The sequence below is a fragment of the Seriola aureovittata genome, chromosome 17 (genome assembly GCF_021018895.1).
Source record: "Seriola aureovittata isolate HTS-2021-v1 ecotype China chromosome 17, ASM2101889v1, whole genome shotgun sequence".
In the NCBI taxonomy this organism is placed as follows: Eukaryota; Metazoa; Chordata; class Actinopteri; order Carangiformes; family Carangidae; genus Seriola; species Seriola aureovittata.
This window is the reverse complement of record NC_079380.1, coordinates 16,541,392-16,685,570: the sequence shown is the minus strand read 5'-3', so window position 1 is coordinate 16,685,570 and position 144,179 is coordinate 16,541,392. Positions and strand designations below refer to the sequence as shown.

Here is a 144,179-nt window from a genome sequence, read left to right as displayed (position 1 = left end):
CAGAGCTTCCAGCAGATTTTGGCTTTCTGCTACACAGGCCGCCTCAGCATGACGGTGGGGGACCAGTTTCTCCTAATGTATACTGCCGGCTTCCTACAGATCCAACAGATCATGGAAAAGGGCACAGAATTCTTCCTCAAGGTAAAGCTGCTGGTTTTCAGTAGAAAATTGTCAAAGCAAGTAACTGAGACAGGCTTTTAAGTTTTCCACATTTAAGTTTTCAGTGCTTTGAGTGCAATAAATACACCTAAACAAACCAAATGCAGATGCCAATGTATAGAGGTGATGGCAAACCAGGTCAAACCAAAGTGAAACTGTTTTACAACAATTGCTGCTGGGGTTAATTGGAATTTGTTTGGGATTGGGAGTTGAGAACATATCTACTGGTTCATCAATGTGGTCATGAACGCTGACATACATGTATGCTGTCATTGCTAGGTCTCCTCCCCCAGCTGTGACTCCCAGGGCCTTCATGCAGAGGAGGCCCCACCTTCTGAGCCCCAGAGCCCTGTAACACAGACCAATAACGGTGCAGCCCGACCTGCCTCCTGCCTGACGCCGCTCCCTCTGGTATCGCGAGTAAAGACAGAGCAGCCAGCTAGCCAACCAGAAGCAGCCGCTCCTTATTCAGTGGTCTGCACTCCTGTAGCCAAACGGCTGTGGGAGGGAGGCAGCACCCGAGATGGAGGTGGAGTAGGCTCAGGGGGAGGGGGTGGGGCCAGGAAGGCAGCCCGTTATTCCCAGGAGGCTGTGCGGGGCAGTGCCATCCAGAGCCCCGGAGCCCTTGGACTGGCCATGGGTATGGGTGCCACCACAACCAGCCTGGCAGGCATGGTGGCCAGTGGCAGTGCCAGCACCAACGGGAGCTCTGCAGCAGGACTCGGCATGTCAGAGGGCGCAAGCCCAGGCACTCTGAGTACCTACGCTAGTGACTCGCCCATCAGCTACCATGATGATGAAGAAGAGGAAGAGGGGACAGATGAATGTGCTGAAGAACAGTACAGACAAATCTGCAACATGTATACCATGTACAGCATGCTCAACATGGGAGCTGCAGGTAATGGACAGCAGATAATAATACATGTAAATTTTATTATGTGTACACTCAACCTTACTCACCTGAATGTGAAAGATATTTTGCATCTTCTCTGTTGATATTTTTTATTGACTTAATACCCTGACACATTTTTGGTTTGACCAGCTATTGCACTGTGGGCTCATAAGCACAAAGTATTTTCTCTGTGTCTAAATATGATGTGGTTTTATTCTAATTTTGCAGTATTGTGTCTCTCCAGCTGCTGGCGAGCGTGTTGAGGCTTTACCAGACCACACAGAGACACGGGGTCGGATGCGAGGCAGAGATCTTACGTGTCTCCCTGCAGAACTCATCGCTCAGATAGGCAACCGCTGTCATCCCAAACTGTACGAGGAAGGAGACCCTGCTGAGAAACTAGAGTTAGTCTCAGGTATGTGTGTGTGTATGTGTGTGTGTGTGTGTGTGTGTGTGTGTGCTCAAAGAGTGAGTTGAGTTTTAGGTGGGGTGGTTAAATGCACAGAATTGTTTTTCAGTGTTTATCCAGTGTTTTTTCCAAGATATGCTCCAGAAGTCTGAGGCCACTTGGACCCCACTGTATGGATGATTTATATTATGGAACGGTACAGCTGAACATACAGCAATATACCAATGTTACTTGATTCAAGGAATCTAAAAGGGACAAGGCAAATGGCAATGATATGTATACAGATATCTAGAGGAAGCTGTCCTCAAATGACTGGGCTTGGCATTGGCATGCAGCTTACGCAGCTGTATTGCACATGTGACTCTGTGTTTATGTAAAGGACATCCTGTGACAATGTCTGTGTTACCTTACTGGCTGGATTATGTACCTTTCAATAAACTGTATGCATGTGACAGAGAGAGGTAGTCATAAAAAAGGCAGAAATGCAGAAAAGGAAAGACAATTTTTTCTTACCTGTGACATAGATGCAAATTCAAGATTGAACAATAAAAAACATTAAATAAAAAAAACAAAAATAAAAAAAAAACAAAAACAAACTCAAAACTCTGTCTATGTGTAACTTAAGCACAATCTTTGATATGAATCAGAGTTGTCCCTAGATAAACAAATGCCCCATTCCAGTAAATTAAAGTGAAGTGAAGATCCTGACTTTTTCATTACCGTACATTAGGGGTGGGCGATATGACGATATTAGATCGTGAAGGATTACAACGTGAAGACGATCTTTCAAACTGCAGAGATCGTGGGATCGTCTAGGGCACATTCTATAAATTGCAGTTCTATGCTGATGCACCGACGCACCAGACGTATTGACGTCGTCAACCTGACCGACCAATCATAGCGAATTACGGGCAGTGACGCGCTTTCCTACCCGCCTCCTTGTTTGTGTGTGTGTAGCGGTAGCTCATGGAGAGTGATGGCTGAAAGCCAAACGGAGTTGGTTGCTAAAAGAAATTCCACCTCCATTATATGGAATTGGTTTGGATTTTCCGCAACTGATCAAGCGCAAGCAAATGTAATTTGCAAAGTTTGCACAGAAACCGTTCGCACGTCCGGTTGTAACACGACTTTACTTTCTGTTACTACTTTTGCAAGAGTGCACTTTATTAGAATGTTGTTGTTGTTTACCTTAAACTTTACGTTGTTTGCACATGGAGGGCAAAACTGCGACTATTTGAATTAAAATCTGTTAAGAAAGGTTCTTTGGTCTAAATTGTATGTTTTTCTTTTTCCAATTTAAGATCGTGATAAAATCGAAATCATGATTTTATTTTTTAAAAATCGTGATATGATATTTTTGCCATTTCGCCCAACCCTACCGTACATAACCCACAAAACCTGACAGGTTAAAAATGTCATAGGACAATAAATGAGTCGCGAGTTGTGATAAGTTTTGATTATGTTTGGTGGTTCATTTGCTTGTTAATATTGTTTGCAGGTACTTCTGTGTATATATCGCGAGCCCAGCTAATGAACTGTCATGTGAGCGCAGGGACCAGACACAAAGTGCTGCTGAGGAGGCTGCTGGCCGCCTTCTTTGACAGGTTTGTTTCGTCTTCCTGACTGTGTGACTGGGTCTATTTCTGCGAGCGTTTCATGTGAAGTTAAGAAAAGCTTAGTTTTAATATAGAAATTAAAGTTGTTGTTTTTTTATATCTGCAGGCATGGGAGGGATAAAACAACTATTCTTGTTTTCCTCTGTTCTGTGTTGTATGCTATTCATTCTTATTTTGATGTATCAGGAATACTCTGGCCAACAGCTGTGGAACAGGCATTCGCTCGTCCACCAATGACCCGAGCCGCAAGCCCCTGGACAACAGAGTGCTGCATGCGGTCAAATGTGAGCGTACATGTTTTTTTTTTTGTCTGTGGGTGTTTGTCCACAAGCATGCAAAAAATTCTAACATTTGCCTGTGATGTTGGGTACAGTTAGAGGGGAATGTACTGCATGTGTGTCCATGTTGTACATAAATACATTGTGCATATTGTAAAGCACATTGATGCTGATTTTAATGATTGGCTCCTAACTGTCAACCATGTAACAGTCAAATGTGCCAGTTTTTTTTGGGTAGTTTTGGATCAAGATGCAAATGGCAGATTATCCAGTGCCTACTACACCTTTATCTTTAGGATTAGGTGTTGTTCTAAATGTAATAACTCCCAGTGACCACAAGAGAGCAACATTCACCAGGAGACAGACTCTAAAGAAACTACTGTGTTATTTGCTGTATATATAACTGGGTGAATGTGTATTCAGATGTGTACAAAAAAGAGAAAGCTCATAAATGAAATAATTCAAGCAGATGGAGATCCGTCTCTGAGCTGCTTCATTTACAATTACAACTACATTTCAGTAGGAGGGTCTGTAGGATCTACAGGAGTCCTGCAACCACTGCATATTCTTTTAAATTTGTCTTCTTAAACCTACCTCAGGGAGTGTGTTGCATTTGCTTATATTAAAGCAAAAGTTTGACATTTTGGGAAATATACTTGCTGAATTTCTGGCAGATTAGTTGTTTCCTCCCTCTGGGTAAACTCTTGCAGTATCAGTACTGCAAGCAAGCTCACAACATAAGGTGTCACAGTGTGAAGAAGAGGAGCTTTGATACTTAAGACTGCTTTAGTTCTCCACGCACCTTACAAGCAGGTGAAGCTGCACCCCAGTGGAAAAAATAACATTTAAAAAAGCACAGAATGAGAAAGTGACGTGCCTCACATTACTTATGAAGTAATGCATGTTTCAGTGGTGAACATTAAAAGCGTAACATTTCCCTCGAGAAGACTTTCATTAGAAAACAATCAACACAACAGTCAGTGCTTTGTTGGGGTCACACCACCTAGGCTGAGGTTGTAAAACCCACCTCATATAGTTGAGTTGCATCATTGCTGATAAGCATCAAAAACTGACATATGAGATGCAGCTTGATAATTAATTTTGCATGTGTTTATCAAAGATCATGAGCCAGTTTCCAGCGAGTCATTACAGCAGACAATTAATATGAAATGAGATTCAACTGGAGTGATTTAACTTATAGACATGAGGACATCAAGTAGTGATTCACACATTAAACATACAGAATCACATATAGACACAAAACACTTCTCTTTATTCACATGTACGCAAAGTCACAGCCGTAGTCATTCCCTACATACAGAATATAAATCCATATTTTGTAAAGCATCTACTACATGTGATGGTTGAGACTCTGAGAATTAGAAAGGCCGAGGAGTAGTAGGTGGTAAGAAAATTGTATGGCACACATACAGCTTCTCATGATTTTTGGTACCTCTGAACCCCCGTTGTTGTTGTTTAGGATCCTGTCTGCTCTATGATGGTAGTTTTTGTAGCTCACAACATAAGGTACAATCAGACTAACCTGTGTGTGTTGTCTTTCTTCCCCACGTCAGTTTATTGCCAGAACTTTGCCACCAGCTTCAAAGAGAGCGAGATGAATGCCATCGCAGCCGACATGTGCACCAACGCCCGGCGTGTAGTCCGTAAGAGCTGGATCCCCAAGCTGAAGCTACTGATGGCTGAGAGCGATGCTTACTCCGCTTTCCTTCCTGACGGTGTCAAGACGGAGGACGACACCCTCGGAGCGGATCAAGCATTCGACCCTGCCTCTCTGGAGGCCACCGGCGGTGCTGGCATGGAGTCAGGTGGCTCTTCAGGTGAATCACTACCAGGTGTGGGCGGGGACGGAGGCCCGTTATTTTGAACACTGTGCCTGGGGAAGGTTGAAATTTGGTGACACACATGCCAGTATTCCCCAGTTCTGCTTGCCTCCTCACTCTTTGGCCCACGCTGATCTCTCACATTTGACTGTCTATACTACACTGCTGGGGTCAACGGTTGTTGTTGCCCTGATGTAACCCGGACGTGAAAACTTAAATTTTTGCTTTATGACTGTACAATGGAGTTAGTCGAGGAAAGGGAGAGTTAGTTATATCCTAACTGCCCTCTGCCTCCCCTTGTCTTTTTAAGGTGTGTAAGCTCATCCACTTTTGCATATTAAATACATTCCCTGACATGCGGGTGGTGGGAGGAGTTACTGGTGCAGCCTTTAGGAGGCGGAGGAGGAGGAAGAGGATGGCTGATGGACAGGCTAGGAGTAGAGGTGGCGAGTATATTGAATGTAAATGTCGGTGGCATTTTTCTCTATGCAAGCCTGACACCTTGTATTCCAGCCTCAGGAAAGGAACTAAATTTAAAATAGAAACATTATTAAATTAATTAACACTACGTGTTCTTCCTCCCCTTGCATCTTCCACTCATCACCCTGCAAGTATTCTTCACCCCACCTCACCTTTCTTGAGACCAGAGAATCTCACCAGTGTTTCACTGTACGGTGTCTTATAGAAATATATCTCATCTTTCTGTTTTCTAAATTTTTAGCATGTTTGTCTATAAACTGAATAGTGATCCAGAGAGAAGGGGAAAAGCTTTTTACTATGATGATTGTAAAGAAAATTGAAGGGCAACAGGTAATCAAAGATGGTCATATTTTTAGAAGACAAACTATATTTATACAAGTGCCCATGCCTAGAATGGCGTGAGCAAAGCAAGTGAGAGGGATTGTTTTAAAATCTCGATCTTCATGTTTTATTGAAAGAGGTCTTGTCAAACAAGGAGAAGTGCTATTTTTGCAGAAAAAGGAGTATCAAGCAGTCTTATCATAGGACCCATAGTCGTTTATTTTTGTCTTTATTTTACAGTGCAGAGTGATGGAATGAGCAGTTGAACTGCTAAATTTGAAGCATTTCATCTTCTGTTCACTAGCTTAAAAGGAATAATAAGACTGATTCAGCTGGCTTGACTGTTGTCTATGATAACCATTTCTTGTTAGGTTATGAAACTGCAACATTTGCCTCCTTCGATAAAACATTGGCCCACAGTTTTGATGATTACTTATAGAAAGCCAGTAAGTGTATTGTAGAAATATAAAGGTTATATTGATCTGACAACTCAGTCTCTTCTTTGTACTAAAAATATTGAAAAGAAAAAAAAACTGCTGACATTTTGTGAAAATGCAAATGTCAGTGGAAATAATTATGAAATATTGGAATGTGCCTTTCAATTGAAATCACTACGCAGAAGGCTGGTGGGTGCAGTGATGGCAAGGAGGAGGCAATATTGCTTGAAGAAAAAAGTTGATATGGTACTATCCATGTGTGTGTGAGACATAGTTATTTGGTAAAGGAGAGTCTGTATTGCGTGACCTCTGGTATGTAGTTTATTCACGTATCTAATGCACCACCTCTTTAATATGGAAATTCAAAATGGCTGAAAGTTTTATTTTGGAGTTTGAAATGATTTTGCACCTTCCATGATAGGTAGAGTGGAGGTTTCTGCACCTTAATGAGAAGAACCAGTGGTTCATGCACCTTTTGAGAAATGTTGTGTAGCAATCGAACCCCTTTAGGTGGAATTTGTCATTTTTTTCCATGTCTGCCCGTGTTTTTTTGTTTCTAAAGTGGCACAAACTCCTACTGTAAATAATCAAGAAGACTGTTAAGTTAAATCCCAAGTGTTCCTCTTTTCTGTTGCTTGATGTGTCTGATTATGACATGTCAAAAACTTTTTTATGTGAAAGTTAGTGTCTGCTAGAAACTTTTTGAATGCATGTTGATTTGTAGAACGGAGGTCAGAGCAGGGGATTCATAATTCCTGTTGCAGGTGGATATATACGTTAAAGTGGTCAGGGTCTGACTTAGGAATGTGTTCTCAACCTGAAATGCTCTCACAGACGACTGATTACTTTTTCCTTCTAGAAAGGCATTTCTAAAAAGGCTCTATTTTTCTGAAGACCGGTACAGTGTAAAAACCGGGAAGGAATATATGCTTCTTATTCAAGGCAGTTGAGTCAATCTTATTGAAAGGTTAACTATAACAATGGTAGATATAACTCAACCTATTTTCATTATCATTTGAAATGATAAAACTGAGTTTACTTAGGTGCTTTGACTAGGAGATGTATGGAAAGAACAACAATGCAGTACCTTGTAAGTATTCAGTAAGGGTAATAACAACAAAACCTCAATTTTGCATTTGACTGTAGATGCCACATGAGCACCCCTCCCCCACTTACCTCCTCAGTATCTGAAGACTGTTGTGCTTCCTGTCCTTCATGCAGCTGGTGTCATGTTTCACTTCCACAAGTTTATTCATGCGTTTCAAAGAGAGGCAAAGCAGTGGTTTTTGGTAGTTAAATCTGAATTATAATTTGTATGTTTAGTTTGCTTAGGTGGCTTTCAAGTGGTTTTTATATCAGGGCCCAAAAGTTTAACTCATATTTTGATTATGACAGTATTTAAGTTAGTCTTTGCCAGTTGTGTTAAAGTTACCATCAACCATTTGCTGGGATATCAAATGATGCTATACTGAAAACCTGTCATTTAAAGATGAATATTTTCATAAAACTGAAAACACTTTGCTTTAGTTTTTCATAGTAAATCCACTATAATAGCAGATTCTTAGGTAATTGCTTTGAATACGGAGTTAAAGGACCAAGAGACGTGTGTTCAAGTTCAATCAGAACTATGTAGGGAGTTTTGAGACATCCGCTCTATCAATGAATTAGAAATCTGTGAGAAATATAACTTCTTAATATCTCATTTACTATAATGTCTATGAAATCTGTCAATGTTCCTGCTTAAAGAAATAAGATCAGTTATGAAAATAGCCAAATTATTGTTCAAATGTCTTTTCCATAATTACAGGATTTTTATTATGGGTCCCTCAGAAGGGTGTCGGTGAAACCAGAATATAATTACCATTGACACCCTTAGAAAAGACAGTGAGTCTCCAATTGGAAAAAAAATTAAGATGAAAATAAGATGAAAAACATAAAGAGGCTTTTAAAGGGATGTAGAACAAAAAGTAACAAGGGCTAAATTAGCTTCTAACCATAACCATGTTGCACAGTTATCTACTGAATCATTTGTGCTCCGTTCTGAGCCGCTGACTAGGGCTGAAATATAACCAGTGAACCAGCACTAATTATGAGGAAGCCATATTAGTCTGCTCTCACCAAACAGCAGCCAAAACAACAACCAAACACAGAAATATTCACACTGTACCACTGACAAAGTCAGAATATCCTGCTGTTGCACCTCATGAGCATAGCTTCACAACACTGGTTTAAGGCCTATCAGTTTAATCAGCGAATTAGAAATAACATTGGTTATGGTACGTGTCAGGGGTTTTACTTTTACTCAGCTTTCAGGGCCAGCTCTACTTATTATGACTCAATACAAGTCCCTCACTCACAACCTACTTGCACAATGCTTCATCTGCAATGGGTCTGCAAGTGTGGTTGTGTTTTACTTTTGATTGCATTTGAAAACAGATTTTTTTTCTGTACTTTCTAAGCAAAATGTAATTTCTGTACCTTTCAGCATATATGTTTACACTTCACAAAACATGTAGACCTACACACTTGAATGGATAAGGTGTGGCACGGCATGGGGAACCTTTTGTGACTAAACAGTACATATATAAATATGATTATATACATGTATAGATAAATACTGTATATTATATATAGATGCACACATAGAGGTCAGATTGTTTATTGTGCACTCGCAGCATGAGGTATATATTTACCTACAAACAGCGCTTCTTCACAAACTCTGCAGTAATTGGTCTGCCCATGTCTTTGCCCCTGCGCCTTGCCCTCTGTAACCCTGTAGCTCCAGTTGACCTCCTGTACTGCTCATCCTATTCTTTCTGTGTTCCAAGTGCCAATAACTTTGTGAAAGCCCTGTAACTGTGACCCAACATTATCAAAGGTAATTGCACATTAACAACTGTAAAATAAATAAATACAAATCATAGAGAAAATGTCAAAATGGATTAAATAATGAATATCTTAATAAAAGATTTGTAACAATTTCTCTCAGACTCCTTTTTTTACCTGAATGTTACTGCTACAGCTGTGTGTTGGGTGTCTGTTTTTTTTTAAAATCAAAAACTCAGTCATGCCAACTTCTAAAACTGCACCTTTCTGGCTTATGTTCATTGAGGTACTTTTCATAATATCAACTTTAATTTAGATTTATTCACATACTCAAATATATATATATATATATATATATATATATATATATATACCTTGTGAAATATAAAATGATTTGATATAGTTTACGGTAAGTAAGTCATTTTTATAAACCCACTGATAAAAAGTTTAACGATACATGCTCATTGTTGAATGTTCCTCTTCATGCACACTTCAGTACTCACACCTGGAGGTTGCCACGTATGACCGGTTATCTTCATGCTTTATGAATATATCATCCCACACAGTTGTTTTGGCCTTCATTTGGCTACAGTTTTGCTTTCATACTGACAGACTGTACACTACATTCTTGAAAGAAGAGCTGCCTGATGAGGCCAGCTTCAATGCCATGTTTCTTATTCTACTCTTGAGTTAGAAAGATCAACTCAATATTTTAAAAAGATATATTAAAGTGTGATTTTACTTTTCCTCAAAGTGAAGACCTGTTATAAAATGATTAAGTATTAAAGCAATAATTTTCATCAGTAACTTTGCCGCCACTTTAAGAAATTTAAGAACAGCCTTGGTGAATTTTATTCATGGTGGTTACTGGCGGTTCTAGTTTGTATGGTGCCCTGGGCAAATACCCCTTTCAGCCCTAATTCACATTGCATTTTATACGAAAAGGTGGGATGGTCTTCCATAAGACTTAGAAGGGAGCAGCATTACATGTTGTTCATTTATGAGGCTCTGCTACAAAAACCGCCAAGATACATCTGCTCTGGTAACATTTAAACACAGCACTTACAATGTTAGTTCAAAGGACATTTTAACTTAGCTGCATCCCTTGTTCACACTGAAGTTAAATTCTCTTACCTAACTAGAACATTTTAAAAGGTTGTACACATATAATTACAATAACACTTTCTTTAAAGAAAAACTGTATATGTACAGAATATGTATATGTATGTGTATAATGTGTGTTGATGACTTATTTGTGTGTGGCCATTGGAAGCCCCATGAATTTATGTGTCTGTCTGTGTATAAACTGTACAAGTTTACTTTGTTTGTACACACGTCTCGCTTGAAAAAGAGACTTCGATCTCAATGACACTACCTGTATTAATGAAGGATTTTAAAAAGAAAAGAAAAAAAAGTCATAGGTATAGTGAGTCATAAAAATGTCATAGTATAGTAAGGCATGAACTCCACACATAAAGGCCCCAGGCCCCAGACCCCAGGCCCGGGAAGTCATAATATAGTAAGGCATAAAAAGGTCGTAGTATAGGAAGGCATAGAAAAGTCATAGTATAGTAAGTCATTGTCACATAAACTGTAATTCAACTCTCTCAGAAAAATAACAAGATGGCTAGAGTCACGAAAGTAGAGTGCTGTGCTTTTATTTACAAAAATAGTGAGGAAAAAAAGAACTTGGACATCCACAGCATAAAAAACAAGCAAGATTATCTACAACTTTCAAAGTCACCTGTCATTCACAGCCACCCTCAGAGTCTTGGACTACTACTCGAGAGCATTGTTGGCCAGAGGCTTATAACTAATAAGCCCCGCCCCCTGGACCAACCAAAATCTAATTACATCAGTTATCATCCATTTCTCACAATATGCATCTCCAGTGACAATTTTCATGTAAGAACCATATAACTTATTAAGATAAAAACAATTTTCTGGGTCAATAGCTCAAATAGGTCCCAAAACCTTACCACAGTTTCATTAATTCTGTAACATAACCCGTAACCCAGTAATAAATGGTTTCATCTGCCATCAGAACACCCGTGCAGGTAGCTTCTGCTTCTATCTAAGGCAGCATTTTGCAGCTGCTCTGTTTAAGATGCAGGAACTGTGGAGGAGAAGAACATTGGATTATGGTGACACTGGTTGAATGAAATGAGTATGATTAAAGTGACCTGAAGTGACTAACCTGTTGTGTGGTGTGCTTCTTTGGTCGTATATTTTACTGCAGGTGATTTGTCTAAGGTTTTGATTGTGGTTTCAATGTGGTGTATGCACTCACTCGATTACAGAGGGGAATTACAGTATGTGTCTGAATGACCATTTGAGTGTGTGTTACTGAGAGTCCTCCTTGCCATGTGCCATACATAATCAGTGACGAGGTCTTCATCATAGGTATAAAACATCATAGTATATAAGGTCATAAATAAAACGCCAAGCTACAGAAAGGCATAAAAACATCATAGTACAGTAATGAATGAAGAAAGTCATAGTATAGTAAGTCATAAACTCCACACAGAAAGACCCCAGGCCCTGGAAGTCATAGTATAGTGAGGCATAAAAAGTCAGGGTAAAGTAAAGCATAAGAAAAGTAATTGTATAATGACATTTTTATGTCATAAAAACGTCTACTAAGGCAAAAAAAAGTAATATAAAAAGTAGTAAAAATGTCAAAGTATATTAATCCATAAGAACATGATAGTATTGTGAGGCTTAAAAAAAATCAAACAATGTCATGCTATTGTGAGGCCTAAAAAATTTCATAGTATATTAAGGCAGAAAATGCAAAAAAAACATAAAAAAACATTGTATTAATGCATAAAAATGTCATAGTAAATTGAGCCAGAAAATGTCTAAAACACATCATAGTATAGTAAGCCATTAAATGTAATACAAATATAGTATCTTAAGGCATAAAAACAACATATTATACTAAGGCATGAAATGTACTAAAAACGTCATAGTATAGTAAGACATAAAAATTACATAGTATTATAAGGTTTAAAAACATTGAAAACTGTAATGCTATAATAAGGTATAAAAATTTTAAAGTATGCTGAGGCTGAAAAAGTCATAAAATGTCATAGTATAGTGAAGCAAAAAAACATCATAGTATAATAAGGCATGAAAAACTCATAGTATAGAAAGGCATAAAAACTTAATGGTATAGTAGTAGTAGAATATCATAGTATAGTTAGGAATAGAAATGTCAAAAATCATCATAATAAACTAAGGCTTGAGAAGATCATAGTATAATATGGTAAGGCATAAAATGTAATAAAAATGTGATAGCATATTAAGGCATAATATCATCAAAAAATGTGATAGTATATTAAGGCATGAAACATCAGTGTCATCGTACAGTAAGGCATAAAAATGTCAAATAACATCATATTATAGGATGTAATAAAAATGCCAAAAAACATGTAAGTATAGTATGTCAGAAAAATGCCAAAAAACGTCATTGTATAGTATGGCATAAAAGGTAAAAAAAACATCATAGTATATTAAGGCATAAAAGGTCATATAAACGTCATAGTATGGTCAAGCATCAAACAAGAGAGTATAGTAAGGAATAAAAATGCCAAAAAAACATCTAAGTATAGTATGGCAGAGAAATGCCAAAAACGTCATAGTATAGTATGGCATAAAACGTCCAAAAAACATCTAAGTATATTAAGGCATAAAACTTCATATAAACGTCATAACATGGCAAGGCATCAGACGAAATAATGAAATTAGGCATAAAATTGGCAAAAAACGTCAAAGTATAGTATGGCAGAAAAATGCCAAAAAAAAATCTAAGTATAGTATGGCTAAAAAATGGCAAAAAACGTCATAGTATAGTATGTCATAAAACTTCAAAAAAACATCATAGTATATTAAGGCATAAAAGGTCATATAAACGTCATAGCATGGCAAGGCATCAGACGAAATAATATAATTAGGCATAAAAATGCCAAAAAAATATCATATTATATTAAGGCATAAAAGGTTATAAAAACGTCATAGTATAGTATAGCATAAAACGTCCAAAAAACATCTAAGTATATTAAGGCATAAAACTTCATACAAACGTCATAACATGGCAAGGCATCAGACGAAATAATGAAATTAGGCATAAAATTGGCAAAAAACGTCAAAGTATAGTATGGCAGAAAAATGCCAAAAAAAAATCTAAGTATAGTATGGCTAAAAAATGGCAAAAAACGTCATAGTATAGTATGTCATAAAATTTCAAAAAAACATCATAGTATATTAAGGCATAAAAGGTCATATAAACGTCATAGTATGGTCAAGCATCAAACAAGAGAGTATAGTAAGGAATAAAAATGCCAAAAAACATCTAAGTATAGTATGGCAGAGAAATGCCAAAAATGTCATAGTATAGTATGGCATAAGACGTCAAAAAAACATCTAAGTATATTAAGGCATAAAAGGTCATATAAACGTCATAACATGGCAAGGCATCAGACGAAATAATGAAATTAGGCATAAAATTGGCAAAAAACGTCAAAGTATAGTATGGCAGAAAAATGGCAAAAAACATCTAAGTATAGTATGGCTAAAAAATGGCAAAAAACATCATAGTATAGTTGTCATGTTTTGCCATGGCAGACACTTTTTGTTAGTTTTATTTTGGACTTTTTTTCGCACTTCCTGTTTTAATTTGTAATTTGGTTCCTTGTGTCTCAGTGTTTTTGCTTCTTGTCGTGGTCTTGTTTCTGTATAGTGATTGTCTGCCCCGCCCTGATGTGTTTCACCTGTGTGCAATCACCTTGCCTCCTGTGTTTATATAGTCTTTGTGCTCCCCTTTGTCTGTGTCGGTTCGTCTGTTTAGTTCAGGGTTTGTTCATGTCTGTTCATGTCACGTTCACGTTTTGTTAAATAAACCTGCCTGCACCGTCTCCCATGTGTTTGCTGCATTTGGGTCCAACTTACCCCTCAAACCTTGACAGAACGAACCGACCAGAAATGGACCCAGCGGTCTACACCAGCCTCATGGCCTTTTTGAGGGTGCATCCATCCTGTCAGCAAGCGCCCTCGTCGGTCATCAGATCTCTGTTCACGCTGGCTGACCTCTTCTCAGACTCTGACCTGGACGACTCTGACGACCCTGACAAGTCCCCTTTCCTGGGAACTCGTCTGGCTATCTTCAGGGGATATCATGGAGGCCACGGAAAGCGAGGTAATCATGGCTCCCGTCGCCATGGGGAGGCTCGGCCTCGGCCCCAGCCTCAGGTTCCTCGCTTCCAGCCCAAGCCAAAGTCCAAGGTCCCCCGCTTCCAGCCTAAGCCCTAGCTACCGCGGTGTCCAGAACCTCTACTCCCCTGTGGGAAGGAGCCCTCGCCAACTACCTTGGCTGACGCATCAGCTGTTCCAGCGTCGGGGGTTCCAGTTGACGTTTCGTCGGCTCATGCCTCACTTCCTGGATCGATCATCCCGGCTGGCGCATCAGCTGTCTCAGCGTCGGGGGTCCCGGTCAATTCCTCCCTGGCTCCTGAATTGGGTGGGCTGGACAAAGTCTCCCCTGCTCCTCGTGTCCTGTCGGCGGCCCAGCTGACTCCTGACGCTGGTTCCCGGTCAGTGGTCCGGCCGACTCCTGCTCCTCGTTCCCTATCGGCGGTCCGGCCAAATCCTGTCCTGTCGGCAGTCCAGCTGGCTCCAGACTCTGGTTCCAAGTCAGTGGTCCGGCCGATCCTTGCTCCTCGTTTCCTGTCAGCAGTCCAGCCGATTCCTGTCCCTCCTGTGGTGTCTGCCGGCCGCTGCTCCGTGTTCCCCGGCAGCGTTGATGACTGTTCCCGTCCTTCCTGTGGTGTCTACGGCCACTACTCCGTGTTCTCCAGCGGCGTTGACAACTGTTCCTGTCCTTCCTGTGGTGTCGGTGGCCGCTGCTCCGTGTTCTCCAGCGGCGTCGATGACTGTTCCTGTCCTTCCTGTGGTGTCGGCAGCCGCTGCTCCGTGTTCCCCGGCGGCGTTGATGACTGTTCCCGTCTTTCCTGTGGTGTCTACGGCCTCTGCTTCGTGTTCTCCAGCGGTGTCGGCGACGGCTACTGGTGTGACGTCACCACCTCTCCTGGTTCCTGATGTGACGTCACCGCTTCTCCTGGTTCCTGATGTGACGTCACCGCTTCTCCTGGTTCCTGATGTGACGTCACCGCTTCTCCTGGTTCCTGATGTGACGTCACCACCTCTCCTGGCTCCAGCCATGATGTCACCCCCACTCGTGGTTCCTGCCAGGGCGCCATCCCCATTGATTCTTGCCCTGACTCAGCCCACGTGGTACTTGGTGTCATTGACTCCTGCCGGGGCGCCGCCTCCGGTGGTCTCTGCCTCCGTGCCGTCTCCGGTGGTCCCCGACTCTGTGCCGCCTCCGGTGGTCCCTGACTCTGTGCCGCCTCCTGTGGTCCGGCCGATCTCTGTTCCTCGTGTCCTGACGGTGGTCCAGCTGACTACCGGCTCGACCTCCGGAGAGACCACGTCTTCGTCGCCGTCCTCCTGTTCGCCCTCCAGAGGGGCGACGCCATCCCCGGCTCGACCTCCGGAGAGACCCCGACTTTGCTGTCGTCCTCCTGCTCGCCCTCCAGAGGGGCGACGCCATCCTCCGACTCAACCTCCGGAGAAACCCCATCTTCGCCGCCGGCTTCCAGAACGGCTCCGTCCGTTTGCCCGACCTCCGGGTCGCCCCACGGAACTGCCCAGCCTGTCCATGAGGCCTCCGCTTCGACCCCCTGAGTTGCCCTGTTTTGCCACTGAGCATCAGATGATGCTGTCCACTGGCCCTTGGATCCCTCCTCCCGCCCGAGTTTGTGTTTTGGTTGAGGGTCGTCTGGGATTCGACCCTTAAGGGGGGGTTTCTGTCATGTTTTGCCATGGCAGACACTTTTTGTTAGTTTTATTTTGGACTTTTTTCGCACTTCCTGTTTTATTTTGTAATTTGGTTCCTTGTGTCTCAGTGTTTTTGCTTCTTGTCGTGGTCTTGTTTCTGTATAGTGATTGTCTGCCCCGCCCTGATGTGTTTCACCTGTGTGCAATCACCTTGCCTCCTGTGTCTATATAGTCTTTGTGCTCCCCTTTGTCTGTCGGTTCGTCTGTTTAGTTCAGGGTTTGTTCATGTCTGTTCATGTCACGTTCACGTTTTGTTAAATAAACCTGCCTGCACCATCTCCCATGTGTTTGCTGCATTTGGGTCCAACTTACTTACTTATATATTAAGGCATAAAAGGTCATATAAACGTCATAGCATGGCAAGGCATCAGACGAAATAATAAAATTAAGCTTAAAAATGCCAAAAAACGTCAAAGTGTAGTAAGGGATAAAAATGCCAAAAAAACATAGTATAGTATGGCAGAGAAATACCAAAAACGTCATAGTATAGTATGGCATAAAACGTCAAAAAAACATCATAGTATATTAAGGCATAAAAGGTCATATAAACGTCATAGCATGGCAAGGCATCAGACGAAATAATAAAATTACGCATAAAATTGCCAAAAAACGTCAAAGTGTAGTAAGGGATAAAAATGCCAAAAAAACATCATAGTATAGTATGGCAGAGAAATGCCAAAAACGTCATAGTATAGTATGGCATAAAACGTCAAAAAAACATCATAGTATATCAAGGCATAAAAGGTCATATAAACGTCATAGCATGGCAAAGCATCAGACAAAATAATATAATTAAGCTTAAAAATGCCAAAAAACGTCAAAGTATAGTATGGCATAAAATGCCAAAAAAAAAATCATATTATATTAAGGCATAAAAGGTCATAAAAACGTCATAGTATGGTCAAGCATCAAACAAGAGAGTATAGTAAGGAATAAAAATGCCAAAAAACATCTAAGTATAGTATGGCAGAAAAATGCCAAAAACGTTATAGTATAGTATGGCATAAAACGTCAAAAAAACATCTAAGTATATTAAGGCATAAAAGGTCATATAAACGTCATAGCATGGCAAAGCATCAGACGAAATAATATAATTAAGCTTAAAAATGCCAAAAAACGTCAAAGTATAGTATGGCATAAAATGCCAAAAAAAACATCATATTATATTAAGGCATAAAAGGTCGTAAAAACGTCATAGTATGGTCAAGCATCAAACAAGAGAGTATAGTAAGGAATAAAAATGCCAAAAAACATCTAAGTATAGTATGGCAGAAAAATGCCAAAAACGTCATAGTATAGTATGGCATAAAACGTCAAAAAAACATCTAAGTATATTAAGGCATAAAAGGTCATATAAAAGTCATAACATGGCAAGGCATCAGACGAAATAATGAAATTAGGCATAAAAATAACAAAAAACGTCATAGTATAGTATGGCATAAAACGTCAAAAAACATCATAGTATATTAAGGCATAAAAGGTCATATAAACGTCATAGCATGGCAAGGCATCAGATTAAATAATATGATTAGGCATAAAAATGCCAAAAAACATCAAAATATACCATGGTAGAAAAATGCCAAAAAACGTCATAGTATAGTGTGGCATAAAACGTCAAAAAAACATCATAGTATATTAAGGCATAAAAGGTCATATAAACGTCATAGCATGGCAAAGCATCAGACGAAATAATAAAATTACGCATAAAATTGCCAAAAAACGTCAAAGTGTAGTAAGGGATAAAAATGCCAAAAAAACATCATAGTATAGTATGGCAGAGAAATGCCAAAAACGTCATAGTATAGTATGGCATAAAACGTCAAAAAAACATCATAGTATATTAAGGCATAAAAGGTCATATAAACGTCATAGCATGGCAAAGCATCAGACAAAATAATATAATTAAGCTTAAAAATGCCAAAAAACGTCAAAGTATAGTATGGCATAAAATGCCAAAAAAAAATCATATTATATTAAGGCATAAAAGGTCATAAAAACGTCATAGTATGGTCAAGCATCAAACAAGAGAGTATAGTAAGGAATAAAAATGCCAAAAAACACCTAAGTATAGTATGGCAGAAAAATGCCAAAAACGTCATAGTATAGTATGGCATAAAACGTCAAAAAAACATCTAAGTATATTAAGGCATAAAAGGTCATATAAACTTCATAGCATGGCAAAGCATCAGACGAAATAATATAATTAAGCTTAAAAATGCCAAAAAACGTCAAAGTATAGTATGGCATAAAATGCCAAAAAAAACATCATATTATATTAAGGCATAAAAGGTCGTAAAAACGTCATAGTATGGTCAAGCATCAAACAAGAGAGTATAGTAAGGAATAAAAATGCCAAAAAACATCTAAGTATATTAAGGCATAAAAGGTCATATAAACGTCATAGCATGGCAAGGCATCAGATTAAATAATATAATTAGGCATAAAAATGCCAAAAAACGTCAAAATATACTATGGTAGGAAAATGCCAAAAAACGTCATAGTATAGTCTGGCATAAAAATGCCAAAAAAACATCTAATTATATTAAGGCATAAAAGGTCGTAAAAACGTCATAGCATTGCAAGGCATCAGACGAAATAATAAAATTACGCTTAAAAATGCCAAAAACCGTCGGAGTATAGTATGGCATAAAAGGTCAAAAAAACATCATATTATATTAAGGCATAAAAGGTCGTAAAAACGTCACAGCATTGCAAGGCATCAGACGAAATAATAAAATTAGGCATAAAAATGCCAAAAAAACATCATATTATATTAAGGCATAAAAGGTTATAAAAACATCATAGTATGGTCAAACATAAAACAAGATAGTATAGTAAGAAATAAAAATGCCAAAAAACATCTAAGTATAGTATGGCATAAAAATACCAAAAAATGTCATCGTATAGTTTGGCATAAAACGTCAAAAAAACATCATAGTATATTAAGCCATAAAAGATCACATTGTTTATTGTTTATTGATTTTATTATTTCACGTTGTTAACATCAACCTGCCAAGGGGACTGCAGATGGAAATTAGCCGCTTGGCTATAATCTGGCATATCTACATGTATATGTTCAATAATATGTACAGTCCCTTGTTTTTAAATAAATAAACTCCTAAACTCCTAAATGTCATAGCATGTCAAGGCATTAGACGAAATAATAAAATTAGGCTTAAAAATGCCAAAAAACGTCAAAATATACTATGGTAGAAAAATGCCAAAAAACGTCATAGTATAGTGTGGCATAAAACGTCAAAAAAACATCATAGTATATTAAGGCATAAAAGGTCATATAAAAGTCATAGCATGGCAAAGCATCAGACAAAATAATATAATTAAGCTTAGAAATGCCAAAAAACGTCAAAGTATAGTATGGCATAAAAGGTCAAAAAAACATCATATTATATTAAGGCATAAAAGGTCGTAAAAACGTCATAGTATGGTCAAGCATCAAACAAGAGAGTATAGTAAGGAATAAAAATGCCAAAAAACATCTAAGTATAGTATGGCAGAGAAATGCCAAAAACGTCATAGTATAGTATGGCATAAAACGTCAAAAAAACATCATAGTATATTAAGGCATAAAAGGTCATATAAACGTCATAGCATGGGAAAGCATCAGACGAAATAATAAAATTAAGCTTAAAAATGCCAAAAAACGTCAAAATATACTATGGCTAAAAAATGGCAAAAAACGTCATAGTATAGTATGGCATAAAACGTCAAAAAAACATCATAGTATATTAAGGCATAAAAGGTCATATAAAAGTCATAGCATGGCAAAGCATCAGACAAAATAATATAATTAAGCTTAAAAATGCCAAAAAACGTTTAAAGTATAGTATGGCATAAAAGGTCAAAAAAACATTCTATTATATTAAGGCATAAAAGGTCGTAAAAACGTCATAGTATGGTCAAGCATCAAACAAGAGAGTATAGTAAGGAATAAAAATGCCAAAAAACATCTAAGTATAGTATGGCAGAGAAATGCCAAAAACGTCATAGTATAGTATGGCATAAAACGTCAAAAAAACATCATAGTATATTAAGGCATAAAAGGTCATATAAACGTCATAGCATGGGAAAGCATCAGACGAAATAATAAAATTAAGCTTAAAAATGCCAAAAAACGTCAAAATATACTATGGCTAAAAAATGGCAAAAAACGTCATAGTATAGTATGGCATAAAACGTCAAAAAAACATCATAGTATATTAAGGCATAAAAGGTCATATAAAAGTCATAGCATGGCAAAGCATCAGACAAAATAATATAATTAAGCTTAAAAATGCCATAAAAACGTCAAAGTATAGTATGGCATAAAAGGTCAAAAAAACATCATATTATATTAAGGCATAAAAGGTCGTAAAAACGTCATAGTATGGTCAAGCATCAAACAAGAGAGTATAGTAAGGAATAAAAATGCCAAAAAACATCTAAGTATAGTATGGCAGAGAAATGCCAAAAACGTCATAGTATAGTATGGCATAAAACGTCAAAAAAACATCATAGTATATTAAGGCATAAAAGGTCATATAAACGTCATAGCATGGGAAAGCATCAGACGAAATAATAAAATTAAGCTTAAAAATGCCAAAAACGTCAAAATATACTATGGCTAAAAAATGGCAAAAAACGTCATAGTATAGTATGGCATAAAACGTCAAAAAAACATCATAGTATATTAAGGCATAAAAGGTCATATAAAAGTCATAGCATGGCAAAGCATCAGACAAAATAATATAATTAAGCTTAAAAATGCCATAAAAACGTCAAAGTATAGTATGGCATAAAAGGTCAAAAAAACATCATATTATATTAAGGCATAAAAGGTCATAAAAACGTCATAGTATGGTCAAGCATCAAACAAGAGAGTATAGTAAGGAATAAAAATGCCAAAAAACATCTAAGTATAGTATGGCAGAGAAATGCCAAAAACGTCATAGTATAGTATGGCATAAAACGTCAAAAAAACATCATAGTATATTAAGGCATAAAAGGTCATATAAACGTCATAGCATGGGAAAGCATCAGACGAAATAATAAAATTAAGCTTAAAAATGCCAAAAAACGTCAAAGTATAGTATGGCAGAAAAATGCCAAAAAACATCACAGTATATTAAGGCATAAAAGGTCATATAAAAGTCATAGCATGGCAAAGCATCAGACAAAATAATATAATTAAGCTTAAAATGCCAAAAAACGTCAAAGTATAGCATGGCAGAAAAATGGCAAAAAAACATCTAAGTATAGTATGGCTAAAAAATGGCCAAAAACGTCATATTATATTAAGGCATAAAAGGTCATAAAAACGTCATAGTATGGTCAAGCATCAAACAAGAGAGTATAGTATGGCATAAAACGTCAAAAAAACATCTAAGTATATTAAGGCATAAAAGGTCATATAAACGTCATAACATGGCAAGGCATCAGACGAAATAATGAAATTAGGCATAAAAATGGCAAAAAACGTCAAAGTATAGCATGGCAGAAAAATGGCAAAAAAACATCTAAGTATAGTATGGCTAAAAAATAGCAAAAAACCTCATAGTATAGTATGGCATAAAACGTCAAAAAAACATCATAGTATATTAAGGCATAAAAGGTCATATAAACGTCATAGCATGACAAGGCATCAGACGAATTAATAAAATTAGGCTTAAAAATGCCAAAAACGTCAAAATATACTATGGTAGAAAAATGCCCAAAAAACATCATAGTATATTAAGGCATAAAAGGTCATAAAAACGTCATAGTGTAGTAAGGCTCAAAATGTAATAAAAATATCATAAAATATTAAGACCTAAAAATGTCAAAAAAAAGTCATAATATATTCAGGCATAAAACGTCAAAAATTGTCTGTTATAGTAAGGCACAAAATGTCATATATATTTCATGGTATAGCAAGGCATAAAAATATCATTCTATAGTAAAGGATAAAATTTTCATGGTATACTGAGCCAGAAAATTTCCTAAAATGTCATAGTATTGTAAGGCATAAAACCTCAAAAAACGTCATAGTATAATAAGGCATAAAATGTCATAATAACATCACAACATGATGAGACATAAAAATGTCAAAAAATGTTGTAGTATAGTAAGTCATAAAAACATCAAAAAACATCATAAAGTCATCAACGAGCATCATGCTATAGTAAGGAATAAATATTTCATAGTATACTGAGGCATAAAAAAAGTCATAGTATTGTAAGGCATGAAAACATCAAAGTACAGTAGGTCATAGAATGTCATGGTATAGTAAGGTTTAAAATGTCATGGTATAGTAAGGCAAAAAAGGTTATATTACAGTAAGTCATTAAACGTCACAGTATAGTAATATATGAAAAATGTCACAGTATTGTTATGGCCCAGCTCTGAGAACATAGCAAATAAGGGAAGGCACGCATTGATGTGAATAAAACAATGTAAGTTTATTTGACAGAAATATGTTGTTTTGACAAAGATAGCAAAAATAGAAAATTCAACAACTGAAGCTGGCAGATGGACCTAACGCCAGACTAACAGAAGAAACAGAAAATCAAAACTCCAACAGAAGATGATGTGGTGCAAAGAGGGAGCATCTTTAGTGCCAGGATGAGGAAGTATTATATAATCTAGGTGGAGCATAGTGGACAGCTGCCTCCACTTCCCTGAAGGCTTCCAGCTCCACTCAACCAGTAACCTGTATTACACAGAATACAACTCAGCAGCAACACAACAAATACACACAAGCCCTGGTTGATGTATGAAAACATGAATCTATAGTAAGGCATACAACGTCATAGTATCGTAAGGCGTGAAACATCATAGTATAGTAAGGTATAAAAAAAGTCATATTATCGTAAGGCTTAAAAACTTAAAAAAACTTCATAGTATAATAATGCATAAAATGTCATCAAAATGTCATGATATAGTAAGGCATAAAAAAATCGTTGTCTAGTAAGGCATAAAAACAACATAGTATAGTGAGGCATAAAATGTCAAAAAAATGTTATTGTATAGTAAGGCAAAACAACGTCATAGAATAGTAAAGCATGAGAACATCATAGTATTGTGGGGCTTAAAAAACATTAAAACAGGTCATACTATAGTAAGGCATAAAAATTTCATAGTATACTGAGGCAGAAAATGTCATAAAACATCATAAGAAATAAAGATGCAAAAAAAACATCATAGTATAGTAAGGCATAAAAACATCATAGTACAGTATGGTATGAAATGTCATATTATAGTAACGTAAATAATTTCATCGTATCATAAGGCATAAAACTTCAAAAAACGTTACAATATAGTAAAGCATAAAAAGTCATAGTAGAGTATGGTATAAAAGTAAGGCATAAAATGTTATAAAAAGGTCATGGTATAGTAAGGCATAAAAATGTAAAAAAACGTCATATTATAGTGAGGCACAAATCATCATAAAAACATCATAGATAGTAAGGTCTAAAAACATCAAAAAATTTCATAGTATAGTTAAGTATGAAATGCTATAAAAACATCATAGTATAATAAGGCATAAAAACATCAAAAATGTCATGTTAAAGTAAGGCATAAAGATTTAGTGGTATACTGAGGCAAATAATGTCATAGTATATTAAGGCATAAAATGCCAAAAAACATCATAATGTAATAAGGTATAAAAATGTAATAGTATAGTAAGCCATAAAATGTCATAAAAATGTCATAGTATAGCAAGGCATAAAAGCATCCAAAAACTTTATTGTATAGTAAGGCATAACACGTCAAAAAACATCATAGTATAGTAAGGCATAAAATGTCATAGTATAGTGAGGCATAAAAAACATCATAGCATAGTAGAGTATAAAATGCAATAGTAGGCTATAGTACGGTATAAATAGTCATAGCTATACTATGAAGGCAAAAAACATCACAGTATGATAAGGTAGAAAAGGTCATAATATAGTAAGGCAAAAAATGTCATAGTATAGCAAGGTAAAAAAAAGTCATAGTATAGTAAGGCTTAAAAACGCCAAAAAATGTAAGTATAGTAGGGCATGAAATGTCATTAAAAAGTCAGTATAATATTGCATAAAAACCTCGTTGTATAGTTGGCAAAAAAAACATTATTTTTATGTTAACCTTTTCATGGTATTTTTCGACAAATATTCAACTCATACTTTGATATATACACAATATTATGTTTACTCCTGCTAGAAACCTGACTGCTCGCCTACAAAACACAAAAGCCGAGGATAGCTTGCTTGTAAACGCTAGCTAACATGGTTAAATAACCAATTTTTTTTTTGCTAGCACCCTGTCGCCACCCGATAAGATGCCCATGTCACCCATATCTAAATCCCACATTGATGGTGGGTCAGCTGAAAAAAATCATCAAGCTGTCTTTATATAAGATTACAAATGATCATATTATTTCTATTGTAAATGCATGACTAAGTCAATAAATTCAGAATGATGCACTGTAATCTCTTGAATATGGACCATGTATGAAATAAACCACTGGCACTCTCCTCCAAATTTACCTCCAAATGACAAAAAATGCACGTTTAAGAGCAGAATAATGTTTTTAATTTCCCTGGTTATTGCACCACCCAGTGTTGAAAAGCTGTCAAGACAACTGACTGCAGGAAATCAAGTGGATGAGACAATCAACTTTAGATTTTCCATTTTGACAGTTCAATCTTAAACCTGTTGGTGATGCTTAATTGTATTGATGGGGAAGCACTAAAATGGACAATGCATCCATTCATTGTGGTCAAGGCAACACATTTTCAATACACTAATCACTGACACATGCAGATTATACTCTATACAACACCGTAAAATAGCCATTGTTTTTCATCCTCCATTTTGAAACACCCTTTGACTTTGTGCTTCAATCAGTTGCCTCTATGTAATGTGAAAATGCTTGGTATAGTTCCATAATTACCATTGTTAACATAATTATCCCATAATTTTGCCCTATGGAGCTTTTTAGCCTCTTTTAGTTTGTGGTTTTGTTTTTACTGTTTGCACATTTGATATAATGATTGAGTCTGAAATGCTCTTACAAACCAAGCAGCATCAGACAGCATTTCATAAACCAAATGTAGGGTACAGTATATTTAGTACCAAACAGAGACAAACAAATTAACAAATATCTGGCAATGGAAATCAAACATCTAATCAGTTAAAGAGTGACATCTTTGGAGACTAAAACACAACTAAAATCATTCATATTGTTATATTATTATCATATTATCAATTTGTCAATGACTTAAAATATGACTCCAATGAGAAGTGGTGGTTGTGTCCTTGAATGCTTGTTGTGATGTTATACTGCTCCCTAGTGGAAGAACATTGATTAACACATGTTTTAGACATACATAATATCTTGGAGAGGAATGCACTACAGTCCAGTGTGGTGGTTATACTGTAATTCTCCAAATGTGGAGCACAAGCATCTCAAAAAAAAGTTGATGACATTTCAATATAAGATTTTGAAAGGGAATGGGAAAGCACAAATTACTGTTGATGCCATCTATAAAATTTTCACATTGGGCCCCACTGACAGAGGGGCAATGGATTGCCTGGCATATGTAAAATGTAGGACAGACACCAGATACTGGACACAGACTGAATTAATAAAATTATAATTATTCCCCACAATTTTGCTTCAATTCCACAATATGATCACAGGGGGGCACTATTTTACAGCGATGTACTGAGATTTTATTATACCCCTAAGAAGTGAACCCAAAACAAGATTCTCTCTGCCCCAGCTGATGATTTGAACCGTAACCATGAACTGTGAAACCATGAGTTTCAAAACATCACAGGGAGGTCAGCATGAAATGGTGGCCTTTTGAGGTGATCAGAGAGTGTGTCTGTAAGAGCAGTAATCAATCAGAAATACGGGAATGATTGATTAGGAATTACTGTCAGGGCCAACAGAGGAATTTGGCATTGTTTTTTTTTTTCCTTTCACTTGCCTCATGAGAGGAAGGTCACTTAACTATGATTTTGATGCATTCCTAGTACAAACACGAGTATATTTTTCCAGTTGCATCATATTTAAAAAATGCAAACATCAGCCTGTTATCTTCTGCAGCTGGTGTTTTTGTTGAACTACAGCCACACCAGAAACAATAATCTGCATACCACAAATTCCTCTGGAAGAAAGGTGCAACTTGGAAACAAAGTGTCTCTCTTTTTGTCTCTATCTCTTCCTAAAATCTGCAGCAACAACATACCTTCAAACTGATGAGAGATAGACAGTAGATATATCCAATATCCAATTCTAGTTGCTAATAAAGTATAGAATTACTGTGCAGTTTCTAATCACAACTCAACCTGAAGGAATAGATTCCATTGCCCAAATATGGGCTCAGGGAAGTGGTAACCCTGACGCAATCCTCACCACTGTTACTTTAAATGGTTTCAGGAAATGAGGGCTCCCACTCACGTCATGGGTTTTCCTCTGCATGTACCACAGGAGCAGGATGTGCTTAATATGGGCATCTGTCTGTTAACCTCCACCCCCATTTTCTTTTTTTCCTGCAAAAGGAAGCAACACACTGGGGGATGGGTGAGCCTGAAGGAGAGCTCAGAGAGGCAACCTTCAATGACTGCTCCAGATAGCAAGGGCAGTAGAATGGTATTCATTCCTAGTGTGAGAAAGACTAAAAATGGACAGAAGTATCTTTCACAGATTACATTTTTCCTGCTTCAAGTGCATTCATACAAGTGCATTGCAGTCAATTTGTGATTTGTACATTTGCAAATAAATTTGAAACAAATCCTTCAACTTTTCAACTTGTCTGACATGTATTTCTACCACTTGGATTAATTGAAAGTCACTTACCTCATAAACATTACCTTCCCATCCAAGGCTCTTTAAATGAAGTTTGCTGTTGGATGTCATCTTAACCACACAAGTTTCCTTTTCAAATTAGCAAAGAAATTTGATTTAACTTGATTCTTTAAAGGTGCATGGAGAGTTTTATGGTTAAAAGTGTACACAGTGGTCTGAACCCAGTTAAGTTTTGTATCTTTGGCTGATCAGTAATGACACACCAGTTTTGTCAGCTAGATGTAATGCAAAAAATTTAAGGGTAAAATGCAAAATCTCTCCTTAACAGCTGTGAATAGATTCTCCACTGTAAGGTCACATTTATTAATGCTTTTACCTGCTGCAAAGGCATTACATATTCAATTTCATCAGGCTACTGCATATGTTAAACCAAGAACACCAAAAAGTTATTTCACAGTGCTGCAAACATGCACTTACGATGCTAAAATTGAGCTTTGGCTGTAAAGCAACATCCAAAGATGTTTGTCATCACAACCAGACTGAGGATCAACTCGATCTGTGGCATATATCCAGTGCAAAGACAGGTGCGCTTTTGATCTAGCTTTGGAAAACTACTGTAAGGTGGGGGGACTGCCAGTCCAAGTCCAAAGTCCAAAGCTGTCTGCATGCCGTAACCTGTTTATGTAACTTGCGCAATAAAATATCTAAAAAAAAACATGGAGAGTACTTTTACAGGCAGGTTGAAGTGCTTCTATCAAAGAAATAAGCCACTGAAACATAACAAAAGTGTCTATTTAGATAAATCATACATTGCCATCATGATTGGCTGTAAGGTATGCTAATAAATTGTGCTTTAGAGTGTGTATGTAGCATGGCAAGTTTCCATCCAACAATCCAGCACAGCACCCAGAAGTTGTCATCAAGAAACCACCACAATTGATTTTTATTGCTCTATACATACACGGTTGTATGAATATGACAGCTTTGAAGCTTTATATTCTTAATATTTCTTCCTGTTTCCAGTCTTTAAAGTAGGATTTGATGGCAAACAAACCAATCTGCCTAAATCTCAATGAGCTTGTTTTTGTTTTTATATACCTGTGGTTATATTACTAGTAGGTGCATGTGGGTTCTATCAGTTGATTGTTCGTCACAGTTATAATCTTCCTTGTGATTTTAGCTTGTATGTGGACACTTATGTGGTCATATCTTGATAGAGGACACCAGTAGATTAAAACAACCGCAGCTGCCTAAGCAGTTGCCGGTGGGCGGGGCTCTGTTGTATGACGCTAGGTGAGCGACGTCAGCGAGGTGATAAGTACTAGTCTTGCAGTCGGCCTGTATTGTGTCTGCCTGTGGACTCAGCGGGGAGAGAGTCAATTCACAAACCAACCCTGATTGTTTGTGCTGGACTAGTTTCAAAACAAGCTGTGACATGGAGGTCAGCGCCGAGGCCAAGAGGATCATGGTGGTGGCTTTGGGGAAACTGTACAGCTCCCGCAGCCAGCGAGGGGGTCTGCGTCTCCACCGGAGTCTCCTGCTGACTCTGGTGATGAAATCCGCCCGGGACATCTACCATGCGGCCCAGCCGACGCCAGAGGCATCAGGATATGAACACCCGGCGGTTCAGGTGACCACGGTGCCCGCTGGCGCTCATGTGGAACTCCAGGGTCCCGCTCTGCTTGCTACCGTACAGCCTCGGACTGTACCCGGAGAGGAGGTCGCAGTCTCCCCCACGGAGGGAACCGGCACAGAAAACAAGGAGAACCAGTGCCCGACTGGCCCGGCACAGCATTCGAGGAAAAGAAGGGGCAAAGCGGCCGCTGAGCCGGACTTCCTGCCTTGCAAGAAAGCAAAACTTGAGCAGGGAAACTGCCCTCAACAGCTTATTGTAAATTCCGTTTTGATGGACTATGTGAACTGCAGCAGTGAACTGGGAGCACCACCATCCCCCATGCCTCTACAGAGAGCCATTGCAGCGTGTTGAAACCCTGAGCAGCCTCAAATTAAAGTGCAAGAAACTTCGACACAGCCTTTAAGAGCATGAACGCTCCTACAGTGCACCTGTCATAGGGTCACTTGGATGAACACCCGGGATAGTATTTCCTGAAAGAGCCAGACATGACTCTGAACAAGCCGGGGCATGTCACAGGAATCACGGAAGCAGACCAGTTGGTGTGAAGTCGTCCCAGTGACTTTTGGCCTAAATATGTGGCACAGCTGACTACAGGGACTGACTTCAGCTGTTCAAGGCAGACCTACAGGAAGTGGTTCATCTGGACCGGCCCTTGGACTGCCTTTATGAACATTTAGCAGATGTATCGTTTTGAGTGTGTTGAGGCCTACATGTTGACTGAACATGGGGGGTGTGCTGATGAATTCAAGTGTAAAACATTCAATGACAACAACTACCTCAGTATTTATTAAACATTTTGTACAAAAAGTGGATCCGGAGTAATGCGTTGTTTATGAGGGCTGGATGTGTACTGATACTATAAAAACGGCCGTTAGTGCGGAATTTTGCTGGTGGAGTGAGAAAATCGGTGTGAAAGTGGTATGTGGGTGTGTGTGAGTGAGTGTGACAGGAAACTGGTTTGGGTGTGAAGAAGTTTGCTTCCTTCCCCCACAGCTTCACATCCCCCACACTAATTTGCAGAACAAAAGCAGGAACAATTCAGGAGATTGCGGTCCAAAGGATGAGGGGGAGGCCATAAAAGCCACTGGCTGGCCAAACACTGAACAATCAGGGTCCCCTGGAACTGTGGTGGCAACAGTGATTGATTCAGATCCAGCAGTCATGGTGCAGAAGTTTATGTAAAGAAAGGAGTATTAAGGGTACAGCTAATTTAACTGTCCAGAAGATAATTAAATGAAAGGGTACACAGAGAAATGCATTTCTCCTTTTACTTTGAGTCAAGTTGAATTTTGAACAGCAGTAGTGTAATTTACTGTGACAGTCATTCTGCACTGCACCACAAGGTGCTGTAGAGGGTTTTAACAAAACTCATTCCATTTAAAATCAATTATTCGTAATTAAAATGTAAATGATAAAACTAACCAATATTTAGAGATATGTGCATTTAAAAGTTTTTTTTTTTTAATGTAGCTTCTGTGTATTTTTATAGCAAAGTAGGCTGTAAGTTTTGGAATGCAATGCCCTCACCCACCCTCTCAGCCAGAGACAACTTATATGGTGGGGGGTGCAACAGGGATTCACCAGTAGCTGTGTGTTTGTGTTGGGGGAAGGGGATTAACCCAGGAAAACAGAGGAAGGAATGTGGGGGGAAGTGCCCATGTGATCCCACCCTCCTACCCCTGTGTGAGGCCCCAACTGTGCTGCTCATTCTTCCGGCTGAAACCAGAGCTCCCTGTCTGCGAAACACAAGGCTGGGAGGAGTGGCCGGAACCGTCTGGGCATGCCTGTGAAAATACACACGTACACACACTCGTTCGTCTTCTCATAGAAGCCAATGTGTCTGGCTATTCCAATTGCATGAACCCTTCCTTTACCCCCCCCCCCCCCACACTATCTCTCTCTCACACACAAGCTAATGAATATGCTGACACATTGATGCCTGTTAGGTGTGTGAACTTAAAGCTGCAAAAATAAATGTATTTGCAATAACAAATATATAAAATGACTGTACTGTGAAAGATGATCTACGAGCGTTTTAGTGTCTTATGCTTTACCCTCTTGGTTTTGCAGCTGTTAAAATTTTTGTTTAGTTCAGTCTCAACACTCGTCAACACAGCATGTACAGCAGCTGCTTTCATGGACTAAACTGATTAACCCATACTATGTGTTTGGGTGAGTAACAAAGTAATGAGTAGCTCCTTTGAGCCAAACTCTTGAGCCATACACACCCACAACACACATCCTCACAATTAAAAAGACCAGAGCAATAATGTGGACAAGAACTGAGGCAAAGCGGTGTGTGCATTCTCTCTGGATTTTATTCTTTAGGAAGAGTTCTGTTTGGAATTACAAAATGCACTGGTAGAAATAGCGGTGAGACAGGTTGAGAGTGCGACAGATAAGAGTGTGAGAGAGACAGAGATAGAGAGAGAGAAAATAGAGGGAGTGAGTGAGAGATCAAAGGTTCCACAGCCAGTTTTAATGAGTACATCATCAGATTTGGCTTGCTCCTGCACCCCCTGACCCCCACAAAAAGTAGAAGGGAGAATACACCATCTTCTGAACTGCACTTTCTTTTCTTTATCTATATTTTTTTTTCATTAAAAACAGTTCTTTTTTTGTGGTGTCCTGAACATGGTTGTGTTGTGCCTCAAACCCATGTAACAGAAGAAAACAAACGAGACTCTGACTCTCACCAAAGTCTCTTTTGTGTTTTTATTCTTTAGACTTTTTTTTTTTGTAATTTTTTAACCTTTTTTGTTCTCAAAAATAGAAGGAAAAAAGGAAACATTGCTTTTTAAAAACATCTATCTATTTATATATCTTTTTTTTATTCCTCTGAATTCATTATCTGCTTTTTCTTTTATGTCCTGAAGATGACTGTTAACCCACGGTGTGGCATGCACATAGCACATGCATTTCTGGAACTAGATATTTTTTCCTTTTTTTAATCTTTTGTACTTAAAAATGTTTTTTTTTTTTTCTTCTCAGTAGCGGCTTTACATTGCTTTTTGAAGACTTTGTGTGGTTAATCAGCGTGTTAGTGGATTTCACTGCAGCATAGACACAAAGATGGATGGTGAATGTTCCGGGTTTTACATGTTTCATTCAGGGGTTACTGACGTTACACACACGCAAGCACACGCACACATGCGCGCGCGCACACACACACTCACACACACTCACATACATATATGCACACACAAACACACAGAATCGGGGATCGTTACAATGATTTGAATGAAACATCTTAAGATTTCAAAAGGATTTCTGGGGATGAGGAACAGAAGGCAAAGCAAGCACAAAACCAAAACACCAGAACTTATCAGAAACACACTCTCCCATGTACAAACACACAAACACCACAACCAGGAGCTACATACCTAGTGTGCTTTCTGATTTTAAGTGTAGTGATGTGAAAAAATACTTGTCTGTGACATTCCACTAAGGTTGGAAAGACACTAATAGGCAGTTTTTTTTTCTTTTCTATTTTTTCGGTGCATTCTCTGGTCAACATGTGATAGGCCTCCAGGTAAAACATTGGTCAAATAAATAAATAAAATAATGATAATAATAATAATAATGATGTTGGGGCTGACAGTGGCACGCGTTAGTGACAAGTGTTAGTTTGGGGCACACAGAGGAACACGCAGATCGAAATAAAGACCTATAGGAGTGATACACACATAACACTTTTTCCAGGAACATGACAAAGCCCAGACATCGTTTTTCCAACCCATCTGAACTATGCTACTGTGCAATTCAGTCACCTGTGTTTACGTATGGTGAACACAGATGAGGTGGACAACTTGTGAGAGAATGAGCTAAACTGTGTGTACTTGGTGCAATGATCCTGCGTAACAGCTCTGAATCAGAGGTGAAGTAAAAGGGAGAGGTACAAAAACCAGACACTGTTTGTCCTACAGCGCCACCTGAAGGTCACAAGTGGTGGTGGGACTCTTGTTTCAGCATCTGCAGGAGAAATGCAGAAACATGTAGGGACCTGCTGTGTTTGACAGAATTTCAAAAAAATTAAAAAAAAAAGGGGGGGGGGGGCTCAAAATCAAGTTCATCCACTGTCTGAATGCTCTGCATTATTTAGCCTATTGACTGACTTATGTTTGCCCTCCTGCAAACTAATGCTCCCACAATGCAAGTGTGGGGTGGAGCTCCACCTCAGGGTTGGAAAAATGATTAGCTGAGCTCGAAATTAAATATACATAGAGAAAAGAATACAAGACCAAATATGGAGAATCTGCCTCATTATCACGATCATCATGATCATTATAAGTTATTATATTATCTGTTCATCCATTATTACGGCCGGTAACAAAGAAAACAAAGATGAAGAGTTTCTCTCCTTTCTCTGCCTTTCTATTGGTCTCTTTCTCTCTGATGACTCTATTTTAACCCAAAACCCTGGAAGACTTTGAGATGTTACTAATTTGTCAAACTTGTTCACCAATATGGACACCACTTTTTTTCCCCCCACTTTACCCTGCTTCCCAGTATATCATTTTTAGGATTTATCACCTTAGTTACAAAAAGTTACTTCCACAAAATATGTGCAATTCCAGCTGTATCAGTGGCAAGCATTTGGCACAGAACATACAGACAAGCAAGCAAAAAGTAATCATTTTGTTCCGTCTAGATATACATACAGTAACTATCCAATCTCCCTCTGTCGTTTGATTCTAGTGTACATGAAGGTACAGAGAGAGCATTGTCATACAGAGGAGAGAGAGAGAGAGAGAGAGAGAGAGAGAGAGAGAGAGAGAGAGAGAGAGAGAGAGAGAGAGAGAGAAACAGAAAGGCATTTTACTCAACAAAAAAAAGAGAGAAACCCTACAGACCACAACAGAAAGGACTGAGGAAAATTTCCCCCCACATACAGTAGGTTCTCATTGTTGCTATTATTAATATTTTTTTGTATCATTCATGCAGGATTCCACAGGATGTACAACTCCGCAAGTCTAAAAAACGAAGCTGTGTGGGGTGCAACAGAAGATTCAAGCTTCAATGTTTTGAAGAAGTAGAAGAGAAGGAGGAAGAAGAAGCAGCTGCAGGAATAGAAGAAATACTGCAGAAAACAGTTATTGGTTTGTTTTTCGTTTCTGAAACCCATCTCCACATTTTTGTTTTTCTTCTCTCATTAGGTCATAGGTTGAGGTTGGTTTAACTGTTTCTGGGAGGAGGTTGTTCTCCAGGGATGGGGGTAAACATCCCCAAAACACCCCATCCTGTCCTCTAGATTTTGACTGAGGGACTTGTCAACCCCGTGCAACACTCCCCAACTCTCCCATCCACTTAGCCTTCTCACCTCACACAGGTGGAGGGCTCATTGTCAGTTTTGTTCTTATTTAAAAACACAGATGATAAAACTCATCAATATTCAACTGGTGGCTGGGAGGGTTGGATTTGATTCTTTCTGCAGCTAACTGAACTTAAGTTAGCTTTGAGAAGCAAAAAAAAAATTGGTCGTTCTTTTGTCTCTGACTGTAAAGTGTCTTTTGTCGAGTCGCAACTCTTGACATCTTGTAAGTGGCTGTAGCTCGTTGCCAGAGGCATAATTTAAGACACACAAAGATTAGTGTCCATCACCCCTCCTGCTTGCATCCTTAAAAACTTCAGTTTGAGGTTGGTCTCATTTGGCATCAAGAGATGAATGCAACAACAACGCAAGCAGAACATGGAGGTGGATTGTGACCTCCTCTTACACAACTTGTTTCTCCAGATCCTGCCTCAGCATTCTTGTTCCATCCCTTCATCCTGACACCTATCCCCTCATCCAGCCCACCATCCCTGGGACATGCCAAGCAGTGGAGGAGAGGTAAAATTGAACAGACAAGAAAGAAAAGGTTGTGGTTTCCCTTGGCAGTCAGTGCTCAGGCTGAGAGCTTCCAATCTTCATCTTTCGGTCCATCTATCAGCTCTCTTTCCTCCGTCAACCCCCTCCCCCATCCCCAGAGGCTAGCACCAGTCGTCGTCCTCTGTCTCGCTGTAGGGTTCATGCAGGCCCTTGCGGGGCCCTCTGGGATGCCCAGCTGGAGGGGGGACCTTGTGAGGCCCAGTATGTGGGGGTCCGTGGAGATGTGTGGAAGGTGATGAGGAACGGTAGCCATTGGGAAGGCGACGCTGGGCAGCAGGCTGCACCTGTCCCTGCACAGGCCCAGTCAGGGCAGTAGTGGGAGGAGGCGCATGGTGGGCAGTCCTAGGTGAAGTGCGACTGGGCTGAGAGTGGGGCGGGGGATGAGGGTGGGGGTTGTTTACAGGGTGTGGCTGGGGCTGAGGGTGGGGATGGGGGTTATGTGGCTGTGGTTGTGGTGGAGGCGGCAGTGGGTGGTTGGTCAGGGCATGTGGGTGGGGGTTGCCACCCTGTATGGGGCTCTGCTCATAGGCAGGTGGTTCATGATGGGGCTCATAGTCCTGGTAGTCCTGGTTGTAGAAGCAGCCATCCCCTTCCATGGAGCCGCCTCCTCCACCTGTGTCTCCCCAACGAGGCGGGGGATGATGGCCCTGGCGGGCAGTGCTATGGTGGGCCAGTGGGAGGCCAGCGGGGGGAGGGCCCTGACCTTGGGGAGGCTCAGGAGAAAAGCGGCGAGGGGCTGGGGCTGGGGGTCTGCCCTGTGGCCCCCCAGGCGGAGTGGGCATGGCCTTACGGACCACAGGGGAGTAGGTAACATGAGGCCGGGGTGTTGCGGGGGTCTGAGGCAACTGTCGACGGCCTCGACGTGGCGTACTGGTCCCCGAAGTTGAGGGGACAGGACTTCCGCTGACCGAACTACTGCCCTACACAAAAAGTGAAATAAAGCAAATAAAAGGAACGAACCACGAATTCAACGACAGAACATGTAGAATAAAGTAGAGGATGGGAAAGATAGAGTATGAAACAAATAGAGAGGGAAAGAAAGAATGCAAGAAGGCAGAGATAAAGCAGAGTCCACATAGAAAAGCAAGAAAAGACAACAAGAACCACAGCAATGATAAGAATAAAAGCACGAGTCATAATGTAAGCGGAGGAGAGGAAGGTAGAAATGAAAGGCATCAAAAAGTAACAGAGCAGATGTGGATAAAAAAGATGAGTTTCCAAACAGCACCATACATAGAGAAGCAACATGTCACGCAGAGGAAAGAAAACAAAAGACGACAGGAGAAAAGAAGGGTAAAGGGTTGATTTCTGGAGCAACAAATGTGGCACAGGATAAATATGGTGACTAAGCATACATAAAATGTATTTGGTTTTAAATTGTGAGTGGCCTGTGTGATATGTATGCAACATGCAGAGTTCTAAAAAGTTTTTTTTCCCAAATGGGAGAAACCAATTCTTCCCGTTTGAAGAGAATTAGTCCTCCTTTGCAATAATTTTCAAGTTATAACATAAAAATTCAATACACACGGCTGAATGTTGTGCATCACAAAAGCAGATGTAGATTGTACCTTATTGTTTCACATTGTGACAAATATTCTAAAATGTTGTCAGTAATGTGCTCGGAAGACTATGTTTTAAAAGGAAAAATAGCGTAGGGGGTGGGGGTGTTGGGTGGGGGCGGGCGGGGAGGGTTGTGGGGGGTGTGGGGTAAGGGACATGAGAGAACATTAGCAGTCCAAAAACATTGAGGCAGGGTAGATAGGGACAGCAGTCAGGTACTCAAATATACATATTTATGCATATTTGTTCGGTTGTTGGAACAATGACTTAATTTAAGAAACATTTACTTGTACTCACATGATTATACCCACACTAATGCATATGTTTGTGTGCATGTAGTCAAGAGTCAAAGTCAAGAGTATATGTACATACAAATGAACTTATAGGGTACATACTATCATTGTCATTTTGAACACAACTCTCTGTTGTTGAGGAACACAACATGTCTTGGCCTCTAATTTGAGGGGAGAGTAGTCTAGTGTACTACAATAACTCTTTGCCACTCGATTATGTCATCATATCAAACATCTTTATGGTACCTTCAGTGTCCTTTCCAGAGGTTTTACAAATAACTCAGAGATCTGTTTGCCAGTTGGCTATCACAGGCAGCAATGTGCTCAAAGTTGAACACTATGAGGGGAATTGTCATAACAAAAACCAGAAACAGTGCAGTCAACCCAGCTCTGACGCATGGTCTTTCATCCCCGCCAGAGCATTATAATTTCAGATTGCACCAATTAACCACCATCAAACTAGAGGCCCATGTGTGACAATGTATTCCACCACTGCATTTTGTATTAGTAAGCAATACAAGCAATTAAACACTACATGCACACAAGTACCCAGAAGCCCACCTGTCTGTGTGTCATGCACTCGCGACCCTCGCTGGGCGATCGTGACCAGCGCCGGTCCCTTTCTCTCTCCCTCTCCCGGTCGTGCTCTCTGTCACGGGAGTGCCTGTGTCCGTACTCGCCCCCTCGCTCTGCTACGTAGCGCTCTTTGTCCACAGAGCCATGGTGGTGGTGGTGATGGTGGTGGTGTTTACGGTCTTTGGACCGGCCACGATCTCTGTCACGATCCTTGTCTTTGGATGTGAGGTCGCCTGACTGGGTGGTTGTGCTCAGGTCTGTGCCCAGGCCTGATGGTGGAGTTTATCACAGTTATCATTGGGGCTATGTGTGGTGGAAACACTAAAGATTGCAATGATATTACATAACATTATGACAACATTTAAAAGTAATGGGTACACAAAACTAAAAACTAAAAAGACATTTTTCAGTCATTCATATGTACTTAACTTCCCGCAGAGAATACATTTGAATTTTAAAGGTGAGATTGTGTTCCTGTTTTGTCATAATATTGCTTCCACACTGTGTAACTGTGTTAATGTGGCATATGTCAAACCATAACATTATTGCTTTCTATATCTATGGTTGATGTGTGTATGTAGTCTTTCCTACCTGTATCAGCCTCCGTGTAACGACAGAGGGACCTTTCAGACGCCCGGTGACTCCGGTCTTTTCGTCGGTGTCCGTGTCTGGAAGTTCTCCCCTCCTCAGGTATAACACGCTCCATGTTGTAGTCGTCTGCCGCTCCTTTGTCTCTGTGGCCACGCCCGGACCTGCTGTGGCCCAGCGACGAGGCCGAGCGTTTCATGGGACTGCTGTCATTGATGGTCTAAGAGAGAAAGAGAGAGACCGCCGAAAGAGGGAAGGAGAGAAAGGAAGAAAGGCAAGGAGAGGCGTTTCCTTTGATTGTCAGGTTGGTGTTTTCTGTGAGCTATGGGGTAAGAGACACTATGTATATGTGTCTATGTGTGCATGTGTGTGAATGGGGTCTGTTTATTGAACTGTATGCAAACCCCCCCACCCTCCTTCCTCCCATATCCCATCCCATATCATAAACTCCCACATTAGTAATAATGTTCCAATCATGCTATTTCAAAAATATAGACATTGTATACAATTTATAGGGCAGGGGTCGGCAAAAAGCAGCCAATGGGCCAAATTTGGCCCTTCATCACAATTATTTAGCTCCTACAAGAAAAAATGTTTTTCAGCATTTTTCATTAATCCACTGTAGAAAGATGGAAAGACATGTCATATCCGTAGTCTTAATGACCCATTTAATATTGAAAGTCGTTATTATTATTAATATTATTATATATTATTATTATTATCACCAATAAACCCTTATTCTGCACCAGGTTTTAATGTGAACAGCTCCTGGTGCTGAAATAAAGTCTATTTAAGTTACCAGATAAATAACAGATGCCTAATAAAAATTCTTTGAGATATTCCTTTATTTATTTAATTCTTTATTTCAAACACATTTAACTCTATAACATTATTTAGTAAGAAAAATCTACTATACATGATTATCCATCTTAGAGAGTGACATATGTTTCTTATTTTTAGTTACATAAATACTTATGTGAGCTTTCACTCTGCTAGGTTCATGGGAGACCTAATGAATCGGTCAGATAGATAATATCTGATCCTTCAATGTTCATCAGAAGTTTAAGTCCATGTATTTAAGGGGCTTTAAGTTTGACCTTGACTGCTGCTTGCCCAGGACTGGACTGATACACCTAACAAACAGTATTATTACTCTTTTTCCAGATGAAAAAAAAATTCACACCATAGGCATGTGTGAGTGCACCTGTAAAACTGTGCTACTCCCCAAATGAACAGAGTTAAGAAACCTGGGTCAGGGCTCAAGCTACAGCAATTGCCGACCCCTGATGCAGAGGAATAAAAAAGTATACAAGAAAAACAAAAAGAATAAAAAGAATTAAAATAAAGAGATGATGGCAAACGGCCATGCCTTCCATGCTTCTGTAACTTGCTTTATAAAAGAAAAAAAGGGTCAGAAGGGTCAGTACGACTTGCAACACTCCTCCATCCTAACCATCCGTTAAACCCCGTGAACATGGCACATTCCAGGCTGCACTATTTCTACTCTGTCTCAGCGTGCTTTCCTCCAGCCATGCAGGTACATAGGGGTTGTCCTGAGTCCTAAACCCACATGAGAACTTCCTCCTGCAGTGCTGAGGCCTCATGCTCTGAGATCGGACAGCAGGACAGAGCCTATGGTGCCACAAGTAGCTGACCTGGGCATGTAAACCATATCAGGCTACTTCAGTGCTAGATCCTTTTGGCAGCTGACCTCTCCAAGTTTTCCAGTTATAGTGTATGAGACAAATTCACTGGCAGATGACAGGTCAGCAGACGTGTATAAAACACCAGATTATCTGGCCTTATAGGAGTAGCACTGAGAATCCCAACAACATATCCATTTATACACACACATACGCAAATCATTCCTCTGTATTCATTACTCACTCACTCACTCACTCACTCACTCACTCACTCACTCACTCACTCACTCACTCACTCACACACACACACACACACACACACACACACACATTTCAACAAATTCCGTGCATGCAGGTGGGCAGGTGTAAATGGACACTTGGACACAGACGGGGAAACATTGACAACATCATTATAGACGAGCACAAAAGCATGAAGACATAAAGCAACAAAGCACTAGCAGCAGCAACAGCAGCTGAAAGAGAGAGAGAGAGAGAGAGAGAGAGAGAGCGAGAGCGAGAGAGAGACAGAGGCCACAAGACAGTGGCAGTGACTGTTGATGATAAGAGGGGACGTGCACAGTTCAGCCCAGTTCCAAACTGGGCTAAGGATTCTGGGATCAGTTTGGAAGCTGGGCTGGCATCAGGGTTGGTCATGCTATAAAAGGTTATCCTTATAAATTCTACAGAACCCCCTGCCCTAGAAATGATAAAGACACAACATGAAGACATGACTAATGAGGAAAACAAGACGTTTCAGGAGTGTGTGAGAGTGAAAGGGAGAGAAAAAAAGAGAGAGTGAGACGAGACAGGAAGGACAGGGTACATACACTGAGGTTACTGCCACGTTGTTTTCCTCTCCTCCGCTGCTATATGAGCACAGATAAGACACACACACGCACACACACACACAGAGCCACAAATATACCAAAGGTGTGGTCACACATGGAGCATCCATATAGAACCAGGAAGGGAGGAAAAGGAGAGGGAGAAGGATAAAAGTAAGGGAGACAGGGATGGATTGATACAGAATGAAAAAGAAAGGGGAAACAGAGGAGTACAAGTAAGAACCAAAGAGTGTTAGTTGGAGGTTTAACCCAAAAAGAGATGGGGGTGCAACAGTGAAGAGAGGAAAGAAAGAGACAGAAAGAGAAAGAGGGACAGAGAAAGAGAGTCTGATTAGACACTGAAGCAGCAGTGAAGGTGGAAGAGAAAGACTTACCACAGACACTGGTGGTTGGCGCCAAAACAGTGTTATATAGACAAGGTCACAATGAAAATGCTTGATCAACGGCACCACGGTCACAACAGCAATGAGGACAATCAGCAAAATACACGCACAAATGGATATGCATATTCAAAAACAGACACACACACAATTACAATCAACTCAAACGGTAAACGACAATGTGACAGGAACAGTGTGAGATTCAGGGCACAGAGACCAGTGAGAGCACAGAAAAACTGCAGCACCTGCAGCAACATGTACTGTACACAGCACACACACGCACACACGCACGCACACATACATACATGCGCGCACACACACACACACAACACACACACACACACACACACACACACACACACACACACACACACACACACACACACACAAACATTTGTAACACACAATGTCATGCTGGTTCCAGTCCTGGTTGGGAAAAAAAACAAGCTCCCAAAAGTCAAAAAGAGTTCAGCACCTTTGATAGGAAGGAAGAGACAGTTTAGTATAAAAACAACAACAAAAGATAAAGAAATCAGGGTTTTGATTAAAAAAAAAAAAAAAAAAAAAAGAGGAATTAATGGGGGGAAGAGAAGTGCATCTGCATCTATGTGATGTGTGTGTGTGTGTATGTGTATATGTGTGTGTGCATGCGCTCACGTGTATATGTAAATCTGTTGTGTGCATATGACAACCAGAGCACTCACCGGAATATGAAACAATATAAAATGGATGAGTGTGTTACATGGAAAACGGGACGACCACAGTTAAAACTCTTCATGCAGGTGGGAGGATGAGAGGAAGAGAAAGAGAGAACAGGAGAAGAAGAAAATAATAAAGGAACACAAGGTCTGACTTTGCCTCGCTGTGTTCCTTCTGAATTCAAGTTTGGAGTTCAGCATTTCAGCAAAACATTTCCATGTTTTAGCCAGAAATACTGTCATGACAGGACAGCCCATATGATGGTAGTCACATTACTGGTTGCTCTTTAGCTAAAACGTAACCATGTGACCCAGTGTAGACTGTAACCCAGTACCAAACCAGTCATAGTAGGCATTTGTCAATTGTGGTTTTAATTTTCCAGAAATCCCTTGAACCCTGCTAAACTTACTCCAACATGGATTCAAGTAACCACAGCAACAAGTCTTTAAGCAACGAGTCAGACCTTTTTGAATTTGATCTTTTCAAACAAAAGGAGATGAGGAACATATACGATGGGAAAAATAGAGGGAGAGTGGAAAAGTGAGAATGCTGCTCACTTGGTTGTCGCCTGGGAGGCGGGGCATGGAAGCGGCCCTGCCATGGCCTTCCATTGGTGGAAAGTGCTCAGTATCCGAGTAACCATCCTGCCCCATCTCTCTCATCTCTACCGTCTGCAAACAGAGCAGGAGAGCAGGAGATGGTGTGACTGGCTGCCATGAAAACTGACAGGGAGTAAGGGAGTTGGGGGGGGTAGGTGGGAAAGTTTGTTATCCAAAGAAAGCAGAGAACTGAGGGTCTCAGAGAGGTAAAAGTAGTCAGTGGGAGAATTTGGTGAGTGAGGTTTGTGTATGGTGAGTGTCTTTGCCTTTTTTTTCTTTATTTGCTGTTTTAGTTTTAAATTGTGAGATGAATGGGAAAAAGGATATCCAGTCTTATGTGGATAAGACTATGAGTATATTCCAAATAAAATTTAATTTGGTATTTGCAGAGGCTGCTGTCAAAAATTGAGCTGCAAGCAAATGCTGGCATACTCACTGGAAGGTGAAGATTCTCTGTCTAATGGCATGTATGCCAGATGGAGGAGCCTGTGAGTCACAGCAGGAATGGATTTGAGAGGAAAATCATATGCAGCCCAAAGGATATATGAAAAACACAACTGATCAGATGACAATGTTGACCAGGTGAAGGCACTGATACATCGTAGGGATTAAATAAGGTTGTGTAAAAATGAGAACAACCTTGAATGTTTTGGTCACAAACCATGCAAATCTTCCCGTGCAAATATGTCACATTCGATTTTGTTTGGAGTTCACCTTGAGAAGTGGAGCTGAATCTGGCAGCTGGGGCTGTTGGCTTGGCCTTTTCTTGCTTAGCTGCAGGTGTGTGAACCTTTTTTCTTTTTTTTTTTTTACTGTTGTTTGAGTGCCAGCTATTTCATCAGGTCAATTTAAACTAATTGTTACAAATAACATATAAAATAAAACAAACTCAAAATGCACAACCACTTGCAGCATATGCTTGCTGCCCATTGGCTCAGTCAGTACTTTAATGTTTGGGTAGTGCTTTTACTGCAAAGGCTTTTGTTGTCTCATATTGCCTGATGTTGTTTTATTGATTTGATTTGCTTTGGATCTAGCTAACAGCAGGCCATCATTCAAATTGGTTTGCAAGAAGCCGACAGCCACTCTCTTCTATCCAACTTTAAACTTCTCCAGACCTCTGTTGACTGATATGGAGAAATGTTGATGTTGTACGGCCGACTGATACAGAGACCTGTCAGCCCCTCGAGGAGGTCCACAAGCAGAGAGGTGTAACAGCATGAAGACAGAGACACAAATCACTCGGAGGACAGAGGCGAGATAGACTCCGAATGAAATGTGAAAACATACAGTGGAGGAAGAATTCATTATAAGATTGAAAAATTGCATAAAAACACGGGTTTGAGGGATGGAGCCAATCAAAGAAAGGTCAACGCCATATCATGGGTAACTTAAGAATCGAGGTAAGACAGATTGCAAGAAATGAGAATGACCTACTGCGTGGAAATTATAAAGGCAACAAGGCAGCAAGGATGGGACAGTATGAGCTCTCAACTTCTCTATTTGATGTACACAGAGGACAGGGAACAGAGAGAGGATAGATTTTCTCTGTGTTAATCATGTGATGAAGAGTTGTCCAGTCCATATTCATGAGTATGAATAGGCCTTTAACAAAGACTTATTTACTGCAGAGAAGCTGGAAATTATACAGTACATGCAGTATTTAGGAAGAAACTACTGACCAGGGTACCCTCAACCTTATGCATAAGATAATATTGATGTTATTGCTTGGACTGGAAGGGACTGTGAAACAAGAGACAAGAATCAAGTCAATGCCTTGCTCAACAATATGTTGCTCTATTTCTACTTTGACCTCAGTTATAATGACGGAGAAAACAAACCTGATGTCCCCGTGGCTTTATCTAATTCCAATAAAGAGATGGAGTTGCAATCTGTAGCTGCATGATGATCACAGTTTATTTTACCTTTAAAGTGTCCTCAGCAGTTCTTTGGGTTTGGTTCATTTGGTAGTAATGACATGACAAGTCAAAACAAATGTTGAATGCATCGAGTGTTTGTACTTGTTCACACAAACTTGGTATATGACAGGGATGTAATTTATCTGTATTGTGTGTGCGTGTGCGTGTGCATGTGCGTGTGTGTGTGTGTGTGTGTGTTTATGAGCTTTCTACCTGAGAGTTGGTCATGCTTCCCAGGCCATCCTCAGGGTGTCCCTCAGGACTCCAGCTGCCAACTTTCTCGGACATCTCCTGAGCACGAGCCGTCACCCATGAATGGCTCTCCGGGAGCCCCCCCTCCACTGGCCTATGGCGCGCGCACACACACACACAAACACCCACACATATTTTCCTTAACTGCTTTCAACAAACCACCTTCTGTATCGTCAAACACGCCAGCAACATCCAACTCACAGGCTGTTGACAGTCTCTGTTGTCTCAGGTGGAGGGAGGGCGTTGTTAAGACCCGGGCCACCATCCTGGGCGGGGGAAGTTTGCTCCACGCGCTGAAACAGTAATGGCGTTCGATTCTGTGTGAGATATACAACATGGCCGTTGCCAGCTATCAGGCAGACTGACAGGGAAATGGGGGGAAAACGGGCAGAGCAGGAAAAGATGTAGAGAGGGGGCTGTTGGCTGAAGCAAGGCAAGGCAAAAGAGGTGATGGGAGAGGAATACATGGGGTGCTCCTGAGCAACTGATGCCTAGCAGCTAGCTGGAGAAAGAGATGGGTGCATTCTGGGACCTAGAAACCCTGTGAGGCATCCAGGTCCAGGACTCTAACCTCTGAAGACCAAAAAGGAAGTGGAAGTCACCCACTTTCATCTGATGATCAGTTGTCATCTGATGATGAGTTTAAATCTTGTAATATTGATAGAGAATGCTGAAGAACACATATTTCCAAAAAAAAAAACCCAGAAGAAAACATGTTTCCACAGCAGTAGCAGTAGAACTGGAAGTGTTAAAGAGGGGAGCAATCAAAGAAGGGCCTTGTTCAAAGCAGGGAAAGAGGACATCATGGCAGATAAACACTGCAACAATCCTGTGGGGGGGAACATACAGCAGGTGAAATGCATGATGGATCAAGTCAAATATGAAATGCTACATTCAGTCATTCATTGATTATTCATCCACTTAAGAAGTTGCAACAGTGCTAACTGATAACCACCTTTCCCAATTTCAGTGGTCATTAACCTGTTACACATGCAAGTTGGATTAAAAAAAACTTCAGGAAATGTCAAATTTTATCTTTCACATTATAATTTCCAATTTTAAACTTAGAATGGCTTTTTTTAATGAGTTATTTTCTCCTTTTTCCTCTCATTTATTCAAATCCAAACTGTGGCAAATCTCCCAATGTCAAGTACAGTATGTCAAGCACATGTAACACTTTGGGACTGTTGTGTGATAAGTGATCTGCACTAATGACATCTTTGGATTGTGAAACTGTGTCTCACACTGTGTGTTGCTACAAAATATGGTCGCACTTTCCTTTTGCCCAGGTCAAGACATGCAGCAGCCTGCAATGCAGTGGGTGGAGTGGGGAGGAGAGATGGTGATGTATAGCATGTGTTGGGAGCGAGGGGTGAAATAAGTGGAGTAAGTGAGAAAAATGGTCCGAGTGTGGAGCACTGCATGTGGCCAGAGGACTGTGAGGGAAGGAGGAGGGAAAATGATACATGAGAAAGCGAATCTGATGTTTGAGAGGCAATGTATCTTTACATTAAAAAAAAAAAAAAGGTTGATGAGTGCTCTCCAGAGCATGCAAATGTTTATGGTCAAAGCTGGCTGCATAAACCTGGTAAGGACCATTAAATTTAAGTTCAAATAAGATATGATCTCATGATCTCAATAACTTCAGCATGTATTAAGATGAACTACAGCTAAATAAATGTAGAGGGTGGTCATCTCTGTCAGTGAAAGCTCTTTAATCAAGGGGGCAGTGTGCTAACTAAAGGGTCATGCACAGTGCTAACAGTGCAAGGATACAAGCATGGATGAGGGGGAGTGAGGAGGTACAGTATCTTTACAAGCAGTCGACACAAGGAAGAATCCAGCTCAGTGACAGGGGTCCCATGATGCTGAGGTATTGCCACCTTTGGGGCTGTGACAACATTTCAGCCTGCAAACAAAACCCTGTGTTCGCAGGCATATAAGCTGCTAAAAAAAAAAAAAACAGCATGTAGGTATAATCATCTCCTAAATTACCATTTCAAATTTTGTGAAAGTAATTCTCCTCATGAAGTATGTTAGCATTTTTCCTGAGTAATGCTGAAATTACTGTAAAAATAATAAGTAACAAACCTTGCCCAGCAGGTGGCAGCAGTGTTTTGTTGTTAGCAAAGAAGCACTGCATATAAGAGATTGCAGATTGCATTAGACTGTAAAGGTTTGTCTTCACCCCCTGCATGCCATTTTTAGATGACTGAATGAGGACTCATCCCTGATCTGGACAGGGGTTGTCACAACCCAGGCTTGTATGAACGGGGCAACATCCCTGCAGCCTTTATTTCAGTGCACGTCAGTCTGCCTTCAACTTTAAAGGGTCGGATGCACGTCGAGTAGAGGGCTATTGTCCTTGTGACAGCAAATACCTGCTCATCACGAAGAGCCTGCGAGCGCTTGATCTTGCTCTGGCGGTAGTACTCCATGATCATCATGGCAGCGTAGATTTTCCCCACTGTCAGGTCTGTCGCTGCTGAGAGAATGACAAGTTACCCTGCAAGATTAGACCCTTTGGTATGGACCCTGAGCGCGAGGAATGGTAGAAAGGGGTGAGGCATGCACACAGAAAAACACTCTTACACTCACAAATCTCACATACACATGAACACTGAGCAAATGGTCTTTTCACAAACAGATTATTATTATTATTATAATTATTATTATTATTATTATTATTTTAAACCTTATCTTACTTTTGAAAAGGACCTTTGTTTAACTGTATTTAGCATAGATATTTGTCACAGTTAAAATCTTGTAATCAAAGCATTGCATGGTGATATACTGTGGTATAATGCTTGGCATGGAATACCAAACAACAAAACAAAATGCGGTATCTCTAGGAATTTGTAATCACATGATCACAACAGTCAACACAAATTTAACCAACCAAGTCATTAAAAATCAAAATCTGTGATATCCAGTTATGACTGAATATGACTTTAGACTTGGTTGCAAATTTTATGCTCAATACATAATCAATTTCCCAGCTCCAAGCTATATTAATAGCAAATATCATGCACTACACAAACTAAAGCAACTACTGTTTTGTGCAACTAGGTACCTGTGCACTTGTCAGTGTAATTACCACTTAATAAATAAACACTTTTTCTATCACATATGGCCAGCCACCTAGTGCACAGAGCCGACTGCCCCTGGAGTGAAAAGACATCTATAGAGAGTTGATCTATAGTTGGGCACCCTCTGATCTCAGGCACAGACAAGTGGGGTCTGGAACTGGTTGTGGTGGCTGAAAGAAAAAGGTGTGGTATTGTGTGTGTGTGTGTGTGTGTGTGTGTGTGTGTGTGTGTGTGTGTGTGTGTGTGTGTGTGTTTGTGTATGTATGTGTATATAGTTGTTTTGTGTCTAACATGCAGGCTGTGTGTGAGCTGGTTTGTGCTTATCTTAACTGCACACAGTGCTTCTGTTTGCGTTTCTTGATGCTCATATAATTATAATCTTCACAGATTACAGGTATGTGGGTGTGTATGTGTGTGTGTGTGTGTGTGTGGGGGGGGGGGGTGTGCCAGCTGATTCAGAGGGTGCAGCAGTGACAGAGACTGGCTGAGAGAAGCGGTCCTCAGGTGGCGTGAAGAGAAACAACGTTGGAGCACTGGGTGGCACAGGGTGGCTGCATCCAAGCCGTGTTGCTGCGCCCGCACCCACACTCTGCAACTTACACTTGTGCGGCGTAACCAGCAAATCCAGAGTCTTTTGGGAGAGGTTGGGCCAGATTGCCATCATCTCTTTCCTCAGCTCTGCGTCCATCTGGTGCTTGTCAATACCACCTGGGCATATTCAACAAACACACGCATGCACGCACACGCATGCACGCACACACACACACACACACACACACACACACACACACACACACACACAGACAGAAACACACACAGATACACGGACACCCATGCCCAAGTACATAGACACACATAAATTCAGACACATGAACATGCACATACACAAAATGAACATTGTTCAAACACACACAAGTGCACACAAATCATTCATACCCATTCATATTGACACAAAAAGGTATAAGAGAGGACACACAAACATGAAAACAAACACAAACAGAAAAAATTAGTAAGGTAATAATAATAGCTGTGATCAATTTATAATTGCAGTAGTAGCTGTACACAGGCTGAGAGACCCTTGATTCCACAGGATCTCAACCCTCAGCTTCACACACAACTCAGCAACATGCTACACACATGATCTACTGTCATAAAAAGCACACTGTACTCAAGATACAACAGGAGAAGCATCAGGAAGAGCTGGAGGTTTCTGGGTTCACAGCACAGAAATTGCAGACAGCGCTGCAGTACAGGGGAAATAAGAAGAAGCTGAGGAAAGCATGTGAAAATCAGACCAAAGGAGGTAAGAGGGATTCCAAACCTTCCGTACCCTTGGCGATCTTGATGTCCAGCGCTGTGCGGATCAAGGCCATGAGGGTGGAGTTGAAGTGGACCGTGTTGTCGTCGGCCACAGGCAGATCCATACGTAGCAGTCTCTGTTGGAGAGCCAATTGGGGCAAGTGGTGAGAAAATCGGGAAGTGGGGTGGCACGTATGTGGAACCTCCAGGTGATGGGGAAGGGGGGGGGGGGTGAGTTTTGGGCAGGAAGGGGAGAGGGAGCGAGGACAAGAGAGGGGTTTGGGTAAAGGAGATTGAGGGAGTAGTGCATACCATCTGCAGCAGGCTCTTACTCTGTATGTCTGCCTGTAACAACTACTCAGCTACAGTGGCACACATATTTGAATTTTAGTGCAGAAGTGACACCAAATTCACATGTAGAGATTCAAAGATTTTGTGCTGTTTCTGATATGAAAGGACCTTTGAGTGCCAAGGTGATTAATCAAAACTTTTATTCAAATTTATCCCCGTCTTATATATTCATTTCATAACTGTCATGTTGTTTATGTATGTTCTTGAAGTCCCAGGCTGGTTAAATCTGCTTTATTGAGCCTTCAATGCGAAAATACGAGGACAGGCTGAGCAGCAGCTACTATACACAGCTCCCCCTAGGGGTTTGGAGGTTCACAGTGAAAACAACAGAGACCAGATGATAAACCAATACACCAAAAACAGCTGAGGGACTGATATAAGGAAGGGGAACACTTTGGTTTTTGTGTATTGGTTTGATCCTTTACAGGTCTTGTTGGTTTATAATAGAAACAGACGACACAGAGACACACACCAATTCACAGATGACAGAGTGACGTTCGTGTGTGTTTGGTGACAGAAGACGGCGACAACCCAGACATGCAGCAAATCATGCTTCCCCCCACATCCCGATTGAATGCCTTCTCCTTTAATCCGTCCATGAAAACTTTTTAAAATCTCTACTCCCCCCAAAATCCCTCTTGCACATCCCACCCTCATGCGGCATGCGATGCGCACACAATATGCCTCACAGGACAAGCAGCTGCGCAGCCGTACACAGAAAGCATCCTCTGTTGACAACATTAAAATGAATTTGTGGGTTATTTTAACGTGGCTGTTCTTTGAGGGAATAAGAAAATTTGTAGACGATGGGGCTAGGCTGAAACGATAGAGCAGCTAGCTCTATCACTAATCAATCCGATGTCTAATGTGTGAGAAATGGGCACAGACTTAGAGGTTAATAGGTGAGAGAGAGCAGCATTCTGTGGAAAAAGAAAGAAGGAGAAACAAAAAAAAAAAAATGGCCACCATGGAAGTGTTGTTTGGTTCTATAAGATCCATGATTGTTCAGGTGACCGTAATCCAAGTGTATATAGGAAATATGAGGTGAAAGGAAATGTTTATTCTGGCAGAAAATAGATATAAGAGTTGGAAGGGAAAGCTAAGGCTTAAATAAAAAATCAATAGGTTGTGAGCTGGAGCATGTAAAGAGAAAAGGTGACCAAAAATAGACAAACAGAAGACAAAACAATGTGGAGAGAGAAAAAGAGAAAAGAAAAAAAAAAAAAACATCACCACACTTAGTCTGCTGTGTCTGTAAGAAAGCGGTCCTGCCTGAAGGCTCTGCTGTCTCTCTTCAGGACAGAGAAGACTGAAGGTTAAAAGCAGTGGAGCTGGATGGGTCATTGTTCTGTGGACTGGTTGGAAGGTCAAAGTTAAGGTTTGGATTTTTCTCATTGGCAAGGTGCTTAGGGAAAGTGGTAAGGGAAGTAAAGGCATAAACAGGGAGATGACGACTTTCTGGAAAACTGTTCCAGTAATAATTATCAAGGGGCAGATTAATATGTTTGGGAGGTTTTGCCAAAACCAGGCATGAAAAGCATGTGAGGTTGTTGAGCAGGGGAGATTGAGGGTTTAACTTCGAGTTCAGGGAGGAGGCTTTTAGGAAAACAGTTTGGGGGTAAAACTAAGAGGATAAGGAAAGAAAGAGAGCACATGATGTAAGGATGGACAGTGCCAGGGGTTTGGGGTTAAAAACAAAAATATGATTTACTAAGAAAGAGACAGAGCTAGAGTTGCAAAAGCCTGGGTTAAATAGTACATTTTAGATCACTCATCTGTAAATAATATAAAATGTCAGTACTATTTTCCCCAGGTCTGCTGGAGAAGGAGAAGGGATAAAGCAATGGTTGGCGATGGAGTGATCTCCTGTGCCTACAGGCTGTTTGGCCGGCTGCCCCCTGAGGCTCACAGTGATCTGCCAATGATGTGTCATGGATCTGTCAAGCTGATCACAGGAGGAGTGACAGGAATGTCTGGTCACATGAAGGTAAATTTGTTGTTATCATTCTGCATATTTCTATTCCGATAACAATTTGTGCGCAATGAATTGTGCCTGTGTTGTGTATATGACAGACAGGGGCGTGTTCAGGAGGGAGAGGGAGGAGGAGGAGGAGGAGGAGGAGGAGGAGGAGGAGGAGGAGGAGGAGGAGGAGGTGGTGGTGGTGGTGGTGGTGGTTAACGGCCATGCAGAAGGCAGGTGAGGAAGTGTGTATGTGCGGGGAGGGGAGCAATATGCAGAGATGAGGGGGGGCTGGAAACAGAATAGAACTGCATTGACGACAGAACCAAAGGACAAAGAGAAGATTGGACTTGCAGATAGAAAAGGCTGCTTGGGGGCTTGGAGCTGCTACATGAAGGGTGACAGAAAAAGAACTGCTTCTGTATGGCAACCAAAGGCTCTCTGTGGAAAACACATCACTTACACAAGCCCTTCTGCTCTCTCTACCATGAGAAATAACAGAGAATATCTATGTGTAGGTTGATATGATCTAATTCTGTGTTTGTGTGTGTGTGTGTGTGTGTTTTGTGTAAATGTGTGTGTGTGTGTGTGTGTGTGTGTGTGTGTGTGTGTGTGTGTCTGCCCCATCCACAGGATGGAACGAGTCAGAGGACGTAAGTCTAGTGGACCTTCCAAGCCCTGCTGCACACGCATGCTTCCGTGTCAGAGTGTGTGTCTTCGGCAGCGTCACATGTTTGAAATGTTTGTTTATGATTAATATATTTGTACTTGGGTGTTTAAGAAGTTGCATTTAGTATACACTTACTACAGTCCTTCTATTTGCAGAGTAATATTGAACACTATTACATATTGATTGCAATGTGCATGTTTGTGTAAATGAGCTTGTGTGTCCATCGTACACGGTGCAAACGAGCTGAGAAGGTCCCTCTTTTCGTCCCCTCCTGTGGATACACGACCCACCTGACCCTGCAACCTAATTGTCTTGCTACCTCCACCCACCAATCCCACACCACCACACAACGCCACAACACCGATCAGCCCACCCCCACTTTCCACGAAAAGAAACAGAAACAGAACCAAAGAAACAACGACACTAAAGTTTACACCACGTTGAGCGCTTAAATCACTGGCCCCTCCCTCCTGCACACCCCAAACCCCCGCCCCACCCCGACACCCATAGGAGACTTGGGTGAAGATAGGGTCCTTTCTGACCTTGTAGGCCACCCGTGCCGGACACCTCTTCCCAAGGCCTAGTGGAGGACACATGTGCCTCAGCATGTCATACATTTCCCTGCAACTGATCCTGCCACTGCATCATCAGCCATCAGTGCCACCACCCCGTTAACAAAAGCACAAAAAAGGGAGAGACAAAGACATTGAGAGAGGGAGAACGAGAAGGAAGAAAAAAGGGCCAGTGAAAGAGAGATGGAGGAGACGATTGATTAGAGGATAGCGTTGAAAAGAGAAGAGAGGATCGCAGTGTCAGAGATTGAGAGAGAAAAGGGGAGGGAGAGAGAGAGAGAGAGAGAGAGAGAGAGAGAGAGAGAGAGAGAGAGAGAGAGAGAAGGGGAACAAAGCAAAGTAAAAAACAACAGAAAGACAAGGTTATTGGGCTGATTTTGGAGAGACTGTGGCCGTGTGGCTCCTCTGTGAGCTACAGTACTCTCTAACAGTTCGTCATGTCAAAAAAGAGAGGGAGTATATGACAGAGGGAGGGGAGACAACAGGAGGAAGATAAGGACTGGAATTTGAGAAGAAATTTTCTCTTGTAGTATCAAAAGACAATTCTGTGCAAGCAGGACAATAGTAAATACAGTATGTGTTTCGCAGTGTGTGTGTGTGTGTGTGTGTGTGTGTGTGTGTGTGTGTGTGTTTTGTGTAAATGTGTGTGTGTGTGTGTGTGTGTGTGTGTGTGTGTGTGTCTGCCCCATCCACAGGATGGAACGAGTCAGAGGACGTAAGTCTAGTGGACCTTCCAAGCCCTGCTGCACACGCATGCTTCCGTGTCAGAGTGTGTGTCTTCGGCAGCGTCACATGTTTGAAATGTTTGTTTATGATTAATATATTTGTACTTGGGTGTTTAAGAAGTTGCATTTAGTATACACTTACTACAGTCCTTCTATTTGCAGAGTAATATTGAACACTATTACATATTGATTGCAATGTGCATGTTTGTGTAAATGAGCTTGTGTGTCCATCGTACACGGTGCAAACGAGCTGAGAAGGTCCCTCTTTTCGTCCCCTCCTGTGGATACACGACCCACCTGACCCTGCAACCTAATTGTCTTGCTACCTCCACCCACCAATCCCACACCACCACACAACGCCACAACACCGATCAGCCCACCCCCACTTTCCACGAAAAGAAACAGAAACAGAACCAAAGAAACAACGACACTAAAGTTTACACCACGTTGAGCGCTTAAATCACTGGCCCCTCCCTCCTGCACACCCCAAACCCCCGCCCCACCCCGACACCCATAGGAGACTTGGGTGAAGATAGGGTCCTTTCTGACCTTGTAGGCCACCCGTGCCGGACACCTCTTCCCAAGGCCTAGTGGAGGACACATGTGCCTCAGCATGTCATACATTTCCCTGCAACTGATCCTGCCACTGCATCATCAGCCATCAGTGCCACCACCCCGTTAACAAAAGCACAAAAAAGGGAGAGACAAAGACATTGAGAGAGGGAGAACGAGAAGGAAGAAAAAAGGGCCAGTGAAAGAGAGATGGAGGAGACGATTGATTAGAGGATAGCGTTGAAAAGAGAAGAGAGGATCGCAGTGTCAGAGATTGAGAGAGAAAAGGGGAGGGAGAGAGAGAGAGAGAGAGAGAGAGAGAGAGAGAGAGAGAGAGAGAGAGAGAGAGAAGGGGAACAAAGCAAAGTAAAAAACAACAGAAAGACAAGGTTATTGGGCTGATTTTGGAGAGACTGTGGCCGTGTGGCTCCTCTGTGAGCTACAGTACTCTCTAACAGTTCGTCATGTCAAAAAAGAGAGGGAGTATATGACAGAGGGAGGGGAGACAACAGGAGGAAGATAAGGACTGGAATTTGAGAAGAAATTTTCTCTTGTAGTATCAAAAGACAATTCTGTGCAAGCAGGACAATAGTAAATACAGTATGTGTTTCGCAGTGTGTGTGTGTGTGTGTGTGTGTGTGTGTGTGTGTGTGTGTGTGTGTGTGTGTGTGTGCAGAGCAGGGCAGAGCTTGACAGCAGGCACCAAGCCGCTCCTGCTCGGACGAGGAGAGAGGGGAGGAAGAGGGAGGGGTGTCAATGCAGTTTCTGTCTTTCCCCCAACCCCCAAAAACCAAGAACAATGCAACACTACAGTGGGCAACCGTAGCTTGCTACATTATAGCCATGGCTCCACAGCAAGCAAAAGAAAAAGAATATTCGTAAAAAAAAAAACGATAAAATTAAAAAAGAATGATTTATTTTACAATGTGGTAAAACTTCTTAACGTGTATTTTTTTTTTCCATTTCACTTAGTGCATTTCACATGCTTCTCTGGGTGTCTGCATTGTCCCGCACATTCTCTCAGCAGTTCAGAATGCAATTTAATAATGGTGGAAAAGAAGTTGTAAAATTGAAATGAAAAAGAAAAAATAAATAAATAAAGCGGCATTCACTCCATTCCTGGATGCTGTGGCTAGCAAGTGTGGTTGAGAGATTTTGTTTGAATGGAAGTCAAACCTTGCAGGCCACCCTATGGGGGCATTTCTTGCCTAAGCCGAGAGGCGGGTCGATAACTCGTAATAAACTGTACATGTCCTTATAATGAATGCGCCCGCTGCAAGAAGAATACAGGGAGTTAAGAAACACACGCGCACACAGGAAAAACGCACACACACACACATTCACACAGACACACGTATCCAGAGAGAAGAGAGAACATTGGGAGGAAGAGCACAAGATTGACAAGTACACACAGTATCTGAAAATATCTTACAATATGTTTACTATAATTAACAGACTTTTTCAACACATCTACAACTGAATGCACCGTTGCAAACTCTACACGCACACACTCACACACACACACACACACAAATAATAAAGACAACACTTTACTGCATGCCACACATAGTTAAATGTGGTCCTTAGCACTGCCAATACAATTTCACTTTTCCAAAATCTTCCCCTCTATTATGTTTTTTTCCCCCATTCCCTTCCTTGGTGTGAAATCCCTTTCCTTCTTCTCTCTCCAGTCCAACCCCTGACTGGATGTGTGCACAATGTAATTAAGGAATTGCTAACAGAGTAGAAAAGCATGTGCTTGGGTAAACAGCTAAATGCTTAATAGCTGCTTGCGGTGCGCAGATCGCCTCCCTCTTAAATATGTGTTCAGTGTCGGCCATGTGTCTGTGTTCCCTGTCTTCTGTGTCCTGTGCAGCGGTGTCCATTTCATAGTCAGTAAGGTAGTGGTTGAAAAATAGCATGTTAGTTTAAAACACGAAAGGCAGTTTTCTCACAATTATGCAATGTACACTAAGGTAATGTGTTGATAAGAGGTAAAGAAAGATTTTTCCTTCTTTCTAAAAGTGATTTCTGATTTCTAAGGCAAACAATATATTTTTGCATGTTGTAGATAAGTCTAACCTTTGAAGATCTACAATCAGTTATTTAAGTCTCCCATTTTCTATGACAATCTTCATTTTCTTGATGTTATTTATCTGAATATAATTATTACCGCTCCATTCCCTCATTTCTCCTTCCTTTCCTTTTCCCATTCATCCTGTTTAGAGCTGTCTATGTGCAGTCTACAGGACAGCATGAGGGCAACACACAGGCACTGGAATACAGATACCATGAAACTTAGCATGTCTCCAGGAGATACTTAGGCTACAGAGTAATACAGGGGGAGTTTTGTTTGGAGTGTAGATGTTGCCACATGAAGTTTTTGGCAGTATGCAGATTCCAGAAAAAGGGAAAAGGTTTAAGGGTGTAAGGACAGTTTACAGAAAAGGGGAGGAAGAGGAGCAAAGGGGAGGAGGAGGGAGGGGTTGTACGGTGTTAGGGAGATAACCAGATGCCTGATGAGGTTATACTCAGATCCGTTACAGCCCCCTTGCAGCTATTAACTAGTTGACGCTTGTGCTTTGTTCATTTTCTGTCTTTCTTTGTGCCATTTAAAATACCATGTGCTGATGTTTTACCAAAAAAGGAAGCCACAAAACAAAAACAAAAAAACAGTCAGAACATTGTTGAGAAGTTCCTGCTTTCATTGCTTGGGCCTTGCTCTGTGTGAATAAGCATATTAAAACATGTACAAGAAACATACAATAAAGCATTTGATGTGTCTGAGTGTGAGGTTGTAAACAGTGTCTGTGTGGTTGTAAACACACAAGCACGAACAAAATGTGACAAGTTGACGATGTAAGTTTTGACTTCAAGATCGACAACGTGCAAACCAAACGTGTGCATGTAGTTCTGTGCAATGTGTGTACATAAGAATTACTGTTGTGTTTTCTTTTTTTATGTGTGTGTTTGTGCCCCTGAGGGCATGCACGTTACCACGCACCAGGCAGCAGGATCATACTCGGCCCATATCCTGACATACTCATCCAGGTGGTGAGGTCCCAGTATGGATGAATCTCTAGTCAGGTACTCAAAGTTGTCCATGATGACGGCTACAAACAGATTCAGCATCTGCACGTGTGCGCGCATGAAAAACACACATACACAAGCAGAAAGTTGAACAGCTGATGTTACAAGTGGAGCCAATCAAAACTGGTGTCAATAAATCACCAGTTTTATAATTATATTTTAAGGAATAGAAGCAGAACATGTTCAGTTGCTGTTGAAAATTACTGATTTTCTTTCCTTGCTGTGAGTAAGAGATGCAGAACAACCTGAGACAATGCAGAAGGGCAAATCTGATCAGGTCTTTGTTTAGATTAAAGACAAAATGAGAATGAGATTTTTTTCCCAATCTGGGCTCTTGAGATTTGGAATACCTTGCTAGAAGAGCTAGAGGAGCTTACACTGACAAAACAAGGCTTTCTCATAACACAACATTTTCAGGCAGGATCGAACGGTATAGAATTATTTTATAAACTCATGGACATGTTGCCACATGTGTGCAAAAAACAGAGTAAATATTTGATATGCATTTTACGCTTTCTGAATGGGGATGAAGCTGTTGGATTGAGTAGTATGCGCTCACCAAGAATGAACAGAAGAAGATGAAGGAAACAAAGTAGAGATAGGCAAACTGGCTGCCACACTCTGGCTCTGTGTTCCCTGACAGGAGGTCACACTCCTTACCCCCCAGACATGACAGCATGATCTCATGCCACGCCTCCCCTGTAGCGCTCCTACAAATACACAAAAAGATTCTTTGATTTGTGAAGTATTCGTCGGTGAGTATAAAGTCTACCACAACTGTAACAACTTTTGTTTCAGATGGTTCTATGGAAAAACATAGAAACTTGTTTAGAGGATACAGAGGACACACGTTCACACATGTATAAGCACCTGAAGAGCAGCATGAGAGCCTGTATGAAGGTCCTGAAGTTGTTGTGCTGGTTGATGGCACTCTCTCCGTCTTCTTCAATAGCAATATTCCCAAACAGCTGTCGAACACAATCATACTGTTAACACTGAAAACCGGAGTCACCTTTCAGGCCGTCTTTGCCTCTAATGCGGGACTAAGAAGTAGATATAACCCCCCTGAAACTTAACTTCACATGTGCAATGCTTTCATAATAATCTTTCACCACCCATCATGCACCCAATCCTTACGACCGCTATCATCATCCTCATTCTCCTTCTATAACTCCTCCTCCTCCTTGTCCTATAGACATATTTAATGTATCCCAAAAGCATTATAGTGCATTTTAGCATGAGGCTTTCACCCACCTGCATCCCAATGATGGCGTAGATGAAGAACAGCATGGCAATGAGGAGGCAGACATAAGGCAGCGCCTGAGGAGAGACACATTCATTGTTTGGTGTCAAGTTTGATACATGTGACCGCACTGTGCATTGTACATGAGACTGCACCTATTTTGTACACACTATATTGTATGTGTATATTTATTAATTATATATGTAATTTCTTCCTGTGTGTGTGATATGCTGTTTAGTTGGGTGTAAACCTTGAAGGACTGAACGAAGGTCCAAAGCAAGATGCGGATGGTTTCTCCCTGCCTCAGTAGCTTGATGAGACGAGCTGCCCTGAACAGCCTCAGGAAACTTAGGTTGATGAAATTATTCTACAGTACGGCCGCAATATAACCAGACAGGAAGAAAGAGAGAGAGAGAGAGAGAGAGAGAGAGAGAGGGAGGAGAGAGAGAGAGAGAGAGAAAGAGAGAATGGAGGGGGGTTGTAGAAAGGATTAGGATTGAATGTTGAGGATAGGAATGTGAAGGAAATGGGGAAGGAAGGAATAAAGGGAGATGGAAGAGGGGGAGAGGGAGGAGTTGGGGTCAGAATAAAGGGAAAGTTAGTTGCAGTGCAAAGTGTGCAAACAATTTTCCTTAGACAACAAAAAATAAACAAAACAAAATAAAATAAAGTAAAAACAGTCAAACTCAAACTGAAGGGGATTCAAACTCAATACAAATGAAAGAATCAGGAGCCAAACAAGTCAAAGCAAACCAAACTCAAATCAGCAAGGCTCCGACAAGCGTTTCAAATGTAGGTTAGACAGAACCAAACAAAACAACACAGGGGAGAGGACATCATCCAAGTCTAGCTAGTTTCATCCAATTGGGTTATGTAGTAGTAATTGTGTTAGGAGTGGTGACTGGTTAAAAGTGCAGGGACGTCAGGACGTTTTCTTGGAAGGACAACCAAATGCACTAATTCTCTCAAGGCAAAATATGCAGTATCTTAAAAATGAAACAAGCACACAGCATGCAGATGTGCACTAATACAAGGCAAAGCAGCAAATCTGTGGCAACTGATGTGCCATCCGATTGGCTGCCAAAGTCATGTGACATACTGTAGTGATGTCACAGCCAAATAAGAGCAAGAGGGTGGTTGAAGGACCAACTAAGGTCATTATATCCTGAGTGAATTTCTTTAGGCTCATGTGGTTTCAGTCTCTTCAGTCTGATTATGTTGAGTTGAGTTGACACATCTATGCGACAATTAAAATTTATTTTTAAAAGAGCTTTTTCATTCTTTTTTAATGTTTATTTAAGACTATACAAATTACTATTATCAATTAATACAAAATCTGTAATATAATACAGAGTTAAACCATTTACCACAGTAAAGAACAAAAGATGACAGTTTGAGACTAAGTGCTGAAAAGGGACTGGCAGCAGGCACATGCAGGTTTCATCTACAATATAGCATGTATTACATTGTGTGTGTGTGTGTGTGTGTGTGTGTGTGTGTGTGTGTGCGTGTGTGCGTGTGTGCTTGCGTGCATGTGTGTGTGTGTGGTGTGTGTGTGTGTGTGTGTGTGTTGTGAAAATAAAGGGTTCCTGCCAAAGACATGCAAGAGGCAGCATGCATCACTTGTTCCCTCTGACAGCAGCAAAGCTTTGGACACTCTCCCAGTCACTGTCTTATGTGTGGGTGTGTCAATATGTGCATACATGAACGGTTAACCTCAATGGATAGATGCAGAAATCTATTCCAGTATAAAGAATCCAATCCTTTACAAACTGAAAACTATTTTTCTGTAAAGGATGCACAGTATGGGTATTTATGGCTGAATAATATAAAAAATATATATATATTTACAGCATATATTGATACAGTGACTGGCAGAGAAGTTGGTAGATCTGGTGACAAATGAAAATTTTACTAATTTAGAGCTCACTCAGAGTTGAGGGTTCTGGGGTGGTGGGGGGGGGGGGTCAAGCAAAGCATGCACATTTGCACAGCCTTAACATTGGCTGGGATGCAATTAAAACAGATGCAGTAAAAAAAGATCTCCAAAAAATTACAAACCATCTACATGTGGATGTTGCAGACATATGGTTTATAGCAGCAAATTTTTGGATTTTTGGTTGGTTCGAAGAACAACCAGAGAGATTGACCAAGCCGGTTGTCATGGGTGGACACAGAGGATTCATAGTGCATTTTGATTGGATGGGATCGCAGGAAGTAGTAGGTGTTGGGGGAGAAGGGGATGGGGCGAAGTAGATTACAGTAGATCGTCGTTAAGTTTGTAGACGATTTAAAGAAAGCATGTGAAAAGATAAAAACAAGAAAGAAATCAACAGTCATTACAGAGACAAGTTAACACAGCAGCAGGATTCTGCCTGCAAATTTGGTACATCCATATAGCAGGGATACCAAGGGTCAAGACAACAGGGAACTGTTGGAAAAATGTACAGATTCTGAATAAATAAACATGACTGTATACTAGTATAACACCCGGTGGCTGGTAAAAACATCAATTTAAGCTTGAGAGGGTTTGAGTCATTGGTATCCCTTGCTTCCTCAGACAGACCTGGTAGGAAAGGTGTGAAGGTCACAGCCCGCGATAATGTCTGTGCAGCTCTCGAATATGGTGGAGCAAATAAAATTTTGACTGTCATTCTTGTGTATCCCTTTTAAATCTCTTTGGATCAAAGCTATCCAAGAGCTTGATACATCTATTGAATACAGTTTATTCATTCTGTTCCTACCAGGTCTACCTGTACATCTGTAAGAGCAACTCTTAAAGTGTGCTGACAGAACACAAAGGAAATTTTCACCTCATATTATTATTGTGGGTTAACAACGAATGTGCCAGCTGTTAGCTCTAAGGTAGCAAACAAGTGTGTGTTGTCATTTTTCCTGTCATCTTTGTATATTTATGAAGTAGATTTATAAAGCCTCAGGGTAAATGCAATTTTTTTTTTGCTCCAGTTAAAATATTTTAAAATCGCCAGATGCATATTCTCTTCAGTTTGCACTGGCCAGGGTAAATTTGTGTCTAACATTGACTAACATACATACATTGACCTTGTATGCAATCAGTCGTCTGAAAATTGCCTCATGTTCTGTCTGAACACACCGTCAGAATAATTTCTAAATAAAAGAATCTTTCTCCACAGTTATATGCACTCACACACAGAGAGACATATTAAATCAACACACAGCACACATATCAGCAGTTCCATGGCTGTATACTAAGTCATTCTGGCAAATAAAATAACCTGTTTTTTGACTAGTTCTCAGTTTGTGATTCATTTAGCTTCCTTGGGCTTCCAGGTGATGTAAAGCGACCTCAGGCAGTAGGGGTGTAATGATTCGGAAACCGAGACCGAAACCCCGATTTCATGTCACGATACCAGAAGATGGAACCACCCCCAAAGCCAACCTGCTGCCACCGCTGCAGGTGCAGCCTGTTTAGCAATCATGATCGAGTGATCACATCTGCAGTAAAATTTAGGCTAGTTTAAACAAATAAACAAAAACCTGAGGTATGAACTGAAGTGAACCGTGGATTTGCAGAATCATTACCCCCCCTATCAGGCAGCCATATTGGAGGTCTAAAGAGCAGCTGAAATAACTGAAGTTAAATTAAAACTCAATAAACTGGAATTATTTCAAGTGATGATGAGTGTCACTATATTAATAGTGCACTGTGCATCAATAATGTAACCCTGGACACAGAATCTAGTTAATTTGACCATTTACTGGAGGCGATGACATTAAAGAATGGGCCCATAACTTCTATCTTTCACACATTTCTAGTCCAGTTGTTTGAATTGTTTGTGCCCAGTCAGATGGATCCAATGGGCCTCCTCGACTTCAGCTGTAGTTATTAACAGATGTCTGCAAAGCCTCTATTGGCCACCTGAGATGCAATCTGTTAATCTGAGTGGATATTAGGTGGCTTGCAGAAGGTCGCTCCAGAGCATCAGCATGCTTCCTGCCTCGCTGCCAGTGGCTCAGTGCTGGCTAGCTTGGAGTCCGGTCTCTCCTCGTCCCACCAACTGGGACAATTATATAAGACTTTCAAGCGATGTTCATGCATGACTGAGCAATGCAAGACTCGGCAGTGGCCTCTAACTCATGCTCTCCCTGAACTCCTTGTCTTGTCTACTGTATGTTTTTTAGGCAATGTGACAGATGTGCAAGACCACGGACACATGCTGACGCTCACCTAACAGTCATACTCGCTCAACAAACACGCAGTCAACAAACATTGCCGATACAAGATCATGTCTGTCTGTTTACAGTTTTGACCGCTCAGTACAGATCTCTCAAACATACACGTCTACACACAAACGCCTCAGATGCTGCCACTTACCCCAAGCTCGGTGACCAGAATGTCAGTGATGCTGCCCAGAACTGTCACACAGTCAAAAATATTCCAGGCATCTTTGAAATAATTCTGTGATCAGGACAAGAGAGAGACAGAAGAAGGGCGAGAAAGGAATAGAGAAGACAAGAGGAGGATGGAATGGAAATAGGGAAGGTGAGAAGGTGATGAGTTGACATGTGGCGAGAGCGACACAGTAAAAGGTAGACGAACATGGATGTGGCAGGGAAGCAGAGAAAGAACAAGTAAGAAAAGAACGGAAGAGATAAAAACAAATGGGCAACGCAACGGGATGGAGCATAGACAGACCACATTGAAACAAGGAGAAAGGATAAGGCAGGATTGAAGTAATGTTAAAATGAAAAAGAAAAAAAAAGAGTAAAATGCAGTAAAAGAGTGAGAAGATGAGAGAAAGAAAGAGCAAGACAGGGAGAACAGGAGTCAGACAGAGAAAGATCGAGAACAAGAAAGAGAAAAAAAAGACATGTCAGTGTTCGACAGGAACAGGAAAGAAATTAGATGACACAAATGGACCATCAGTGACGGCATGTTGGATGGATGCCAGCAGACAGGCTAGGGACAAATTGTACTGCATCAGAAGACTATAGCAGCCACCAAACATCACATACTGTAAATCGCTGTATATCATAAACCAAACCAACACAAAGTCAAACTGAATTCCTTCCAGCTTCACAGACATTCCTTTAAAAAGAAAACAATGCATCCCTCTCTTACATCTAATAAATAAACTCAATCTATGAATCTACACATACACACATTTATCCACACATGCTGATCATTGTAGATTTTTAAATTTAAAAAGTAGAGTGACTCAAAGAGGAAGAGTGTGGCATGGTGAGGACAAAATTCTGATGAGCGAGGTCGGCTTCTTTTGCTTTCCTACACATTGCCTGCAGTCAAACTGTGCATTAGACAAGTGGAGGGACATGGAGGGAGCAAGGCAGGCGGCTATTAAAATAAACCACCTTGACAAACACACACAAACACACACGCACACAGATATCTCAGAGGCCTGGTGTTATTCGTGTGTGTGATTGTGCATGCTGAGGGGTGTGTTTAAGGGTGCTCTCCTAGATTCAAATCCTATCCTGCTTAATCTCCACCCTCTCTGTAATCTCTGCTTCTCTTTTTACCGCCTAGCTGTCACTCACTCTCCTTCTTCTAATTACTGTATTGCCGCTCCCCATCTGTCCTGTATGTCAACATTCATCCCTAAACTATCTCTTCTATCCATTTTTTCCTTCCTTCCGTTCCTCTGTAGCTCTGATGACTGCACACTTCACTGCTGACTTCTGGCAGTTTCTTTTCGCCCTTCCTTTCTACCTATAGTCGTATATCTCTTGCTCATCATTCCCCCCCCCCCCCCCCCCCCCCCCCCCCTAGTTTCTCCTTAAATATGTAAGCAATAACGTCAGACAATGTGTCCCAGTGGAACAAAACAACGGACGGGGCTGCGGTGAATACCTCCACAACATGAAACAGAGCAGCATCTAATTTGTTTTCTACATCTTAGTCTCTTTTAGCACGTTATGATTATCAGGTAACAGCTTTTTATTTGTTACCTTCGAGTAGCTTTCTGCACATTGTCTCAAGACTATTACAATTACCCAGAAACTCGACATAGAAAAGCTTTACTGGGTAGTAAGGTAAGGTTGGATGTCAGACAGGGGGCATTGGATCTACATTGAATTTTAGGTGTTGCTGCCACAGTTTGACCAGAGTGTTTTTCTTGTTAAGTTTGTTTTCTGAGTGAATCTCAGCCCTTGGCTCTGCATTGTGTCTGACAAAGGCTGTATTTTTTGTCTCACTGTTGTGCGTCGCCTGGTAACCATTAATGATCTATGTGGATACAGGCATACCATGTAATAATAATAATAACAACAACAACAGATTTTCAGCACTTTCTACAAAGATACAGTGGAGCAGTAATCTCTCACCACACACAAACTAACACATAAACACACACAAACACATACACACTCACCAGTGCTCCAAAGGCGATGATCTTGAGTACACACTCCATGGAGAAGAGGGAGGTAAACACTATGTTCAGGTTGGCTAACACATCTTCATAGGTATCAGAAGCTCCATCATACTATAAACAAACACACACACACACATACACACACACAGGCAGCGCACACATTCATACCAGCAAACCAGTGTACAAGTATAACAGAATGGATTGCCGTACACACAGGAAAGTGTGCGTTAAGGTAGACACACACACAGACATACACACAGACACACCACCAGGGACAGAAAGAAGGGCGAGTATAAAGACATATAAAGAGACACACAGTTCAACTCACCCAATGGAGAGTCAGACATATTCATTACAATGTGTTTATCACAGGAAATAGTTCACACAGTAAGAGATAAAGGTACAAAGAGAGATGGAGGTTAACTTCAGCAAATCAAGTCATTATGTTGTTCTGTTGATGTGTGTTAATGCTAATGTTTGCATCACTGTTTCTGAAGATTTTTACCTTCATCATCAGCACAACCGTGTTGAGCGCGATCATTGCCATGATAGTATACTCAAATGGCGGCGACACCACAAACTCCCACATTCGGTATTGAAAGCTCAGCTTGTTCTGGGGCATGTGGCGTGTCAGGGGCCTGGCATTGATGGCAAAGTCTATACAGGCTCTCTGTAAAAAGCAAAACAAAACAAAAAGGTTTTGTTCACATTCTGCTGTGATCCCTCTTTTCCTCTCCGTTCTACTCTACCCAGCAGTTATAATCCTCCCTCTTCCTGTCTTTCAGACACCCTCCCAATACTCTTTATCTGTATCTGCCTTCACTCCCTTAATCCTTCTTCACCTCATTCTTTTCTAAGCTGTAGTCCTCCATCATCTTGTCTCCTTGCTCCTGGAAGGTGATGATGATGAGAGCCACGAAGATGTTGACGAAGAAGAAGGGGAAGACCACGAAGTACACCACGTAAAAGATGGACATTTCCATCCGGTATCCCGGGCTCGGGCCCTGGTTCTCATAAGTCGCATCCACTGAATGCTTCAGCACCCTGCAGAAGAAGAGAAGCGAATGGGAGAGGGTTATAGGTTGTCAGAAAACATGTGTGCTGCCTGTGACTGCGCACGTTTATGCATACTCACTGCGGCCACCCCTCTCCGGTAGACACGGTGAAGAGGGTGAGTAGGGCCCAAGCCACGTTGTCGTAGTGGAAATCGTACTTCTTCCACTCCCGCTTCTGCGCCTTCACTTCGTTATCACGTTCGTAAACCAGATATTCGCCCCTGAAATACATATACCACATCATCAGCACAATGCGAACAAGGGAGAGTTTGCTTCTACATTTATTCCGTTTCCGAAGGGGAAGAAAAAATTGAAATGTTTAAAAACCACATGAGTCAAGCGTCACACATGAAGGGACTCAACATTACGAAGGTGACCAGAAGAATTTTACCACTCAGGGTAAATATAGTTTGTATTTCCTGACCTGCAATCGCGCTCAAACTCTTTGGATTCATCAGTGCAGTAAAAGAAGCGTCCCTTAAAGAGCTGCACGGCCACCACAGCAAAGATGAACATGAAGAGTAAGTAGACAATCAGGATGTTGAGCACATTCTTCAGAGAGTTCACCACACAGTCGAACACAGCCTGAGGACCGAGAAAGGGAGGGACAGACACACAGATTGTAATTATTTTCATAAAGAAACAAACTGGATTGAAATTATTTGTGCATTTTGGTCTCAAATTGTGGCATCAAAGGGCAAATAATGTGAGATAATGTTAAACCTTTGTTTTTTGATCAGATGCCCCCCCCCATTGCTTCCAGAAATCAAATCTGCAGCAAAACTTTTTCTTTATAAACTTACCTTAAGTTTGGGAAGACGTTTGATCGTCTTCAGAGGTCGCAACACTCTCAGTACCCTCAGAGACTTGATAGTGCTGATGTCTTTTCCTTTACTGCTCCCCCTGTATGTGTACACATGCACATATACACACACACACACACACACACCAACGCACAGTCACAGATACGTACATACGTACATACACACATATACACAAACACACACACACACACACACACACACACACACACACACACACACACACACACACACACACACACACACACACACACATTGAAAGAGTCAGCAGGTTTAGGGTGATTTGACAGGCTTAGACCTCTCGATTCCAAAATGGCAGTGGGCAGCCATTCCTTGATGGTATTTGTGTCCGAGTTAACTCAAAATGAGTAACTGCGTCTGGGTTAAATACATAGCAACACATGCAGCATTGCTATAATATTACAATTTAGCCTCATTTCTAATTGTGAGGTTAGCATTGTAGCTACATGCTAGAGTTAGGTGGTGTATTACAATTATAGTACATGCTATGGAAAGAACTGATATCATTCCTGTCTGAATGCTATCTTGTAGCTACACTGGTTTAATACTTTGCAATGTATTTCAATGCTTTACAAAGACAGTTAAAGCCTTGGTTTCCACATGCCCAGCTAATGGTGAAAATATATAAAATATATTCATGCTGCATTGAAACCTTGCTTTCCATGCTGCAATATTTCTAATTTTAAGCAGCAGTTTGAGTGATGGAGATCTCTATTCTACACAGAGACATTTGCAGAGAGAGTTTAGTCGTGGTCTCAGTTAGACATATACAATATTTTCTGTCTGTAGTATAAAAACGTTAAAAAATAACTCCTTAAATTTTAAATGTAACTCACAATTTAGTACTATGACTATGTGCTTCAAAGTGGTAAAAACTTGAATGAACAGCCAAACTCTCTCTTTTGATGACTCAACCAGTTAATTACTATGAACTCTAAACTACAACTAGGATTAGCTGGTTTCACAGCATTGTTCAAACAGCATGGAATCTTGTCTTTTAAGCCATTTCAGCAAAGACAAAGATATTTTAGTGAGCATTTCTTGCTGAAATGCTGAGCCAAACCTCTTTTTTTTAGAACTTTGATGTTAGATTTCAAGGTACATATGTGAGAGAAGAGGAATTAATATTTCAGTTGCACTCAACACTCTTCACAAAGCAAAAAACTCACAAATTTAAGAACTACAAACAAGCCTGTACTTTAGTACCAAAATAAATCTAATCAGATTGTAAATAAACAATATTTAGTAGACCGATGGTAAAAGTGGGCAACTCTGCAAAATCATAACCTGTTTACTTAAAGGAGTCATTTGAAAGTTTTGCTATTGTCACATATCCAACATTAGAAATAACAGATGTTTACTTACCAGGCTAAAAGAAACATTGTGAGTTCAGCATCAAAGTTCATACCTTTACTCGCCAAGAGCTCTCTCCAGTGGTGGAAAGCAACCCTTTTGTTTTGTTTTATATCAATCATTTCTTCCACTGAAGTTAGCATGCTAACTAGGTAGCCCCAGTCCAGTCATACCGTCTTGTCACTCTCCAATACCGAGTCACTGTAATGTCCAGTCTGCCCTGAAGAAGTAGCATTGCTCAGACAGTGTAACATTTTTCCTTGCTATGCAATGATGGCTGAAGCTCTTGAAAAGACTGGTACGTAAACATCTGTTAATCCTAAGGTTAGCCATGTAGCAATAGCAAATAACTCCTTGAAATAAAATTGGCCAACTTTCCAGTACTGAGGAAAACTTTTGATCTCTGTTTTTTAAATTTTTTTATTGAAAACTATTTTTTCCTCAGATCAGGCTGAAGAAATTAAGGTCGAAGGTCACTGAGTGTGGTCCTCAGGGAAGGAGACAGCTGTTTGTACAGCTGAATGTGTCATACAGCTGTTATACCAGATGGTAGACTGCTAGTGGTTGTGTGTGAGTAGGCTTTGTGTGTGCAAGTGTGCATACAGGTGTATGTGTGTGTGTGTGTGTGTGTGTGTGTGCGTGTGTGTGTGCATGTGTGTGTGTGTGTGTGTGTGTGTGTGTGTGTGTGTGTGTGTGTGTGTGTGTGTGTGTGTGTGTGTGTGTGTGTGTGTGTGTGTGTATGATCACACCACTCTCAGGTGCCACACCATTAGCACAAAATATCACACGGTATCTGTGTGATTCAGTTGAGAACCTGACGCTGGTTAACTTGAGGTTTAGTTGTGTTTGAGTCAGAGCTGTTCCATGGTGAACAATGGAAAAAAGGGAAGAATAGATAAGTACAGAAGTCAACTGTGATGAGGCATGGATGAACAGGAAAGACGTGTGGTCAGAAAAACAGGCACCAAGAGTGCAGAAGGAGAAATGAGGAGGAAAGCGAAAGAGAACTTTACCCGCCGCCGCTGTTGGTGGTCCAAACGGAGAGATGAGACAGGGGTGAGAGACAGCGAGACAAAGGGAGAGAGAGACAAAAAGACAAAGGGTGGGAGAAAGAAACAGAATGGGGCACAGAGAAAGGAGGGATTTTGAAGGAAAACATCCATATGAGAGACAGAGAGAAAAAAGAGAACACAACGCCTGCTTTTTGTTAGGTCAACCCTCCCACCCACAGACTACTGATAATAAATCAAACATACACATGTATATAAACACTTACACTTTCCATTTAGGCAAACTTATTATTACAAACTAGATGTCCTATCTGGGAGCGACTTTTACTGGTATTATCATTTCATCTCGAAAATACCACCAGTTTATTGTTATTATTATCATGTTGTATTCTAATTCTACCACAATCATCAAAATTTTGTTTTCAATTTTAATTTGGTCCACAGCCAACTTTTAAAATCTGTAAATTAGCACTCCCTTTGAAAATCATAGATGAAATGTGAGTTGCAACCAATTATTGTGAATGACTGATACAAGACCAATGTGCCCACATATAAACTTTTTTAAACATACATATAATGCCAACTAAAAAAATTTCAAAATGTCAAGGTATCCCTTTCCAAATGTTTTCAGTTACCATACAAGCGTCTCTGCCTCAGAAGCCTGTCTGGACATAAAGCTCAGTCCAGCTGCAGAAATGCGCAGGACAGTGGCACAAGCGGTCCAAGACACCAGCAGACCAGACTAATTGGATTAAAGGAGCGATAAACATCTCCAATGAGAATGCTGAGCCTTTCTGGAGTGCTGTTTGATTTCCACCAATTGAATTAAGGCACTATCTGGATGTGTATGAGTCTGTTCTGACTGGTTCGGATCTCCCCATCGGCCATTAGTGTCGTTAACCCCTATCGTAATTAAATCAGACTTTATTGGTTCAACTGGCTTAATTGATTGTTTTCTGAGTTTGTCTTTATGTTAACACACAGCCTGTACCAGAGTTGTGCATATAATTACAGTTTTCTCTCTCTGGTACTCATTTATTAATCATATTAACTTTGTTGATTAATTCACCTAAAAATCGATTTAAATATGTTAAGCTGCTGTGCTGCTTCTGTATGTTCTTTTATCATTTTGAATTCGTGATTATTTCGAGTTTCATGATTTTTGTCCATTAAATTTACCTCACTTTTAACACTGCATACATCTATTTATCAGTCTATATGTACACACTTAGTCACAGAGAGAAGAAATACAGACAAGTTGAAACACATATAAATATGCAACACAAAGAGGTTAGAGGACACAGTTAAGGACAGAAGCACAAATATAATATACACACAAACAGAAACACAGACAGGTTTATATGTACCACATAAACAAGTAGATTAAACTGAAATTAGGGAGAAGAGTGTTAGTGAAAGACTGAGGTAAAAGCCATTCTTGTAGATGGGCACCACCACTAGAACCCTGGAGCACCTGCCATGTTTATGCTTTCTTTATTCATGCTGGCCTGGAATCAGTACTACAGTAGAGTTTTTTTTTTACTGTGCACATTCTTCATTCAAAGAGTATACTTCTTAACTGCATGGGTGAGCTGCACAACCTTGACTATATGAGATAATAGCACAGTTACAGCAGAGACATTTACAGTGGTTGCAAACATCTGTGGCAAACATTCAGTTTTTGCGTCTTCTGTTCTGAGGGAGCGTTTCCCTTATATACATGACATTGCCACAACTACAATGTCATAAAGTTGCAATTACACAACTCTGGAGAGGGCTTTTAATTTGAGACGACGGATTAAGTGGAGACACGTGGCGACACCCGGCCGAGTCAAGAGAGGAAGAGAGAGAAAGGTAGTTTTAACAAGCTAACATTAACTTGTCACCACTACAACACTACTAGTACAACAAAACCCTTCACAGTCAGAGTGACTATTGGGCATAAAGTCAGTGGACAGGTTTTAGAGGCCCTGTTGTGTCAGTCTGTTTACCAGTCCTCTCTGTGTGCCTGTCATTCAGGGTGCACATGTGAGCGTGCAGCGAGCGAGGTCCGGAACTGGGCTCACTTCATTGAAAACCCCTGCCAAGCCTCCTGCTGCTGAAAAAATTGTGAGGCCACATGTTTCATGTTCCCAACAGACTGGGCTTACTGCTATAATAATTGAACCCAGATAGTTAACATTAATTGTATTCAGCTCTGCATTATCAGTGCATTACTTCATATTCATGCAACATAAATAACAACAAAAACATGCCTCTGCACTCTGGACTTTTTGAAGAAACCTACTGAATCTCAGGGGCCTCAGGGAATATTTGAATATGATTCCAGAGGACTGAAAACAACAAAATGTTAACACTCATGACTAAAATACAGAAAAGATCATAAATGGTGAGTAAGTGTCTTACCTAAGTTGTTAATAGGCTAGTGCGTAACACTTTTGTTCAGATTTAATGCCAATGAATTTTGTCACTTATAGCCAGCTAACAATTTGCTTTAAGGGAAATTACAAATGGTCATCTACTCAATGTAACAAGAAAACTTTTCTAGACTAAATAAAATACACTATCCAGTTGCAAGAGTATCACGGGCTCCATGAGAAAACACTTCTTGCATCTGCCAGAACTGTTATCATGACCTCACACCCTCTTACCCCACTTAGGTGTACCCCACTCACAAGAACGCAAAAACTGAACATTTGTGGAACATGAATGCACAGACGTCGCTGTTTCCTGAAAATACAGACTGGATTTTTAAAGTCATGAATAGGATCAAGCACAACCTTCTTTTCGTTTCTGCATGATGACCTGTTTCAGAATTTGTGACTGGGTTTACAGCATTAAAATTACTGTACTGTATATCTTCAAACTATACCAATGTTACATTAAATTAAACATTGACTGCAGTCCTGCAGGTCTGCTTTACTTTACATTCTTCTCAACCATGCAAAATCACAATTCATGCTTTATACCCAGCATAGTACTCATAACCTCAGCCCTAATTCAACTGAGTTATGCAAAAGTAACTGTATTTATCCTCACAGTCATGCAGATTAAGTAGGGTTTAAAGTACCTGCTTGGTTGTGGTGAAGGGTGTGGAGATTTTTGGGAGCGAGCCAGGCATGACCTGGCCTGGCTTTGCATGGGGCCTTTAATTCTAGAACGCCCTGGGCACTAAAGGGTTACAGGTGCAAAGGGTGGTCCTCACCTCTCACAGGGGGAGGAGGAGGTGAATAGGAAGGGAATGCCAGGGTACTATTTTATACCATGTAGGGGCGCAGGGGGTTGGTGGTGGGGCTTAGAAATGGCAGGAGTGTAGAGAGAAAAGGCAGAGGAAATGGCCAGCTGTAGAGGTTTTGGCCATTTGTAAGCAGAGACAGGAAAAAGTTTAATGGAGGAGTATACGGATGACAAGAGGATTGAGAAATGCTTAGAGAGTAAGAGAACATGTGTGTGAGAGAATGAAAGGACAGAAGTCAGAGAGAGAGAGAGAGAGAGAGGAATAGAAAGGAGAAGCCCAAATGAGCCATAGGTCAATAGAGAAGAACAGGGGAGGCTGTACTCCAAGGTGCCAGTGAGGCAGTAGACAGGCAGGAGAGAAGGAGGAGCGAGGAGGAAAGAGAGGAGAGGACTGGGGGGAGGCAGGAGGGAGACTTACGTGAAGGCGAAGGCCACCAGAGCACCACTAACCACTATAAAGTCAAGGATGTTCCACAAGTCCCGGAAATAAGAGCCCTGGTGCAAGACCAACCCCAGATCCACCATCTGCAAGAGAAAATGAGAGCATGATGATGAGATGAGAGCCCCTGGGCACTGCCGTAGTGCGCAATAAAAAAAGTGTCTAATCCTCATTTGACCTGGGGTTCTCAATTGCTTAGTTGATTCGGGACATTGCCTTACCTTGATCAGCATCTCAAATGTGAACACACCTGTGAAGACATAGTCAAAATAGCGAAGAACCTGTACAAAGAGAAAGAGGGAATGATTTGCTGCTGCATCCGGCTAGTGGAAAAGAGTGACAGGATGGATGTGCACAATGATTTCAAATTCAGATGTAAAACAATAATTTTACATTAGGGTATGAGTTAATTTTAAAAAAAAAATTTTTTATTTGAATATTCTACTTAAAGTGTCATACATATATTGTAGTATATGAAATTATATCAAATATTCTAATCCATATCATGTTGAGCACATGTGGCAAAAGCTGTACTTCCAAATGATAATGTCACTGTTTATTATACCTGTATAAACAAATAATAAAAAATGAATCTATAGGTTTGCCTCACTCACTCCTCTCAATAGTAAAATAATTCCTTTATATTATCTACTGACTAAATGGTTGGACTCCTTCATTTACATGTTTTATGTTATACTTTATATGATTTATTTATTTCTATTCCCTGGTCCAAGTAGAGGGCTGGTGTGAAAAAGGTATTGTGATAACATGTACATAATATTTCACGCAACAAAAGCATTGTTACATCAATGTACGTCAAACTTCTTACATTGTTGCGAGGGGATTCGGGCCACACAGGGTCTTCAGCAGCCAGGGCAATACTGCTCATGGCAATAACCAGCAGGATACACATCTCAAAATAACGCAGGGTGCAGATGTAGTGACATGCCCGTCGAAACCTAGGAGCAGACAAAGACATTTTTTTTCCTCTTGTGTTTGTGCTAAGGAAACCATTAGATCTTCTTTCTATGTATATAGTATCTGCTAAGTTACTGTTAAGTGTTCTCTGCCTCTGTATGCAAGTGTTAGTGAGTGTGTGCATGCTAGTGTGGTAGCTGTGACTTTATAGTAGGATCAATTTTCCATCAAGGATTTAGCTCTGAGTCTGTAGATAAATAAGAAACTAATGCTGGGTGAATGTGTCAAGTATCAACTATTCCTGTGTGTCGGCTAATGGTGAGTCAAATAATAATAATAATAATAATAATAATACATTTTATTTAAAGGCGCCTTTCTTGGCACTCAAGGACACCGTACACAGTTACACAATATAATATTGTAAATAGTGTAGGTGAGTGTGTCTGTATCATTACGGGTTGGTGGTGGACAGGATGAACATGGAGCTGAAGGGAGGCATAGGCTTGGGTCCACCTTCGCCTCCCTTCTCATCATCATCGTCGTCCTTGTCCTCCTTCGCTGGCAAAGGCTCCGTGTTGGCATTTTTATTGACTGGATCAGAGAGGGAGAGACAAAAGGAGGGAGGATGGCGTGAAATGGAAAGTTTGAAGAAGAAGAAAGATTGAAAAAAAAAATGACACATTCACTTTTGCCCTTACCCTGCAGTATGGCATTGGTGGATGGAAAAATTGGCATGTCTATTGCTGTGTAGTCAGGGTGAGGCAGCCTGATGACGCTGTTGGCACGGTGATGTCCGATGTTCCCATAGCTATCTAATGTGACCAAACTCCCATGAGTGCCACTGTTAGCAAGATGGAGGGCAGATCCAAAGCCAGGGGCAACGGTGCGGCTGGCGACTGGGTTAGGGTGACTCCCGCTAGGTGGGGTAGAGCCAGAGACCAGTTTGGTATTCATGAGGTTGTCCATATCCTCGCTGTACTGGCTGTCCTGCCTAGAGAGGCTCTTTTGGATGGGCCGTGTGGTAGAGAGGTTAGGGACACTGCAATCCCTAGAAAGAAAAAGAAGAAAAAAAGATGATAGATAGAAAAAGGGAGGAGAGGAAAGAAGGGAAAGGATGAAATCCATAGAGAGATGAGAGATGGAGTTTTGTGACACACAGATAAAATATCAGTACAAAGGAAAGGGGAGAGGAATTCATCATCAGACAGAAACATCAGTTAAGTGAATATCCAAAAATGTCTTTGTTGCAACTGAAATTTGCATCCTATCTATAGCCACATGCATTGGACATACTTCCTCCTGTGCTGGCACATCCTCTTCCCCTCGCCGTCCGTTTGGTTGCCATGGCGACTTCTTCTTGGCCTCCTCTCACTGCCATCACCAGCTCCATCCTGTTCTCCTACTTCTCCACCCCCATCCACCCCTTTGCTCTTGTGTCTCCCCGTTTTTCCGGCTCCTCCCCCGCCATCCTCGCCGTCTTCTGCGTTCTTTCGATGTGACCTGGGCTTCCTGTGTTCTGACTGCCCTCCCCCTCGACTGCCGCTCCGGGTGTGGTGGTGGCGCCTGGACGGCCTCTCCTCCGAGCCTGGGCCAGGAATCACTGTGGCATCCAATCGGACGTGAGAACTGTGGTGGCGGTGCTCACCTTTACGGCTCCGCTTGCTCTCTGTGGACTCCCCCCGATCCAGGGGAGGCCTGACCGGACCTGAGCCTCCACCACCATCCCCACCTACTTGCCCACCATGTTCGTGGAGGCGTGTTTGCCTGTGGAGCTCGTCAGCAGGATGGTGCTGGCTGAAGCAGAGGTCTGAATTGTTGGTGGTGGTCTTGTTGGTGTTGTTGTTGCGGTTCTCGTGGGGGTCAACCACCAAGGGTCGATCCAGGTGGGTCTTCATGTCTGGACGGATGTGACGTGAGTAGTTCACCTGCAAGGAGAGGAGAGGACAGAGAAGCAGCATAGAGGGAAAGATTGAAGTTACAGTATAAAGGTATAATTTACAAACATTGTAACTGCAGATTAAAGTCACATTTGGCATCGTCCAGCGTATATATGGAGGACTGATGGAAAATCTACTATCAATAAATAATAAACTATACATAAGTATACACCAGCTAAGCAACATGTAACATAATTTATAATCATCATCATCATCAACATGATTGCCATCACTTGTGTATACTGATAGCACAAGTCTAGGGGCCTTTGTTTGCCTTGTCCTTTACATTGTTGTGCTCCTCCCTCCCTGTCCTTGCCTTCCAGCGGTCGTCAGGGTCCAGCTCGTTATAAAGGGCCTCACGGCTGGATGCCAGAGTCTGCTTCCTCAGCTCCTTGGTGCGTTGCTCCCACACTGACTTATTGATTCCCTTATTGTGGTTCTTCTGCTGCTCCTTACTGCAAAATGAGATAGGGTGGAGAGGGAGGAGGGGGATTGGCAGCATTAAAGACCTGTTCAGAGACATACGCCGTTGCGCAAATATACACACATAGGCATGAGAATGATGTGAAAACCAACACCAAAATATAAGTACATAAAAATAGCCAGGACATAAAGACACACTGGGGGCCACAGACATGTAAAAGGGTCATTTGGCTGGACCTTTAGAACAAGGCAGCTCAACAGAACAAGGTTCTGGGTGTCTACACAGCTTGCCAAAGCACAGGGCAGGACAGCCCTATTTTGGTAAACCATGTGGGGACACAAAATGGAGGATAACGCTGAGGCAAGGTCAGAATTTGTTCTAATTATCTATATTTGACCTACCCAAAGTAAAGTATTTACAATTTAAGGCTTCATGCAGGACAAAAAGCCAAACGGGGGCGACCCAGACTGACTGAGCAGTCTTTAACCTACTTTATACCGAAACGCCCAAAAGGTGTCAGTGACCACCTCCTTTCTTACCCTCCAGAACTTCAATGAGTAATCAACTTTAACTCCCATTTCTCTCGGGGCCAACAGTCAACCACAGTAAAGCAACAGCCGTACTGCGAGGTGCAGGCAACAGAAAATGTACTCTTGAAAATAAGCCAACACAAACAACAGCTAAAGAAAGCCAACTATGTAGTTCATAAAAGAGTTGAGAACAAAGGGACATGGAAAGGAGGGTGTTCTAAAACACAAAAATAAAGCAAGGAATGGTTGTAAAGTCAATAAACAGAAGGGATTCAGAAATGAATAAACAAATAAATAAATACCAGTCCAGAAAGGGGTCGGTAGCGTTGTGACACTCACTGTGTACTTTGTTGCTGAGGAGGGAAACAGCTGGTGAGTGAGATGGCACGAAAGAACAGAAGGAGGATTTCATTCCAAAATGGGCTATCCATCCACCATTTAAAAAAACGGTCTGCCCGCTATTCAAATAAAATGTGCCGAAGAAACTGAACACTAAAGTAAGTAAAATACATTCCCGAAATGCAAAAACTGAAAAAAAAAAAAAAAAAGAAAAAATCTTGATAAATGGTAAACTGTTTTGCCAGAAGGATTTAGCATTTTGGAATGCAACCCTTTACACACACAAACACATGTACAGACACACACACACACACACAAAACGCACGCACCCAGACATTCATACACACTCACCTCTACAATTTGTTCCATCTCTGAATCTAAAACAATCCTATTTATTTTTCATTGTCCTCCTTTTTGCAGTCTCACAAATTTCATCTTTCTTGCATCACTCTCTTTCACCCTGCCCTGTTCTGATCGTTCTTGCAGACTCCTAGCTGTACCTCTGATTTTCCTGTTTGTCTGTACAGTATCTTTTGTTCAAATCTTTCGAGCCATCTTTTTCCGACTTAATTCCACTCCTCTCCTACAAGATCTTCATTCTTTCCTTCCTTTTCCTTCACCGGTTACATTATTCATAAGAATACTGTTTGCCCTTTTCTTGCCTCACTGTTTCACCACACAAACTAAACTACAAGCATATTTCTTCACATACATGAGAATGTGCATTTGAAACTGTGACTTGTGTGCATATTGCAGAAATATTAAACTAAAATGTAGAAATAGCTTTTTTAAAAAAAACTAATGAGAACATGTTATGCTTTGCTACAGAGCATGCTAACAGTTTAGCTAGTTTAGTATACACACACAATACGCAAGTTGTAATGCATTAATGACTGGAAACATTGTGGTGAGACTCACAACTGTAAAGTGATTAAAAACTGATTTGCTAAATTGCTGCTGTATTCGTGAAATCACTTTAGATTACATGGCTGTTTAAGGGCGCAGAGTGTTGTCATTGTGCGAGAACTAGTTAGTGTTCTGTAGCTTTCGTGGCAGCCTCCGTTCCTGAATCTACCATAGAATATCTTCTTAAGAAATTCTTCATGCACCACTGATGTCCCCAAGTTTGAAATCTCTGCTTGGTGCTTGGGGGGAAGGAAAAAAAACACAAGGACTAACTCCATTGGAATTTCAATGTCTTTCCCTTTTAAAACTACAGAAATGAGGGATTTGGATTTACACTAATACAGTGGAATGTAATGCACACTGCAGCCCTGTATCGCCTATAATACATGCACAAATGCACAGTGTATGAAAATAAAAAGGTTAAATAAGTTAACTAAAATCTGTTGACTCTCTTAACCCTATTAGTTAAGTACAAAACATTAATAACATGTAGAGACATCTGTCATATTTTCTTATGTGCAGGTGGCCAGTTTTGTAGGTAGATGTGAAGGCAAATAACCTTAGTAAATTTGCTTTCTAATGAAACCAACACACTCTTCTATTTCTCTCTCTCTCTCACTCTCTCTCACACACACACACACATATGTACACACATATATATACACGAGCATTGTACTGATAAATAAATACTTAACATTAATTGGACTCCCAGCTAAAATAAGCTTACTGATACACAGACACAAAGGCTCACAGCACATTGAAGTACAGTACGTACGGCACATACACTAACAAGAAGTGGGATTCACAAAATGATGAACACGTTATGAGCATCTGCTTTGTTTCTGCAGGGATTATTTCAAATCAAACTGTTAGGCATGTCTGTTCATTGCATCTGTGTGTGATAATGTGTGTGGTGTGTGTGATATAAAGAGGGCAGAGGCTTATGTATCAAAGCGGTAAAGGTCAGGACTGTGTGTGCTTGTTGTGTTTGTGTTTGTGTGTGTGTGTGTGTGTGTGTGTGTGTGTGTGTGTGTGGCATGGGCTCCCTTGTTGTGCTTTTTTTTTTACAGACAGATCACAATGCGGAGTGTGTGTGTGTGTGTGTCTCTATGAGTGAGAGTGTGTGAACTTTACCAGGAGTGAAAGGAAAGACCCCTGTGTATACAGAGAAAAGAGATCAAAGACTCTGACTCTCCTGACCAGAGGAGGGCTGGCCCAGATCAATCCAACAGTGGCGTGTGTGTATGTGTGTGTGTGTGTTTTAGTATGCACAAAAGAGTGTGACAAAGAGAAAAAGAAGAAAAGATAGGAGAAGCTGGCAGAGGAGAGGAGATAGAAACATATATAGTGCATTCAGAAAGTCTTCACTTTCTTCATGTATTGTTATGTTGCAGCCCTTACCTTAAAGCCTTTATTTTTCTCACCTTAATCTACACTCAATTCCCCATAGTGATAAAGCGAAAACAGCATTTTCGAAATTTTTGCAGAAATATTAAAAAGGGAAAACAGAAGTTTTCAGAGTCTTTGCTATGACACTTGAAATTCTGCTCAGGTGTCTCCCATCTCTGAGATGTTTCCACACCTTGATTGGAGTCCACCTGCGGTAAATTCAGCTTTGGCAAGAGAAGGTGATCAGTGAGTCTGGCTGAGCTCCAGTGATCCTGTGTGGAGATGTGTCAGGCAGTTCCTTCCACCTCATGGCTTGGTCTTTGCTCTGATACGCATTGTCAGCTGTGAGACCTTATATAGACAGGTGAGACAGGTGTGTGTGTGTGCCTTCCTAAATCATGTCCACTCGGTTGAATTTGACACAGGTGGACTCCAAACAAGGTGTGGAAACATCTTGAAGATGATAAGAGAAATGGGAGGCCACTCAGCTTTAATACATTTTCAAAAATTCCAATTCTAAAACTCTGTTTTCACTTTATCATTATGGAGTATTAAATGTAGATTGATGAGAAAATTGTTTTGTTTGTTTTTTAGCATTAGGCTGCAACATAACAATGTGAAAAGGTGAAGAGGTCTGAACACTCTCTGCACTGTATATTAATGTTTTAGTTTATTACTAAATTTACCGTTATTAGGAAAAAAAGGTGCATGTCAACCAACTGATGTGAAAAAACTAGACCATCTTTTATTCCCAGGCAAGGACATATTTTAAAGAAACCGAAATGTTATTGTTTATATTAAGAATATGAGTAGTGTTGCTAAATGAGCACATCGAAGGTTGATCTTCTAAATATAATCTTTTAAAGCAGGACAAGTTCTGTGATGTACAAAACTCTTTACAATAGCACCACCAGTGTCAGACTGATACCTGATGAAGTAATGTGGTATGGGCTCCAAACTTCAACACATGACATATTCATAACAATTTTCCCTCACAACAATTCTCCGTGTAAGTGTTGTACACCGTGCTCTCCCCAAGCTCCTGAGGCCTCTCTTTCTTTAAAGATATGAGCAAATGCTCTTCCATAAATGTCCTGCCTGGTGTGAAAGTGGAATACAACAACAAGTGCGTAAGAGCAACAGAGACAGAAACTCACGCTGCAATGGAGAGATTGGCGGCAGACAGTGGGCTGACTTCAGCCACCTCCTTGGCTTTCTGCAGAGCGATCTTCTGACTGGCAGCCTCCTCTTCCTCTTGCTCATCCTGCAGAGACAGAGAGAGAGATTAAAAGAAATCAAGAAATCAAAAGCAAGAGATGAATGGGGTGGGAGTAATGCAAATGAGGGAAACATAAAGAATTCATTGAGTAGAGGAGCATAACTCCTGTACTTCAGAGAAGAAGTACAGGAGAGATGTTAAGTTAAAGTGGACGGTGGTGAACCTTGGTCAGTTCCTGTGCGTTGGCCAAATTGTCCACAGCGATAGCCAAGAACACATTCAGCAGAGTGTCTGAGCATGGGGTTAAAGGAAATCCAGCATGTGGGAAGTTTGTTTGAACATACACATACGACATGCACATACAGTCCCTGACTGAAACAACTGGCTGACAAAAAATATGTGGGTTACAGACTGAGCACCATCGGTGATTAAAATAAACAAAAAAAAATGTGTCAGTGTCTGCGTATGTACATAAGCATTCGCATGGCTGTGTGTGGAGTCTAAAGTGAGCAACTAAAACTAACACGTAAAACATAATTGCATAAGGTTTCATTTCAAGTGCACGTGTGAGTGGTGTGTGTGTTTGTGTGCTTCTTTGCATTTCCACCGTCAAAGGATACAGTTGCCAAAAAGTGTGAGTACGATGAAGAACACAGAGAAGGCCATGCCCTTGTTGACTCCGCCCTGAGACTTGATGCCATCGTACATCACCATGTTCCAGTCCTCACCGGTCAGGATCTGACACACACACACACACACACACACGCAGATATACATATACAAATAAGTAAGATGAGGCTAAACCTACTCCAAGGACATTTAGTGATTTGATGATTGATTAGTGCTTTGATATAGAGTACATACTGTACACCCAGACACAATATATACTCATTTAATAGGCAAAAGTCAGAACACACAGTCAACTTCTCTCAGACACACACACACACACCTTGAACATGTAGACACGATTTAGCACAATTATGATTTTGGCTAATGACATTTAAAATTAGCATTCTATATTTTATATCACTTCCTCCTGTGCAAATCCTCTTCAGTCCTTTAATCATTTTGTCCTAATCCAGTCCTTGTCTTCTCCTACTATTCTGCCCCCCCCACCCCACCCCACCCTCCCATCCACCAGCCTCTCCCTCCCTCCCCTTTACAGTACATTGTCTCCTCTGCTCACCTGGAACACTGTCATTATTGCTGCAGGGAAGGTATCGAAGTTGGTCGGAGGAGTGCCATTTTCAAAATTAAACCTAGCAGGGGAAAAAAAAAAACAGGAGAGAGAGTTGGAAAGGAGAAGTGTGAGAGAGGGAGAGGAAAGGAAAGAAAGGAAAAAAAGAGAACAGAAAGCATTTACAGAGCACAACAAATATCTGTCTGGAAAACTGCTCAAAAAATGACTTGGGCAACATTGCAATTAACAGAAACTAATCTCTTAGTGGAAGATTAAATGAGGACTATTAAAAGGGAAGGAGAGAGAGAGACACAGAGAGAGAAGCTCAGGCAAAGGAAAACAGCACTGACTGTCCTCCGAAGAGCTGCATGCCCAGCAGGGCAAAGACAACTATGAAGAGGAAGAGCAGGAAGAGCAAGCTGATGATGGACTTCATGGAGTTGAGCAGAGAGACGACGAGGTTACGTAAAGATGCCCAGTACCTGACACACGGAGACAGAAGGTGTGTGTTTAGTTGTGGTTGATATGAGTGTAATATTAGGTCCTTTATATCAATGTAGGAAATAATACAATCATATTACAACTGACTCACTTGGTGACTTTGAAGATCCTCAATAACCTGAGAGCTCGTAGCACACTGATGCCAAACGACGTGCCCGGCTGGATGATGGACCACAGCACTTCAAATATGCTACCACATATCACCTAATACAAAGACAAGCACACACCAGCATGTGGTTATTCATGAGCACAATATGCACACATCAGCAAATCATCGCTACATTTTTGCGTGTAAGTGTGTATTTACAGTCATGTTTTCACATGTGTGCGTGTGAAGCGAGGGTTTGCACCTGCTGGTGAGTTTGTGTGTGTGTGTTTGTTGGTTTCTTTGTGTGGGTGTGTGTCGCAAAGTGCAGTGGGACTCACAATGCAATCGAAGCAGTTGAAGGAGGAGTTGAGGTAGGCCTGCCTGCCCAGGCCATACATCTTTACAAACATCTCTGTCAAGAATATCCCCAAGAAGGTGAATTCAGCAAAATCTGCAAAGAGGGAGGAAGACGAGACGTGAGGAGGAGGAGGAGCTCAAACGCGAGAGGAGCCCATCAATCCCTACATGCTTCAACCTGTGTCTGTCCATCCGTCCGTCCATCCATCCATCCATCCATAGAGAGCTAGTGTTTTACTATACATGTATTTAATCTGCATTTGAAACGCAAAATGCTATTTTTGCAATATGCAATTTACATTTACATTGAGGTTTCCTCATTTTTTTTGTTAAATTAGCAAAAATATACACGCATTCTTTTTGTAGCCTGGGTTACACCATTTGGGTGACATATGAAACAAATCAAGTCAATTTTTATTAATATAGCGCCAAATCACAATAGAAGTTATCTCAAGGCACTTTTCAAATAGAGGAGGTCTAGACCGTACTCTTTATAACATTGCAATAATATTAACCAGTGAATCAAACTTTCTGTAACATTAAAAACAAGTGTGAATCACCAAGTGGTTTAGTCTTGAATCTAAATCAAAGCCATTCTTTTGTAAGGTCTACTGTGAGAGAAAGGTCAGTGTATAGTTGTGGAAAGTCTTATATATATTCTGTATACTCATGCATATATCCATTATTCTTTACATTTTTCCAAACCATGTTTAATCCTTCATATACATTTTTTTAAACATATAAGTCATTTTATTTTATTTTATTTTTTTAAACCGTCTTATTTCTATTTTGTCCTTCATTTCAAAACCTTTATACTATCTGTGAGTATCTGTATGTGTATATGTGCTGGATACTTGCAAAAAATGCAAACGAAACACAGTTTGCATTTTTTTCAGAGTCTGTGCGAGAGGAACACATTGTGTGTTTGGATGTGCTTGTGTCAACTGGTTGGGTCAGCTCTTTCATGGATGTAGTCACATCTACTTAAGAATTTGCTCACCCACTCCCTGCCAGTAATCTGTGATGAGAGTATTTGTGCATTTGTAGAGATAATCTGTGCATGCTCGCACTAAGTATTCATCTATCCTCCAACCTCCTACTCACATAGAAAATCTGAAAGTGGTTCTGGCTGGTCGTAGTGCACTACAGCCACACACAGCGTGTTGAGGCCCACCAAGCACAGTACAGTCCAGTAGAAGGCCTGTGACTTGACAACGTGTCGGATTAAGAAGCGCAGCCGTCGCTCCCGCCGCTTGAAAGTCGATCCTTCAAGCTTGGAGCTCTTCAAGCTGGCACGGGCAAACGGTGAACCTGGAAGGGTAAGCAAGGTATCATTATCTATACAGTGAAGTTAGCAGTGGTTTATTGGCATGACTGTGTACATTTAGCATCTGGAAAAAGCAAAACTGTGCACATAACACAATGTCATCTCCTTCCCTGATTTGTGACTTAGTTAGAGATTCAGTAAATAACAAGATCATACACAAAATGTTCTACTTGACCTAATACAGTAATGTTATTATATAGGTTTCTATGACTTATCAGGTATCTCTCTAGTAGATTATGCTTTTTGTTGTGCTGTCCAAAAACAAAAATAAAATCATTTTTCATTTGAGAAAACAGGAACAGGAGAAGAATTGCTTTGGATGAAAAGGCTGGAGAAAGAGGTGTTGGGGGAGAGAAATAGGGAGGAGGCGGCAAGGGCAGGTTAGACGGAAGAAAGGTGGAAAGATGAGGGGGGTTGAGGACAGGAGAAAAAATGTAACATGAGGAGGGGAGTGCAGAGGGGCGGAGGAGAGGAGAGGGAAGGAGGGGGAAGGTGAGCAGGGTCAAGTAATGCTGATATGCAAGATAAGATCTGCGTCTGCATGTACCTGTGGTTTGGCCTTTGAGTGAGTGAGTGAGAGAGAGAGAGAGAGAGAGAGACAGAGAGAGAGAGAGAGAGAGAGAGAGAGAGAGAGGGTGTGTGTATCTTACCTACTGCCAGATCTCCCTCTCCTTCCTCTGGGTTTAGAAGCTCAGCTTTGCTCTTATGGTTCTTAGTGGCTCTCCTACGGGATCCTGCGACAGACAAAAAGCATGAGTTAATTCTATGACACAACAGTATTGATGTGCTTGTATGAGCTACATCTGATGCATGATGCAAAAATAACCTTTAAAGCATACACAAACAACAGCAGATTCATACCATCATAATCATTTTCATTCTCATCATCCGCCAAGATGACCTCTTCTAAAAAACACACACAAACAGAGGTGTTAATAAAGCATAATATAACCATGTTAAATTTATGTTTGATGACTTCCACAAGATCAACCAATTTTTTATCTTTTTAAATCATCAATGTCATTTCTCATTTTAATTAAAACTGGAAACAAAGTCTTTGGCCTGCACCTGTGCTTGCTACTCATCCCTTCCTCCTTTGTTTTTTAGCTTCCTTCTTTTTATGTTGATTGTCTTTTCAAGAAGATCAAAGGTCTGCCCTTTCTATCCACCCCTTCATCCGCTCCTTCCAGCATCCAACATCCAACCCTCCCTTCCTCTTATCTTCTCTACATCTTTCCTGCCCTCAGTAGATGGGTCTCAGTGAAAAGACAAGCGAGGGAAGCAGAACTATGGGCAAAGGCTGGGTCTTCAAACACGTGTTTTTAAACCTTGCCATCCTCTTTGTTAACAGACTCCTACCGTGAAGCACCAGCAGAAAATGTTGCTTTAATTACATACTTAATTACATACCCGTTTATTAATTACATACCTGTAAATTCTTTGATAATAAATGCATTAAAAATATCTACATCTGCAAAATGCCTGATGGATCGGTAATTGAAATCCTGGGGACAAAATGCACGACGATATTGTTTTTGCCATGTGTTTTTATGGTTATTTGTGTTTTTGTGTGGAAAATGAAACACACAAATAATACACTGTATTACTGTATGTACTGTACATACCAGCTTTGCAGATCCACTCCAGGTAACCATTAAGTTCCCTTTCAATCTGCTGCTGTCTTCTGAGCTTCAGGAACTCACTCCTGTTCTCTACACGCTCTCTCTCTTTGGCAAACTCCCTGCAGGGACAAACACACGCACACACACACACACACACACACACACAAACTCAGTGGACACTTTTAATGTAGACAGTTCACATTTGAACTGTGGCTTACATACACTAAACTACAATGATTTCAAAATCCATCTAAAAATCTATTACATTATTAATGTATACTGGATGAAAAATTACAAACAAAGAACCTTTATGCTTGGTCAAACACTCTCACACAAACAGACACTTACCCTGACAACACACCCAGCACCAGGTTGAGCATGAAGAAAGAGCCAATGATGATGAGGGGGATGAAGTACATCCAGTTCCATGCACTCCCTGAGGCATCGTTGCTCTGGAAACACACACACACGCAAAAACACACAGACATTAGAGAAAGTAATCAATGTTTTGCTCTGCGCCCCTGAACTCGATATAATAGCATCTAAGCTAACAGAAATGCACTTGGTTAACAGTATGTAATAATGAAGACTTGGAAATTCACCAAAACTCACGATTTGAACAACTGAGACATGACACATTCTTTAATGTGACTCGGTCAAAAGAAGAGTATATAATATGTATGACCAATTTTACGGTCGGCTGTGAGCTGCTTTTGAAATCAGTGAAACAGGCGCACGTAGAATAACTGCTGCTGCATGAATCAGCTGTAATGGCATACGTTTTGGTCTGCCTGTGATCAAAGTTGAGGTCATGTTAAAGTCTGTCTCATCACCCCTGCACCAACGAAAATAACTGCTATTTATTAGGCCTGCTTGTTAAATTAACATGCATTTCCAGTATTTGCATTCATGTAGCGCAAACATGCAACGTGTCCATAAATGTCATTCGTTTTCATTTGCAGTAAACATGATCATGTTTGCAAAATTACCTTAAACTTGTTAAATATCCAGACAGTGGGGCCATTAAAAAGATAGAGGCCTGTCCACTGCTGTTAGAAATATAAACAACAGCAGGGCTGACATGACTTTGCTTTAAGTCATCTCAATAAGTAAATGCATATCTGCCACTCTATTTAGCTGCTCTGTGCAGACTAAATAATGTATAACAAATGCTTTGCTCTCTTCCTCTCTCTCTAACTCCTGACCAGACTCTCCTTTCATTTTCTTTTTTCACGCCGTATTATTTTCTCCCTCTTTTTTACACCTTTTTCAGAACCCCTTCCTCCTGCTTTTCCCATCCCTATTGTCTCCTTTCGACGCCCACTCATTTGTTTTTATTCTTTCCTTCATTGTATTAATTCCTTCAATCTTTCCATTCTTCCTCGCTGTCACTGATCAGACTCGACATTGATTCTTCATTTTAGCCTTTCACACCTCCAGACTGCCTTTCCTTTTCCCTACATTGCACTCTCCATCTTTCCTTCTTCCTGCATGTAGGCTGGCATTGGCGCTGTGTACCCAACGTACCGCAGACCCTTTTTTCTACCATTAAACTTTTATCGCTCCCCTCCCCAGCAGCTGCAAGAATAACTTGGGCTGAACAGGCCCTTTTAAATATAGAGCAGCACCGGGAAAGAGGGACACAGGGAGAAAGACAGCGAGTGAGAGTGACAGGGAGGAAGGAAGGGAGGAATGACGGAGGAAAAAGGAGGGAGGGGGGGGAGATAAGGAGGAAAGAAGAAAAAGAAGGAATGAAAAGAAAGAAAAAGAGCAATGGGAAGAATTAGATGGACTGAGAGGGAGGGTAAAGAGACGGCTACAGTAACACTCAAAGACCCTCATCCACCTCTGGTAACCATAGCAACCGTTGCCACTGACAGCAGGGAACTATTCAGTCTTGGGCATGAGTGATGACACTGTTCGAGACCTGGTGCCCATTTTATGGGCTAATGCACAGTGTGCACAGGTGAAAATGATTGGAGGTTTTAACACTTTTCATTTCATGAGACAAAAAAAAAAATCTTTTGTGGTGCGGTTCTGCAGCCTGAGACCGAAGACTGAAAACACTACTGTGGCTATTGACAGACATGTTAGACAAACATAAGACCTAAATTCAGCTGCATTTAACTTGATACTTAATTTTTGCTTTTCTTCCAGATACTGTGTGGCAGTTTTGCTCACAAAAAATGGCCCCAAAATATGACAATCTTCTAAATACTTGCCAAACAAAGGCATTGTCCACATGGAAAAAAAAATGATACTGTATAATTTCAACTATGAAATAATAACTAATTTAACTATTAAATAATTAATTGATTAATTGGCCAAGGTGTTTGGTTGGGGCTGCAGCCCATCCATGACAAAGACTGAGTTCTCATCTTCTTTACTGGAATGATCCTTTATATTCTCGCCTAAACCTTCTGGCACACAGACCAGCAAATCACGGATTGACTGGTTACCCAGTAGCCTACTCCTAAAATCCTCTCCAAAATAACCCGTTCCTTCAATGTCTTTCACTGCTGCTTGACTACTGAGTGTGTAAATATGTTTCCAATCACTGTTCAGCAGTACGTACATAGTAGAGCAGGTCAGTCCAGCCCTCCATGGTGATACACTGGAAGACGGTGAGAATAGCAAACAGGATGTTGTCAAACTGGGTAATGCCATAGTTTGGTCCCAGCCAGTACGATCTACACATGGTGCCCTCTGGACACAGCCGCGACGGAAGCTCTGTCCCGCATGGAAACTCTTCTCGGATCTCACCTGAACATGAGAGGAAGTGTTTCAAAACAAAAGGCAGGCACATGCAAATATGTAGTTTGTTTTCTAGGAGCATGATATCCATTGGCTAAAAATAGTATGTTGCCCCTTACTTTCTGGAATTAAATATATAAAAGGTAAATGGTACATAAAGTAGGAATGACACAGCAATTATACAGACACATTTTCTGGTATTCCAAAATCTCAACTCCATATCGAGTATTTAAACAGATATTATCAATGAGTGAGACCTCATCCCATCACAGAAACGTAGAATAGATGTACCACAAATAATCTATCGCTAAAGTTGAACTAAATTGCATTTTTTATTTTAGCACTTCCAGTTTTCCTCAACCAGAACAGGCATGGTTTTCACTGGGACAAGCAGTTAGCATCCTGACTTGACACTGACTCCTTTACCTGTGTGATTGTCAAAGCAGGTTTTGTGGAATTTGCCCATGTAGAACTCCAGGCCGATGATGGCGAACATGAGGATGGCAAAGAAAAGCAGCAGGCCAATTTGCAGCAGAGGAATCATGGCCTTCATGATGGATTTGAGCACCACCTGTAAGCCTGGAGGACACAGGTTGCATGGTATTTACATTTTTGGAACAATCATCGGTGTAAATCATCAGTATTAATAATTTAATGTGTTTTCAGCCATTAGCATTACTGTTGAACTGTTGAACTGAAAAACCATAGATATGATAAAACAATCAGATTATGATTTACAGTACATCACACACTTACACCAGGTCTCTCAGATTACATTCTCAATCTTTTACCTGACACACAGTATGTGATGGAGATACTGTATTTGTCATCACAAAACATAGCCAGTGAAATGCTACACATTTGGTTGAGGTAAAAATAAACCACACCTGAGGTTCTTTCTAAACAAATCATCCTGACAAACAGAAGAAGTCTCTAAGCCAACACTCTACAGTGAATTTGAATTTCATGCCAAATGTTTTGTTGAAACTGGTCACCCTATATCACATATGATAATGGAACTCTAATTTGGTTTTCACAGGAAGCTTAGTGACTTTTAGGATGAGTAAGCCTTGGTTTGGCTGTTCAGCCCTGTAGTGGAGTCAGATCTATTAATAACACTGCAGTGGTGCTGGAACGCTACTGCCACTATAACATTTTTTTTTTTTAAAAAGGAGCAGAGTGCATAGAAGAACCACTTTTGTTAGAACACTTTGGGTGCATTATGCAGAAAAACACAGAAGCTGCATAAAACCTTGACACAAAATGCTTCTCCATGCTATTTTGATCCTCGAATAAAACCTGAAACTGTTCTGCACATAAAAGAAATATCATTTTCTCAGCTGCTAAGGAATAAAAAAGAAGCTGTTTGGGACAAAGGACAAAAGCTGGCAAAACAAAAAAAATAAAATAAAATAAATAAAGTCTTTATTTTTCAGTGTCATACGTCAGATGAGGAGTTTTGACTTACTGGGAATACCGGACACCAGTTTGAGGGGCCTCAATACTCGCACAGCCCTGAGGGTCCGCAAGTCGAAATCTGAACCCACAGTGGACAGGATCCTGAAGGGAAAGAGGCAAATGCATAAAAGTGTAAGTGTGCACGGGCAATCAATATTTAAGCTGGCCGAGCTTGTCACTGTCAGTCGGCTTCTCCTTGCCTCTCCCTGTCTTTCTCGCTTTTACGAACACACACACACACACACACACACACACACACACACACACACACACACACACACACACACACACACACACACACACACACACACACAAACACACACACTCATTTTAACACACACCCATGCCAGGTCTTTACAAGCAACTGGGTGAACACTGTATGTAAATCCTGCAAGAGCTGAGCTGATCAATAGAGCTGACAAGTGAAGTAGGACGGAGAAGTGTATCAGGATGAGAGAGGGATGGGCTGAAGGGAGAGTGTTTTGTATCGGCATGACAGAGGGATTATAAAATGAAAAAGGAGAGAGATGGAGTGATGGGGAGGAGAGAGGAGATGGGAGGACAAAGAGGGAGGGTGGAAGAGAGAGAGTTAGAGGCACAGAGAGACAGAGCGAGAGAGAAAGAAAGACAAAAGAGAGAGGGGGAGGGAGCACTGGCAGATGCGGAGGATCAGAGATGCTGACTTGCTTATTTCTGCTTATTTTCAATCTTGGTACGTTTAAATGATTTCTCTTCAGGACGTCATCGGACTGCAGAGTAAATGTGTTGGGGTCTGTGTTACAGCACCTGTACCGCTGCTCATCACCCGGACAAAGAGTAGTAGACAGCACGAGTGTGTATGTGTGTACTTGAGAGGGTTAAGATGTTCCCTTGTGCCGCCAGACTTCCAGTCAGTCCCCTCCTCTGACGCACACAGTGAATCATCCTCCTTCCCACTTCTCTCTCTCTTCTCTCTCTCTCTCTCTCTCTCTCTTTCGCTCTGTCTCTCTGACACATTTCCACTTTCCTCTGTTCCACTAAGAGGCCCAGTGACACAGCAGAGCCTTAATCACAGGTTTGAAGTCAGCCTGCTCTGCTTGGAAACCCATAAAATTGGCCAAGAAGTGAAAAGTAACACTGACCCAGGATCTATGGATGAAGGTATACTCAGCTGTGGTTTTGAATGCAGTATTGCATTACCAGCAAGCCCCCATCGGTAGATGCTCCATCACTAGTATAGACTGGGGTCCTTGTAATGACATTGTGTGATATCAAATGCCTCATCAGCGGCTGACTTGTAACTGAGAGGTTCCTGGTTTGGTCACGCGGCATTACTGTACTTCAGCTGCATGTGTAGCCAAAAAACATTATGACAAACTTATCCTTGAGCAATTCAATAAATCCTACATTCTACCATTTTCAAAGAAACACAGAATATAAATAATGGGAGGGATTTTAATTAGAGCTAAAACTACAAATTATTATACTGATTATAAGCTTATTGCCAATATACTGTATCGCTATCAGAAGATATGGCAACCAATCATTAACAAGAAGTTACAGAAAAGAAATACCAAGATATGTTTAAAACAGTGGCTCCATCAGGGAGCAGCGGCAAGTATGTTTGAACAGTTTAATGTCCCACTCAGCAAATTACATCACAATTTTTAAAACCAAAAAAGGGAGTCTTATTAAAAAATGCTATCACCATAGTTGGCGGAGAAAAGATGCAAAGAAACCTAAACAAGGCAACACTTAAACATTTTTGCATGGAAACAATGCATGCCAAGTGGGTTACGTTGTTTGTTTGTCTGTTAAACTTGTCAAAAGATTTGAATGAAATTTGGGAGAGGGTCTTTTTATATTTATAAATTCAAAATCTCTAAAGATTTTTATTAAAAAATACATTCAGCGGATTCTAGCAGAGAAATATGTTGTCTCATTAATATTTGATAATCATATTGTTTTACTGGAAATGATCCCTTTGTTCCAATATATTGAATTACATAATGATTTACATAATACTTTGAATGTAATGCTACTTACAGGTTAGAGTTAGCTCTCTGTCCATTCATTCTGGAGCATGAATCTTGCATTGCATTACTCTGATGGACTGTTGTATAAATGTTTGGCGCTACTGTTTAATAACAATATGGTACAGTTGAGAACTCTCCTTCACAGGGAGGTCAGAGTGCAGGCTCACCTACACAACATCACCCACAACGCAGGTAAAGGATTTAGTGCTTTGCTCATGAACACATTAGCCTAGAAGATGCTGGGCAACACAGAAAACTGCACTGATGCAATTGAGGACGACAATAAAAGGGGGGGTGTGGGTGGGGGGTGATGTAGGCAAGGAAGACGTGATACAGTATGTATTACACAATGGGAAAGAAATGCAATGAATACATGGTGGAAAGAGAGGAGGACTAAAAGCGAGAATAATGAACAAACAGCAAAATTCAGACTGAGAGATGAATAAGATGATGATTATCTGGGCTACTGATTTCCATTGAATATTTACACTATAAATAGAGTTGAATGAGTGTGAATGTATGTGTGGACGGAGAGTTTAACATTGCTGACGGCTGGAGTTTCAGAAAAGAATAATCTGCATATCCTCCTGGAAACACAAAATACAGTATCACACTGTGTGCTGACTGAATGCACACACACACACACACACACACACACACACACACACACACACACACACACACACACAAACGAGTATATGACAAACGAGTATGAATATGTGTGTATGCCATCTCGGGGATGGAATACAGTATCCATTTGAGTAAAACCCTCACATAACGATGATGATGACAACACTGATGACGATGATGGTAATGATCATGATGATGACAGCGATGAAGAATTCAGTCTCTTAACAGCATCCGCTGTCACAAACAGTGTCAGGCCGATGAGGCAGTTCCTCATTCACACCGTCTCCACGGTGACTGGGCCCTTTCTCATTCATAAGTGTTTCCATGGCAACAGGGACCTTGGCTCATTGATAGAATCTCTGTATCACCTTGGTAACAGGGCCATGGGAGGAGCCTGATTGATTGTTTTTATTCTCCTCTCTTCTCTCTTTAATGTAAATGTATCGCAACTCACACAAAAAAACACACATGTACACATACACGCACACACACACACACACACACACACATACATACAAAGACACATAGATGATAAAAACCAAAGACACATACACACACATCAACAGGCACTGGTTGTAGATCAAACATATTGAGTGTGAATAATTTTCTTCACGTATGCACACTGGAAACTAGGGCATTTGGAATAACCAATGGAAAACAATTTCTTCCTTGTCAGGGACAGAGATGCTTTCTACAGTACATCTTATACACTTAAACTAAATACACACACAGACATACAACCTGCACTTTATCCTGAAGAACGCAAATAATTAAGGGGTTATCACATTAAGCAATATTGCTATTACACAATCTCCCCAGTGACCCCTTCTCATGGGAATCTAACACATTATACAAACACAATCTTTTTTGCCTGCACTCTCCGTCTGCTGTTCTTGCTGACTTCAGCTGAATGTGGCTAATTATCTTAGTCCACATCACTGACCAACCTGCTTCTTCTCCTCCCCAAATTCTCTGCTTTTCTTGTCTCTTTGCTTTCCTCTGGTCCCATGATTCAACTATTTCATATTTAATTTATCTGCATAATCTTTAATTCTCTTTCATATTAACATTAAACCTATTTTTTGGATAAAGATCAGTCATTATTCTTATTAACATTATGTTACAGATGTAGCAAATTTCAGGTTCAATTTTAGTTGATTTCAAGGTCACTGAAAGGCCCTTCCATGCTGACTTCCTTCACGTCACTGTACCAGTTGTATGTAATCAAAAGCACATGAACAAGTGTAGAGGGCCGCGCCACAGGAGCGAGGATGCAAGGCAAGAATGGCTATAAACTAAGGGTAATTGGACTAATAATCAATAGTGGGCATAAAAAACAACTAGCTTATTCCCAGTGCCAAATCACTCAGGCAATTTACTACAACAGATAGGTCAAAACACACACACACACACACACACACACACACACACACACACACACACACACACACACACACACACACACACACACACACACACACACACACACACACACTTGGGCACAAACCCATGGATGAATACTAATCAACTAACATCCAACAAGGTTGTAGAGTGAATAGCTAATCTATTCAGACATGTTAAGTGCCATTTGTGTGTTTGTCTTTGTATGCGATTAAAGACAGCGCCTACAAGTGCACTAGGAGTGAGTAGGAAATGGAAAGGAATGTTTGAAGTGGAAATGTGTGTGCGCGCACGCATGCGTGTGCGTGCGCACTGGTCAGTGTGTTATCAAAGGTTTCAGCCAGAGGTGGGTAGAAAGGCCAAGTAGCCTTTCATCTTCAAAGAGCTGCACGGCTAAAAACACAACCGCCATTCATAGAAAGCTCGACAAAGACTCTCTCTGTGTGTTTGTATGTGTGTGCGTGCTTGTGTGTGTAAAATGTATCGACTTCAGTCAGTTCAGATAATGCATCATGGGAATGTACAGTATGCGTGCTGTAATTGCTGCAATATCCACCTTTGTTGAAAATGGTAACAACACAGCTGGTTAACAGAGAGAACAAGACTACACTGTGTTTTTTGAGACTGCTGTTTACTATGCAACGTAAATATATTGTTTACTTTATGAAAATCTTTGAATTAGAGCTTTGTTGTTGCTCCACGATAATGTTCATTTCAGAAAACTTTCTCAGTTCTTCCTCTGGACCTTAATTAGTATGTCCTCTGTCTCTTTCCTCTCTCTTCTTTACCAATTTATTTTTCTGTGATTTATTTTTAGTCCTGAAATTCTTCTTTCACCTTCATCACTTTACATCTGAATTCACAATATAGTGCCCCATGAAGGGAGAGAGAAAGAAGATGGGGAGACTAAACCACACTAAATCCAGCTATGGTCTGGAGGACTGTAAGATTGCCTACAAACATGCTGGATGACCTCCATGTTGCAACCAGGACTCTTTGGAAATAAAGGGAATGCACCTAAAGAGAGACTAAAGACCTACACAGCAAAGCTCAGGTTTGTTCTTTTCAAAAACGAACACAGGAAGTAGTTTCTGGTTACAATATTAAGAGGGGGGTTGTTATGAGAGACACAGGCTTTAACGTCATTTGGACATTAAATGTGAGGAAATGTTCTGCTTAGTTGTAGGAGCAGCATCTCCACTACAACACCAGCAATGCCTCTGCCTACAGGAGATGATTTAACTGCTGTGTCACGCTTGCTCAGAGGCTTTCACTTTCCAAACATAAACATAAAGATTTCCTATTAGAAAAACACAACTCTACCTCTCCTTTCTTTCGTTCCTTCCTTCCTCTCTGCATCCCCTGCTGTCTCGTTGACACTCATCCTCTCACTCCTCTTCTCTCTTACAGTCACTCTGTTGTGCCACGCTGAGATGAGCTTGGCTTCATGATTGCTCTTATTAAAGCATAAGGACATACTGCCAGACTGAGCGCTGAGTGTGTGTGCGTGTGTGTGTGTGTGTGTGTGTGTGTGTGTGTGAGTGAGTGAGGGCCGAGGGGGGCCATGACTAGTTTCAGTGCTGCTTTGTCAGCAAAGATGCGCAAGGTTTATGAAACCCTCTCTCCAAATCACCACATGCACACACACAAACATGCAATGACCTCAGCATCACAGACTGTGCCAGTACTCCCACACCCTAATTTCAGTGGACATAGTAACTTATAGTAACACAGTTTTACTACGTGACTTACTGCAATGAAACGGGTATCAATCAATCATTAAGCTTTGTGGGAATCTTCAGATTTGCTGTGGGCAAATCTGAGATATCTGCTCTGGGGGTATTCTTGTTTCAACAGTAAGACCTTCACAGACATTTAATACAGATTTTCCTCTTTTCAATGACCCATCACTCATACAGACGCATTCATCTAAATCACACTAATCTGCGAACACAAACTGTGTGCACAGAGCAACATGTGACAGTTGTAAATACATCATCACACAGCCTGCAGCGCCTATGTACATACAAAAGAAAGCTTTTTAAAGAAGAAATGACATTCCATACAGTCATATGGACGGACGTATCAAAAGATGGATGCATGATGGGAAATAGATGAATCACTTTTTCTGCATCACTGAAAAATGAAATGTAAACCTGCTTGTGTGTACACTCACACGCTTTATTTCTGTCACTCCATCATATTATCTATATACTCTGGTCCTTTTCTATGACCTATAATCTAATCAGTGATAGTAATTCTATCGCGCTAATCCTATCATGTGACTTAACTCACGCTTGTTGACACCCTGTCCGTCACAGACTACATCCCATTTCTTCCTTTTGCCCTCATATTCACCTTCTCATTGAGCTTTAAGATATCATGGCGGCCCCATTAACTAACCCCGTTTTTAGCATTCCAGTTGGAGCAACTGACATTTTTATTGTTGGCCTTAACACATTGTCTCTGTTCTGCTGTCAAACCTGTACAAATCACCTATATGAAAATAAGCGTATTTTATGGTGCTGTTATTGTACTGCTATCCCTCATTATTGTCCCTCTCTTACTTGTTTTCCTTCACTTCTTGCACTCTTGCATTGTCTCTTTCCATTTGTTGCCCTTCACCTTTCTGTCTCTACTAGCCACCAACACATGCTCTTTTCTTACCTCCTATCCAATGTCTCTTCCCTCTGTGCCCCCATCCCCCCCACCCCACCCCACCCCCTGTCTCTGTGTATATTGTGGTGACATTTGTTCACTACCCAGGTTGCTGGCTGCCTGCAGTTTTGCTCTGTGATCTGACTGCTGCCTGGCCCAGATGGGGCCATTCATTAGGGCAAAGAAGCAGGGAAAGGACACTCACAAACACACACATATACATGCACAACCACACAGTAACACACATGTTAAACGACTTGTTTTTGTCCAGTTTTAGTTGAAGTTAAAGCTGAGGGAAAGCCACATCTGATTCTGACCTTGCGTTTGCCTAACTGTGTGTGCATGCGAGTATTCCTGCAGGCACTTACTGTGCATGTATGTGTGTGCTTGTAATGCGTGTGTGTGTGTTCAGCTCATGTTTGCTTGCCACTCACCCTGTGAGTACCACTACAAAATCCATGACGTTCCATCCGTTCCTCAGGTAGGAGTTCTTGTGGAAGGCGAAACCAAGTGCCAGAATTTTTATTCCGGACTCAAAACAGAAGATCCCTATGAAGTACGGCTCTGTGTCATCCTGAAGGAAGAAAAGCAAAGGAAGCGGTGGAGACGAGAAAGAAAGAGGAAGGAAGGTTAAGATGGATGGAAAAAGACAGAGACAACGTGAGATAGATATCAATAGCTAGATGAGTTTGGGTTCAGAATGACATTTTCATCAATACTGTATGTGTCAACTATTGTTGGCATCAACCTCAGTGTGGCTGTATAAAGACAAGAGAAAATTAGAGTTGTTGAATTCCTATGGATTGTATAAGATTGTATGTTTCTCATGTGTTGTAGTGTGCAGTATATTTGGGCCATTACATTTTTTTCAAGGTGAAAGAAAAGCATTGTTTTAACTGCCTCTCGTAGTGGAGTAGCTGCGTTTATCTCCACTGAAGTAAAATCAATAAGGCGTCAGAACTGTCACCTGGATTTAATCAAGTTTACATATGGCTCACACACTGTATCATGTCTTTTTAACTTACCAGGCGTTCAGACAACGGCGTCTTGTCCCCATCGGGCAAATGTTGTTCCAGGGCCAGGACGATGCAGTTGGCAATGATGGTGGCAAGAATCATCCACTCAAATGGAGTGAGGAAGGTCAGTCAAAGAAAAAACACTTCTCAAGGCATAAATGTAAACAGTTGAAAAATACAGCTGGACATGATAACAACTGTTTTCTACATAATCATGGCACAAAATATAATATTCTAGTCTTCAGCTATGCTTGGTCATCACATCACATCACATTATCATCCTTATTAACAAATATTTGGAGGTCTCTGTACCTGTTCACACATGCTACGTTGTATCATATCAATATTATTTTTCTTGGTTTAAAAAGGCCTACTGGAAGTCAGGGTTTTAATTTAGCATGTACATACACAGTAAGTCCATTATTGCAGACAATCTCACACACAGTATATTTCACTACACGTCTACCTATACTTAAGAAAAGACAGCACAGAATGGCAATATAGAGTCATGACTACTACGTACTATTTACATATAGGATTGGTATTTTCTGAGAGATGTGATTGTTGATTGATGTTTCTTAAATAAGGAGGTCAGTGCTTCTGTGAGGGTGCAAACCAGATCACACTTTGATCGCAGAGATGGGCCAAACTTAAAGTTGCAGGCGCAGACAAAGTGCAGATGTGAGTTTTCATTATTCTCTCTTATAAACACTTTGCCTGCTTCAAATCGCAGTTTTGTCAACCTTACAAGGACTTTCAGCACCACAAGAGCCACAAAATTCAAAGATGAACATTTACTCCACAGTGAGAGTTTCAATCATCTCCTCCGTAGTTACTGCCTCTATAAGAATGTGTCCATGGAAACCACAAGGTAGAAGCAAAAATGAAAGCTTGAATCCTGCATAGCGTGGTGGCAGACCATGAATAGGACCAAAGTTGTTCAAAAATAGTATCATCAAATAAACGCAACCGCAACACTGAAGATCAAAGGACAAGTAAGCCTTTTAAACATTTAAAAATGAGAATGCTTTTTCCTTGGTAATTCCTACATATAGCCTACCCATGGGTCTATCTGACAGGTCAGCAATTAAGATAATATCCCCACTCTGATGTCAAAGGTGAAATGTATGCTATTTGAAAACATTGTGTGTAAGCGATGCAGGCAGACAACAGGCCTATAGCTCAAATGGATTGCTGTCCGGCCTCTCACTGCCATTGCCGCCTGTTTACACACACACACACACTCACACACACACACACACACACACACACCACACACACACACACACACACACACACACACACTGAGAAACCATCATCATGAGTCAGTTAAATATGTTCTGTTAAGTACATGTTCTGGTAACAAACCACCCACACGGACAAGCAAAACAAACAAACACACACAAAAACAGACACAGGCTATATTAAAGTGTTAGCGTGTGATGGCGTGCCTAGAGACTGAGTGAGATTGATTGTGACATCACCGTTTGGCTCTATGTACATAACGTCTGAGGGCGAGTTCAGTGAAGGGGAGAGAGAGAGAGAGAGAGAGAGAGAGAGACAAATAAAAGAAAGAGGGAGTATCTCATTGTACATCTAATTTTGTTTGTCACATTCTCTCTCTAACACACACACACACACACACACACACACACACACACACACACACACACACATACACACACACACAAGCACACATGCACACACCCTGGCAGTGTCTTCTTAAATCAATCCGCTTGTCTGGTTAAGGTCACAAGATAAATAGTTACATTTAAAAGAGGAGCAAGAGTGAGTGGAGAGAGTGAGTGAGAGAACGAGCGCAAGTGCAAATGTGTGAAGGAGATGAATGAGAGAGAGGGAGAGGGAGGAACGGACAGAGGGGGAAAAAGATGATAAGGAAATAGAGGAGTTTGACTTTCATAATGAACATGATTACATATACGGTATGGATATTGATAGCATATAAAGGAGGAATATCAGTACAGCTCTTTCTTTATTCTGTCCTATCCTACTCTATTCTATCCTATTCTATTCTATTCTGTCCTACTCTATTCTATTCTATTCTATTCTATTCTATTCTTTCTCCTCTTCTTTACCTTTTTCCTACTTGCTTGCCTCCTTTGGGAGCCACCATTCCCATGGCAGTAGGGAGGAGGGGAAAATTTGAACGGTGAAGAAAGAAAGAGGAAGCTATTTATGGAAACATACATCATATGTGTGCATGTCTGTTACATGTACATGCCTGTGTGTATGTGTGTGTGTGTGTGTGTGTGTGTGTGTGCGTGCTTGATCATGATCGAGGGGAACTAAAAAGCTGCTCTAGCCTGATGCTAGCCCACAATGTGTGTGTGTGTGTGTGAGTGTTTGTGATCACGCGCGTGTGTTTGACCGCTCTTAACAGGCACACATTACTAGAACACCCAGGGCACCACTCAATTAGCCTCCTTGCCCCCCAGCTATGTGTGTATGTGTGTGTGTGTGTGTGTGTGTGTGTGAGTGTATAAATGTGAGTCTGTGTACATGTATATGCATGTGTGTATGTATGGGCTCAGGGAGGGCAGAGCGTAGCCGACTGAAAAGGGGGGAGGGGGGAGAGAGGAGGAGAGAGACTGATGTAGAAACACAGGGACAAATGTGGGTGTGCTGTGCATTAGAGACTCTCCTCATGAGGAACGACTGTTTGATGTGTGTTTTATGTGACGATCGTTTGGCACATTTTGTCCCTGCATTACATTTCAAGCTGCTGCATGATTTGCTCATTCTTTACATTGGCAGTATGTGTGTGAGTGTGTGAGTGTGTATGTGTGTGTGTGTGTGTGTGTGTCTACGTGTCTATATAGCTGTGTGAAATATTCACAGAGGTACAAGTAAAGATGATCCCTGCGCAACACACAAACACACACACACACACACACACACACACACACACAGACACACACATATACAAAATTCAGCACATGAATAAATGAGTCACACTTTGCCATAAACCTTTCAATAATGAATCTCCTCTTCCTCCTTCCTCAATGGCTATATATAGCAACCTGACAGAGTTATAAGCAAAGGAAGAATTGGGGATGAAACAGAGAGGGAAAGAAAGAAAGAGCGATGAAAATACGTTGCTCTCTGACCATTTTCCTGCCCTTCATCTTTCTAATGTTTTCTTTGTCCTCAGTCTCTCTCTCTCTCTCTCTCTCTCTTTCGCTTCCCCTGTGTTTTTCTCTCTACCCGTGGTTCTGCATATGCTTGCTTTTTATTATCTGTATAGGTGTGTGTCTATGCGTGTTTGTGTGTGTGTGTGTGTGTGTATACACTGTAATGGGGACAGTAGTAGGTCGTAGACGGAGCTGTCTCGCCAAGAAAACGGAAGTGAGGCCCCTCAAAGTACACCACTGGAGCCAAATGACGCACGCACACACACACACACACTTCCACTGGCCTTTCCTTAACCTTGTCCATCACCACTCCATACAGTCTTCATGTTCACTCTCTCTCCCACCTTTTCTCCTCCCCAGTAAAGCCCCTGCCTGTTTCTCACTGATATTTCTCTCTCTTGCTGCCCTGTTAAGCCTCCCCTCTCTCTATCTCTCTCTCTCTCTCCCTCCTATACGTCTCTACTTCTAAATCCCCACACCCTCTTATATTCCTTTATCTGCCTATCTCCTCATTCTTTTCCACATCTTTCTTCCTCTCTGCTATTTCCCTTCTTGTTTCTCTCCATCTCCCCCACTTTCTTGCATCTCTCCTTCCCATCTCTCCTCAGTCCACCTCTCTCTCACTGAGCTCATCCATCAATCATCCCCACCTCTATCATGTCATCTCCATTCAATATCGAATGAGAGAGAGAGAGAGAGAAAGGAGGAGAGATGCCGCGTCAGCAAGCGCACGAGGACAACAACAGCAAGAGACAGAGTATGAGAGGGGATGGAGAGAAAAAAAAGAGAGGATGCATAGCAGGGAAATATATGAAGGACTAAATGAAAGAGAGAGGGGAGTAGGAAAGAGAGAAATAGAGAAAGAAAGAAGGAAAGAAACTGTCCTGTGGGCACAGACATGATTGAAAAGGGTGAGTGGTGAGGAATAAAAGAGAGAGGTGGGGGGAGGACATAGCGGAGAGAGGGAAACAACACTGAGGAAGAGAGAGAAGGGCAAAGACGAAGAGCACAGGAGTGCTGAATGAGGGATAAACCGAGAGAATGAAAGAATGGTGTGAAAGTATTGCAGTATTTTCTTCTCCTGAGCGGTGTATATATGCTCTGTGGAAAGTAGGTTAGTGGCAGCACACACACATACACACACACACACAAACACACACACATACACTATAAAAGGGAAGAGGAAAGAAAGGAAGAGAGGAGAGTGGGTGGGAGATTATACATCATAGTGTCACATACAGTATGTATGTGAGCCACTGACACGCAGCATGGAATAAAATCACTGCAGCCCTCACATGCTTCCATACACCTCACAGGTCTCATAACGCACAGGATGCTGTCAAGTACACGTATGAAAACATACAGATGCTTACAAAAACATATACTGCACATGGAAGCACATACACACACACATACACACACACACAACAGAATCCTATTCCAAAAATGTCAACCCCCTCAGTAGCATCCTCTCTCCACCACATCCATGCACTTGCCATGTGACTATTTAGGCACATATACTCAGATATGCACTGTGCAGACACACACACCAACACTAGACTTCACTTCACTACACTGCACTTGTCTGCCAATGGAGTCCAGACCAGCTGCCACCCTTTGAGAAGGTGCCAGCCTTCCTATTAATAAAACCACGCATGACTGCACAGGCCTCTCTCACTCTGACACTCACTAACTACTCAGTTTGTTTCTAGCAAACCACGATTGTTATGTGTTTACTGTATAATACATGAACTTGGAATAATTGTTCAGAAAAAAGGCTAGATCAATAATAGTGCAAATTTCATTATAATCATCCATATTTTATAAAGTTAACTTCACAGTGACGGGAGTCTGCCTTGGCAATTATGAAAACTAATGGAGCCACAAGAACAAGGACAAAATGATCACCTTGCCTACCAATTCTTTTGTGTGTGTGTGTGTGTGTGTGTGTGTGTGTGTGTGTGTGTGTGTGTGTGTGAGTGTGTGTGTGTGTATGGGTATAATAGATACTTTTTTTTTTTTGTCAGTCCACAAACGTATGATATAACTTATGAATGTGCTGCTGTATACGTCATTCGGAACGTTTTAAAAGAGAATGCGTGTTAAAAGGTTTTCGTGAATGTTTTGTGTTATTTTTAAAAATGATGAGAAGATAAAAGATGAAGAAAATAGGAGAGAGCTGAACTAAAAACTTAGCAACCTCCCTTTTTCTCTGTCAGTTTCTTTATATCCTTCACTCCTTTCCCCTCCCATCCTCCCTCTCCCTCTGTCCTGTTACATTATGCAGCAGAGCAGTGGCAGAACAGCTCAAATGATTACTTCATTTTCTTGTCACTTTTCCCTCAGAAGCACTGATTTGATAAAATGAATGGGATTAAGCACTGTGGTTGAAACCTATCTAATTATTTTGATAATCAGCGGCCATAAAAGATAAGAGACATGGTGGAAGCTGGTTGAAGCGCTTCATTTTTGTTCCTAGGTTATACATTTTGAATAGAATAATACAAATCGTAGTTAAAGTTTATCATGTATCAAATAGTGCCCTGCATTTACACATGTGGCAACATTTTAATTCGTAAAATATGAATAGGAAATAGCCAAGAATCTAAAACTGTCTTTATAGTACAAAGTGATTCTATGACCTGTAAGCAGTTATACAATTTCACATATGTCTCATTTAGAATGAGGATATGCAATAATTCACTTAGCTTGTGTCTCCCTACAGTAGAAAATGGCCTCAAATGAGAAGCACTGTCACATGGCACAATATTCCTCCAAAAAAAAAAAACTGCATTCAAATCTGTGACCAAAAGCAGGACCACACAACTTGGCACTGACATGAACCCTATGCCAAATGCATGTCCTCAGTGCTACACAAAAAATAGAATGATTTTACATTTATTCCACTTTGGCACCATGTTTGGCTGCGTTGCCAACAAATGAGAGCGCCTGTAGGCCAGTTTAGCCCTGCTTGGCCTCCCTCAGTCTGATTCAGCATCAGTCAGTGTGTATAGGCATTACAGTCACCCTCTCCTCCTCGCTGTTTATTCCATACGGCATGTGTTGTGTCTCCATCTCAGCCCTGCCACTGCCTCTCCCTCTTCTCCCACATATAGCCAAGTTGTCACTTTCTACAAGATGCTGACGGTGGTATATGCGTGTGTGTGTCTGTGTGTGTGTTCGCCATGGGCTATTTGTAATGTATCAGTGTAGCATGGGACATTTTTAGCTGTATGTTCAGGAAGGTGGTGCAGGTGTGTGTTTGTATACCTGCCAATACTTCCTGATTTAACTGTGCGCCTTTGCCTGCTTTCACCACCAAAGTGTATGTGTACATGTATGTTTGTGCGTGTGAGTGTGTGCCAACACACCCTGCAGGTAGAGCGCAGGTTTCCAGCAGGGTTTGTCTAGTAACAGCCGCAGCACGTGACTAAAGAACACGGGCATGAAAAAAAATCAATCCATCACAGACTCTCTTCTTCTCTCTCCATTTTTCACTCTCTCCACGTATCCGAATCCCAAAAATAACTCTGCCCCACGTCACTGCACCCCCTTCACACACGCACACACACATTCACAGGCAAATACACTCTCAAAGACACACACCTAACACACACACGCGCGTGCAAACTAGCCTGCAACTGAAACTGAATTATTCAACAGAGCCAGGATGCACAGCTAAGAGAAAAGGGGAATGAGAAAAATGCAGAGGGAATAGAGAGAGAGACACAAAGAAAAATGAAAAAGAGAACAATATGATCTTCTATTCAGTGTGTGTACAGTAAACATGGATGACCAGACACACACTAGACCTGTGGCCAAAACGTTTAGGGGTATAAATCAAAATTATGATACGAATGTTTGTTTACATGTATCGGATTTTTAAACAGGTTTTTAAATCTTATTTGCCCATGCAAGACTTAGATTGACATGAATATAATTATAACAATGTTTTCTGCATCATAAGTTATTTTCGGTAAAGCAAGGTGACGTGAGGATAGGACAGGACTGCAATGTCCTCCACACTAAACCTTCAATCTGATCTCTGTGGAGCAAAAGTTTCAACTTTCTGTTTTAACTTCTGACCACATCCAATGTGTCATGTCAGAGCAGGGATTTCTAAAACGCCTTGTCCAAGTGATGTTACAGTGCACTAAGACGGCACTAAGTTAATTTGATGTAGTGTAAGACATCTGCACGCACATGGTTCGACTCGGGCAGTGGGCCCAGCAAATTTGGCCAACAGCTACCAATACCAATATTTCTATCATGATTTATGTCCTAGTTTCTACGCAGCAGCATGTTTCCATATTGATTTTCCTTCCATTGCTCAATTGCCATATATGTTACAAGGGCAACCATCTGCAGTATATCAAAAAACAGCTAACACGAGGCATTTATCAGATTTTAGTGGCTCAATTTACAATCTGAGAACAGTGTAGCTTTTCATTTTCACCTGCTCTCTGTGACCCATCCCCCCCCAGCACTATATTGCATTTCAGGTCGCAACATATTTACATTCATTAATCAGGCAAGACGTTCGTCATAAGAACTTGATAAGACAGAGGCATTGGGATTTAGAGACTTTCTTCCTCCCAGTGGATAAAAAACACAAAATTCATCTGTTGTTTTTAATTCATTAATGTATTAATGATTTGTCTTCAAAATGTTCTTCAGTTTCTATTACAAAATATTCAGACTTCACTGTTTTGATTTAATTTTAAATAATAAATCAATTTAGATGCTGTATGAAAAGTGCTTGTAAAATAAAAAAAAAAAAGGTTACCAAAACAATATCATGTTTGGTCTGAATGGTAAATGCATGCTGCTATTGAGTTCATCTGTGAATCTCTTATTGTGTCACACAGTAGACTTGTTATTGCTTTCTGTGGAATTTCGAAAAATGAGAATAAAATATCAATTCAACTTGTCGATAGGAAGGAAGAGAGAGACAGAGTAGAAACGTGGATTCCTCACTACCTCAAATTACCTCAGTGTTCCTCCACCTCTGTGGAAGAACACTGTGGGAGGACAGACATATATATTTCAGTAAATCACACACGCATGCACAAGCACAAACACACATCCAGACAAAGTACAACTAAAGCAATGCTCTGTTGATGATCAATATCAGAAAGTGAAGATACAGTAAAGATGCTGCTGTTTAAATGGAAAGTGGGTAATTTAACTCCTTAGTTAAATCTGGACAAAAAGTAATGTTCAGATTCAGATCAAGATTCAGATTTATTAGGGGTCCAAGCCCAGGTGGCCTGAGGCCCACGCACACAAAGCAAGGGAGGTTTAGTATGGTGCACATACATCACACACCCAAAAATGACACATGTCCACCAGCAGGTGGAATCCACAGTACAATTATCTCAAAAAAGGGCTTGGCCTAGAGTCAGTTTCTTTATTCATCTGCATCTTTTCTCCATTAATCTTCTGCTCTTTCCTAAAATTGAAAGTCAAAGCATTATGAACTAGTCGGAGGCCGTTTATCCGATTCTCAAGAAATTTGTAATACAACATCTACAGACAATGCTGATAAAAGGTAATCAAAGAAATTTCAATATGTCATTCCACTTTGCAATTATACATTTCTAAACCTTCGTCTTTAAGTTTAATTTTACATAAATGCTCATAAATCATTTCTGCCTCTAGGGGGCACAACAATGCAAAAAGTTATTGACTGCATGGATTCATTCGATACTCATTTTGCACGATCTAGGGTCATGGCTCAGTTGATGCATAGAATTTGGTAATGATTTCTTAACGGGTGTGGCTTAGTAAAAAAAAAAAAAAAATTTGAGACATTTCACATAAAAAAAAATAAAAATAAATAAAAATAATGACTGATTAATCAAGTCACTTTTTTAAAAGACAACACTACAGATGGAATAATGCACATATTAATAAAAACTTAATATTTTTCCCGAATTTGAAAAAGATGAAAAAAACAATTTAAATAGATTAGGCTTTCTTATAAGTTTACTTTTGTTTCTAGTTCTGTGAGCGTGTAATTGTGCATGCGTCCGTGTGTGTGTGTGTGTGTGTGTGTGTGTGTCCATGTGTGCGTGTGTGTGTGTGTGTGTGCGTGCATGCTCATGCAGACCTCAGTGTCGAGTGCCCGTAGGGACTCAGGATACGGATCAATTCACACATTTATTACCAGACAGTCAAAGGTATGAGCTAGGCAGATTGAGCCCAGAGGGTGCATGCGCACACACGCCCAAACACACACAGGCACACACACACCGACACACCACACACACAAACAGAACAGGAATCGAAACACATATGCAGACAGACACACACACATGCAGTTCTTGTTGCCAACAGTTATGAACAAACTAAACTTAAGACTTGCAGCTGTCAGGGTGTTCTGCAAAATATCCCAAAAACTTCAAACAAATAATTTAAATTAGCTTCACAAAAGGCGGAAGCAGCCAATTAGAGGGAGGACAAGATGAAACGGAGGAGAGTGAAAGGAACAGCAGTGGCAGGGAGGAGAGAGAGAGAGAGAAAGAATGATGGATTGGATTTGAGTGAAAGAGAAAAAGTACAGGTAGTGAAATGTGAGAGGAGACGACAAAACTTCACTTCCTATCAGTCAAAGGGAGAGTGAGAAAGAGAGAGAGAGGGTGAAAGGGGAGGAGAGAAAAATGGATAGAGAAAAAAAAGAGTGCATTTGTGTTGAGGGGTAGCATTAGCACTTACAATGTGTATGTCTGTAGTTGTAAAAATCTGTTCAAACTGTTACATAATGGAAAGTCGCCTCCCATTTGGGGACAAAAAAACGAGTCCCCCAAAAGGTAAATGATTTATGGTTAAAGACTCTGGTTAAGAACATAGGGCTATGATTGGGATTAGGTTATGGTGCTGTTTTGGGAGGGTTAGTAAGGAGTAAATGTAAGTCAATGCAATGTCTGTCTAAGTGACAAAAACAAGTTAGTGTGTGTGTGTTCTAGCTGCAGTGTAGCTGGCCAACCCTGAGCGTTTGTCTCTCCACCACTTTGTGTTAAATGATTTATATGCAGACAGGCATTTTGATTCTCTCTCTATTCTCTCTCTCTCTCTCTCCATTGTTTCTCATTAGTCTACCCCTCTCTATAATGCTTCTGTCTTACTGACTATCCCCCTCCTTTCTCTATTTCTGTGTCTCCATAGTCCATCTCTCTGTTCTGTCTCCCTACTTCAGCTGCACATTAGAGGCAGAACAGAAACAGCCTTTTACCTCTCTCCCTCTCTCTCCCTCTGTCTCCCTCTCTCTCTCTCTCTCTCCATCTCTCTCATCCTTCTCTGCTTTGGAAAAGATCATTGTATCCCACAAAGCATAGAAAACACACATGCACGCAACTACCTTTCACTCGGTTGTGAAAGGAAACAGGTTGGTAACCTCTTAAACATCTCGAGGATAAATTCAACAACAATCTTCAACACTGACACCTTCTGATAACAGTGTGGCAACATAGGAATCAATGTAAGAGACTGCACAATTACACACACACACACACACACACACACACACACACACACACAAACAAACAATGATGATTATGTTCCATGATGATGTTATAAACTTTCCTAACAATAAAGTCTCTGCATTAACTGGAGAACATAAGAGGAGGGTGGGGCGGGGGGAGCAGCATATTGCTAATGAAAAGTGGTTATTTTGGGCTGGCCTGATGTGAAAGATAAAGTATCATGGACATGACCAGACAGGGGAAAGAGAAAGAGAGAGAGAGAGAGAGAGAGAGAGAGAGAGAGAGAGAGAGAAAGAGAGACCCCGTATGAGCAGACTGTGTACTGTAAGAGTGGATCTCTATGTACGTTTTGCCAGCAGCGCTGAGAGAAGAAAGACTGACCAGCAGACTGCGATAGACTCCTGAGAAAATTAATAAGCACATATAGATTCAAACACACAAATCCTATACACACACACACACACACACACACACACAAAAGCTGACGTTAAGTCTGTGTAGTTACCAGCTGACAGTTTCAAGCTGGAGAAAGGCCAATAAATAATTTAGATTCTGCAGTGAATGTAGATCACTGACTCTCCACATCCACCCAAAAACACCCAGGTCTCTCTCTCTCTCTCTCTCTTTCTGTGTTCCTGGGCGTGTCTCTCTTTCACTTTCTCCCTGTCTGTCTCTCTTAATCACTTATGTATACCCCGGCTATGTCTGTCTCTGGACCCGACTCGCATGGTTGCAAAGGAAGTGAGAGTCCCGACTATTCCCCATGATGGTCCGGTCAGGTACACTAAATATATGTGTGTGTGTGTGTGTGTGTGTGTGTGTGTGTGTGTGTGTGTGTGTGTGTGTGTGTGTGTGTGTGTGAAAAAAGTTAGTGTGCTACCTATGGCAATTTGTAGACACATTCAGGAAGTAACAAATACAGCATCATACCAACCAGCATTTGTCAGCAACTGTAGGAAAAAGGTCAGTCAATCACATTTTACTTTGACTAAAATACAAAAAAATCCTTTATGTGGTTAAAACAAGCAAAAACACAACCTATTGTAATGTGTTTTCACCACAATCTAAGAGAAGATTTCCAAGACACTGAAAAGGGAGGTTGACTGCTCAGTGAAACAGCTGAGCCAAGAGATTCAACTAACTAGTCTTGAATGGTCATTTGATCTCTCATTGATTCTGGGTCATATGGAAGGAGGAGATTAAGGCACTGCTACTCAAACACAAGCACACACAACACAAGCATAAGCATAAAACTCATAGCCTACACAGTATGCTCAAATTAACTAACGGCAAAGCTGGTAGATTTTGCTGAATTAACACTTTATATAATTCAAAGACTATTCTAAATAACTTCTCTAACTGAATATCTTTCACACTCCATGATTATCAAAGTGTGGTTCATTTATAAAACACATTACTTGTATTGTATTTCATATTGAGCTGATTCTTACTATAGATAGCTAGAACATATATTGACTTCTTCTCCATTTACAACAGCAGGGGAAAACACACTTTACTGTGCGCTGATGACACAGGCAACACCAGATGGTGTGCATACGTCTGTGTGTTTGTTTGTGTTAGTGCGTTTATGTGCATGCTATAGTGAGTGTCCCGCAGAGGTACACACTGAACTTTGCCGACACGTCATACATATTAACACGGAAACAAACAACTGATTACACGAAAAATGCATTAATGGGGTTTACAGTAACTCCAGTGTATGACACCAGATATGGATTTGACAAGGTCATTTGGGCATTTAGGGTCAAAGGTCAGAAGGACAGCCAATGAGGATTTCCTTTCTAAGGCAGTATTAGATGACACATTTAGTTTCAACTTTCTCCGAGCATGTAACATGATATATTAGCAGATTATAAGGACAACAGCACAGTCTCTATTTATGTAATATGCTATAATACATACCCAGGGGAATAGTTCTCATAGAAGCTCATAATACTGTAGCAGGTTATGTACAGTTGATTGAATACATATCTATATAATATAGCCCACAATCTGACACAACAACATTATAGATACATTTGTAACAATATGGCACAGTGCAAGACAAAGCTGATTCAATATTGTACATACAGCTGTGATTTAATATTGATTCAGCTTAGTTGCAATAGGCTTGGATATTTTAGGCACAGGGGCCCCTGACATCTTGGGCCCCTTGTGCCTCTGTATGAAGTAACTGTAAAGATCTCTAGTGTGAAAGTCATAGAGCTCAGTTTAAAGAATCAATGACAACAAGGAGAGTCAAAACGACCACGAACCAAACGACGAAAAAAGGACACAAAACTACCTAAATAGAGACACAAACAACCACAACTACACAACAAACAACCATAAAGAGACACAAAACCACCAAACGACATTGTTTGCACTTGCTTTGTGTCTCTTACAATATGGGGATCCTATGTAGAGGGGTCTGTGCGCAGGGGCCCATTTTATCATAATCCATCCATGATGGTAGTGACCAAATGTTAATGAAAAACTTCATTTTTTTTATTTCAAATACTGAATCGGAAATGTCCAATGCTGCTAATTGTTGTTGTTTTAACCTTACCTATCCATCTGAAGTCTGGCATTTTCAACAGTGGTACCTATGTCAGTACATGTCCTTGTGTATAACACCACATGGCCTCAGTGACTGCCTTTGACAGGACGAGTTAGACTCCTGTGAAACTAGATGCCAACATTAGCATTACTCACTTCTAGTTGGCTGCTTTTGCCGATGACTTTGCCGTCAGAGCGCAAACGGTCTTGTTAAATTAGTAGCGACGTTTGCGGTGACTCACCTTTATGAGACTGTTGCACGTTTCTTCCTATTTCAGATCACGCTGGACACAATGGAGTCCGACATCGCTTACAACATGTGATTCTTTTTTGGAGCGTGGATGGATCGAGGCAGGTATTTGAGGGGGTAGGTAGACAACAGCAGCAGGGAGGGGGCGGGTCACACAACGTAACCACTTTTCCTTGACCTCGGTGGAAAACGTCATTTGGTCAAGGTAAGATGTGAAGAATAATTAATTAAGAAGACAATGCGAAGAGAATCCAACTGCACTTCAAAAAGAAAAAAAAAAAAAAAAAACTTTAAATAATTAAAAAAATTAAGAAAGGGGCCTAAATAAATTATATCCAGACATTTAACCATAGGCTATAGTCGCTATGTCATGGCATAGGCGCTTTTGACCTTTAGTATATATTTTTTGAGTACAGAAAATTTCCTTTATAGTGGATTACACAATGGATGGGATTTAGTGAACCATCATTTGTATATAGTATTTTGTTATGGTTATGGATTTTATTAACTATAAATTCAATATGTTTGTTCTTCAAGATGACTCCTAACTGCATAGATTCGAAAGAATAGAAATCTATATTTATGTGTTGGAACACAGCCAATCATTCAAGCATTTCCATAAGTCTTGCATTGCCTCACAAGCAGAGATTCGAAGTATCGAAGTGGCAGCCTCCGGGGTTGAAAAATGAGGCCAACACTGAAGTTCCAAAACTGCAGTTCCTCAAATGGTCACTTGAGCTGAATTTTTATATAGCTCACCTGTTTAAATTTTATGAAGGCTTAGAGTTATGTATAACCCCAGGCGTGATTGCTATGAGTGACAGGTGGGTGTCTTCACAGCTGGATAGCCGTCAATGACCTGTCGTCCATGTTTTCTAAACTGTAGTATTATTTTATTCATATTCTAGCACGAATTAGCAGGTATCTGCGCTCACCATACCTGGCTTGTTAGCTCAGCCCCTTAACTAGGTAATTAGCCAGCAAATGAATGAGTCTTGGGTTAGCCTTGGAGCAGCACACCCAGCTGTGCTAACGATGCCAACAGGAGCTTGTGCTTGCCAAAGTTTTTCAACTGACTTCACACCCGCCCCACCTCTTTACCCATTTTTGGATTAGCTGGGAGTTAGGCGGAGTCAGGCACTGCCAAGATGGCAACAGTAGAGCAGCTCACTCGCTCTCAGTCCTCTTTTACACTAGTTTCATTCATAAATTATCAATAAAGGCATGGGATGGAAGACTTCCTGTAGGTAAAGTTTGCAAGTCATACATTATTTGATATCAAACATCATATGTACTGTAGTTGAGATGCGTTACAATGCTCTTCAAAATTCTATATATACATTCAAATTTTGCAACACCTAAGTCTAATAAATTGGTGGAAATAAGAGAAAAATAAAATCTAAAGTTGATTATTAGGCTACTTTGTCAACAGTTAGTACCAATAAAGTTACTGGTTGGGACAGAAAATAACCATTAATTGTGAAGCTTTGTATTGGGAAAAAAAATCTGATGAAGGTAAATCCTGGTACTAATTGTATTTAACAAGGTGCTATTTCTCTACCACTCATTTCAAAAAAGAAAATGGGCATGAACTCTGATGCGCTAAGTCTAATTAAACAACCAAATATCCATCTACTGTATCTAAATGTGGATGTGAGCAAATTGTTATTTATATGGTACTCCCATGGGTCCAGAGTCAGTTCACAACTAAATAAAGCTGCAGGTCATAATTCTGTTGAAAAGTGATTCCACTGAGACTCATACATCTGGTGAATCAAAAAGCTGTTTCAATGCCCATTCAGCAAAACATCATCCAGTTGAATCCACCAAATCACCATGCACCTGGTAACACTTCTGTTGGCAGCAGGTTCTAACAAATGAACCACAATTCCTATGTTTTAAGGAACTATACCACTAATATTTCTGAGCTCTTTTCTTCATTGTGTTATGCAATAAGATTTATTTAAATCCTGACTATAGAACGATCAGAGATGGACAAACAGCAGATGCTCACTGTCAGTGAGAATATCCTTTTCGTAGGGTTATTTACTGGCAATATTGTATGTTAGGAATGGGTTTTAACCAAGTGCAATGGGACAGTAGTGACAGCTCCATAACACATAGTATATCCAGAGGACAATGTGTTGAAATAGAAGTGTTAGAACTTTATGAGGAATAATATAATCGATGGAATTTAATACCAATTTTCTATAAGCTATTTGGTTCTGAAAGTCCAAGAAATATAATTTGTAACCATGTTATCACAGCACATTTCAGCTCTATTCTTTTTTTGGGCTCGGTTTGGTTTGAACCAGTGGTGTGGAAGCACATCAACTGTTGAGACACTGGACACATAATCCACAGTGGTGCAGTAGGGTCATGAAGTGAAGTTACCTGAGATGACCTCATGACTGATATAGGCATTGTCACTACACCACTTCCTGGAAAATGAGGACTTCTCAACTTTGGTAATTTAGCAGGACCTAAACTTTACAAAGGACAATTTAACATGAATCAAGCAGATATAATGAAATCATTAACAATAAACAAGTGATAACACCTGATTATTAATGAGACCTTTACTAGAAAGAATACAATAATTGTTTACTTTTGGCTATCAAAATCTCAATAGACCACGTTATACAGAGACTGGACAGCGCAACATGAATAGATTCCCTAGGGGAGGGAGGGGGGATAAAATATTGTACTAGGTACACCTTAAAATTTATTGCAATCCAATAAACAACAACACCACAAAGCACAGCTTCAGAAATTACCAATAAATTGAACAAACACCCTGACACAGTCTCTGCAAATATTGAACATTATAAGCTTCACAAAGGTAGGAGTTATTACAGAGCTATTGTGTTGGATTTGATTTGATTGTACTAGTGTTCATGTTATTGTATCAAATACCTTGTGGTGGGACTGTGTACCTGAGAGACAATGCAAATATCCGAGATATAAACATTAGGATAATTGCAAATTCTCAATAATAAAATAAAATATATAGATATAATATATAGATATATAGTATGAAACCCTCCCCAACAACTGCTTTTCACCGCAGCAGAAACCAACCATCAGGTTCCAGGAAACCAACCAGACTCAGCAGAGCAGAGATGTTGTATAAAAATTGTCAGCCTCATCTGCTTCATACAGGTATAAGTGTAGAAAATAATATGTGAGCAAATACTCTTATGAAATCTTAAAAATTGACTAATGTATATAGTTTTACACCTCAAGCTACTGAAAGATCAGATTAACCACAGAATTTTATCACGAACAATCACGAACTTCTCAGTATATTCATTTAACAGCTTTGCAGGGTACCACACACATTATACTGCTTCTGTTTATGTTTATAATTATTCTTCACACAGATATTGGAGGATGGGGGTACCTTAATGGCCATGAACAATGTCAATGTCTCCAGTTTGTGCCTGACCAGGGACCTTTACTGCATGTCTGTCCCTCAATCTTAGACCCCTCATTTCCTGTCATCTTTCTACACTTTGCTAAAGTATCCGATAAAACTCCAAATGTGATGAATGCCGGTATTTCAAAGATACCAGTTCTGTTTCTGGTAGTTCAGCCCTTTTCATTGGGCTTTCCTGCCTTCATTATACCCATCTCCACCAGGCTACGGACATTTGCCATGATGCCAAACATACTGACGGAAAAAATAAAGCAAACAAATAAAACAAAATCTGTAATGAGAAAAAAAAGATTGTGTACTTGAAGTTATCTGAGACCTGCTTTATGACAGTTTGCTTGAAAATCATTAGGAGAATTTTAACCCACCCAGGTCCAACTGGAGCCAATATGAAAGGCTAGAACAAGGGGAAACTAGTTTTCTGTGCAAGACTATTTATTCTCTTCTAATATTCATGTTTTATCATTTAATGGCTGGAGACTATTTTGGAAATTAAATCTGCACACTCTCTCTCCCTCTCATGAACACACTTCACATCTGTCATTTAGATGGTGAATAGACATAATTCAGACGCACTATAAGTAGCTCCTGCATTTCACTAGAACGGCCCAATTAGTGTGTGTAGTTATGTCATGGCTCAAGCATCAGAATGGATCAATACAATCATTACTCCAATTTCCTCTCTTGTCATTAACACTCACACAGAAACTTACTTCCACATTTGCATGCTTTCAGACGAATAAACACAAATCCTGGAGATGGAAATCCTGAAATCACTCACTACTTCTCCCCAGAATGGTGCAATACGTGCTGGTTTATGAGAGATGAAAATGCAGAGGAATGCTGGAATTTTACACTGTCACACCAAGTGGTTGTGGTATGCACGTACACACATACACACACACACACACACACACACACACACACACACACACAGTTTGAAATGATGGCACATTCATTCAGTGACACCTGCATATTGGATGATTAAGAGGAGGAGTCTCAAAATGGGAGAAGAATTAAATACTGTGTCAGTGCACTTCTGCTCACATTTACATATCTCTCTCTCTCTCTCTCTCTCTCTCTCACTCACTCACTCACACACACACACATATTGTGGTTGCTTATTTTCATCTCTTTCTCTCTTGGTTCTCTCCCACCTTTCCTCCCCTCCCCCTCTCCCTCCTGTTTATCTATACCCGCGCTAGGCGCTGGGCTTATACTGCACATGCTGACATCAGCAACCAGCAGCGCCCCCTAGACACCCCCCCAACCACCACCGCACACCCTCACCCTCACCCTCACTCTCTCACACACACACACACACACACACACACACACACAGAACGTAAATCAAGCAAGTCCCACGCTACTGTGACATGAAATTACTAACAAATGTGATTGATTGTGATCACCAGCCTCATAAAAGGGGGGCGCTGGTTCATGCCCCCCTTCCTCCTAATTAACTATAAATTACATGTCCAGCATTTCCTGTCACCCCATGTAGCCTACCTCACATGGGTTTGCATTGATGCATCTTACACCTTTGTCATTAGGACTTAATGGAAGGTTCTGCAACTCATTGAATGAGAACAAATGTGAAGCATTCAACCAGACATCTGTCTGTACATTAGGCCTACCTGATCCTCGGGCATGGACTACATGTCAGCTTTTACTCACTGTACAATGCCAGGCAAAGGATATGGCCATTCGGTGATCTTTTTGGCGTATTTTCTCACGAAGTTATCCTCACTGAAAATGAACAGCGAGCGGTTGACAGTGAAACAGTTCTGGCGCACGGGAATGGGATTATAGAGGGCCATAGTCCGGGCTCTCTGCGCCATAGACTGCTTGTACATTCTCTGGCCCCCGGGCCCTCCGGGCGGACCGTGGCCGTGGCCGTGGCCATGCCCATGGCCATGACCGTGACCGTGTCCATGGGGTCCTCCTTGCCTGCTACCACCGCGGCCGCCCGGGCCCCCTCCGCCGGGCCCTCCGCCATACCTGGCCGGTACCTCGTCTCCGAACCGCGCCATTCTCTGGACACCGAAAGCCAATCTTCACGAAGCAGCGGAGAAGGAGACCAATGCTCAGCTGTGCAGCCACACAACATTACATCCCATCTGGATCAGAACGTCTCATATGCACAACGGGTTGTCTTGTAAGCTTACGCTGAACACCTGCACCCGGCGAGCAGTTATGCAGCTCTTGGTTTTAGCAGACGAGGACGCCCATGTACCGTCTCCTTCTCTGTGCGTCTCTGCCAACGGCCAATTGTGGGTGTGAGGAAATTAAATGTGTGGTCGGTTGGCTGACTGGTTGCACTGTAGGGTAGTGCTGTGGGGTGTCTCAGTCTTAGTCCGTTCTTATGTCCGTATATAGCGGGATTCGCCCCCAACATGAAACCATGGGGAGACTGTAGCGAGTTAACATGAATGTTTCATGTTCTCCATGGTTCATGCCTGTATCAGAGCGCACCATAGCCTCCTCCACCTTTCTGGACGATTTATTTCTTTACTGTCATGACAGCATGTATGACAATCTAAACGCCTCTAATGTCACACAGGCCTCAATAAATCAGATTGTCGAAAATTGAATCTGAATATAATTAACAGTTTATACCTACGGCCGTCAGTGACGTTCAAGTTGGCATTTTGGAAACAGTCGCGTTTCCGAAGACTTAAAAGGAAATTGAAAATGGAAAAAGCTACTATTATTTATTTATTTTGAAACATCCGCAATGTTTGGTACAGTATGTGGCAATAATGTGGCCCCCGCCACCTTACAATTGTTTTACCAGTGCGCTCTGATAAGCCCTGAGACCAGGAAAATTGTTGCATTTGTTATTAATGAGTCTAATTTCAGAATGCACAATCTCGAGTAGAACGGAGAAAGAAAGATACCGTTTTCCTTTGAAATGTCGGTGTCATTGTTGTCGTGCTCTGTGGATGAAATAATTTTCTCAAACGAATTCAGTTGCATCCTCTTTCGTTGCAACCATCATCTTCTGTCCGTCACCTGCGCGGCCATCTAGAAGCTGAGCAAGGGACACACGGACGGCGTCGTCAAAGACAAGGGTATGACGGCCGCTTCTCCGCCGTCTTACACCCTCTCATGATCTTGGTTTGACTGGTCGAGGTGTAGTAGTGCCGAGAAAGTCCCTCACCATCCCCGCCCCGAAAAGTCTACCTTCGTCCGCACTGATGAGCCCAAATGTCCTGGCAGCGCGTCTCTCAGCTTGTGTGAACTACAATGAGAGCTTGGTCGGTTCTGCAGCCGCAGCACATGACGCACGCAGCTCGTCCAACTTCCAGACGTATGTCACGGATGGAGGCACCGTCTATCGCCTGTTTATTTTAAGGTGCTTCGGGCTATAGCCCTGCCCAGTTGGACTGGACCTCTCGAACCGTCCAACGCCAAATCAATTACAAATAATGCGTAAAACAGCCAGTTGGCGTAGAGAATGGGGTGACATCGGTACCTCTGTGACTCTGTTTATCATTTCCCTCCACCTCAGTATAAGTGTGTATTTCATAAAGACTTAACTATGCTTATTATAGCCAGTTGTGCGCGCTCGCGCGCGTGTGTGTGTGGCGGGGGGGTGGGGGTGGAGGGGTGTTGGCATCATGCAGCTCAAGATAGCCTACAGCTGCAACCCAAGCTGACAATGACTGCGCGCACACGGGCGCGTGAGTAGAGTAAATGCGCGTCAAAGTGTGCCCGCGCAAGTCTGCGTGTGTTTGTTAGAGAAGGTGGAGGGGGGAGGCTATTCTTAGCAACAGACATTTGGAAATTAATGGACGAAGAGAGCTCTCTCCTCCCTCCCTCCCTCCCTCCCCGAAAACGAGTCGAGGATCTTCTTCTCTGGCTCTCTTCCTCTCCTCTCCTCGAGGCTTTTCTCATCGCTCCACCAAAGCACTGGTGTCCGTTCAAGGTGCGACCATATGCTTTGCGCTAAAGCACAGGCACAACAAAGATTTTCAATGACACAGAGGAAACAAAGGCAAGGCGGATGGACAATGCCGAAAGATTAAAAAAAAAAGAACTGCACCATTTTTCCTTGCTGCAACATATCTATAATATCCACTAATTCTATGAAGTGTCAAACCTGTCATTTCTTAGAAGTAAAAAATATCACCCCTTTGCCTCCAGTGAGCCAAACTGAAATGATGCAGTGTCAGGCTGAATACTGATTATATTTCCATCTTTGCTTATACTACAGAATGATCGAGATGAGTTGAGATGAATGAATGAGTGGAGAAAGATAGCAAAGAGTGGTCTCATATTCAATGAATGTCATGAGTCACTACACCGTGACCAAAGCAGCTCCTGGTGCCATGTTATCTTAAGTGTCGGAGAAGACGCGACCACATCACAGGACAACATTCTCTTCATTTATTATGTGACCCAATTGATTGACTCCAGAAATAGCCGCCTGTTTGAATGGGAAATGATCATACAAATACAGATTTAAGGGTGACCGGGAGAATAAATTCACCTCTCCAAGAGATTGAATCCGGAGAGGAACCTCGCACGTGCGAACACCGATCGATAATAGCACGACCTTAAACGTCTATCCGATATGTCAGAAAGGGATCGTTTTTCTTTGTGTCCACTTAAGCAAGGCTTCCGGCTGTGAGACTGAGGCTGACCCCACCACAAGGACATGCAAGAATACAAAATTTAATTCCCAATCATAACTAAAGAGAAAGAGAGAACTAGATAGATAGATAGATAGATAGATAGATAGATAGATAGATAGATAGATAGATAGATAGATAGATAGATAGATAGTCACTGGAATAGATAGATAGTCACTGAAATAAATACAACAGTCTGCTCATCATCACAATGCCAGGGAATTTGTCCCAAGAACAGAACTGCTGCCACATTAACTCCCTAATAAAATCATGATAATTCATTTCCACCCCTGATGTGATCATATCAGAGATTCCACTGACATCAGAGAAGCATGCAGCCTGGGGCATGGAATTGTGCCATGCTGTTAACCTTACTATCATCAGGAACATGGACAGCACCACAACGTTAGCAAGAATATACTGTCACAGCATGTCAGGACCAAGGAGAGCGCCTCAACGGGACATATCAGTGTCTTAACACTACACAACATCTAGTACATGGATAGTAACACCAAAAATTTAAGTTTGATGTTTTAACTCTAGATCTGTTCTCATGTGTCTCAGTTCAGCTGTTTGCCAATCTATAGCTGTTTTACATTTGAATGATGTTGCACATATTACAATGGGTGTGTTAAAATGTTAAGACTCTGGAGTTTGTTACAAACTGTCTCACCTCAGCTGTCTAAAAAAATCCTACATACAGCAAGCACATGAAATTTATTTGGTTTTTGCTTTTGAAAAATTGTCTTTTAGTTTTATAGGCTGCTATATCTTGTGTATGTGTGTGTTTGCAAATGTGTGTGTTTACACTTGGGAGTGATGATCTGTGAAATTATCTATTGCCCTTCAGAGCTGGAGCCTTTGAGGAGCAGCAGCCTTCTGTCCAAACCTGTTATTCCACACAGCCAGCACAAGAAGCACTGAAGAGCAGCAGCTCCAAGGCCATCCATGCATAAAACATTGTTACCTCACAAGAACACATACACTGTCTCTATGGAAGAGACACAGATACATGATAAACATGGTATACATATAGTGTATTTGGCTGAGAAAATAATGCATCATGATAGCCCATCTTTGTCCTACAGCAGCGCATGTCTTTCTGAGTGCATGTAAACGACATTGCATTTGACAATTACTGAAACCACACCCCTCTGCTTCCTTTGATACAAAGGGAACAGTTTGTTTAAGATAGGGGTGTACAAATATAAGAAATCACCCACACTTGAGTATACAAATTCATAAGGTGTTCAAGTTGATAATGGGTTTGAGAAGAAGGGTAGGAGGGACGACATGTTTGATCTGTTAGTATCTGCTTCCATGACATGACGACTTTGAATCCATCAAGTTCTAAGCCTTTGCTCTCTGAGCCAGTGATCCCTTCATGATACAATAAAATCCTAAAATCCTGTGATAATGCTATTGCTTTCTGATAAAACATGCAGTATGTAGATTATTGGTATATTTCAGAAATAATGTGTAATTCCCTTCAGGTAAATATTCTGTGGATGCTGAAATCTGTGAGGAAGCAGATAGTGATGCCAACCACATCCTCTAAAATTAAGGTCATGATTCAGCACAGCTAGATGGAGAAAGTCATTAAACCTTTGAGGACTATATTGAAAAGGGGGCAGCAATCAAATGAATGATCCCAACAGGACTGAGGATTATTCGCCACAAACCCATAAGCTTAAGTATATGTATGTTAAGACTCAGATACGTTTATGTTGTGTAAATTTAAATAAATGTTTAAATATGGTGGAACCATGGTCTCCACTGCAGATTTCTAACATGCTTAAAAACAATTATTCCCCATCTCTAGAGTTTAAAAGTGTCAAGATTGTTCTCTGTTGTTTTTCTTTCTCTGTCAGATGTTCAAATAGTGGGTAGCTGTGAGGCTGGAGCTCTGAGGCGAGGACCTAAAAAGGAGTTTTGTGACTCAATGATTCATAAGGCTGAATAATTCAATGGCTGGATGCATGTAGAGCACTCCGCCCCTGCTGAACTCGGTCCTCCACAGACCCGATGTAGACTTACATGTGAACCTCTGCAAGACTGGTCCACACATACACACAACAAAGTGGGTGATTGTGGCTGATAGCCAAACATCTGTTAATGATAAAATATACAGTCTGGGTCAAAAATGCTATTTTGCCATTGCAGAAACATATATCTTTACATAACCAGAGTGAAAAGTAAGGGAGGTGAAGACTCAAGTGCCCAGCCATAGTAAAGTGGGTCAGATGCTGGAGTTAAAACGACATGTAACTAAGGTTTAACTAAGAGGCAGTCTAGATGGTTTTATGGCATATACAGTATACCACAACTGACACAAGCTTTAAATGATAATAGGATAATTGTCATGAATGGATAGAGCATATGCACCCATTCCCTCAGTATTACAAATAAATTATTATCCTTTATGTTAAAACCAAAATATTCTCTCTGTGCTCCAGTGTTAAGGTATTTGCACTTATCCTACCAAAGCTCTCCAACAATAACCACTCTGTCCTATTGCAGTCCTTTTCCATGATGTGTAAAAATCTTATCCTATCATATTCTCACTGTATGGTGCTTATCTTTGCGCTAGTAAAGGCAGACAGGTTCCACACGTGTTCCTTCCGAACTGACCACTGCCAAGTATTTTTCTGGTGACTTTCAGTTTAATTGCATGATTCAACAGAAGGCATAATGATGCCTCCAGGACAAGCTGACCGATGATAATGCAGTGAATCATGGAAGCTTTAAATGAGCGCACCAACTGGGAATTAGAATATGAGCCCAAAACACTCATCATGGCTGGATGAATGCAATGCTGGGGGCAGCACCATGGCATCCAACAATGAAATGGGCATCACATCAGTTGTGTGTGTATGTGTGTGTGTGTGTGTGTTGGAGGAGGGGGAGTGTGTGTTAGTTTTTATTGTGGATGCTCACTGACCGAGACCAACAGCAGGCTCACAGAGGGAGGCACTAATAATCCTTGTATACTGTATATACAGTGGCTGTGTTTGAATGTATATGTTATATGTTGAGGCTCGCATTCATGTTTATCCTGAGCACAATTTGCCTACGCGTCTGTGAATATGGTGGATAGACCACAGTGAATTACACAGAAACACACAACTAAGAAGTTTTCAGCTGAAGTATGCACTATGCATTTTTAAACATCAAGAATTATTCACCTAGTTTTAAGTAGGGTAACACAGCTGGTCCTGCAAATGCAAAATCAGCTTTCTCCATCTGTTTATCATTCGCTGACAGTTACCCTTTTCACATCTCATCTGTCTGACACAGGATTTAAACCTCAGACTAAGTTTCACAGATTTCTCATGATGGTGAAAGACATGTGTCACTTTCCTTGTATACCAACATTTCACAAAAAAAGGGTTCACCTAAGATGCAAGCAAAAGAGGGAACAGGAGAGACAGAGAGAGAGAGAGAGAGGAGAGAGAGAGAGAGAGAGAGAGAGAGAGAGTGGTAACCTGTGCTTAGTGGTAAGTAGGACAACAATTTTTTCGGGGGGAATCTCTAGTGAGAATGAAGTCACCACTTTATCTGCTCTCAGAACTCTTCTCCTTTTTCTTTTTTCATACTCCATTTTTTTCCCAATCCTACCAACCGTCTCCCTCCTTTCATGAATGCACATAAAGAAAAGGAAAATTAAGAATATTGTATAGTATTTTATATATTTGATCATTTTATTGTGTATCTGTGTCTCTCTGTTCTCTATTTCTTTCACTAATTTTATTAATAATAATATTTTTCTCTTAATACTTTATAGATACATGTTCTAAGATTTTTTTTCCCCCCAAAGGTAAATATTTCCTAATCTATTAACTTCTACAATAATGTGTCTCTATTTCTCTCTTCTGTCTGATCATGTTTATCATGTTATATGTTATATTAACTTAATGAAGTTACAAAATCCAGTTGCTATACCATACACTTTATAATAAAACACTACTACCATGTAATGCATCCCTAAAACCAGCCCTGCAAGAAATAAGGCCTTTGTGAGTTTTTTTTCCACCTACATAACGTATTAGAAACACTACTTCCTCTCTGAGTGTTTTATTTTGACAGTACTGACCAGCTTTTGACACAGGTGGAGTGGACAACTAACCTGAATGCATTCACAATCATGGGTGTTCACTGCTCTCCAGTGTTCACGGTGAAGAACTGCAAGATCTGTATCCACTCTCTTTACTCCGAGTTGCCATACTCCCCCTTGTGTGTTCATATCCCAAAGCGATGAGAGCAATAGAGCAGAGAGACGGCTTGCACTCAGAAAGCTTCTTTTGTGGCCTGGCATGGCATGCAGGCCTGGAACATAACACATAACAAGAATATATTCACATTCTGATGCAAGGCTGTTGGACAAAAATAGAACAAAGAGTTATTTATGGTAGTTATAATCTGTCCATTGTCGTCTTCTTCTGTTGATTTCACAGTTAAGGACCATTATTATCATATGATATTATGGTAATATCAGGCATGTTAATAATATTATTATCAACATGTCGACATGTCTACATGAATTGTAGAGAATCAAACTCTTTCTATTTCTTACCAAAGCTAACAAGAGTAAACCAGGGCCTTCATACAAAAATCTAAAAATGCAAATTGTGTTGGGACTATACTGAAGAAAAATGAGAAGAAACTAAAACAAAACTAAACAAAGACTTAGGACTTAGTTTAGGGTGAGGTAGAGAAGTAAATATATAACCAGAGAGATCCGGTTATCATCATGCAATCCTCAATAAAAGTAAAGCATGTGCATTTTAACCAAAAACATCTACACTTCTGTTCTGTTTATTCTTTTTCTTTTATATCTTTAAAATTGTACATACACACATCAAGGGATATGTAATTCATCTTATCTGTAAAACAGAAGAAAAACTACCAATTACATGTGAAGATTTTAAATTAGCGCCTTCTAGTGGAGTTAAAAAGGCAAGTTGACATTGGCCATGACTGATTTTTGAGGCTTTATTTTTTGATTAATATACTGATAGATCAACCACTCTGTCAATGACTAGAACTGGTTTGTGTTTCCCTTAGAAGAAATACTTTTATTTCTCAGTCACACAATTCGAAAAAAAAAATCTAGTCCTCATGATTTATGTTATATTGCTGAAGGACTACACCCCCCACAATGCATTGCGTCATTCAACATGGCGTCTTTCACAAGCGTTTGACTTCTCCGAACAGGACCAAAACGCAGCAAAAGATAAATAAGACTGTGTAGCGAGGTTGACTAATTATATTTCAGACAGGAGGATGAGACCGTTGCTGGTAGTGTTTAAACGAATCCACAAACCACCCGTTTACACCAGTCGCCCGCGTTGTCTGAGCTCCTGTGCTAGCAGCGGCCTCTCACCTCTTCGAGATGACGCTCTGATCTTGGGGTCCAGTCGGGAGTTGGTGCAGAGACTTGGCTCACAGGTAGAGGTGAGGACGGCCTTCATCACCGAGGAAGAGGAGGGGGTTCTGCTACGAGAGCTGGAGCCAGGCCTAAAGAAGAAACGCTACGAATTTGACCACTGGGACGATGTAAGTCATGTTCATTAGCTCAGGCTCCAAAGTTAAAACGGGTCTGGACAAATTTCTCGCATGTTTACATACTGAAGGTGCACGTGGAGTTGCAGGGACAAACTTGAGACACGCACCTGTTACTGATTTTACAATTAATTTAGCAGAATGAGGAATGGCTAGGATGCTGTTACGAATAGTTTAAAGACCACTTAAGCAATTTCTAAGGCTTGTCATTACGCTATCCACCAACGGAATTTACACCTGCCAGTACAATGTATCATACAAGAAGATATTTCCAAGGTAAATGTGATTTAAAATGAAAAAAAGTCTCTTCTTTCAAGAGTGCCCTTGCCATGATAGGCAGCAAGAATAATTTGACATAGACAACACCTCACAAAATCCTAAATTAAGTGAGAATTTAAAAATAAATGAAAACTTATAGATATTTATGTACTTGAAAATCTTATGCACATGTTTTCACAGGCTGTGAGGTTATTTATGAAAATCATTTCACCAAACCTGTTTTGACCCTATATTTAGGACACTAACTATAGGCGCACACTCTTGACAAACTAATTGTTTACCAAGGGCAGCCTGTCAAAATGTTGGTCTTTAAATACTACATTGTAAGAACTTGTGCACACCATTATTTCTCAAGGCACTTACTGCATAGTTAGAGCATGAATGTATTTGAAGCGACAGTGACAACATCTGACTTTATTTGTGCTTTGTTCACTTACCCACATTTAGGCTATTCACGGGTACCGAGAGACTGAGCGTGTGAGGTGGGGGGCAGCATGTGAGGAGGTCTTGAACCGTGTCCGATCTGTAGCGTTTCCGGAGGGTAGTCCACTCCTCGGGCCTGTGCACATTTTAGATTTGGACAAGACTGGCTACATCAAGCCTCACATCGACAGCGTCAAGGTAGGTTTTCTCTTTTCTTTCTCTTTATGCACAGTGCTGCATACAGTAGCTTCAGGAAAGACACTTCTAATGCATCATTTCCAGACATGAAAGACGACATTATACAAGATGGACAATATACTTAGCACCATAACCTTGCAAAAACCTTTTATGTGGAATGTGCTGTTATCCCAGCTGTGTTCTCACTGCGATTTTTGTCTGTTTCCGTCTTGTAATTTTTCAGTTTTGTGGCAGCACTATCGCTGGGTTGAGTCTTCTGTCGGACAGTATCATGCGTTTGGTGAAGGAAGATGCCAGCAACGAATGGCTGGACCTTCTGTTGCCCCGACGCTCCCTCTACATATTGAGGTTGAGTATACTGCATGCTGCATTTGGTTTAAATAATATATTTGATATTGTTTAAATATGAACTATTTGAGCTCCTGCTGACTAACAGGGATGAATGTCTGAAAATGTCTGGCGTAGGCCTACTGTAAACATGGAGTGTGCGGTAGTTGTATCATACTCTGCAGGATACCCAACATCTATCTTTAAACAGTGCAGTAATATGTTTCATCCTGTTCTCTTGACATCTGTACAGAGACCAGGCCCGATATAACTTCACTCATGAGATCCTGAAAAATGAGGAGTCTGTGTTCAGTGGACAGAGAGTGCCCCGACAGCGTCGTATCTCCGTCATCTGTCGGAACCTTCCAGGCTAATGCCCACATTCACTCAGCTTGGATACTAACGGAACATCATATGAATTTAAAGGATTGTGTCAGTGATCTCCATTAAGATATTAAAGCTGATATCCCCTGTGTTTTTTGGTTAATATAACATTATTATGTATATACATCTACGGCAAAGTGTCCAGGACATTTATTGTAGTTGTGACACTCTCTAGACTGTGCTATTGAGAAATATTGCCCAGCTTGCTGGGTCATAATTTAGAGTATTAAATAAGTCTAAAAGAACCAGGATAGTGGCAATGATGTGTATTGCACAGTGGTTATCTTTTCAGAGATTATAATGAAATTGATGATTCCATAATTACCAGATTTCATTCACTGGAGTGGGTTTAAAGTCTCTCAATGGCTGATTTAAATAAACAGCGCTCCTCTGCTTCTGTATAATACAGAGACTCTTAGTGAAGCATTTCCGAGTACACTTAAGCAATAAAATAAAGGTGAACTTGAATGCATATGAATCTGCTGATGGTTTTTTAATAAATACAAGAAGGAAAGCCTTCATAATTCCAGTCAAGTGTGTAACTTTATCCTTCCCGGGCACAGAGAGGGAAGGACTAAAAATGAACCTCTTCAGGTGAATCGTTTTGATGTTTTCCCGAAACCATGACCTCTGAAAGAGAGGTTGTGTGTGTCTTTTTAATGAACAGCTTGTGTTGCGACATGCCACAGGATCAGAGTTTAAAACAATCTTCACAGGTGGCATTTATCATCAAGTATTTTCTTAAGCATATTGAATCTGTTGTAACAGAACACAATTTCAGTAAGTGTTTACAGACAAGCAGCTCAGTCTCCGTATGATTTCCCCTGCAAACAGGTTAATCAACAATGTGAAATGTGCTGCTATTTTCTGTTTCTCTCTTTGTGCCTCACCGTTCATATACACTTTATGGCATGAAAAAAATGTGTTTCAGTATGTCTCAATCATGACAAAAGAACCCAAATTATAGACTATTTTGGCTTTCATTAAATTATTTCACAAACGGTAGTGTATGCAAATATGAGATTTTAATACATAAAGGCATTTAACAAAGATGCTTCATATAAGAAAACATGACGCATTTTGAAATCCTAATCAGCAATCTGCAGATATGAAACTTTAAAATCCTGAATTGAAAGAAGAAAAAAAACACATCTGCATCCTCAAGGAGTTCAAATAATTAGAAAATAAGTGCTCATTTGTTTGTCCTAGAGACATACTGACCATTTTCTGCCTGCAGTGTACAATACATCCACTTTTGTATAGAATTGTGTATATACACAGACCATTCGGTGTAACGATGTCCATACTGCTGAAAGTAGGCCCTGTCAACACACACACACACACACACACAGATTGAGGACCAGACACAAGACGTGAAGCTTTAAAAGTCTTTTAGTGGCTGTTTTTTTTTCTTTTGCCCAGCCAGACGTTACATGAACAGGCCTTTCACATATTCAAGTGGTCTGAAAAGCAGAGGTGGAAAGTAACGAAATACATTTACTCACGTTACTGTATTGAATACTTTTTTTGTGTATTTTGTATTTTTTAAGTACAATTTAAAATCGGTATTTTGTATTTTACTTGAGTACGTTTTTACTCAAGTATTGTACTTAGTTACTTTATAAATCCTATCCGTTACTGAGTAAAAATAACAATTCAACCTACAGGGGAAAAATACGCGCCAGAACCATTGACAGTAAACCAATGGCCAGAACCAACAGTGACTAACTTTACAAAACAACTAACTTTAAGTTGCTACTTAAACTGAACAAGAAGTTCAGTTGTTGTGAAGTTGTTGTTTTTGCACTTAGATTTGTTACACTTGTTCTTTAATTAAAAACAAAATAGTTTTGGATTTCTGACCCCTTGTCCTATTTTTACTACCATCACACCCCACACAAAGAAAGTAACTAAGTAACTTTTACTTAAAGTACATTTCAAATGAACTACTTTTTACTTTTACTTGAGTACATTTTCAGATGAGTACTTTTACTTCTACTTGAGTAATATTTCATCAAAGTATTGGTACTTTTACTTGAATACAATATTTTTGTACTTTTTCCACCTCTGCTGAAAAGAGAGCAGCGAATGTTATATGTGCACCTGGCTCATCTTTACGCACGTTTTCACAGTAATGGTAACATGTGGACACAGCCACACCTCAGTTTACCTGTTCTGAACATCAATCATCCTTTTAGCATGTGAGTACCCAAAGTTGGAGTCATGAGGTGGCCCATTGTGTATCTTGGGAGAGTGGAGAATCACAGTGAAGACAAAGTTAGACCAAAGCCCTTTGCCAAAGTGCTAACTGCTGTTTTTCATTTCATGGCTCTGAAGCAATATTGTGTCCTAAAAATTACTGTCAGGGTTTGGTGTCATTTAGGGAAACAAATATTGAGAAGTGTGATCACCCTTTTTAGGAAATTTGTGCCAATCATTGCCAGGTGTTCTTGTGTCACAATTTGCTGTTTATTATATACACTTAATTTACAATAAGACAAATTTTTTGGGGGATTATATACATACAGCATGATCCCAAAACACCCATAAATCTCCCTTAAATTATGGTTGTTGGATGTTACCAAAAACAGAGAGAGATGTAACATGTAACATTAATGCATTATATTTGCATAAATATAAAATAGGGCTCTCAGCTGAAGATAACATAGAAGTATCACATTTCTAGTGCTGTCATGTTCCTTACCTGTGCGTAGGAAGTGAGGGGCATCGGTGGACAGTGAAGAGTGTTTTTCTAATCCTGGACTTTGTAGCGTGAACACCATCATTTAGAATTTACTCTCGTTGAAATGGGGCACCAGGGGAGGACGACAGTGAATTGCTTCATTGATAAATTTATCAATCTCATATCAGAAGCCATGACTTCTCGATTCAATGGATCTCCAGTCTCTACGTCAAAACAACACAACAGGACAATGGCTGGGTGTAAATAAAGTAGTTTATTAACTAAACTACTATCTACAGAGTAAATGCAAGGTGTAATAATCATAAAGATGAAAATAATAATGAAATGAGCAGTGTGATGAGTTGGCAATGGTGGGAGAGAATATGTTATGGCTATACAGCTAATGATACTACATCTACAAATCAGATTTGATGATTAAATATTACTATATTTTGACATCAACCAAGTCATGAGCAGAGTGTTAAGACCGGCCTACTGTGAGTTGCGCTGTAGCTGGAGACCCTTGGCTGGAACCCAGGTGGCTGTGGTTGCCGTGGTAACCCTGGAGACGCAGGATCTAGGTGGATTCTCCTGGAGGACGTGTGCCGTTATCACGATGAAGGATTCTGCCGGTGTCTCAGCGGCTCAGCTCTGGTGGAGTTTGCAAGGAGATTTTCTGTTACGGGCACTCTTGATTTCTGGTCGGCTTCTTTGCAGTCGTGCATAGGCTGATGTGTCTCTGCTGGTGTCTCTTGCGGGTTGATGCGAATTAAACTCTCTAAAGTCTACATGTTACATTTCAAACATTCTATAGGATAGAAGTTTGGGATTGAACTATTACATAGGAACATCTCATGAGCTACAAAACAGTTAGATATTCAATTATATATTCTTCCTGAGATCTGTGTCTGTGAAGAGAGTTCTGCTGGTCACTACCCACGATTGGAATGTGGGTTGTAGTTTATGACTCTTATCTAGAGAGGGACAGAGGAAGGGAAGGTTGGTGTGTGTGTCTGTGCATGGCACAGAGAGGCCAGGATTCACACCTTAGTGATAATCAGACATTTTGGTGTTACTTGTCTTATATAAGAAACAATCAAATATCATTAGACAAAGTCTTATTGTTACAAACTGGAGATTTTGCCTATGTTCTCCAGTTGTCTGGTGTCCATTCATTGATCCTCTGGAGCTGACCCTTTGACCTTTGGTCTGGTTCTGTGTCTCTCTGACATGCTAAAAGCATGGACTGTTTGTGAGAGAAGGGTCCTTTGTCTCTGTTTCCTATCAATCTGATAGTTTGATGGTGGAAAGAGTCAATTGTGGGTCCGTAACTCTGCATGTCCTACAATGAACTAACTTAATGGTTTGGGACTGATGCGAGTCCAGATTTGTACGCTACAACTTGTTAGGCAGGACTGCCTACCCTTAACCCATGGGTACTTCATTCCTGTGTATACTAGCAATGTTTCGGTTTTTAGGTGTGTGTGTGTGTGTGTGTGGACTATTGCATGAAGCAAATGTGAAGTTTTCCGATTAAAGGTGACACATGATTATTAAGTATTAAGGGAAGAATTAGGCAGTATAAAACTATCAATATTGTTTTCAGTGGCTGAAGACACTAATTCAACACACTTGTTTTCATGTAAATGAAATGTAAAATTAAATTAAATTAAATAAGAAACATACAATTTTTTAAATCTTTGTAGCAATTACCTCTCCACTGTCTTTAAAGTGTAGTGTACATTGTGTTTTTTTTTTAAAACATATAATAAGTAATAAGAAGAACATGGTGATAAGAACTTAAGCTGCAATTACTTTCCCATAGCCTGAAGATACAGGTAAAATACAGGTTTCATAGTTTCAACATAAACAAGGACGTTTTGCTAAATATTGAAACACAACTGTACTGTAAGCTAAAGTGAAATTCTTCAGCGTATTTTAGTTGCTTTTACAGTTTATATGGCTTTGGTCAGTAAAGTGATTAAACAAAGTTACATTCACCGATCCAATAGAATAATTCTCCTAAAATGTTTGGCGGGCCAAGTTTCCCACATAGAATACTGTTAGCATTTCTGCTATGACATTGCCTACACATAAAGTGGCCTTTATATTTCTAGTCAGGCGTGTAACTTTATCCTCTATGGGCAAAATGCACTGAAATGCATCACCTTTGGAAATACCATAGGAAGATTTTTTTTTCCATCCAAGATAGGAGATTTTCTATAAGTGCTGCAAGCCACTATTATTTGAATTTACTTTATCCAAACTTTAAAATTTAATAATCTGTCACCTTTAATCTGAAAATGTCACTGGTGTTTCGTGCAACAGTCCAAACCCCCGGTTATTTAAGTTTAATAACTTCAACAGTCAAAAATACTTAACAACCAGTGGACGTGAGCTGCTCATTTTCTCTATGAATCGGTAGACAGAGGCATAGGAGGAGTCGTAACTGACCTCATGCAACTGCCTTGGCAGTCCTGCCTAACAAGTCCAGGATTAGAAAAACACTCTTCACTGTGCACTGATACCAACACGTCCTGCAGCACTCTAACGCACAGGTAAGGAACATGACGGCACTAGGAATGCGATACTTTTATGTTATCTTCAGCTGAGAGTCCTTATTTATGGCAATAAGATATCTAGGTTTATGCAAATATAATGCATTAATGTTTCATGTTCATAGCAATAGAACGAGGACCACATTTATTGGGATCACGATACCTGTTTTCTGTTTTATCTTCTCTCAGTTCTCTAAAAAAACAGCTCATATATAGAAAATGGGGTCAGAGATCAACGCAGGGCCAATGTGTGTCCTGGTGACTGGTGGATCGGGGTTGGTTGGTAAAGCCATTGAACATGTTGTGCAAAAGGAAGGTGGGAAACATGAGGGAGAACAATGGATCTTCCTCTCTTCTACTGATGCAGATCTTGTGTAAGTTGTTTCTTTCACCAGAATGTGTCTAAACAAATACATCTACAGCTGTTGTGTTACAACACTAACAATGCCGGCACCAGGGAGCAAATTTTCATGTCCTGTCACTGGTGCATGATTTGGCTGCCACATCTCAGTCTACATCACCACTCTTGCTAACCCATGCTTAGTATGCTGAGATCAGGGTGTTTGCTTTGCGCCCACTGGAGGAAACATCATTACATTGTAAAGCTATTATGGCACAGTCAAACTAATTGTACAACAGCTATATTCAATAAATTGCTAAAAGGGAAAAAATTATGATCAGCTATGCTCTTATTTAGCTACACTCTCTTTAATGTACCAGTACCAGTCAAAGGTTTGGACAAACCTTATAATTCAGTGGTTTTTCTTTTGAATTTTTTTCTTTTCATTATTTTCTCAATTGTAGAACGATGCTATATGTACTATATGTGTTTGCTGTGTGTGAGTCTTCTACTGTAGTATACTGTACACATCAAAACTCCAGTATAGGGAATAAACAGCTGTGCTCACAGGTACTGTACCTCATTCATTTCTCTAGCTCAAACATTCAAGCACAGGAACACAAACAGTGATTTTTCAAACCTGTATGATTTTCCTTTTTTTTTTTTTTATCAAAAGTGGAAATAAATGCGTTAAAACAGTGTACTAAAATATTAACAGAGATGTCGGACAGACCAGGGCTGTGTTCGAGAAGTATCGTCCCACTCATGTCATCCACCTAGCTGCCAAAGTGGGAGGACTCTATTTACACATGAGAGAGAACCTGCAATTCTTGGTGAGAGAATGCTGCCATATCACGCTTGTCAAACAAATGCAAATTATAAACGGTAGCAGGAAAATATATTTTGACCCAACTGTAGAAGTGAGGTCTACACAAAATGTCTACATTGTCTATTAACTGCAATGGCCAGTCAGTGACAGTCTGACTCCTTCACAGAGGGACAACATCAAGATCAATGACAACGTACTACAAACAGCTCATGACATGGGTGTTACCAAGGTTGTGTCTTGCCTGTCCAGTTGTATCTTCCCTGACAAAACTACATACCCCATCGATGAGACCATGGTAAGCTCCTTTAAAAGCCTTTATTCACCCAATGTAGCTCCTCTAAATATGATTTTATTTTTTTGGGTAACAGCCAACAACGATAAGTTAAGGGAGATTACGGGTGTTTTGGGATCATGCTGTATGTATATAATCCAATAAAAGTAGTTTTATTGTAAATTAAGAAAAATAAATGGCAAATTGTGACACAAGAATACCTGGCAATGATTGGCACAAATTTCCTAAAAAGGGATCATCACACTTCTCAATATTTGTTTCCCTAAATGACACCAAACCCTGACAGTAATTATTAGGACACAATATTGCTTCAGAGCCATGAAATGAAGAACAGCAGTTAGCACTTTGGCAAAGGGCTTTGGTCTAACTTTGTCTTCACTGTGATTCTCCACTCTCCCAAGATACACAATGGGCCACCTCATGACTCCAACTTTGGGTACTCACATGCTAAAAGGATGATTGATGTTCAGAACAGGTAAACTGAGGCGTGGCTGTGTCCACATGTTACCGCTTCTGTGAAAACATGCGTAAAGATGAGCCAGGTGCACATATAACATTCGCTGCTCTCTTTTCAGACCACTTGAATATGTGAAAGGCCTGTTCATGTAACATCTGGCTGGGCAAAAGAAAAAAAAAAAACAGCCACTAAAAGACTTTTAAAGCTTCACGTCTTGTGTCTGGTCCTCAATCTGTGTGTGTGTGTGTGTGTGTGTCTGTGTGTTGACAGGGCCTACTTTCAGCAGTATGGACATCGTTACACCGCAGTCATCCCGACCAACGTGTTTGGCCCCTATGACAACTTCAACATAGAAAATGGCCATGTGCTGTCAGCGCTCATTAACAAGACATACAAAGCCAAAAGTGATTAATTCACACACACACAAATCCTTGATTCACACACGGACTGCAAGCAATGAATAACACACACGTCGCAGACAATAACCAGGTAATCTGTTTTCTCCGGTGTCTCTCACAGAGGAAGGGACTCCTGTGAATGTGTGTGGCTCTGGAGCTCCTAGAAGACAGTTCATCTATTCTCTGGTAAAGTATCTGTGTTCTACAACCGGCTGTGTGAGTCTACACTGACTAAATCCTGTTGTCTGTGTTTATTCTCAGGATGTGGGCCGCTTAATTATTTGGGTCCTCAGAGAATATGAAGAGATCGACCCCATTATCGTCTCTGGTGAGTGCAGTGCCATGTTCACCCTTGTATACTTTTTGTGCCTATTATAGGTATCTTATGTTTTACACCAAAGGCAATGCAGGAAGTTAGTTATTATTTCAAAATATAGAGATTTGTGACCGTTTGTGCACTGTTCATTCATGAATTTTTCACTGTTGATTTGGTTTCAGTGGGGGAAGAGGATGAGGTCTCAATCAAAGAGGCTGTGGACATGATTGCACAGGCTCTTGACTTCAAAGGCAAAATACAGGTATCCTTCAGACATTTCCCAAACAACACCGATATAGAGCAGTTTAATTATGATATATGCAGAGATGCTTCAGTGAACCTGGGATACACAGTTATTACTTTTAGATCAATAGGAATCTTATTTCCTATTTTAAAAGATTATTTCTAAGATTATGTACAAATTTCCCTTTATTGAGCAAAGAAAGCCATCTTTGTTCTTAAAAAAAAACTACAAATGAATTCCATAACCATAATTACCATGTGGTTTCTCCTTGACACCTCATATCAGTTTGACACCACTCTATCCGATGGCCAGATGAAGAAGACGGCCTGCAATTCCAAACTAAGACGCTACCTTCCTGACTTCACCTTCACTCCCCTTAAGGAAGGTCAGAATTCATTGTTAGCCTCGGTGCGAGATACGTCAGTGCTTCTCAACTTACAGACTGATTGAGGTTTAAATAAATATTTTAATGTGTCTGAAATCAGTTTTTGCTTTTGTCTCTCTTCCTAGCCATAAAGATGACCTGTGACTGGTTAATGACCAACTATGATACTGCCCGGACATGAAGTGACCAAGTACTGCCCTGAAAATGAACCACTGCATCTTTTTATCTTAATATTATTTTGGGGGTTCCGGTGTACTTTTCACTCTATTGAAGCCTCTTCAGTTTTTAATCTCTTCGAAGAAATTTCACATGGAGCTATTATTGGAAGGGTCTTTTTTAAGCTACAATTCTTTGAACTATTTAATGAAACGTTTCATCATTTGAAATGATTTAGAAAGAGTCTGACAAAATAAAGACCATAATCTAATCATTAAATAATAATAGAAACAAATGACTCATCATCCCAAATAATGAATGTAGTTTATATATTATTTTAACTCCTTGAGGATGCAGGAGATGTGTTTTTCAATTCAGGATTTAATAGTTTCATATTATCAGATGACTGATTAGGGTTTTAAATTTGTCATATTTTAATATTTTTAGGAGAAGAATCTTTGTTAAATGCTTTTTATGTATTAAACTCTCATATTTCCATGCACTAATGTTTGTGTAATAATTTAACTAAAGCCAAAACAGTGTTTTAGTAAGTTGCAATCAGGACAAAAGAACTCAAAGTACCATTTCATGCCATTAAGTGTGTATGAAGGATGAGGTACAAAGAGAGAAACCTTGCACAGAAGCACACTTTACATTTTATTAGAAAAACTTTACCTAAGAATTTTTTTTTTTCCATTCGCCAAGTTCTAAATTAAACTGTTCACACATTGAGAGAAATCATACGAAGACTGAGCTGTTTGTCAGTCAACATTAACACAGTTTCTGCTGTTTAATGTGAGATTTGAGACTATGAAAAACAAATTCAAGATGCCTAACAAAATACTTTTTGATAAGATAAATGCCACCTGTGAAGACCGTTTCAAACTCTGATCCCATGGTATGTCACAACACAAGCTGTTTATTAAAAAGACACACACAACCTCTCTTCCAGAGGTCATGGTTTTGGAAAACACCAAAATGTTTCAGCTGAAGAGGTTCGTTTAAAGTCCTTCCCTCTCCTTCCCATCCTTCTCCACCCCCGTCACTCCGTCCCTCACTTACATTGGTTACTCAGTGAGGTAGAAGTGCATTTTGTCGTTGACATTCTTGCGCTCTGGATTGAGGCGCTTCAGGATCTGTGCCAGCACGTTGACAGTCTGCTCACTGCTCAAACCTGTGCGCTTGGTCTGGAACTTCTTCAGCAGGTCTTTGGTGGTCATCGGTTTACGGATCAGGTAGCGTCGGACCGCTTCCTCTGTTAGCTGCACATCACTGTGGGCCGGATGAATGGGAAAGAACACAGCTTTTACTCTGTTCACAAACGCCAGCGTCAGCTTTGTCAACTGTGATACGTTTTACAGTTTCACATTAATCGCAGAAGAAATAAATAGCTTAATATTTAAAGAGACATAAAAAAACAAAGTACCTGGAGCTGGGGGTGGACTTTCCTGATGGAGGCTGAGGTGTGCTCTTCCCAGAGGGAACAGGGCTCTGACTGCTGGGCTCCATCTTCAGCCTTTTGGCAGCTGGTGAGTCAGTGGCTGGACCCTGAGTCTGTCTCTTACCTGTGGGAAACAGAGATTTAGTTGGAATGAAAAAACAAACAAACGAGGGACCCCAAGTTTTTATTGATGGCGACTTTTTAAAGTTTAACATAAAAACATCTGTCTTGTGTCTTGTTCAACTATAATTTTGGGATGGGTGTGTGCATTAGTGGTACATGAGCACACACCTTGCTCTAGCTTGCTGGCAGCAGCACGGAGTGTATTGGAGGTGGTGGCAGAGTCTATGGATGGTGTCCCAGGACGACTGCCAGTCCTGGAGCTGCCTGCAGAGCCACGCCCACCTCCACGTTTAGGAGGAGTTCGCTTCTTCTGAGAGCCGGGGGGCAACACAGTGATGTTTGATTAGAACAAAAAGGAAAACACCACACACATGTAAATACAGAACCATTCACACACTCCCAACCAAAATAAATTAGCTGCTAAAACGGAACAGTGCAACTAACTCCAATTAGCTGCACAGTGACTGAACACATCCATTTGAAACTAATCACCCTCTTACTTTTCATGTCAAAGGTGATCACACCAAATTTATACTAATGCACATTCTGCCTATAAAATACACTATCCATTTATTCAGCCGCACACACACTAACCACCATGAACAAAGCAGAAGCTGTCTCTCCCTCGATGTCACTGTCGTCAGAGCTGTCCGATTCTCCGCTGCTGTCTGTGACACACAAACCCATACAACTCAAAATCAAGCAGAAGGGACTATCATTTAAAATTAACCATGTTTATTAGGACCTCTTTCAAGCATGTACTTGTCAAATTGCCATCTGTCTCCATGAGGAGTGTACCTTTTTTCTTCTTCTTCTCCATTTGGACCGGGGTTTTCTTTCCTTCCTCCTCTTCTTCCTCTTCTTTTGCTTCCTCCTCATTCTGTTTCTCCTCCTCACTCTCTTCTTCACTTTCAGATGCCTCATCAATCCCTATGAAGGACAAACATTGATAAAGATGTTTCATCATATATATTATACATGCATGAAATCAGCAGTGTCTTAATAGATCAGTAATGTTCAACCACAGACAGTCTAACCTTTAGGGAGGTCCTCTCCTTTGCTGGGCTTCCCCTTTTCTGGCTCTTCGTCTGAGCTGCATTTAGAAAATTACATAGTAATCAAAGAGGAAACGCAACCAAACAAAACCTCATACATATAGTGTCCACAAAAAAGGGAATGTTTGTGGGTCACAACGCACTGGATCTGACCTGCTTTCATCTGACATGTAATCCACCTCTAGACCCTCGTAGTCACCGTCATCGCTGTCTTCCAAGGCCTCGCTCTCATTATTCTTTTTCTTCTTCTTCTTTCCTTTTCCTTTTCCTGTGTCTTTCTTGGCTTTTGTCTTGCTCTCTCCATCTGTGCATTAAGAGAGAGGTGTCAAGTCATTGGTGAAAAAAAAACATTACATGATGACAAAAAGAAGGAAGGTGTGGACAGGTATGGCAGAATAAATGAATACTGGATGCTTTACTATGAGCTCATGGCTGTTTTCAGTCCCATATAGTTCCTTTGTCCTTACCTTCGCCCCCACTGCTGTCACTGTCATCGCTGCTCATCTCCAGGTCATCGTCCAGGTCGTGAATGCGCAGGTCGCCTCCTCTACCCCCCTTCTTTTTCTTCTTCCCCGATTTATCTGCCTCATCTTCGTCATCATCACCACGCTCTTGCTCTCGAAGACGCCTCTGAAGCATGATGCTGAAGTGATTCACCACCTTGTTCCTCCTGTTAAAAAAAAAAAAAAAAAAAAAAAAAAGACAGGAAATATTTGACATCTACTTTGACACACCTACACCAGTGAGCTAAACTTCCCCCCTCTACAAACAGCTACCCCCTTTCCCACCTGCCCCACTCCTCCTCAGCCTCCTCGGCAGTGAGAGTTCGGTGCTTGGCCTGCGGTGTAAAGTTGTACCAGCCATGGACAGGGAAAGCCTCAAAAGCTCCATCAGGACACTGTGTAAAGATGTAGTAGGATGCATTTTCTGTAACACCGCCCTTCTTTATACCTTTGAACCTGACACAAACATGCACACAGACAGAGGGAGAGAATGACTGTATAACGAACAGTAGTGATCCTCCATCAAGGCCTGCAAATACGTCTCAGAGAGAATTTAACAAAATAATAATTTCTTTATTTATACAAATGTATGTGTTGTGAACTGACTTAAAAAGTACAAAGCACACATTCAACCAATACATGGATTTTATGTAAATCAGATTGAATCAGAGTGTAAAGAAGTTGCCTCCTCACCTCTTGCCGGCCTTGCCGTTGACCTTGAGAATCCAGGGCTGGTCTTCCACTTTGAACTCACGTGTCACAATACCGAACTTCTTCCGCCGTGCTTCCTCACGCTGCTTTTTTCCAAACTCACTGCCAGCTGCACCATCCTGTGTCTCTTCCTCACCATATATCCGCCGAGCGCTCATGTCTCGCTCCATACGAGCCTGGAGAGGGAATGGGAGGGAGTTGTTAAGACATGCTAAACTGGAAGATGGTAGTCATGGCTGCTAACTTAAGTTATTCATCTTAGACTTCATATTTTTTCATATTTCCACACAGCTGGTCATTTTTCTCTCAGAACTGAGCCTGTTCCCAACCTTTTGGCAAGTGGAGTTCATCTGTTATGCAAAGACACGCTAATATGAAGCCCACCTGTGTCCATGTTGAACAGCTGACTCTGTCTCCTGCATTGAAAGCCATGATGTTGTACTTCTTGCTGGTGTTTCTGTGGGACAGACAAAGGGTTGCAGGAATAGTTGCCAGATCATGAGTAATTTAAAGCAGACAAACACCTACATTCACTGTCACCTACAGCATAAACACATCATCCTATAGATGCCACACACATAAGTTAAGCTTATAATTTTTTTTATATATTATACTGCAAATGGCTGCAAAACACAAATTCCATACTACTTATTCCTTCTAGCTTTTCTTTTTCAACTTTTATTATACAAAGCGGTGACACATGACATAGTTAATCCCGACACTTTTCTGTGGATATCTGAATGTCAGTCCATCTTACTCACTTGGGAACTCGCACAGTGTATTCTGTGGCTGAGGAACTGCTGCTCCCCTGCAAGACAAATAGATCCACAGGTTTTCTTTTAGAGGACATCTGTAATGTACTTTGAGGGATATACAGTACCAATCAGACCATGGTGTATTTTAAACTTTATCAGAGGACAGTGATACTGATAGGCTGAAGTAAATAATAATATTGTCTACGTATACGAAGATATGCACAGCTACCATACACTTTGAAACAAGGAAAAAAGTTAGATTTTGCCGTAGGGTAAAATCAAAACTTACCAGCGAAGTCATGGTTGGTCGTCGATGTCTGGATTTACTCACCACATCAATAGCTGCTTCAGGTTAATTGGATGCACTACTAAAAAACAAAAGTTACGTTAATAATAAGCTTAACTCAGTTAAAAGTGAATTAAAGAGCTAAATGATAAGTATCTTTTTGTTTATCTTAGAGACACTAAGCTAGCTAACAACTGAATTACAAAGTAAATTTAATCCATTTTAGCAGAACATTATATGACCAGTGAGACCCTGTCTAATGCAATTAATTAACATTAAAATAACAACACATCAGTAAACGCAACATAAGACTTCCAGTGGGCGGCATTTTTGTTAAGATACTTTTGTTCCGTTACCTTTAGCTCTTGCAGCTAAAATAAACAGTAGCTACACATTTAGCAGGAGTTTACGGCTCCTGCTAACTGTTACTGGGAAAGCAAAGCTTCAAACTCACGGTGCATTTATGTAAAACACAGGGGCACGAAAACACGGGTTGTATAGACGTGCATATATCTAGAGAATACGCACAAACAAACAAACAAACAAATTTCGCTGATTTACCGGTTCGCGCACTCTCACTATGCTTGTTCCGTTAGTATAAATAGTCGTCAAGAAACGTGGACTCGAATACAAATGGTTCCTAGCAGCTCACTCCGCAACACTTTCTTTGTGAAGCTCGCTAGGGCTTGGGTTGACCCTGCTTTAAAGCCAGTTTTACTATTGTTGCGTAAAAAGACCACGATTTTAACCACAAGAGCAATTAATTGGATTAATATCACAATATTTCCCTCTTATTTAGTTTCTAAATGCGTCAGTCTGGTGACTTTATTTTGAAAGTATTCACCGGACGTTGGACTATACTATAGTAAATTACACTTCAATCACAAATGGTAATATTGCAGGCCTGATTACTTGAATGCATTACATAGTGCAGAGGAAGAGTAAAAATTCTTAAGTTCCTGTGATATCTCTTTTCAAATGATTTGTTAATCATTTCATTGTGATTTGCTGTCAATGATTTTCCATTGATATGAGCAGTACGAAATATTTTTGGCCACATTTATTTAAAATTTTCAGATTACTTTGTTTGTTTGTTTGGTATTATCTTGTGGCATGTGATATAATTTTTACTGCTTACCAAAATTAAAGCAATCAAGACCAGACATGTAAGATATTAGTTGCATACTCATTAAGATGTCAAAACCTGTTGGCTTTAATTGTTCAGACATGACATATAGTAGCCACTGCCTTAAAAACATCAGTCTTTTCTTCTCCCTTTGTATTTGGGGATTTGTAAGTTATTTACATACAACATTAGCAGTACCAAGTTACAGTTTTACAAGACAAATTGACATGACAGGTGACGCATGCACTCCATCTCCTGAGGTGTTTCTCTATTTGTATCCATGCTAAGTGACTGGTGCATGTGATTCCACAAAGCACATGCTTTTTTATGTTATATACCTTAACTAAGGCTATGATGACACATTTGTGAATGTTCAGCCCATTCAAAAACACATATATGCCCACTGAGAAATGGTGATTTTAACAGCAGAGGAGCAGTATAAAAAGATTGTATGCCTCTGATGGGCTTAAATCAAAATAGATAAATAAAATATTGAAGTCATGATCATTTGGTCTAAAGCATGTGTGCCACACATTTAACATTTTATGATTATGACTTGGTTAGACAAAATCTGTTTAATCTAAAATTAATATCTTTCTTTCAAGCTGTCTAAGGGAAAAAATGTATTGATTAACAATTTTTTGAAACAAAAGTATCTGATCTATCAAAACATGTACACATTGTGATCAAATAATGATAATAAAGCTAACATAAGATAATGTAACATAAGATAATGTATGTAACATGAGTATTGCATTCCCACTAAATAATAATATATACACAGAAATATCTAATACAAAAAAGAAAAAGAGAAATGACAAAAATACATATTTTGAATGAGAAAGAGATCGCCATTTTTTAAATCATGGTTATAGACAACACCTGTTGGCTGAATAGTTAACGTTCACAATGGCTGACACTTCTGATAACATATCCTGATGTAAATTGAAATAATGTATATTCTGGACTATAGCCTATAGGTACATATACACTTGTTTTTCATCAGTCTTTCTTTGAGTAATATGTTCATTTATTCATTTTGTACAGATACAGAGTGTTGTTCTTAGTGTTTTTTTATTATGTAGGGAACACAAATATATTGCAGCGTGCCACTCAGACCTCTCTCCCCTCCTCACGTCTTAACATGAGCTGTGTTACACTTAAAGCTTTTCCATTATTTGCATTGTTTTTTGCATTAGTGCCAAACCTTGTAAAAACAGGTTCTGGATGCTGTGCAAATTTCTAAAATGTACATATAGGTAGCTTAAACAGTGATAATTGATATTTGGCGGAGTGGGACCTGTCATGATGAACTGCTGTGCCTTTTCACTTCTCCTAGGTGAGTTCATTCATGTTTTCTATACAGTGGCAAGAAAATTATCTTCATCTAAGTAACAAGGAAAGACAGACACAATATGCCTAAGCTAATAACACACAAACAATTACAATCCATTGCATATTTATTGAATGCAACCATTAAACATTGACAGTGCTGGTGGAAACGGTAAGTAAATCCTTGTTTTCAATACAACCTGAAACCTCTGACTGGGCCACTCCAGAAGGTGGATTTTCTTTGTTTGAAGTCATTCTGTAGTAGATTTAGTTTGATGTTTAGGATCATTGACCTGCTGTATCACCCAGCTTCTACTGAGCTTCAGCAGGTGGACAGCCACCCTCACATTGTCCTGTGAGATACCTTAGGAATATAACTTGGGAATTCATTTCCCCTTCAATCACCGAAGGATGGAGGTCCTCAACCAACTCAAAATGTTTGGGTGTTTGCAAGTCCAAGTAGCTCTAACCCACACCTCACACCTTCAATCTTATTACATTAATTGGACTCCAGGTTTGCTAACTGCTGACTCCAATGAACTTTTGTTAATTGCCATTAGCTGAGTGGGTCACATATTTTTTTTCCAGCCACTGTGAATATTTGAATGATGATGCTTTCAATATGGATGGGAACAATGCAATGATTTGTATGTTATTAGTTAGTATAATTGTGTTTGTCCATAACTGTAACTTGGATGAAGATCTGACCACATTTCATGACAGATTTATACAGGTGATTCAAAAGGGTTCACTAACTTTTATAACTTTATATAATGTGAAAATGAAATATTACCATATACCTTCACTTTGTACAGCCCTGCTAAAGCTGCACAATCCTCTGGTTATTTTACTATGTGAATCTAGATTCAGATCTACAATTAGGATCATTGCAGGAAAATTAGTATATGTTTATGTATTTTATAGTTTTTTTACCCAAATGTATATAAATTTGTGTAAGTACAGCTGTTTCTTGTCATCAGTATCATCAGCGCCAGTTCATCATTAAGCTTATTTCTGTAATAGTCTTGCTGATAAACCTCATAATTTGTCATTTAATCCTTTATTAGACGTCTGACAGCTGTTCTTAGAAACAACATGTCTTTCTTTGTGCTTTAAAGGTTCACTCTTCATCCGTGGCCATTGTGTTTTTCCTGCTGGTATGGATGACGTTAAATTGTAAACATCAGATACACATTTTGGCTATAGGTGAAATAACAGTCATTTGTTTGTGTGTATGTTTGTTATTATTGACATTCATTAAATTTTGCTGTTCCATGTAGGCTCTTGTGACCAATACACAAACAGAACTGAACCATGGCGCAACCTATTGTTTACATCATCATCCTTCCCTGGCTACCCAAAGAACGTTGATGCGGGACTTGTTGGGAAGTGGTGGCGCTTCACAGGGATTGGTGGAGACAGAATCATTACAAACTGCCATGGTGGCCCTATTGGTGGTACCGAATATCCTATTCGTCTTGCATTTTCATATCCTACAACTGAATCTGACAGTGCAACAACAGGGACTGCATACGGGGATGTCGGAAGCTGCTCAACTTCCAGTAGTACAATGAGCGTGGTCCTCTGTCCTGGAGGATTCTACATATTCAAACCATCAAGTCACCCACATAGCAATGCGGGTTATATAACCTGTAAGGAATGATTATTCATTGACATTCTTTGCTTTATATTGACATGTCTTATCCAATGCAGTTAAGGAGATCTATTTTTATCTTTTCACCATGTGTATGTGTGTGTGTGTTTGTGTGTGCATTATCTCTGTTTAGATCATCATGTGTGTAACCCAGACTCTTGTGGACCACTTGCTGACTGTTCATCTGATGGGGGCTGTAGGTGTATTTCTGGTTATGAAATCCCTCCAGAACACCTACCCACACCAGATTCATATGGTTGTGTTGGTAAGTACGTTTTAGTTCATCGAAACTATTATGAATCACATTGTGATTTACAATTACTGCAATTATCTATTACTAGTAGTAGTAGTAGATAATTGTAGTAGTAGGTAGTACATTGGGATGCTTCATGGAAGCTTACGGCCTACATTTGGCAAGCATGTACTGTACTTCCCACCTTAAACTTTTATCTGTAACATCTCTTGGCAGACATAGACGAGTGTCAGAGGACTGCGGACATTTGTGGTTCTCACTCCAACTGTACCAACAACATTGGAGCATTCTTCTGTAGCTGTCTGAATGGATTCAATGCGACAGATCCAGCATCACCACCTGGAAGTTCCAACCCATGCGCAGGTACAATTTTGTCTCACTGTCGAGCTCAGATTAGTGTATCTTTCCGCTGAGCTGCAGTGGCATATTTGTGTTATACAAGTTGCGACTCTTTTTTTCTTTTTATAGATATTAACGAGTGTCTTGAGAATATCTGTGGAGATGATGGGACCTGTGTCAATAACCCAGGAAGTTTTGTGTGTGAATGCCATAAAGGCTACCACCTTGAACCCGATGCAACGCCTTTTTGCCAAGGTGTGTTTACAGTAATGTTACACATAACCAAATTATAAAGACTAGCTTTTTTGTCATGTTCTCTAAGCTTTTACTCAACACAGCTACCAATGGTACACTTCTATTGAATAAAGTGTTGTAATGTAATGCATTTGTGAGTTTTTTTTTCACTAAGAGCAAATATAGCCTTTATCCAAGAAAAGAATTGAGGGGAACTGAACTTGGCTGTAGATACTTGAAGATGTTTCACCTCTAGTCCAAGAAGCTGCTTCAGTTTTAACTGACTGACTGTGTAGTCGTTATCAAGGCAATTGGTGTGACTTGGTTTGTTAATCGTTCGTGTCGTTGGAGTCACATGAAGCCAAGTGTGAATGGTGTTTAAATCTTCTGGAAAGGGATGAAACACATTTCTCAATCCAAAAACTCCAATGACTTTCGTGGATGGATGAATATTGGATAAAAGGTGAAACGTCTTCAAGTATCTGCCACCAAGGTCAATTCAACCCTTCATTGACAACCATGACCTAGATGACTGAGAACCTTCACAGACATATAGCATTTAGATTTTCCAAAAACTTCAGGCAGATTTGGCTTCATCAACTGGACAGGGACAACTGAGAAACCATATTATTGTAAAATGATTTCAATGCATTACTTGAACTGAGATGCTCACCTGTTCAGCACTTAGCACCACAATGC

At 40.6% G+C, this 144,179-nt stretch overlaps 6 protein-coding genes across 26 annotated transcripts in view; 4 read left to right on the top strand and 2 right to left on the bottom strand.

The window, feature by feature from the left end:
* Positions 1-9,416, top strand: part of LOC130185158 (nucleus accumbens-associated protein 1) — a 14,788-nt gene extending 5,372 nt beyond the window's left edge. For all 3 annotated transcript variants that reach the window (XM_056401470.1, XM_056401471.1, XM_056401472.1), the window contains exons 3-8: positions 1-141; positions 439-1,057; positions 1,296-1,466; positions 2,959-3,064; positions 3,263-3,360; positions 4,929-9,416. The exon at positions 1-141 is cut by the window's left edge and continues 132 nt beyond it. In XM_056401470.1, the coding sequence (XP_056257445.1) occupies positions 1-141; positions 439-1,057; positions 1,296-1,466; positions 2,959-3,064; positions 3,263-3,360; positions 4,929-5,239 (1,446 nt within the window). In that variant the 3' untranslated portion in view covers positions 5,240-9,416. The remainder of the gene's footprint in view (positions 142-438; positions 1,058-1,295; positions 1,467-2,958; positions 3,065-3,262; positions 3,361-4,928) is intronic.
* Positions 9,417-28,268: 18,852 nt separating this feature from the next.
* On the top strand, positions 28,269-29,376 carry ier2a (immediate early response 2a). The gene has a single exon (XM_056402545.1). The coding sequence runs from the start codon at positions 28,366-28,368 to the stop codon at positions 28,915-28,917; it is 552 nt and encodes a 183-aa protein (XP_056258520.1). The 5' UTR covers positions 28,269-28,365; the 3' UTR covers positions 28,918-29,376.
* Positions 29,377-30,866: 1,490 nt separating this feature from the next.
* cacna1aa (calcium channel, voltage-dependent, P/Q type, alpha 1A subunit, a) lies at positions 30,867-116,709 on the bottom strand. Of its 16 annotated transcripts, none has more exons than XM_056402528.1 (49): positions 114,903-116,708; positions 96,329-96,435; positions 95,738-95,877; positions 88,610-88,701; positions 87,568-87,720; positions 86,963-87,150; positions 84,736-84,839; positions 84,391-84,506; positions 83,627-83,671; positions 83,416-83,499; positions 82,543-82,749; positions 81,420-81,532; positions 81,085-81,197; positions 80,843-80,974; positions 80,499-80,571; positions 79,933-80,050; positions 79,536-79,603; positions 79,251-79,357; positions 75,762-75,812; positions 74,792-74,960; positions 73,862-74,493; positions 73,267-73,616; positions 73,024-73,159; positions 72,480-72,609; positions 71,872-71,931; positions 71,630-71,736; positions 65,573-65,672; positions 65,194-65,354; positions 64,850-64,990; positions 64,557-64,758; positions 64,220-64,384; positions 63,715-63,825; positions 61,698-61,781; positions 57,591-57,707; positions 57,352-57,417; positions 56,968-57,065; positions 56,657-56,807; positions 56,012-56,139; positions 54,184-54,280; positions 48,200-48,314; positions 47,479-47,586; positions 46,171-46,274; positions 43,991-44,106; positions 43,751-43,883; positions 41,577-41,690; positions 39,923-39,961; positions 37,456-37,672; positions 36,850-37,133; positions 30,867-35,355 (listed from the first exon to the last, which is right to left on the bottom strand). In XM_056402528.1, the coding sequence occupies exons 1-49, from the start codon at positions 115,231-115,233 to the stop codon at positions 34,537-34,539; spliced, it is 7,596 nt and encodes a 2,531-aa protein (XP_056258503.1). In that variant the 5' UTR covers positions 115,234-116,708; the 3' UTR covers positions 30,867-34,536. The 16 variants fall into 16 exon arrangements, with proteins under 16 accessions (XP_056258503.1, XP_056258507.1, XP_056258504.1 ...); XM_056402532.1 differs by having other exon boundaries at positions 43,991-44,082; XM_056402529.1 differs by having other exon boundaries at positions 46,171-46,271.
* A 6,301-nt stretch (positions 116,710-123,010) lies between these two features.
* Positions 123,011-125,482, top strand: alkbh7 (alkB homolog 7). The gene is made up of 4 exons (XM_056401501.1): positions 123,011-123,393; positions 124,126-124,299; positions 124,523-124,647; positions 124,880-125,482. The coding sequence occupies exons 1-4, from the start codon at positions 123,121-123,123 to the stop codon at positions 124,998-125,000; spliced, it is 693 nt and encodes a 230-aa protein (XP_056257476.1). The 5' UTR covers positions 123,011-123,120; the 3' UTR covers positions 125,001-125,482.
* A 4,988-nt stretch (positions 125,483-130,470) lies between these two features.
* On the top strand, positions 130,471-133,966 carry LOC130185814 (GDP-L-fucose synthase-like). The gene is made up of 10 exons (XM_056402492.1): positions 130,471-130,625; positions 131,310-131,424; positions 131,587-131,715; positions 132,114-132,187; positions 132,440-132,573; positions 132,689-132,753; positions 132,829-132,895; positions 133,066-133,145; positions 133,413-133,512; positions 133,638-133,966. Exons 1-10 carry the CDS (start codon positions 130,471-130,473, stop codon positions 133,691-133,693), a joined length of 975 nt encoding a protein of 324 aa, XP_056258467.1. The 3' UTR covers positions 133,694-133,966.
* Positions 133,967-134,312: 346 nt separating this feature from the next.
* On the bottom strand, positions 134,313-139,223 carry gtf2f1 (general transcription factor IIF, polypeptide 1). 4 transcript variants are annotated; one of them, XM_056402487.1, is made up of 14 exons: positions 139,104-139,223; positions 138,546-138,624; positions 138,263-138,309; positions 137,886-137,958; positions 137,484-137,677; positions 137,076-137,246; positions 136,755-136,957; positions 136,441-136,591; positions 136,270-136,325; positions 136,031-136,162; positions 135,830-135,900; positions 135,401-135,542; positions 135,095-135,233; positions 134,313-134,940 (listed from the first exon to the last, which is right to left on the bottom strand). In XM_056402487.1, exons 2-14 carry the CDS (start codon positions 138,555-138,557, stop codon positions 134,736-134,738), a joined length of 1,596 nt encoding a protein of 531 aa, XP_056258462.1. In that variant the 5' UTR covers positions 138,558-138,624; positions 139,104-139,223; the 3' UTR covers positions 134,313-134,735. The 4 variants fall into 4 exon arrangements, with proteins under 4 accessions (XP_056258462.1, XP_056258461.1, XP_056258465.1 ...); XM_056402486.1 differs by having other exon boundaries at positions 138,997-139,136; XM_056402490.1 differs by having other exon boundaries at positions 138,546-138,621; positions 138,997-139,130.
* Positions 139,224-144,179: the final 4,956 nt, after the last annotated feature.

Coding starts and splice junctions, on each gene's coding strand:
- gtf2f1 (XM_056402487.1), bottom strand. Junction 136,592..136,754: donor TGACAGCAGTGGGGGCGAAG/GTAAGGACAAAG, acceptor CTTAATGCACAG/ATGGAGAGAGCAAGACAAAA. Junction 135,901..136,030: donor GGAGAAGAAGAAGAAAAAAG/GTACACTCCTCA, acceptor TGTGTGTCACAG/ACAGCAGCGGAGAATCGGAC.
- cacna1aa (XM_056402528.1), bottom strand. CDS start 115,233: ATGGCGCGGTTCGGAGACGAGGTACCGGCCAGGTATGGCGGAGGGCCC. Junction 84,840..86,962: donor GGACTGACCTGCTCTACTAT/GTACGTACTGCT, acceptor GTGTGTTTCCAG/AGCAACGATGCCTCAGGGAG. Junction 83,500..83,626: donor GAATGAAAATGATTATGATG/GTATGAATCTGC, acceptor TGTCTGTCGCAG/GATCCCGTAGGAGAGCCACT.
- alkbh7 (XM_056401501.1), top strand. CDS start 123,121: ATGAGACCGTTGCTGGTAGTGTTTAAACGAATCCACAAACCACCCGTT. Junction 124,300..124,522: donor CTCACATCGACAGCGTCAAG/GTAGGTTTTCTC, acceptor GTAATTTTTCAG/TTTTGTGGCAGCACTATCGC. Junction 124,648..124,879: donor CGCTCCCTCTACATATTGAG/GTTGAGTATACT, acceptor ACATCTGTACAG/AGACCAGGCCCGATATAACT.
- LOC130185814 (XM_056402492.1), top strand. CDS start 130,471: ATGGGGTCAGAGATCAACGCAGGGCCAATGTGTGTCCTGGTGACTGGT. Junction 132,754..132,828: donor GACAGTTCATCTATTCTCTG/GTAAAGTATCTG, acceptor GTTTATTCTCAG/GATGTGGGCCGCTTAATTAT. Junction 132,896..133,065: donor CGACCCCATTATCGTCTCTG/GTGAGTGCAGTG, acceptor ATTTGGTTTCAG/TGGGGGAAGAGGATGAGGTC.
- ier2a (XM_056402545.1), top strand. CDS start 28,366: ATGGAGGTCAGCGCCGAGGCCAAGAGGATCATGGTGGTGGCTTTGGGG.